Source organism: Ursus americanus, chromosome X (genome assembly GCF_024610735.1).
Source record: "Ursus americanus isolate L20-20 chromosome X, mUrsAme1.1.p, whole genome shotgun sequence".
In the NCBI taxonomy this organism is placed as follows: Eukaryota; Metazoa; Chordata; class Mammalia; order Carnivora; family Ursidae; genus Ursus; species Ursus americanus.
In genome coordinates this window covers 58,035,109-58,179,287 of record NC_142164.1, presented here as the reverse complement: position 1 = coordinate 58,179,287, position 144,179 = coordinate 58,035,109, and the positions used below count along the sequence as shown (strand labels likewise).

Here is a 144,179-nt window from a genome sequence, read left to right as displayed (position 1 = left end):
TATTCTCAGACCACAACGCTCTGAAATTGGAACTCAACCACAAGGAAAAATTTGGAAGAAACTCAAATACTTGGAGACTAAGAACCATCCTGCTCAGGAATGACTCGATAAACCAGGAAATCAAAAATCAATTTAAACAATTTATGGAGACCAATAAGAATGAAAACACAATGGTCCAAAACCTATGGGACACTGCAAAGGCAGTCCTAAGGGGGAAATACATAGCCATCCAAGCCTCACTCAAAAGAATAGAAAAATCTAAAATGCAGTTTTTATATTCTCACCTCAAGAAGCTGGAACAGCAACAGAGGGACAGGCCTAATCCACGCACGAGGAAGCAGTTGACGAAAATTAGAGCAGAAATCAATGAATCAGAAACCAGAAGTACAGTAGAGCAGATCAACAGGACTAGAAGCTGGTTCTTGGAGAGAATCAATAAAATTGACAGACCACTGGCAAGACTTAGCCAAAAGAAAAGAGAAAAGACCCAAATTATTAAAAATATGAATGAAAAAGGAGAGGTCACGACCAACACCATTGAAATTAGAAGGATTATTAGAAATTTTTATCAACAGCTATATGCCAATCAACTAAGCAATCTGGAAGAGATGGAATCCTTCCTGGAAACCTATAAACTACCAACACTGAAGCAGGAAGAAATTGATTTCTTAAACAGGCCAATTAATTATGAAGAGATTGAGTCAGGATAAACAACCTTCCAAATAACAAAACTCCAGGCCCGGATGGTTTTCCTGGGGAATTCTACCAAACATTCAAAGAAGAAATAATACCTATCCTCCTAAAGCTGTTTCAAAAAATAGAAACAGCGAAAGCTACCAAACTCATTCTATGAGGCCAATATTACCTTGATTCCCAAACCAGGCAAAGACCCCCTCAAAAAGGAGAATTACAGACTGATTTCCCTAATGAATATGGACGCCAAAATCCTCAACAAAATCCTTGCTAATAGAAACCAACAGTACATTAAAAGGATTATCCATCACGATCAAGTGGGATTCATACCTGGGATGCAAGCATGGTTCAATATTCGCAAATCAATCAGCGTGATACATCATATCAACAAGAAAAGACTCAGGAACCATATGATCCTCTCAACTGATGCCGAAAAAGCATTTGACAAAATACAGCATCCTTTCCTGATTAAAACCCTTTAGAGTGTAGGAATAGAGGGTACAATCCTCAATCTCATAAAAACCCATCTATGAAAAGCCTACAGCAAATATTATTCTCAATGGGAAAAAGCTGGAAGCCTTTCCCTTAAGATCAGGAACACGGCAAGGATGCCCACTCTCGCCACTATTATTCAACATAGTACTAGAAGTCCTTGCAACAGCAACCAGACAACAAAAAGGGATCAAAGGTATCCAAATCGGCAGAGAAGAAGTCAAAATGTCTCTCTTCACAGATGACATGATACTCTATATGGGAAACCCAAAAGAAGCCACTCCCAAACTATTAGAAATTATAGAGCAATTCAGTAATGTGGCAGGATACAAAATCAATGCTCAGAAATCAGTTGCATTTCTATACACGAATAAGGAGACTGAAGAAAGAGAAATTAGGGAATCCATCCCATTTACAATAGCACCGAAAACCATATGTTACCTTGGAATTAACTTAACCAGAGACGTAAAGGACCTATATTCTAGAAACTATAAATCACTCTTGAAAGACATTGAGGAAGACATAAAAAGATGGAAAGATATTCCATGCTCATGGATCGGAAGAATTAACATAGTTAAAATGTCCATGCTACCCAGAGCAATCTACACTTTCAATGCTATCCCGATCAAAATACCGAGAATGTTTTTCAAAGAACTGGAACAAATAGTCCTTAAATTTGTATGGAACCAGAAAAGGCCCCGAATCTCCAAGGAACTGTTGAAAAGGAAAAACAAAGCTGGGGGCATCACATGCCGGATTTCGAGCTGTACTACAAAGCTGTGATCACAAAGACAGCATGGTACTGGCACAAAAATAGACACATAGACCAATGGAACAGAATAGAGAACCCAGAAATGGACCCTCAGCTCTTTGGGCAACTAATCTTTGATAAAGCAGGAAAAAACATCTGGTGGAAAAAAGACAGTCTGTTCAATAAATCATGCTGGTAAAATTGGACAGCTACATGCAAAAGAATAAACTTGACCACTCTCTCACACCATACACAAAGATAAACTCCAAATGGATGAAAGACCTCGATGTGTTACAGGAATCCATCAAAATCCTAGAGGAGACATAGGCAGCAACCTCTACGACATCGGCCAAAGCAACCTTTTTCTTGACACATCCCCAAAGGCAAGAGAAACAAAAGATAAAATGAACCTATGGGACTTCATCAAGATCAAAATCTTCTGCACAGCCAAGGAAGCAGTCAAAAAAACTAAGAGGCAGCCCACGGAATGGGAGAATATATTTGCAAATGACACTACAGATAAAGGACTGGTATCCAAGATTTACAAAGAACTTTTCAAACTCAATACACGAGAAACAAATAAACAAATCAAAAAATGGGCAGAAGATATGAATAGACACTTTTCCAATGAAGACATACAAATGGCTAACAGACACATGAAAAAATGTTCAAAATCATTAGCCATCAGGGAAATTCAAATCAAAACCACACTAAGATACCACCTTACACTAGTTAGAATGGCAAAAATAGACAATGCAAGAAACAACAATTGTTGGAGAGGATGTGGAGAAAGGGGATCCCTCCTACATTGTTGGTGGGAATGCAAGTTGGTACAGCCACTCTGGAAAACAGTGTGGAGGTCCCTTAAGAAGTTAAAAATTGAGCTAACCTATGACCCAGCCATTGCACTACTGGGTGTTTACCCCAAAGATACAGACGTGGTGAAGAGAAGGGCCATATGCACCCCAATGTTCATAGCAGCAATGTCCACAATAGCTAAATCGTGGAAGGAGCCGAGATGCCCTTCAACACGACTGGATTAAGAAGTTGTGGTCCATATATACAATGGAATATTACTCAGCTATCAGAAAGAACGAATTCTCAACATTTGCTGTAACATGGATTGCACTGGAGGAGATAATGCTAAGTGAAATAAGTCAAGCAGAGAAAGACAACTATCATATGATTTCTCTCATCTATGGAACATAAGAACTAGGATGATCAATAGGGGAAGAAAGGGATAAAGAAAGGGGGGTAATCAGAAGGGGGAATGAAACATGAGAGACTATGGACTATGAGAAACAAACTGAGGGCCTCAGAGGGGAGGGTGTTGGGGAATGGGATAGACCGGTGATGGGTAGTAAGGAGGGCACGTATTGCATGGTGCACTGGGTGTTATACGCAACTAATGAATCATCGAGCTTTACATCGGAAACCGGGGAGGTACTGTATGGTGACTAACATAATATAATAAAAAATCATTTAAAAAAATAAATAAATAAATAAGTCTTTTTATTCCTACTTTGTTCTTGTCTTAATTAAAATGGGATGTTGAATTTATCAATTACTTTCCTCTATTTATGTAAATGATATGATTTTTCTCCCTTATTCAATTAACGAGGTGAATTACATTGATTGCTTTTCCAATACTGAGCTAACACTAAATTCTCAAAATGACCCAACTGGTCATAAAATATTATCCTTTTTGTATACTACTGGATTTGGTTTGATTCTGCTTTGTTTCATAGCTTTACTTACCTTTTTCAACAGTAAGAGTGGTCTATGGGTTTCTTTTCTTGAAATGTACTGTACTCATCATATCTTGGAATGAATATAAAACTGGCCTTGAAATGATTGAGAATTATCTATTGTCTGGAGAAATATAGGTAACACTGACATTCTTTATTCCTTACATTTTTAGTAGAATTGACAAATCTAATCATCCATGTCTGCAGTTTAGATTGTGGGAAGTTTTTAAATTACATATACAATTTTCATAGTAGTCATAGGACTATTTTTTAGTCCATTTTGTGTACATTTTAGTAAGTTGAGTGTTTCTAGAAATTTGACCATTTCATCTCATTTACTGGCATAGAATTATTTATAACGTTTTCTGAATCTACTGGATATTTTGTGATGTCTCCTTTTTATTCCTGAGATAGTACATTGCAGTTTTTCTCTCCTCCCCACACTTGCTAAATGCAGTCTCTCAGGCAGTTTATGAATACCGTTAATTTTATGAAGAACAAACTTTTTGTCTATTTTATTTATTTCCATAATTTCTGCTCTTATCTTTATTCTATCCTTCCTTTTTACATTTATTTTCTTTGGGTTTAATCTATATGTTTTTTTGAGATGGGTGCTTAAATTAAAAACATTCAACATTCTTCTTGGTTATACATTTCCTTCTAATATGCCCTTAGCTGCATATTACAAGTTTTAGTATGTTACATTTTCATCATCATTCAGTTCAAATTTTCAACAGTGGATTTTTCTTTTTGATTCATGGATTGTTCAGAAGTATGTTGCTTAATTGCCTTAAACATAGGGGAAACATTTAGTTTTCTTTTTGTTATTGATTTCTACTTTAATATATTCTGTATGAGTTCACTTTGGAAATTGATCGACTTAATAAGTGGTGCAACATGTGTTATTTGTTGTAATATTCATGTGCACTTTTATGTCCTGAGTTTTTATTTAATTTCCAGCTGGTTAATATACAGTGCAACACTGGTGTCAGGTTTAGAATTTAGTGAATCATCAGTGATGTACAACACCCTGTGCTAATCACAAGTGCTCTCCTTAATGCCCATCACATGTTTAACCCATTTCCTGCCACACATCTCCCCACCAGTAATGATCAGTCTGTTCTCTGTAGTTAGGAGCCTGTTTCTTGGTTTGCCTCTCTTTTTTATTTCCCTGTATTCATTTGTTTAGGATTTTAAAATTCCATATATAAGTGAAATCATATGATGTTTGTCTTTCTCTGACTGACTTATTTCACTTTGTATAATACTCTCTACCTAGATCTGTTTTGTTGTAACTGGCGAGATTTCATTCTTTTTTTATGGCTGAGTGGTTGAGTAACACTCCATTGTATATATGTATGTTTATATATGTGACATCCTCTTTATCCATTCATCAGTCAATGAACATTTGGACTCTTTCAATAATTTGGCTATTGTAGATAGTGTTGCTATAAACATTAAGGTGCATGTGTCTCTTCAGATTCGCATTTCTGTATCCTTGGGGTAAATACCTAGTAGTACAATTGCTGGATTGTAGGCTAGTTCTATTTTTAACTTTTCGAGGAACCTCCAAACTGTTCTCCAGAGTGGCTGCATCAGTTTGCATTCCTAACAGCAGTGTAAGAGTGTTCCCATTTCTCCACATCCTGGCCAACACCTGTTGTTTCCTGAGTTATTAATTTTAGCCATCCTGAAAGACACAGGGTGATATCTCATTGTGGTCTTGATTTGTACTTCTCTGATGATAAGTGATGTTGAGCAACTTTTCATGTGTCTATTAGCCATCTGGATGTCTTCTTTGGAAAAATGTCTATTCACATCTTTTACCCATTTTTTAACTGGATTACTTGCATTTGGGGTGTTGAGTTCATAAGTTCTTTATATATTTTAGATACAAACCCTTTATTAGATATGTTATTCACAAATATCTTCTCCCATTCTGAAGGTTGCCTTTTAGTTTTGTTGATTGTTTCCTGTTCTCTGCAGAAGAAACTTTTAGTCTTGATTAAGTTCCAATAGTTTATTTTGGTTTTGTTTCCCTTGCCTTGGGAGACATATCTAGTAAGAAGTTGCTATGGCCAATGTCAAAGAGGTTACTGCCTGTGCTCTTTTCTGGGATTTTGATGGTTTCCTGATTCACATTAAGGCTTTTCATCCATTTTGAATTTGTTTTTCTGTATGATGTAAGAAAGTGTCCATTTTCATTCTTCTGCAGGTTGCTGTCCAGTTTCCCCAACACTATTTGTTGAAGAGACTTTTTTTTTTCCATTGGACATTCTTCCCTGCTTTGTCAAAGATTAGTTGACCCCAAGTTTTGGATTCATTTCTAGGTTTTCTATTCTGTTCCATTGATCTATGTGTCTGTTTATTATTGTTGTTGTTGTTGCTGTTGTTGTTGCTGTTGCTGTTGTTTTGATTTGTGTTCTTTCTTTTCTTTTTACCAGTTCCATACTTCATCGATCACTACAGCTTTGTAATATAACTTGAAGTCTGGAATTGTGATGCCTCCAGCTTTGTTTTTCTTTTTCGAGGTTGCTTCACCTATTTGGGGTCTTTTGTAGTTCCATGCATATATTAGGATTGTTGTAGCTTTGTGAAAAATGCTGTGGTTATTTTGATAGGGATTGTTTTAATATGTAGATTGCTTTGGGTGGTATAGGCATTTGACAATATTTGTTCTTCCAATCCATGAGCATGGGATGTTTTTCCATTTCTTTATACCATCTTCAATTTCTTTCATCATTGTTTTATAGTTTTCAGAATATAGATCTTTTACCTCTTTGGTTAGGGCTTTTCCTAGGTATTTTATCATTTGGTGCAATTGTAAATGGGATTGATTCCTTGATTTTTCTTTCTGCTTCTTCATTACTAGTGTATAGGAATGTGACAAGTTTCTGTATGTTGATTTTGTACCCTGTGACTTTACTGAATTTGTGTATAAGTTCCAGCAATTTTTTGGTGGAATCTTTTGGGTATTCTATATAGAGTATCATGTCATGTGCAAAAAGTTGGGCTTCTTCCTTGCCAATTTGGTTGACTTTTATTTCTTTTTGTTTTCTAATTGCTGAGGCTAGGCATTCCAGCACTATGTTAAATAATAATGGTGAGAGTGGAAATCCTCATCTTGTTCCTGACTATATAGGAAAAGGTCTCAGTCTTTCCTCATTGAGGATGATATTAGCTATGGGTTTTTCACATATGGCCTATATGATGTTGAGGCATGTTCTCTCTAAACCTACTCTGCTGAGGGTTTTTATCACTAATCCATGTTGTACTCTGTCAAATGCTTTTTCTACATCTATTGGAAGCATCATATGGTCCTTATACTCTTTTTTAAATGTGGTACATCATGTTCATTGATTTCCAACTATTAACCCACCCTTACAGCCCAGGTATAAATCCCACTTGATCAAGCTGAGTGCTTCTTTTAATGTACTGTTGGATTTGGTTTGCTAGTATTTTGTTGAGAATTTTTCCATCCATATTAATCAGGGATTTGGCCTGTAGTTCTCTTTTTAAGTGGAATCTTTGGTTTTGGAATCAGGGTACTGCTGGCCTCATAGAATGAGTTTGGGAATATTCCTTCCTTATCTATTTTTTAGAAGACAGTGAGAAGAATAGGTATTAAATCTTCTTTAAATGTTTGGTAGAATTCACCTGTAAAACAATCTGGCCCCAGACTTTTGTTATGAGATTTTTTACTACTGATTCCATTTCTTTATTGGTTATCAGGCTGTTCAGGTTTTATTTCTTATGGTTTCAGTTTTGGTAGTTTCTATGTTTCTGGGAATTAATCCATTTCTCCCAGATTGTCGAATTTGTTGGCATGTATTTTTTTTTTCATAATATTCTCATAATTGTTTGTATTTCTGTGCTGTTGGTTGTTATTTCTCATCTCTAAGCTACAATTTTATTTATTTGGCTCCTTTTTTTTTCATTTTCGTATGCCTGGCTAAGGGTTAATCAATTTTATTAATTCTTTCAAAGAAACAACTCCTGGTTTCAATGATCAACAGCTTTTTTTGTTTCTATATAATTTATTTTTGCTCTAATCTTTATTATTTCCCCTTTTTGCTGGCTTTAGGCTTCATTTGTTGTTCTTTTTCTAACTCCATGAGGTATAAGTTTAGGTCATTTCGGATTTTTCTTGCTTCTTGAGGTAGGCCTGCATTGCAATATACTTCCCTGTTGGGAATGCCTTTTCTGCTTCCCAAATGTTTTGGACAGTTGTATTTTCGTGCATTATTTTACTTCTTTGATTTCCTGGTTGACTCATGCATTCTTTATTAGCATGTTGTTTAATCACCATGTATCTCTGGTCTTATCTCATGGTTGACTTCAAGTTTCATTGTGTTGTGGTCAAAACTATGCATGGTATGATCTCAATCTTTTTGTACTTGTGGAGACCTGATTTGTGACCTAGTATGTGGTCTATTCTGGACAATGTTCCATATGCACTTGAAAAGAATATGTATTCTGCTGCTTTAGGATGAGATGTTCTAAATACCTCTGCTAAGTCCATCTGGCCCAGTGTGCCATTCAAAGCCATTGTTTCCTTGTTGATTTTCTGCTTAAATTATCTGTCTATTGATGTAAGTGGAATGCTGAAGTCCTCTATTATTATTGTATCATATTCATTAGTTCCTTTATGTTTGTTATTAAGGTTTTATACATTGGGTGCTCCCAAGTTGGGGGCATAAATATTTACAATTGTTAGATCTTCTTTTTGGACAGTCCCCTTTATTATGATGTAGTGCCCTTCTTTGTCTCTTTTAACAGTTTTTGGTTTAAAATCTAGTTTGTCTGATCTAAGTGTTGTTACTCTGACAATTTTTAACCTCTATTTGCATGATAAATAGATCTCCATCCCCTCACTTTCAATCTGCAGGTGTCTTTAGGTTTCAAATGAGTTTCTTGTAGGCAGCATAAAAATGGGTCTTATTTTTTTATCCAGTCAGACACCTTATGCTTTTTGATTGGAACATTTAGTCCATTTCCATTTGGAGTAATTATCGATAGATGTGTGTTTAGTGCCATTTTATTACTTGTTTTCTTGTTGTTCCTGGAGATTTTCTTGTTTCCTTTCTAGTCTTTGTCACTTTTGGTCTTCCCTTACCATTCAAAGAGTGCCCTTTAATATTTCTTGTAGGGCTAGTTTAGTGGTCATGAACTCCTTTAGTTTTTGTTTTTCTGAGAAACTATCTCACCTTCTATTTTGAATACAGAATAGAATAGCCTTCCTCTATAGAGTATTCTTGGCTATAGTCTTTTCCCATTCAGCACATTGAATATATCATCCCACTCCCTTCTGGCTTGTCAAATTTCTGTTGAGAGATCTGAACTGGCCTTACGGGTTTTCCCTTGTAAGATTGGAAATTCTTTTGTTGCTACTTTTAGTATTTTTTTCATTATTGCTATATTTTGCAAATGTAATTACGATATGTCTCAGTGTTGCTCAGCTTTTGTTTATTTCAATGGGAGTTCTCTGTGCCTCCTGGGTTTAAGTGTTTGTTTCCTCCCCTAGATTTGGGAAGTTTTCATATATATTTCATCAAATAAATTTTCAGCTCCCTTTTCTCTCTTCTTCTTCTTCTGGTCTCCTATGATAAGAATGTTATTACTTTTGATGTCGCTGAGCTTCCTATGTGTACTATCATGATCCATAATTATTTTTTCTTTTGTTTACTTGGATTATTTCCCATAATTCTATATTCTATATCACTTCTTCATTCCTCTCCTTCTTCCATCTTTATAATCATTGCATCCAGTTAAATTTGAATCAGGTTATTTCATTTTTCATTTCAGTGTGATTGTTTTTTAGCTCTTTTATCTCTGGGGTAAAGGTTTCCCTGATGTCATCCATGCCTTTCTCATACCAGCTAGTATTCTTATAATCGTTGCTTTAAATTCTGGATCAGGCATATTATTTATATCTCCTCCAATTAGATCTCTTTCTGTGACTTTTCTTGTTCTTTCTTTTGGGTTGAATTCCACCATGTTGGCATTTTGTCTAGGTCTCCGTCTTCTCTGTTTTTGGAAAGCCTGATATATTTCCTGCTGCTGAGTGTAATGGGTTTATGAAGAGGTAATATAGTGTCCACAGTGTAGTGCTTCAGAGAATATCTTTGGTGTATGCCGTGTGCACTCTGCTGTTGTATTTTGGCTGCTCTATCCTTCAGGCCTGTTGTCTCAAGAGGTTCTTCTTGCCTGCAGTGTGCAGTGTTTGGAACTTGGCCAGAGTGTGGTGAGTTTTAACTAGGTGTGCTCTGGTCAACTTGTTAAGAGACTTGATGGTACTTCCACTAGAACTGAAGACTTGCAGAACTCCAATGTTGGGATATGTAGTGTGTGCCAAGGTTTCTGCTGGTTTTCTGGGGAACAGGTCCACTGCACTCAGACTGAGACACACTTGCTGAACAAAGTTAGAACTGACCTAGTGCAGGCAGGCAGGACTTGATGTAAGCTAATTTTGCAGCCAGTGTTGGCACTGTATTGTTTACTGAAGTTGGCTTATTCTGAGGGGCAGGGGTGGGTCATGGTACCAGCCAGCTCCTTTTTCCCCCAAGAGGGGTCTCTGTGGTTACTGTTCTCAGGGAAGCACTCTCAGAATAGCGAATAATCTCCCCCTTTGCATCCCAGGGGTTTTTCATATTGCCATTTTCATCCTGTCTGTCTCTAGGTTGTTTGCCTGCCAGGAGCAGCACAGTGCACTTTGGGCTCTATCCCAGCCAAGCCTGCTGATTTTAAAACTCCAAAATTTAGAGATGTGCTATGGCAGGGGTCTGCACTAGTCTTCTTGGGGAGGGTCTCACCATGATGGGACTAACGCAAATTTGACCAAGAAGGGCAGTTGTGCCAATGCGCAGGGGCATGGGACTTGGAACAAGTAGGCTAGACAGTCAGATTTGCATTGAGCCGCTATCAGCAGGTGTTTCTGCATCTATGCCAAGGGGCAGGGGAGGCGAATGGTGCCTGCCAGCTCTTTTGCCCTTGGAGAGGAGTCTCTCAGCTGTGCTGTGAGAACAGCAAACAATGTCTCCCCTTTGAGCCCCTTTCTGATTCTGCCATCTGCCCCCATATTGCTTGCCTTGTTTCTTTTTTAGGAGTAGGGGAGCACCCTTAGGGCTCTATCCCATCAATGCCTGCCAACCTTTAAAACTCCAACCTTTGAGTCCTTGTTGTTGCAAAAACTTACAAAAATCATCCCCTTTTGTTTTCCCAAAGGCTTTGGGGCAGGTGATCTCCTTGTGCATTGCCCTATGCACTCCTCACTTTCTCAACTTCCTCTGTGACCAGGGCTCCCTCCCCTCCATAGCACTTTTGAAGTTTCTCCCCCAAACCACATATTCACACATCATACTGTTTTCAATGCAGCTTTTTCTCTCCCAAACTTGTGGAGTTTGTTCTCTCAGTCCTTCGATCCATTTTATGGATGTTCAGAATGATTTGATAGTTATCTAGTTGTGTTTGAGGGAAGAGATGAGCCTAGAGTCCTTCCACTATGCCATCATTTTAGCTACCCCTCCATATTTCATTCGCACTTTAAAAAAAGTATTTGCAGTCAATGGAGACAATGTTTCACTTTTGTCTAGTAGGTCAAGTTTCTTAATTGTATTTTTTTACATTGTTTATGCCTTTATACTGATTCTGGCCTACATTGTTTTTATCAGTTACTGCAAGAAGCCTGTTAAAATATCCCATTATAATTGTATATGTGTCTATTTCTTCTAATACTGTCTTTTTGTTTTATGTTTTAATGCTATGTGACCATGCACATACAAATTTAGAATCGATATATCTTCAACAGTAAATTAACTCTTTTACCATTATGAAATGTCTTTTTTACTTTTAGTAAATTTTTGCTGTAATGTTTACTTTTTCTGATATTAATATAACAATGCCAACTTTCTTTTGGTTAGTTTTTGCATTGTACAATTTTTCCATCTTTATTTCTGATTTTTCTGTATCTTTTGATTTAATATGTGTCTCTTATAGATGGAATATAATTGGGCTTTATGTTTATCCAGTCTGACTGTCTTTATCTTTTAATTAGATTAATTACTCTATTTATGTGTAATGTATTTCAGACATATATATTTTACATATATAACTTATTACTACTAAATGTCTCATCTGTCTCTGTTCCTATTTTCTCTCCAGTCTTTCCTTCTTTTGGTTTGATTTTCATTTATTCCATTTTAATCTTCTATTAGCTTCTTAAGCTTATTAGTTATGTATTCCTTTAGTTTTCTTTTAGTCACTCTCCTAGTGATTAAAATAGTATCCTTGACTATATAAACATATAATACACGCACTGTTACCACTTCATGAATAGTATAATGACATTTGATCATTTGAACTACATTACTCTGATTTATATTTATATGTTCTAATGTTTTCTATTTTTAAATATATTTCAAATTCCATGAAACATTATTATAATTGTTTGTTTCTTAAGTTTTTATTTAAATTCCAATGAGTTAACATACAGTGTAGTATTAGTTTCAGGTGTACAATAGAGTGATTCAACACTTCCAGACAATACCCAGCTCTATTTTTAATGTCTTGAGGAACCTCCATACCATTTTCCAGAGTGGCTGTACCAGCTTGCATTCTCAGCAACAGTGTAAGAGTGTTTCCCTTTCTCAACATCCTTGCTAGCATTTGTTTCCTGCCTTGTTAATTTTTGCCATCCTAACTGGTGTAAGGTGGTATCTCATTGTAATTTTGATTTGTATTTCCCTGATGGCTAGTGATGTGGGGCATTTTTTCATGTGTCTGTTAGCCATTTGTATGTCTTCTTTGGAGAAGTGTCTGTTCAGGTCTTCTACCCATTTTTTGACTGGGTTATTTGTTTTTTGAGTGTTGAGTTTGAGGAGTTCTTTATAGATCTTGGATACAATCCCTTTACCCATAATGTCATTTGCAAATATCTTCTCCCATTCCATGGGTTGCCTTTTAGTTTTGTTGACTGTTTCCTTTGCTGTGCAAAAGATTTTTATCTCGATGATGTCCCAATAGGTCATTTTTGCTTTTGTTTGCCTTGCCTTCGAGACATGTCTTGAAAGAAGTCACTGTGGCCAATGTCCAAGAGGTTATTGCCTGTGTTCTCATCTAGTGTTTTGATGGATTCCTGTCTCACATTGAGGTGTTTCATTCATTTTGAGTTTATCTTTGTGTATGGTGTAAGAGAATGGTCTAGTTTCATTCTTCTGCATGTGGCTGTCCAATTTTCCCAGCACCATTTATTGAAGACACTGTCTTTTTTCCATTGGATATTCTTTCCTGATTTGTTGAAGATAAGTTGACCATAGAGTTGAGGATGCATTTCTGGGGTCTCTATTCTGTTTGTTGATCTATGTGTCTGTTTTTGTGTCAATACCATGCTGTGTTGATGATCACAGTTTTGTAATAGAGCTTAAATCAGGCATTGTGATGTCCCCAGCTTTGGTTTTCTTTTTCAACATTCCCCTGGTAATTCGGGGTCTTTTCTGGTTCCACACAAATGTTAGGATTGTTTGTTTCAGCTCTGTGGAAAATGTCAATGGTATTTTGATAGGGATTCTACTGAAAGTGTAGACTGCTCTGGGCAGCACTTAGTACCTTGAATATGTCTTGCCAGCCCTTTCTGGCTTGCCAGGTCTCTGTGGATAGGTCTGATGTTATTCTCATGTTCCTCCCTCTGTACCTAAGAAATCTCTTCCCCCTGCTGCTCTCAGGATATCTTCCTTGGCTCTAAGTTCTGCAAGATTCACTCTTATATGTTGGGGTGTTGATCTTATATGTTGCAGTGTTGATCTCTTTTTATTGATTTTGGGAGGGGTCCTCTCTGCTTCTTCACATGAATGCTTGTTTCCTTCCCCAGGTTAGGGAAGTTCTCAGCTATGATTTGCTCAAATATACCTTCTAGACCGCTCTCTCTCTCCACCCCTTTGGTGATCCCAATAATTCTGACATTGGAAAGTTTCATGGTGTCATTGATCTCTCTACGTCTGTTCTCCTGGGCTACTAGCTGCCTATCCCTATCTTCCTCAGCTTCCTTTCTTTCTATCAGCTTATCTTCTAGACCACTATTTCATTCTTCTACCTCATTTGCCCTGGCTATGAGAGTATCCAGTTTAGATTGCATGTCATTCATAACATTTTTAAGTTCAGCCTGACTAGATCTCATTTCTGCCTGTAGAGATTCTATATTGTCACTAATGTTTTTCTCAGGCCTCGCTATTGACTTCAGGATTGCTACCCTGAAGTCTATCTCTGACATCTTGCTTATATCCATATCCATTTGATCTATGACAGAGGACTTCGTCTCTGGTTCTCTTCTTTGTTGGGAGCTCCTCCTCCTAGTCATTCTGTTGAGGGATGATTGAGGGAATGTACAGAGTCCAAAATATCAACCACTACCCAAGCAAAATGCACCTTAGAAAAAATCTGAAGTGGTTGAAAGCTAGCACAGATATGCCACCAAAGCCAAGATGATCCAAAACCATAAAAATAAAGAAAAATGAAAAGAAAAAAAAAGGGAGGGAGAGATTATAATCTCTCATTGTGGACACAGCAGGGTGATTTGCCTGTTCCTGCTTGATTTTTGGTCTGTGTGTTAGAGACACTATATCCCCAAACTGCAAAGAAATTTGAACTTACATATATATCAAGATAAAATTGTACACAGTTAAAAATGGACAAATATGGGGCATAAATCTATAAAACATAAATGTGAAAAAGAAAATAAAAGTTGAGAAGAGATGTAAAACCTACGTTGGGAAATACAAATCTATTTGAAATGGGAGCAGGGTTAAAAAAATAAGAAACTAAAACAGAAATGTAAAATTTTAGTTTGAAGTATAAGCGAGTCCTGAGGGAATACCTGGAGATCACTAAATTATTTTCCCCTGGTGTTGGAGTTTTACAGTCCTGTGGGAAGTAAGCTTATCATTCACCTGTTCTTCCAGTCTGTCTTCTGGGCAAGGGGACTGCTGCTTGACTTCTCAGGCATCTTTGCTTGGGCAGAGTTACCCGACCCCTTCTCAGGGGGATGGGCTTAACATGAGCTGGGTGGCTGTGAAGCTTTTGTTCCGTGGTTTCTTTCCACTTCTCTTTTGAGGGTCAGAGCAAACATGGCCATGTGGGAATCTCTGGCCCAGAGCCATAATGTCGCAGTCCCCCGCCACCACAAATCCTCCAGATCAAACTGTCTCCACCTCTGTGCATAACAAACTCCACAGATTCATGCAATTTGTGCCTGATGCACCTCTTCCAGGGGAGTCATGGGGACCCATGAGTGTCTGCAGTTTGTGACTTTGCAATTTCCAGTGGCCATGGGCTTGCTCCTGCACCCTCTTCTGTAGCTCCTAGATTATGCTGATGCCACCCCAGCATCCCTTCATGGGCCACTCCACCCTGAGAGCTGTCCCTGTCATGGGCACAAGCCATTCTATATCTCCTCTGAGATGTTAGATGACAGCCCACACCTGCTAGTCCTTTTCAGGGTGGTCAGGCAGAGAGTGGTCTCGCTACTTATTTGGCTTATGGTTTATGATACCTGTAGCTGAAAGTCCCCTCTAGGCTCACTGACCATAACCAGTCTCTCTGCTCCACTGCTTGGGCACTCTATCAGTTTGGGCCCCCCCATTCTTTCTGAGTCTCCTGGAATCCTGAGACCACAATGATCCACCTAGAATTCTGTCCTACTTACTCCCTGTGCCCTTTTCAGAAGGGGGGGGGGCTCTCACTAGAGTACACTTCCAAGGGTCCCAATTTTTTTGCTCTGGTGTTATATCAGTTTCCAGCAGCCAGCTTAAGGAGGCTCCCCCCACCCCCCGCTTATCTTCGGATATTTCCTCCAAAGATTCAAGGTCCATACCTCTTACCTTGCAAAAAGTAGTTGTTTTTCTGCTTGTGGAAATCCAGATAAATCTTACATCTCAGGTTGAATTCGTGTGTGTTCAGAATGGTTTGATAGATATCCAGCTAAATTCGAGGGACCAGATGAAACAAGGTCTTCTACTCCCCTGCCATGTTGCCCCCTCCCCCCATTCTAACTTTTTAAGAGGAAATATAAAGGACTACAAATAGTCAAGACTTAATGAAGATCAATGTAAGAGAACTTGCTATACCAGATTTCAGGATATTAAAATTGATAGTAAATAAGATAGTGTGGTATTGGTGCAAGGGTAGAGAAATAGGCAAATGGAATAGAATAGAGATACCAAAAACAGGTTCATGCATGTATGATCATTTGATCTTTGTCAAAAATGACATTGCCAAGCAGTGGGAAATGGATGTTTTTATCAACTACTAGTGATAGGAAAATTGGATATCTATGTGGAAAAATTAAATTTCATCCGTATCTCAAATCTTTCATGTGAATCAATCTCAGATAGATTCTAATTCTAAAAGTAAAAAAAAATATATCATAATAAAGGTTTGTAAATGAATATAAGAGAACATCTTCATGTCTGCAGTGTCTGGAAAGATTTCTTAAAGATTTTACATAAAGCAAACTAAATACAAAGAAAAAGATTGATATATTTAAACAACCTAAAAATAAGAACTGCTGTTTATAAAATGACACTGCTAAAATAGTAAAATGCCCCGTCTCAGGCTGGAAGAAGATATTTATATCAAATATAAGGGTCATAAGGTGAGGCAGGAAGATGGAGGAGTAGGAGGACCCTAAGCTCTCCTCGTCCTGCGAACATGAATAGATAACTAAAATCATAATAAATACCCCAGAAATTGACCTGAAGACGGACAGAACAAATACCACAATATAAGGAGAGAAGAGGAAGAAGAGGAAATATCAAAGAAGGCAGGAAGTATGGAGGTGTGGTTCAGGGGAGAAACAGATTGCAAGTGCTGCAGAAGGGAAAGAGCTGTAGTCATGGAGAAGAACAAGAGAGAGAGAAACAAATAGGGGAATGCACAGGGAGAACATTGATCCAAAGCCATTGCCTTGGAAAAGGAGAGTTGTTGAATTTTTATGAGTTCTTGCAACCAGCGGGGCTTAAAGCCTGGGGTCTTAAATGTCAGTGGGCTTGACTGGGAAACAGCCCAGAGGGCACTGTGCTACTCTTGAAGAGAAAAGAGGCAAAATCCTCTGGGTGGAGAGCGTGGAAACAGTAATCTGAAAAGTGCTTGGGGCACACAGTGGGGACAATATTTGCTATTCTTGCCATGCTCTCTGAGAATTAGGTTTCATGGAGACATCTCTCCATGAACAACTGAAGTGGCTGGCATCGTTTCCTTCCTTAGTATCTCAGCATAAACACAGAGCCACCTGCAAGAAGCATTGCAGTACCCACGATGGCTGCCTAACTAGCTTAAACTAAGTCCCACCCACCTGAGCTCCAGTAAAACTGTGCTTCTCTGTCAAGCTTACCTCAGTCCCAGTCCTGTGGGCCCCTCCCCCAAGAGACCAGCACGAGATCCTGACCACACCACGTCTCTGTACCAGAGTGTTTTTCAGGGCCTCAGTTCCAGTGAAGATGGTGACAGGTTTCATTTCACAAACAGACCAGCGCACACCTAGTAAAAACTTGCTTCATTCAGACCAGGAAGCAAACACAGGCAAGGAGAGCCTCTGCAGATGACTGGCTTGAAGGATAGAGTGGCCAGAAGACAACAACAGAGCACACAAAACACACACCGAAGAGACACTCCCTGAAGCACCATGCCTTGGGCACTACATGACCTTTTCATCATAATACCATTATTTTCAGGAGCAAGAGACATAACTGGTTTTCTAACACAAAGAAGAAGACACTTAGACAAGATGTGAAGTCAGAGAAATTTATCCCAAATGAAGGAACAAGAGAAAGCCACAGCCAAAGATCTATGTGAAAAAGATATAAGTAACATGCCTGATGGATAATTTAAAGGATACTCACTGGGCTTCATAAAGAATAGAAGACATCAGTGAGACCCTTATCACAGAGATAAGAGTTTAAAAAGAATCAATCAGAGATGAAGAGTGCAATAAATGAGATTAGCAACATACGTGATGTAATGAACAGCAGGCTAGAAGAAGCAGATGAATAAATTAATGACCTAGATTGGACAAGTAAAGGAAACAATGAAGTTGAGCAAAAGAGAGAAAGAAGAATTATGCAAAATGAGAATAGACTTAGGAAACTAAGGGACTCCATCAAAAGTAATAACCTTCATACTATAGAAGCCCCAAAAGAAGCAGATAGAGAAAAGGGGGCAGAAAACTTATTTGAAGAAATAATAGCTGACAACTTCCCTAATATGGGGAAAGAAACAGATCCAGATCCAGGAGGCACAGAGAACTCCCATCAAAATCAACAAAAGCAGGACAACACCAAAACATACTGTAAATAAATTTGAAAAATATAATAATAAAGAAAAAATATTAAAAGCAGCAAGACAAAAGAAGTCATTAGCTTACCAGGGAAAACCCATAAGTCTAGCTGGAGAATTTTCAAAAGAAACATGGCAGGCCAGAAGACAGTGGCATGATATATTCAAAGTGCTGAATGGGAAAATTCCACAGTCATGAATACTCTATCTAGCATGGCTCTCATTCAGAATAGAAGGAGAGATAAATAGTTTTCCAGACAAACAAAAACTAAAGGAATTTGTGATCACTAAACTAGCCCTTCAAGAAATATTAAAGGGGACACTTTGAGTGGAAAGGAAAGTCCAAAAGTGGTAGTATAAAGGGAGGAGACACAAAATCAGTAAAAATGAATATTTCTTTATAAAATTAGTCAAGGAACTCACAAAAATAGATAAAATATGATAACATATACCAAAAACATAGGGAGAAGAAAAGAAAAGAATGGGTTCAAACTTAAATGACCATCAACTTAATATAGACTGCTATTTTTGGAGGAGGTTATATATAAACCTACTGGCAACCATACGTCAAAAACCACCAATAAACATGCAAAGGTAAAGAGAAAGGAATCCAAATACATCACCAAAGAAACTGAACAAGCCACAAGAGAGAAAGAAAAGAAAGGATCACAGAAAATATCAGGAAACAACCACAAAACAAGTAATAAAATGGCAATAAATGCATGTCTATCAATAATTACTTTGAGTGCAAATAGACTAAATGCTCCAATCAAAAGACATAGCACATGGGTACCTGGGTGGCTCAGTCAGTTAAGTGTCAGCTTTCAGCTCAGGTCATGATCCCAGGGTCCTGGGATCAAGCCCCTCATTGGGCTTCCTGCTCAGCAGGGAGTCTGCTTGTCTCTCTCCCTCTGCCCTCCCCTCATTCATTCTCTCTCTTTCTCTTGCATGCTCTCTCTCTCTCTCTCTCTCAAGTAAATAAATAAAATCTTTAAAATAAAAAAAAAACAGAGCATCTCAGAATGGGTAAAACATCAACCAGAATCTATATGCTGCCTATAAGAGACTCATTTTAGACCTAAAAACACCTGCAGACTGAAAGTGAGGGGATGGAGAAATATTTATCATGTAAATGGATGTGAAACAAAAGCCAGAATAGCAATACTTATATTGCACAAACTAGACTTTATTTTTTTTCAAACTAGACTTTAAAACAGAGAATGTAATGAGACAAAGAAGGACACTATATAAGAATAAATGGGACAATCTAACAAGAAGATATAAAAATTATAAATATTCATGCGCCCAACATGGGAGTCCACAAATATATGAAACTATTAATAACAACTTAGGGGAATTAATTGATAATAATACAATAAAAGTAAGGAAGTTTAACACCCTGTTTACTTCAATGGACACATCATCTAAACAAAAAATCAACAAGGAACCAATGACTATGAATGACACAATTGTCCAGGTGGACTTAATAGGGGTATTGAGAACATTCCATCCTAAAACAGCAGAATACACATTCTTTATAAGTGCACATGGAACATTTTCCAGAATAAGTCACATATTAGATCACAAAATAAGCCCTAACAAATACATAAAGATTGAAGTCATACCATGAACCTTTTCTGACCACAATGCTATGAAGCTAGAAATCAACAATAAAAAAATTCTGGAAGACCACAAATACATGGAAGTTAAACAACATGTTACAAACAATGAACGGATCAACCGAAAAATCAAAGAAATACAAAAGTACATGAAACAAATGAAAATGAACACAGTACAGTCCAAAACCTTTGGGATAGAGCTAAAGAAATCAAAAGAGGGAAATACATAGCACTACAAACCTACCTCAGGAAGCATGAAAATTTTCAAATAAACAACCTAGCTGTACGCTTAAAAAAACTAGAAAAAGAACGACTAATTAAGGACAGCAGAAGGAAGGAAATAATAAAGATTAGAGCAGAAATAAATAATATGGAAAATTTTAAAAATACAATAGAACAGATCCATGGGTCCAGGGCTGGTTCTTCAAAAAAATTAACGAAATTGTTAAACCCCTAGCCAGACTTATCAAAAAGAAAAGAGAATGAACCCAAATAAATAAAATCACAAATGAGAGAGGAGAGATTACAACCAATACCGCAGAAACACAATTATAAGAGAATATAATGAAAAACAATATGCCAACAACTCGGACAACCTGGAAGAAATGGATGAATTCTCAGAAACATATAACCTAACCAAATTGAAAGAGAAATACTGATAACCAGCAAAGAAATTGAATCAGTAATCAAAAATCTCCCAAAAACAAAAGTGCAGGACAGGATGGGTTCACAGGTGAATTCCGCCAAACATTTAAAGAAGAGTTAATACCTATTTTTCTCAAACTATTCCAAAAAAATATAAATGGGAGGAAAACTTCCAAATTCATTTTATGAGGCAAGCATTCCTCTGATACCAAACCGGATAAGGACAGCACTTAAAAAAGAGAACTATAGGTTCTCTCCCTGATGAACACAGATGCAAAAATTCTCAACAAAATACTAGCAAATCAAATCCAACAATATATTTTAAAAATCATTCATCATGATCAAGCAGAGTTTATTCCTGTGTTGCAAATGTGGATCAATACTCACAAATCAATCAATGTGATACATCACATTAATAAAAGAAATGATAAGAACCATATGATCATTTCAGTAGATGCAGAAATAGCATTTGACAAAGTACAACATCTATTCATGATAAAAACCCTCACCAAAGTAAGGTTATAGAGACCATTCCTCAACATAATAAAGGCAATATATGAAAAACCCACTGCTAATATCATCCTTAATAGGTAAAAACTGAGATCCATTCTTCTATGGTCAGGAACAAGACAGGAATGTCCAGTCTCACCACTTTTATTAAACATATTACTGAAAGTCCTAATCACAACAATCAGATAAAGAAATAAACGGCATCCAAATTAGCAGGGAAGAAGTAAAACTTTCATTGTTTGCAGATGATATAATACTCTATATAGAAAACCTGAAATACTCCACCAAAAACCTGCTAGAATTGATAAAGGAATTCAGTAAAGTCACATGATACAAAATCAATGTACAGAAATCTTTCATTTCTATATGCCAATAATAAAGCAACAGAGAGATAAATCAAGGAATCAATCCCACTTACAATTGCACAAAAACCATGAGATACCGAGGAATAAACCTAATGGAAGGGGTGAAAGTCCTACACTCGGAAAACTATAAATCACTGATGAAAGTAATTGATGATGACTCAAAGAAATGGAAAGATATTCCATGCTCATGGATTGGAAGAACAAGCATTGTTACAATGGCTATACTACCCAAAGCAATCTACACATTTAATGCAATCACTATGAAAATAACAACCAATTTTTTCACAGAGCTAGAAAAAACAGTCCTAAGATTTGTATGGAACCATAAAAGACCCTGAATAGCCAAGGCAATCCTGAAAAAGAAAAACAAAACTGGAAGCATCACAATTCCAGATTTCAAGCTATTTTACAAAACTGTAGTTATCAAGACAGTATGGTACTGGCAGAAAAAACAGACACAAAGATCAATGGAATAGAAGAGAAAACCCAGAAATGGACCCACAACTATATGGTCAACTAATCTTCAGCAAAGCAGGGAAGAATATCCAGTGGGGAAAAAAGGCAGTCTCTTCAACAAATGGTGTTGGGAAAACTTGACAGCAACATGCAAAAGAATGAAATTAGACCACTTTCTTACACCATACACAAAAATAAACTCAAAATGGTTTAATTGAAAACAAGCAACATGTCTGATAATGCAGAACTGGTTATATAACTTGTGGAATGTCTATAAAATGGAATCATGTAAAACCATTGAAAATCATATAGAATAACATTTCCTCACATGGGATAATTTTAAAAATATATTCTAAGTGAAAAACAGTCATTTACAAAATAGTATGTACCCTATGATAAATTTTAAAAATATACTTAATTTTTTCCTCCCTTTCATTTCTTTCAATCCTTCACACCCACTCTCATCTATCTCTGACTAGGTTTAGAAGTGTTTACATCAACGTATTAAAAGTGGTTATCTCTGGATCCTTTTTCATTACAATGTTTGCTAAGATTTCTGAACACAGCATGCATTTTATATTTTTTTTTAAATATTAACATTTGGTTAATAAATAAATAGATTTCCTATGGCAATAGATCATAAATACTGTTTGAAAATTCTTTGATCCGTCTTACTTTAATCAGGCCTTAATCTTTCCAGTCAAATTATATTAAAATGATTTGGGGAACTGCTTTATATAAGATAAAAATGAAGTAAAACTGACTATTCTAGAATACACCTTCCAGGGATGGTTGAATATAGTAAGAAGCAAGTTTAATATAATCTATAATACTAATTTCCAGGATAAAAATACTGGCAAAGCCGGCCCCCTCATATACCTCAAGTGTTGTCAATAAGGGCCAAAAGATTTTGTTTACACATAAGTTTATTGGGGAAATTTTCACTTTGAATAATATGAGTGAATTTAAAATAAATACCAAGAATCATCTTCCCATTCCTGAGAGTTTCAGATAAGGCCCACTGAACTCATTACTCATTCTGCCATCCAGTTCACTATGGGTGTAAATTTTATTTTATGGGAATGTAAAATAAATACAAGAGTTTTTCTTTCTTTCCCTTTATTTATTTATTTTTCAATTTAAAAGAGGACATGGGTCCAAATAGAATATGTGTTGACCACTAAGAGGCAGGAGGATTGGCTATACTTGTATATGGCAAAGTATGCCCATTTTGCCAAATCAAAACATGAAGGAAGATTTTCCTGTCCTGTGGGCTGGGAAGCACAATAACATTTACCCTGAAATTAACAATGATGAGGGTAGCTTATCATCCTGACTTATTTCTGCCTAATCATTTGTATAACGATCCTCAGTTGTATCTAGAAAAGGTAAAAGGCCAACTTCTGAGCTGGAGGGTACAAGCCAGTTTTAGTGAGCTCTACATACAGTGGTAGAATTTGGGTATATGGTGTAGGAATAGGTGAACAGATAGAATAAGACAGAATTGAGCTTATCTGTCACATGGAAGTGTTCTATAGCAAGAGTCTAATAATTTCTGGTAGATATGGGTCATACATATTGCATAGGTTAAGAGCTAGAAGACATCTCCCATTCAGAAATTCTACCTCAGCTTCAATCTCCATATTTTATTCCACCCAAACCTTTTTACTATATTCACTGGAGGTTCTGTTTATGATGAGAAAAATCTCTTATATTGTCAACCTTTTTTCTGCTCTTTCTACCTCCTTGCCTTAACTGATACTTGTTTCTTCAGAACAGCACTTTCCCCTCTCAAGAGGAGACTGGTTATGTTCTCATACTCAGGGTTAGGAGTCTCCAGGTGGGTTGTCTTCAAAAGAGAGGGTCTGCCTAGAAGCTTCATTTTCTTGCTCAGCAAATGGCTGCTGGGCAAAAGCAGCTCTACTTTATCACTGAGTCCTTTGGAGTTGTTATCCATCCCCATTTGTTACCCTGGTAATCCCTTGCTTTCTTGCATAGGTCTTTGATATTTTTAAAGAAGATTCAGAAGAGGGAGTGAAGCATGGGAGACTATGGACTCTGAGAAACAAACTGAGGGCTTCAGAGGGGAGGGGGTGGGGGAATGGGATAGACTGGTGATGGGTAGTAAGGAGGGCACATATTGCATGGTGCACTGGGTGTTATACGCAACTAATGAATCATCAAACCTTGCATCAGAAACCAGGGATGTACTGTATGGTGGCTAACATAATGTAATAAAAAAAACATTAAAAAAATAAAGAAGATTTTGTAAGGTGTCTTCTAAAATTTTAAATTGCCTTTAGCAAAAAGGTTGTTCCAGGTCACCCAGTCCATTATTACCAGAAGCAGAAATATTTCCTATTTTTAAACTGTTGAGAAAGTAAAAGTATTATTTACCCCATTAATACAAAAAGAAGACTACAAAAATCACAATTAAGAAATGCTTAATTAAATATATATAAAACATGACCATGTCAGCTTATTTAAATATTAAATTTAGTATTCATCAATATTTCATTTCACTTGAAAACAATTTGGAATTTAGATTTTTCTTCTACAGTAGCAGAATTCCCAAATATATATATAATGGTTGCAGAGAAATCACTATCAAGCATGATTTAAGTAATTTTGAATTAAAAACAAAGTTATAAAATAATAGTAATATTTTATGTAACATTTATATTTAAGTAAGAAGATAGGTCCATTTGAATTTTTTTTCAATTTTGGTACACTGTGTAGCAGTGTTTCCAAGATAAGAGTGCCTAGGGTATAAGGACGTGGGGAAAAAGTGAAGAATGGGACAGAAGGAGCAAAGGCATGAAAATGAGAATAAATATGGTGATTGCAATGGGGAATCAATAATGATATGCAGGGAAGTTAGTTTGGAGGAGCAATGGGTAAGACTATGGATAGTGTAGGGTAGGATCATGGAAGGAGATCCTTAGAAACATAATTTAGGTTTGGTTTGATAGTCAATGAAGAGCTACCCAACGTATTTCAGCCTAGGTTGTCTTTAGTGATATATGAAAGTAATGTTTTAGGAGGAAAAATAGCTAAAAATTATTGAGTCCTTTCCCTGTTCCAGGCAATGTGATAAGTTGGTTGGACTTGAGGTTAAGTCCCAACTCTGGAATTTACCAGCTATAAGACATTGGGGAAATGACTTATTTTTCTGAGTCTCAGTTTCTTCATCTGTAAAATTGTAATAGCATACACCTCTCAAGGTTGTTGTATGAATCACATAGACTGAAGAAGGGAGAACCTGTGAACAGTTAGGAAAGTATTACAATTATTGAACCTAGACAAAGGTGATTACACCACTAGAACGGAGAGGGAGGAAAACCTGCAAAGGAAAAGTAAAAAATTAGGACTGGTGACTGACTCCATCACCTCACTCTCATTCATCTTGCAAGTTTCTTATTTCTGTTCATTTGATATAATCTGGGGAAATGAAATTACACTCTGAAGTATAGGGTCCCTCTCTGGACATTATCAATTGTTTATTCATTTCCTTAGAGCTACAAATAACCATTTGTTCTCTCTGTTCATCATTTTAACATTCCTGCAACATATAATTCAAACTCCCTTTCTTCTGTTAAAAAACAAATAAAACAAAAGAAAAATCATTCACTTTCTTATACTGTATTTTCATTTTTATTGTTTGCAATTTCTTCCTCCATTATTGAGTTTGCCAGTAGGCCTCCTGACCTTTTTCACAGAGACAGGATTCCCTATCATAACAAAAAGTAAAACTCAAACAGAAAACCAGTCCTGCCATTTCTGGGCTTAAGGAAACCTGAAACTTTTCTTAAATCTTCTGTGGCATTGCTCACTTCTTACAGTGCCTGATTTCTGCTACCAACTAACATCAGAATAATCATTACATAATAGGAGTCTTAAAATGCACAAGGCTTTGAAGGCATGGGCTTTCTTACTAGTGTCTGGATTCAACATAGTCTTTCAAAGAAGCTCTGTCTTCTTATTTGCATACATTTCTAAGCAGGAAGTTAGGCGCAGAACTTTCAGTTTCCCTGGGAAAATGTCCTTCATTCTAATATAATTTAACTCAATGATCCCTTTTACTTTTTCTTTCTCCTCTACCTCTTCTTGGGAAGAGAATAGTCAAAAATAAATGTTTCAACAGATCTCGCGGTGCTATTCGAGATTCCCTATTTAAAAAAAATAGAAATGATGCAAAGGAGCCTGTGTTTTCCAGGCTTTGGGGCTGGGACTGCAGTGTTTCGAGCTCAGCGAAAGCAGTCTAGGGAGGAGGCGGGACTCCAGCGAGTTCCCCTTCCACCTTCCCCCACCCTTCTCTTCCTACCTCTCTTCCACCTCTAGCTCAATTCCAGCCTTTGCTGCAGCTGCTCTCTAGCCGTTTGCAGGACCCAAACAACGGCGGTCGTTGTTCCCAGGATGGTGATCCGTGTGTACATTGCATCTTCCTCTGGTTCTACCGCGGTAAGGAGGGTGGGGAGACTACCTTTGTTTTCCTACACACCAATCTCCTGCTGTCCCAGAACCGTTAAATTGCAGAAGTTCATCTGGGCAGCTGCTCCTTCAGAAGACACACGCGTCTTCCACCCATCCTCCCCTTCTCTTTCTTTCCTTTGTTGCTTCGATTTCGTTTTTCCATGGAGTTTAGCTTTGTTTGCCTTATGATGTTAAGATCACATTTCTTCTTTGAAGGAGAAAAAAAGCTACTGAGTGTTGGTAGACGGAAGATGGGGTATGTATAGGGTCTTTAAGGTTAGGGGAAGAAGTCAAGGAAAAATACACACTAGTGAGTTTCAAGAGTGGGAAATTTGACATTTGTGCTCTAGGTACTGAGATGAAGGGCAGGCGTGCAGTTCTGTAAGGATGTAAAACACGCGCTAACTGATGACAGTTGAGTGGAGGCCTACTGAGGCATTGTGATTATTTTTGAAGTGAGGCCCCTTTAATCAAAGAGTTATTTTGCCAGTGTGTAGGGGAGGGTGTTTAAATTCAGCTTAAAGAGTGTTAGAACTAGGCATAATGGGAGGGGAAGTTGGGAACAATGATGCAAAGTTGTGGGTTTTTTTTTTTTAACTGTGTGACAAGGGAAGTGTTTTTTCTTTCCATAGTGTCCGTATTTTGACTTTTTCTTTTTTTTCCCCCAAAGATTTTACTTCTAACAGTTTCTAACTGCTTCAAATATATTGGGAACTAAAAAGGGAACTAACAAGTAAGTGGCTTCTTGTGTAGTGGCAGACTCCAGTTGCTGCTTCTCAAATGATAGGACAGTTTCCCTCTGGATTCATGTGCTTTTAATTTAGAGTAACAATTCTTCAGCAGCTGTGGGAAGCAATAGGATAAACTGGGGTGAAACCTGAGTGTATATCAATGATAAATGAAAGTGCCTGTTTTTCACAACTCAAGAGAAAACCTAACAGTAGTAAGAGTAGATACGTGAGTTCCGGATGTAGGATATAGTAACCCCCTCCTCCTCTGAGCTTTAGAGCAGCAGCTATTCCATGTTTTTACTGTGCTGTTTGTTTGTTTTGTTTATTTACCCTCTAAGTGGGTTTGGGATAAAACTAAAGGTTATGTGAAATCACAAGAACCTTGAACTTTGTCTTCTCTGGACACTATGCTTGGGTGTGTTTAGACAGTTTTCTGACAGAATATCTAACTTTACATTTCTTGAGCAAGTTTAGGTTGAAAACAAAACTTTTCATATTGCCTTTGAACCTTACTTCATGAGCTTCTTGCCTTATTATTTATTATCCACATATATTAATTCTGATATTTCAAAGTAATATTTGAGTTGCTCAGAGTCTCAAGTCCAACACAATAATTGTAAAAATTTTAAAGACCAGCTTAATAACTTTACTTAAATTCCTGATTAGATTGAACAGATCAGGAAGTTAGTTTCATTTTGGGTGATATGCAGTTCCAGTACTGCTATTAATTCTTTGCTTTCTTGCTCTTCTACCCCTCCCCCAAAAGCAGATTCAAAAATAAACTTCTTTCAGAATTTCTATTAAAGAACAATTGTACCTCTCTCTGTTAAGACTAAGTTTTTAAGAGCCTTAAAAAAATAACTGCTGTCTCTTATTATGTACTTTGTTAGACTGATTGCTGAAGACTATACAAATAGGAAATAATTATGCTATTTGTGTTTTGCTTCAATTTTTTCTTATGAGTAATTAGAGATTTGTATGTTGTTTCAAAATTATAGTTCTTATGAGCCTGTTATCAAAATTATACATATTGGCAAAATAAATTCTTATTTTTTTTAAAAAAGCATGGGTACTTTTGAATAGTACTAAAACAGTATAAAGTGAGTATACTTCATTTATAACATAAATAGGGACTATTCAGCTTGCAGTACTAAGGTTTTTCATTAAGATTGTTACCATATAGTTTTTAACACATGATTTAGAAATTTGGGGGCAAAAATCTTAATGGGAACCCAACAATTGCTCAAAGTGAGATAGTCCTATAAGTTACTAAGTGCAATTCGCTGAAGAGCATTTAAAAGAAAGCTTTTGGGTTGGGATTGTTAATGTCTCACAGTTTTCTGACTCCTTCTAATGGTTGTTATAAAAATAAGCAATATTAGATGTTTTATCAGGCAGAGGAGAATCTATGGTAAGTCCAAAACAATATTAACTTACTTTGTTCTTGTTTCAAGACTCCTTTTCCCTGATAGCCTGATTTAAAAAAAAAAAAAGTTTTCAAATGCTTACTCAACTCTGCCCCAATACAAGTAGCACTTGCTTCTCAGAAGTTTAGAAATTAAAGCACGTAGGTTGATTTTTACAATGGATTTCTTGAAAGCTATAGTAATAATAATAATAATAATAATAACAATAGGAACACAAGTGTATCAGGTACTACCTCATTTTTCTTGACAATTTCTAGTCCTGTGAATTAAGTTTTATAATTATCTCTATTTTTAAGATAAGGAAATACAGGTTCAGAAAGGTTAAACAACTTTCTCAAGGTCACATAGCTAGGGAGCCACAGAACTTGAATCCAACACAAGCTGTTTTAATACAATGACATGTATATAGCCACCAAGGAATACATTGTCCCGGTGATGCATGTAGAGGAGGCATGAGAAGATAAATGTGAACATGAGATGAGAGGTACAGAAATGACTATGCCCTGTATGTGGAAGAATTAACTGAGCATATACATATACAGGGATTAGAAAAATGAGGAGCTGATGTGGAGGAGGGATAGTATGCCTAAAGTTGGATGTCAAAAAGTGGGGTAAATGCTCACTCAAGGCCAGGGAAATAGAGAAGACATGACCATTTGGAACTGTTTTTTTATAGGTCAAGGTATAGAAATTCAGGCCTTAATACGTTTCTTTTTATGGAAACCATTTAGCAGGAATGCAATTCCAAAATTGTCTGTCTATAGGAGGAGATTTCTGCCTGTTCAGAACTGTTTGTACATGTCTTGACCGACTGTAACACAGAAGTATACACTTTTTTTGGTTGAGATTGTAATGCCCTATAAATTTATATTTAATGGAAAAGGAATAGTAAACACAGAGCCTGTATAACTTAATAAATTCCAATAACTTTTAACAACAATCAACATTGGCCTTTGATGAGAATTGCTAGAATGATGATTGCTTGGAGAATTTTAACTGCTTTGGGAAGATTTTTTTCTTATACTTCTTTTCCCTGGACCGATAATAATCTCCATTTTATGGTCTCTACGCATTCTAGGTATGCTTGGTGTAGAAATGTTAAGATTGTGGTAGATAGATGGTTTCTGAGGGTTTTATTTATGAAATAACTTTTAAAAAATGCTCTGTCTTATTACTACTAAAACATAAACTATTTTCCATGTAAGAAATGAAATATACATAACTTTTCTTTATGGCAGTATTCACTACACAAGTTATAAAAACAAGTAAATAAATGCTTGTGATTGCCAAAGCGTGAGTCACTAATCACAGTTTTTTTTTTCATTTAGATAATATAGATGTGGAATAATAAACTACAGTTCTTCATCTATATGATTCTCAAGTAATTGTATTTTAGGTGGCAGAGTATCTTGCTGCTAGGACTCTACATTGATTTGATGTGTGGAATGGTCTTTGTTATAGCTGTCAAGGTTTGTTTGAATGCTGTTTAAAGGTATTCATAAACTACTTAAAAGAACAAAATCAGAAACTGTTCATCATATGAATGTTTGGACATACTTTTTGGATGCTCTAAACAGTGGAAAATGACAGCATTAACTTGGCAAATGCAGGAACTCAATATCAGTGCTTTCAACTTGGTGCCTTGTATTTGATAACTGAATTCCTAAATTTCACAGCAACAATGGCAAGGTTTTTGGAATAATTTGGCCCAACTTAAAGAGGCCTGGAAAACACAATTATCAGCAATGATGATTCTTGAGCATTTAAAAGTCAAAATGGTTTTAGGGAAGAATGTATTTTGGAAATTTAGTATAAATTTAGATTTATGATCTGGTGGAAGAGAAAGATAAATGGATTTATCTCTAGCTCAAAGACTAGTTTCTCTATTAAGGAGGAGTTTTGATCAATACACCATAAGGTCAATTCTCCCCCTGGATTGGCCTGGAGAAAAAAATGAATTGAAGCCCCAGACACATTCAGGTCAAATGTTCTAATTCTCTGTAGTTAATCTCTAAATTCTTCTCCAAAATATACATTGCACAAACATATATCTTTTACAGAAATATTTTCTGCTAATTAATTGAATTATCAAGGAGGAATGTAATATTTCGTTTCTGACTGATAAAATTAAACATATTGAGAATCTGTCGGTGACTATGACCATCTCTTTGTTTTCAGTTCTGCTTTATAGCCCACCAGAAGGCCTTTTAAAACTAGTACTTAATGACTTCCTTCAGTCCAGACCAAGATTAAACAAATGTATAATTAGAGAGAAGGGGTGGTTCATTTATGAAGACTGTTTTTATTAATATGAGAGGCAAAGCTGACATTTTATACTTGGACAGTTTAGTAGAATTCTAAGCAAAAGGATTATTTGCTAGCCCCAGTCCCTCACATTTTGGCTTTATCAGGTTGTTTGAAGTTTTGCAGATTGCCAGAACATTAAGCAAAGATTAAATGTAAGTTAAAAAATAACATAACAGGGGCTCCTGGGTGGCACAGCGGTTAAGCATCTGCCTTCGGCTCAGGGCGTGATCCCGGCGATCTGGGATCGAGCCCCACATCAGGCTCTTCTGCTATGAGCCTGCTTCTTCCTCTCCCACTCCCCCTGCTTGTGTTCCCTCTCTCGTTCGCTGTCTCTATCTCTGTCGAATAAATAAATAAAATCTTTAAAAAAAAAAAATAACATAACAAATTCAAAGATTGTGTATTTAAAAGTATTTAGTGTCAGTATTGTTAGATTTTTTTATTATTCATTCATTAACATGACTAATCAAGATTTGACTCTAGTAATAGTAAAAGCTAATATTTATTTATGCATCATATATATATACATATATTGGGCATATATATGTGTGTGTGTGTGTGTGTGTGTATCAGGCACTGTGCCCAGTGCTTTGCATACATTATCTTAATTAGTTTAATCTTTATAATAACACTGTGATATAAATACTATTATTAGGTCTATTTCATGAAATTGAAGGGAGTATCTGGAAGACCTAGAAACATTAGGTATATTGTTCAAGATCAAAGAGTTACAAATGACAGAACTGGGATTAGAACCCAGGTTGTTTTGGGGGCACCTGGGTGGCTCAGTTGGTTAAGTATTCAACTCTTGTTCTAAGGTCAGGTTTTGATCTCAGAGTCATGAGTTCAAGCTCCATGTTGGGCTCCACATGAAGCATGGAGCCTGCCAAAAACAAAAAGCAAAAAAAGAGAACGGAAAAAAAAGCAACAATAACAACAACAAAATCCCAAGTTGTTCTGACTTCAGAGTCCACTCCTAAACACTGTGTTATTTACACATCCACTTAGTGTATAAGTATTAAACAAAAATTATGTCAATATTACATTAAAATCTTGTCATGTGACTATGAATCTATAATTGCCACTTAAGACTGGATGATACCTGTAAAGAAAGAAAAAGACTGGATGATGCCTCACCAGACAAATGTGTCTTCATCCACAATCTGTACATGAAATTAGGTGGGATTGGGGAAAGTAGAAGGGTTGATTAGTAGCATCAATTTCAGATATATTTCAGTTCTTTTTGTTGTTGTTGTTAATAAAATTGCCTAACCAAGGGCAGATTTTTAAATAGCATTTGTGCCATGTATTGAACTCTTATGACTTTGATTCTCTTCCCTGAAAAGTATTTTCATGTTGCTATAGGCTAACATAAGTCAAAGGTGGCTTTTTATGATTCTGTAAATCTCCTAAATTCATTAGGAAGGCAGTACAGCTGTGACTTATAAACTCTGGTTCTGGATACTAGTCTTTGAGTTCTGTCCCTTTGGCTTAGTCCTTTCTGGGAATGAGACCCTATCAGAGTTGGAGTTAAAGCCATCCATTTCTGCTTAGGGGATTTCCAACAGTGAGTCAAGACAAATAGTACTTTACCTTTTAAATACCAGGGAATATTTATCTCAGTTAACAGTTATAATATGAGAAAATTTTGTGTATTTTACCACTACCACTTAGCCAATTATTTTCATCAAGTGCAGCTTATTTCTCGATGTTAAAATTAAAACAGTAAATATATACTTAATAATAGTAGGTGCATGAAAAAAGTAGTAGCTGCATGATATCACAAACCATTCTATCCAGCATGATATTTCAAAGTTGATTTAGAAGGAAGATGAGGCTAGACAATTACATAATATGTTAAAAATATGATAAATCATCTCACTTTAATTTCTTATGCAAATACTTTGCCAGTGAACGGGGACAGTGGTAAGAACTTTACATATACAACTGAATTCTTGAAGTCAGTACTCTTACTCTGTCCATTTTTAAAAGGAGGAAACAGACTCAGAGAGCTAGCAAAGTACCCTCCCCAGGTCTGTCTGATGCCAGAGCCTTAACAAATATGCTGTTTGACCTTCTGGTTGATATTTCTTGATTATCCACTATGAATGTGGCTCTGAAACTAATTTAAAAGTCATTGCAAAATTACTTTCCTGATAAACTTGGAAAACCATGAGAAGTACTTCTTAATTAATTGTTTTATAGCAGTACCAAGAATAATTCCAGTGGCCTAGTGTATAATGTAGAGAACTTAGAATTCTTCAGGGGCGCCTGGGTGGCTCAGTCAGTTAAGTGTCCAACTCTTGATTTCAGCTCAGGTCATCATCTCAGAGTTGTGAGATTGAGCCCTGCATCAGACTCTGCACTGGGTGTGGAGCCTGCTTAAGATTCTCTCTCTCCCTCTCCCTCTGGCCCTCCAACCCTCCAACCTCTCTCCTTCTCTAAAAAATAAAAATAAAAATAAAAAAAAGAATTCTTCAGAGCAGAATATCAAAGTCATAATAACTCAATATATACTATTACTTAGAATGCAGAATATGTGCTTTTATCCCAATATAAGAAAATTACTTGTGTAAGGCAGTCTAACTAAAAGTAGATGAGACAAATTGTTTTTAGAAGGGGTTTTAAGCTTTTAGCTAGAGCATGTAACCTTAGGTTGTGGCATGTGTTATCGCTTGTGATCTGTAGGTCACTAAACTTTTCTTTGCTTCTCATAACCCTCCCAAGTAGAATATAAATGACATAAAATGAGAGTATCATGGAAGAAAGCTTCTATAAGTATTATTTTGGAAATCTATTACTGAAAATTACAGAATCCGATTTCACACTTTCAGAAACTTAAATATAATTGGTCTTGTGTGTCAGCTATTTTGAACTCAAAAAATGCAGTGGTTGTGGTAAGGCTTTTTCAGTAAATTTCTACTTAAAATTTTAGGAATATTAAATTTAAATCTCCTAAAAATGTTGAGAGGACAATCAGGGGTGGTGGTGGTAATATAAAGAGTTGGCCAGATGACATGACAAAGACCTGGTAAGTTTTAAAGGAAATAAGTGGGAAGTGTGTCGAGATCCAGAATAAGACCAATTCTATACCAGACTTGGAATTTATGTCATTTTTTTAAAAAAAGTAGAGCCATTTTGGATAACAGTGTGGAAGTTCCTCAAAAAGTTAAAAATAGAGCTACCCTATGACCCAGCAATTGCACAACTAAATATTTACCCCAAAGATACAGATGTAGTGAAAAGAAGGGCCATATGCACCCCAATGTTCATAGCAGCAATATCCACAATAGCCAAACTGTGGAAGGAGCTGAGATGCCTTTCAACAGATGAATGGATAAAGAAGATGTGGTCCATATATACAATGGAATATTACTCAGCCATCAGAAAGAATGATTACCCATCATTGCATCAACATGGATGGAACTGGAGGAGATTATGCTAAGTGAAATAAGTCGAGCAGAGAAAGACAGTTATCATATGGTTTCATTTGTGTGTGGAACATAAGGAATAGAAGGGAGGACATTAGGAGAAGGAAGGGAAAAATGAAGGAGGGGAAATCAGAGGGGTAGAGGAGCCATGAGAGACTATGGACTCTGGGAAACAAACTGAGGGTTTTAGAGGCGGGCGGGCTGGGTTAGCCCAGTAATGGGTATTAAGGAGGGCACGTATTGCATGGAGCACTGGGTGTTATACGCAAACAATGAATCATGGAACACTACATCAAAAACTAATGATGTATGTATGGTGACTAACATAACATAATAAAAAAAAAGAAAAGCTTGTTGAAAGGCAAGTACAAAAATATTATGAGGAAACTGTGACTAAACATCGACTTACTGTCCAGTTGCATTAGGACTTATGATTACATTTTGAAATTTAAATTAAAGAATACTATTTTTTGGTATGTGTCTATATCCCCTTAAAAATGGTATGGTTATGATCAGACTCTATATGGGGGCCTTAAGAGAGTTTATATATCTCACTTGGAATTCAATCTGACTCTACCAAAAAGTTGAACTCAATGACTAAAACTGTACAACCTAGGGAAATCTTATACTGCCCAAATGTCAGGGACTTCTCTGGAGAGATCCCACCAGCCACGCAGCATGTGTGTACTTTTGACAGTCAGTGACTCCAGATTTCATGAGAAGTAATGCTCTATATGAAGCTTTAAAACACAGGAGGGCATGTGTTGTGATGAGCGCTGGGTGTTATACATAAGTAAGGAATCATTGAACACTACATCAAAAACTAATGATGTACTATACAGTGGCTAATTGAATGTAAAAAAACCCACAAAACATCTAACACAATCTTATCTAAATAATTTATGTCTAGATGACCAAGTAGATTTTCTATAAATTAACATCTAATTAATTTTTGAAAATCATTCCTTTATAGAGATGGATTTGATTTTTTAATACATAATGTGGTTGGATAAAGAAAACAGTACATAAGTATATTATTGCTTGGAATATATAGAGAACACCTAAAAGGGGGCTACTGGTACAATAATTAGATACATTATCTTGCAATAGCTCATGTTAAGAGATTCTGGGGGAACAAAAAAGCAAAATCCGAATTCTTGGGTTGTCAAAACATGAATTGCTCCAACAAACAATTATAAGGAAAAGTAGATAGACTATCTCTTGATGAGTGAGATAATTTTGACCTAATTCTATACCCACACTTGCAAAAAGGACCATCGTTTGATGCCATTATAAGTTTCTTGAAAATATTTGAAGTTGGAAGGGTAGGCATTAATTTATGTGCCTATTTTGCTTTTGTTTTAGTAAAAATGTATAGCAATATTTTTTAAATTTAAATTCAATTATCCAACATGTAGTACATCATTAGTTTCAGATGTTGAGTTCAGTAATTTATCAGTTTCATATAACACCCAGTGTTCATCACATCATGTGCCCTCCTTAATGCCCATCACCCAATTACCGCAGCCCCCACCCACCTCCCCTCCAGCAGCTCTATTTGTTTCCTATAGTTAAGAGTGTCTCGTGGTTTTTCTCCCTCTCTGATGACTTCCCATATAATTATCCTTCCCTTATCCTATGATCTTCTGCACTGTTTCTTGTATTCTACATATGAGTGAAACCATATGATAATTCTTTCTCTGATTGACTTATTTTGCTTAGCATAGTACCCTCCAGTACCATCCATGTCGATGTAAATGGCAAGTATTCATCCTTTCTTATCTTTTTTTTTTAAGATTTTATTTATTTATTTGACAGAGAGAGACAGCCAGTGAGAGAGGGAACACAAGCAGGGGGAGTGGGAGAGGAAGAAGCAGGCTCCTAGCGGAGGAGCCTGATGTGGGGCTCGATCCCAGAACGCCGGGTTCATGCCCTGAGCCAAAGGCAAACGCTTAACGACTGCACCACCCAGGCGCCCCAGTATTCGTCCTTTCTGATGGCTTAGTAATATTTCATTGCATATCTATACCACATCTTCTTTATCCATTCATCTGCCAACAGACATTGGGCTCTTTCCACAGTTTAGCTATTGTGGATATTGCTGCTATAAACATTGGGGTGTAGGTGCCCCTTTGGATCACTACATTTGCATCTTTGGAGTAAATACCCTAGTAGTGCAATTGCTGTGTCCTGGGTAGCTTTATTTTTAACTTCTTGAGAAACTTCCATCCTGTTTTCCAGAGTAGCTGTATGAGCTTGCATTCCCACCAACAGTGTAAGAGGGTTCCCATTTCTCTACATCCTGGCAAACATTTTGTTGTTTCCTGGCTTCTCAATTTCAGCCATTCTGTCTGGTGTGAGGTGATATCTCATTGTGGTTTTCATCTGTATTTTGCTGATGCCAAGGGATATGGAGCATTTTTTTCATGTGTCTTTTGGCCATTTGTATGTCTTCTCTGGAGAAATGTCTGTTCGTGCCTTCTGCCCATTTCTTAACTGGATTATTTGTCTTTTGGGTGTTGAGTTTGAGAAGTTCTTTATAGATCTTGGATACTAGCCCTTTATCTGATATGCCATTTGCAAACATCTTCTCCCATTCCTTAGGTTGACTTCTAGTTTTGTTGACTGTTTCCTTTGCTGTGCAGAAGATTTTTATCTTGATGAAATCTCAATAGGTCATTTTTGCTTTTGTTTCCCTTGCCTCTGGAGATGTGTCTAACAAGAAGTTGCTGTGGCTGAGGTGGAAGAGGTTGCTGCCTGTGTTCGCCTCTAGGATTTTGATAGATTGCTTGTCTCACATTGAAGTTTTTCATCCATTTTGAATTTATCTTTGTGTATGGTGTGAGAAAATGGTCCAGTTTTATTCTTCTGCATGTGGCTGTCCAATTTTACCAAAACCATTTTTTGAAGTGACTGTCCTCTTTCATTGGATATTCTTTCCTGCTTTTTGAAGATTTGTTGACCATAGAGTTGAGGGTCCTTTTCTGGGTTCTCTATTCTCTTACATTGATCTATGTGTCTGGTTTTTTTTTTTCCCAATACCATACTGTCTTGATGATTACAGCTTTATAATATAGCTTGAAGTCCAACACTGTGATGCCACCAACTTTGGTTTTCTTTTTCTACATTCCTCTAGTTATTCAGGGTCTTTTCTGGTTCCATACAAATTTTAGGATTATTTGGCAACTTTCATTTCATATGATTAACAGCAAGCCCTTACTCTGTTTAAAAGCATATGACAAAAAAGGCAGATGGCATGTTTTTGTATAAAATAGGATTAAACATTTTTTCTAACATTTTTCTCAATCTATAAAGAATTTTTCTACCACAGCAATTGTTTTAAGTCACACAAGGTGGGTTTCTGTGCATAAAACAGATTTTGAGGCCAAGTCGGTGTTTTTACAGTTTATGTCTTAGCTTTCCTCCTCTTAGAATAATGGTCCTGTCAGGAAACAGCAAATTTTGGCGAGGATACATAGAAAGGGTAATGCTCTTACACTGTTGGTGGGAATGCAAGCTGGTACAACCACTCTGGAAAACAGTATGGAGGTTCCTCAAGAAGTTAAAAATAGAGCTAACCTATGACCCAGCAATTGCACTACTAGGTATTTACCCAAATAATATAAAAATACTAATTCAAAGGGATACATGCACCCTGATGCTTATAGCAGCATTATCTGCACTAGCTAAATTATGGAAAATTCAGTGGAGAGAACAACTTACCTACCTTCTCCACCAGACCATGAGCTTCTTACTGTCCAGAATATGCTTATACATGGTAAGTTTCCAAATAAATATTTATTGATGCATGAATGAATGGCATTTTTAAACTCATGTTCAAACATGTCATTCGAATGGAGATCTGCAGTTGCTAGTGGGAAATGTGTGACTAGAGCTTGGGAAATATGGTGGCTGGAGAACAGATTTTGGAGTCATTCAGAAAGAAGCACTTGAAACCATAGGAAAGAATGAGCTCACTTGAAGGGAGGAATTACAGAGTGAAATGAGAAAAGGGCTGAGAACAAGGACAGGATATTAGTGGATGTTCACATTTAAGATGGCGTGAAAGGAAGCATTTGCAGCAGGAAACAGGAGGATTCCTGGGTCTATAGGCTGTGCTGAGCATTCCCTTCTTTTACCCCAAAATTCATTCATTCATTCAGAAAATATTTATTGTCATCCACTGGGCTAGATTCTGCACCCAGGTCCTCAAGAGTGAAAAGAGCCAGGAATAATCCTCAGTCTCCTCCCTGAGCCAGAATAAGGGAGGACATATAGAGATGTCAACTGGCGGGGGGGACCAAATTATGTGGTTTATAAATAAGGAGGTATATGTGAGGGGCTTGAAAGTGGAAGTACTTTAGGGACTACTTGTATGCAAGTTGGTATGCTCTCTCATAGGAATTAACGTTCTCTTGCCCCTCAACAAATGTCCCAAAATATTTTGTCTACTTCTTCCAGTTACCCCAACAATGATCTTCACCATGAATAACTATTCTGATATCAGTGATAGTTTATTATTGAATTTAACTTTTACTCAGTTTTCCTGCCATTTCACTTATATTTAAACATTTTGCACAGGTACGATTATATGGTTCTGATTAAAGTCAAATGTAGCAACAATGACAAGGATTTGTGGTATTATTGCCTAACTATTTCTATCAGGCACCTTGGATTCTGAAACAAAGCATGCTAGACCTCTGTTTTATTATCTCAACAAGGTCTTTTAGAACACTTTATAATCCCTCCACTTTGGGGTCACCCCAGCTTTGATCTGTTGTGTAAACAATTATGCCTTAAAAAATCTAAGGTGTATTCATTAATTCCTTTATTTATAACACCTCAGCCATTTTATTTTTGTCTCTCCTTTTGTGCTCTTCCTGGCTCTTTCCTTCTTTTCCAAGGATTATAGGATTCCCAACTATATATATTTTGTGAGACTTGTGATTTATTGACTTTAATCTCAAAATCAGGAGTTTAAGCACTTTCAAATCAGTAATTTGCTAAAGGCCAAGTACTAGGCATTGTTCATTTATGATAATTGATGGTGTTATTAATGAAGCAAATCATATGATACGACTAATGTAAGACTAATGTAATGCTTTTAAAAGGTTTAATTTCCATTGGCGCCCGGGTGGCCCTGTCGGTTAAGCCTCTGACTCTTGATTTCAGCTCAGGTCATGATCTCAGGGTTGTAGGATTAAGCCGCAAGTTGGGCTCTGCTCTGGACATGGAGCCTGCTTAAGATTGTCTCTCTCTTTTTCCCTGTGCCCCACCCCCTTTCTCCCTCTCTAGAAACAAAACAAACCAAAATACACACAATACACACACACACACACACACACACCCCTTGGGTCACCTGGGTGGTGCAGTTGGTTAAGCACCTGACTCAGTGAGAAACAGATTTCCAGCAGGGGGAGGGGCAGAGGGAGAGGGAGAAGTACACTCCCTGCTGAGCAGGCAGCCAGATGTGGGCTTGGACCCTGGGACATGAGCAAAGGCAAAGGCTTAACTGACTGAGCCACCCAGGGGGCCCAAGGTTGTGACTTTTAACATTGTTTAATAGTAACTTGTTTGGAATCCTTTGCACCTTTAGTGTACTAATCAATCAGCAAGTCCTGGATTGGGGAGTAAAGGGTAATAGGTTAGAATATTGGGTTAATCTCTGGTTTTTTCTCCACTGTAAAATGGAAGAAATGACCTTATCCCTACTTCCCATGAATGTTAGTTAGATTTTTTAAAATGTGATTAATAGCAAGTACTTTGAATTCCTTTGACAAAAAATAATTTTTCATTAGCAGCCCAAAATAATTTGTTAAAACTGTTAAGGCAGAATGGCCTTTCTATTTTTCTTTTATAACTTAGAATTGTATGTTTGTTTTTACTAGTTCAAAATTAGGTTTCAAGAAAATGTTAGCTCTTTGTTTTATGAAATCCTAATATTGGCACAGAAGAGAATCCTACCTCTTATTCTTTTTCCATTGAAAAATGAATTCTTCTTTTAAGAAGAAATATTGTAGACTTTTCTGTCCTCTCTATTTCTCTCCTTTCTCTTTCTCCCTCCTTCTTTTCCCCTCTGTCTCTCTAGTTCTTTTCTCTTTTCTCTTTCTCCTCTCTGGTTCATTTCTCATAAGAATGCACAGTGATTTGCAGTTTGTTTAACATGGTATTTAATAATAAAGTTGTGTCCCAAAGAAGTTATATTTTAAGCAAGGAAAAGGGTTCTAAGAAAATGTCATACAGGACCTCCAACTCTAGAAAGTAGGCTAATAATGTTGCTTGTTACTTTCATATTTCCAAATTAGAGTTGTCACCTATATAGACTTTTGTATATTTATTGTGTTCTGGAAAGAGAAGCCCATGCTATTGAAAATTATCATATTCTTTTCATTAATAATCTTTCTTTTTTTGAATGATTTCCTCCCCACCCTCCATTTCTTCTGAATCTCTTAGTACCTCTTATACTTACGTGTAAAATATTAAAAATCTAGTCTGAGTATTTTTCAACTATTTCAAGCAAATTTGCAGTAGGTTCCAGTCTCAAGACCATCCTAAATTATAAATGAATTTCATGAATCTCTATCATATATACCCCAAATATGACTTCTTTAAAATACATTTATGAATCAGGAATATGAACTGAAGCACAGGGTATGTGCTTAAACCAAAACCACATAGTTGGAGGTAAGACTGAGAGTTAATAAAGAATAGGTATTAGAAAGCATTATTTCAGGTCACAATTAATCTGGGACAATCTGAGATTAAGATGTTTTATATTTACTAACTTCACTTTATACAAAAAGCTTATTTTGAATCTACCTTATGATCCCACTGAATTTTCCTTAAACTCCATTTTTTTATGTAGTATAATAAAAGGACCACTAATTATCCTTTGTTCAGTCTTTATTTTGTGGGGGGAATCAGTGGTCTTTTTTCCTTTGTAATTAGAGAAACCATGTGGGAGGTGTTTTTATAGTTTCTTCTGAAGGATTGCTGATTTAAAGCTGACTCAACTTCAGTCTTTTCTAAAGAAGACAATGGATCAGATAGGCCAGTGATGGGTATTAAGGAGGGCATGTATTGCATGATGCACTGGGTGTTATACGCAAGTAATGAATCATGGAACTTTACATCAAAAACTAGGAATGTACTGTATGGTGACTAACATAATATAATAAAAATTATTATAAGTTAAAAAAAAGATAATGACCTGATAAATTATATGCAGAGCTAAGTAAAGCTGACTTCCTCATAAAAGCCCTGTACAAGTAGAGACTATATTTCACTCAACACCTAGGCCTTTTTTCAAGACTTTTGAGCCTAAAATAAATTCTATAACTCCCCAATATCATTTCCATTAATTTTATATGATTAAGACTATGGAAATACAATGATCCTGGTTGGACTGTTAGCCAAAGTTATGGGTCACTACAAATTATACTGTAAATAAATTCAAGTCCTCAGAAAAAGAAACGCTGTGCCTTAACCTAAGTGTGGGTAGTGAATTTTTTTTCTGAAAAAAAAATGAAAGTTTTTTTTTTTTTAATTAGGACTTTGTCAGATTTTTAGACACCTAAATTCAGCCCCAGGTTCTTTTGGATATTCTTTGGTGAATCCTATGGGTTTCCAAACATTAGCTGAACTTTTTCTCCTATGAAAGCTTTTTTTTTTTTTTTCATTGTGAATGGGGTTGTGTTGATAATGTTTAACTTGAGAAATAGGAGGTCATGACTTAGGAATCTCCACATCCATTAAAAGTTTATACATTTCCAGTAACATCTTGTGCATATTTTTATATCGTTGCATATTGTAGTATAATTTCCTGCTTTTATCTACCTTCCCTACAAGACTGTGAACTCCTTAGGCTCAGGGACTTTGTTTTGTTTATCTCTGTTGTGTTCTCAGACTATATCACAGGGCCCAGTCACTAGAATGTATGTAATGAATACATGCTTATGGAATCAACGGATGTATGAATGAATGCATTCATGAATAAAGCACTTAATTTATCCCAAACAGTAGTATCTGTGGAATCATGGATCTAATGTGCTTATTATCTATTATCTATTATACACTAGTATAAATACACAAAATTAAATAAACATTTAAATTTAATAATTTAAATAAACATTTCCATTCATGTATTAAAAATCATCTTGTGTGCAATCAGTAGAAAGCATTGCATTAGTGACACTCTTTGGGCCAGATAACTGGGCTTACTACTTCCTAAATGAGCCAGATATATTCTCACTTCTGTGACTTTGCTCCCCATGTTCCCTCCACCTGAATTATCCTTCTGCACTCATTTCACAGGCTTTGGTCTTACCCATTCGTTACCCCTTTTCACAGATGAAGTCTTAAAGTAAGGTAGTTCTCTCTACATCTAAACTCCTTAAGCACTCATTGTCTATGTGTTTCATGAGGGATGCTCATCATATTGTCTATTGCCTTTTTATGGCTATGCTCTGATCACGCCATTAAACTCTCTGAGGATAAAGACTGTGTCATATATGTCTTCAATCCCTAGCCCATAAGAGATATTCAGTAAATGCTTGTTGATTAGTTCCTTTACTTTTATTAATGATGTTGCTGCCTTAATAAAGTAAGGAACATTAGCATAAGATTTTATGTGGAAGAAATTGTATCCGTTGGCAAAGCCTAATTCTAGACTCAGAATCTTTTAGGTAAACTGGACCTACAGCCCAAATGGTCTAACATTTTATTCAATGCAAACATTTTTACAGCCTTTATATTTTTTTAAATTTTTGAAAATATTTTATTTATTTATTTATTTATTTGACAGAGAGAGAGAGCGTGCACACAAACAGGGGGAGCAGCAGGCAGAGGAGAGGGAGAAGCAGGCTCCCTCCGCAGGGAGCCTGCTGCAGGGCAAAATCCTAGGGCCCTGGGATCATGACCTGAGCTGAACCGACTGAGCCACTCAGGCGCCCCTACAGCCTTTTTAAATATTTCTTTCTCCATTGATACTTCTAGTAATTCTTCAGATTGTTTCATTGTTATACAATTCTGGTTAACTTCTACTACTAACCAGTAACTATTCATAACTACTACTATTAACTACTAGGTTAGCAAATACAACTTCTACTAATTATTCAAATGGGTTGTTTCAGGGGCACCTGAGTGGCTCATTCAGTTAAGCATCTGCCATAGGCTCATGATTTCTTGTAGTTTTTTGAAAATAGTTTTTGACTATCTGTCTCTAGACTGAGCATTCTTCGTTCTTTCAAGTATTCCATATAATGCATATATTTTATGTCTTTTACCATCCTGGCTGCCACTTTCTAATTTAAGTCTCGCTAATTATCTTTAAAGTTTTCAATCCTGAAAACTTGGTGTAAGTATTCAATGTAGTTTTGGATATATATGCCTATATTTCTGAGAAATTTAATAAATTTTAATAAAAAACGTATTAAGATAATGATGTGTTCAGGTTTTCCTTGTGACTGAGAGAGACTCTGATGGCAGCAACACTTGGAATAAATGTAATAGAGATAAGAGTTGTGCTTATGTTTTATAGTTAAGTGAAAAAGTAATTTTCAAATCTCTTTTCTATTAGGGCAAATGGAAGAGGGCCATTTTTATGATCATTGGATTACTCTGGCTACATTTATTGGGTGAATTCATTGGGCTAATTTACATAGATGAATGCCTGTATACAATCACAGTGGATTAAATATTAGTGTTAGAGCCAATTGTGGTAGGCAGAGAAATGGCCTCCCAAAGATGTCTGCATCCTAATCTTTGGAACCTGTGGCTATATTACCTTACCTGACAAAAGGGACTTTGCAGATGTGATTAAAGATTTTGAAATGAGAGATTATCTTGGATTATCCAGAAGGGACTGATGTCATCACAGGGTTTGTTATAAGTGAAAGATGGAGACAGGACAGTCAGTGTCAGATTGAGGTCATGAGAACAATTTGACAGGCATTTCTGGATTGAAGATGGAGGAATGGGCCATGAGCCAAGGAATGCAGACAGCCTCTAGAAGCTCGAAAGAGTGACAAAATGGATTCTCTCCTGGAGTCTCCAGAAGAGAACACAGCCTTCCCAACACCTTGATTTTAGCCATTGAGACATGTTGGATTTCTGACCTCTAGAAATTTAAGATAACAAATATGTGTTAGTTTAAGCCATTGAATTTTTATATTTTATCAAACAGGCAATTTTAGATACTAGGGCTCTTGAAAATATGGTTATAGTGATTGCCCATGAATACGTATTGACTTTCCTAGTGGTAGTTATTACTAATATGTTTACAAGAACAGTCCATTTTAAACTATAGTATATAGTCAATCCACTTTACTTTGTTCATATTTTTTGGATATATAACTAAATTATTTTGTTCAACAAAATGACATTAAGTGTGATACATGAGCTATAGCTTGTAAGTTATGTAAAGGACTTAGAGGTTTTGAGATTCACTGTTATTGAAGTTTGGGTATCCTGAGTGTTCTGGATGAAAGGAAGGTCTGCTTTTGAAAAGAACATAGATAATTTGGTAACTCTTATTTTTTAAAAGATTTTATTTATTATTTGAGAGAGAGAGAGCACAAGTGGAGGGGAGGGGGGCAGATGCAGAAGGAGAAGCAGACTCCCTGCTGAGTAGGGAGCCTGAAGCTATGCTCAATCCCAGGTCTGGCGTCACGACCTGAGACGAAGGCAGACACTTAACCAACTGAGCCACCCAGGCACCCCTGGGTAACTCTTTTTTAAGAAAGTCTGTGATGCATATTTATTTCTGGTACCTAGAATTCATTTCCAGAGGCTACGGAGGAAGTGCCAATAATTAAATGAAATGGTATTACTAGTAATTAGGGATTTACTAGACATGTGGTGTAGTGAAAAGTACATTGGATTTGGAGTAGGAAATTCAGAGGTTGAGTTTTAGTTCCACCACTCATAGCTGTGTTATAGGTCATTTAGTTTCTGTGAACCTCAGTGACCTCAGCTAGAAAACTAGTATATTAGTACTTTCTCTACCTATTCCATGAGGTTGTTATAAAGAATGAGTGAATATATATTAATTAATTTATTCATTCATCAAGTACATTTGGAGCATTTTCTATGTTGCTTGGCTCTGTGCTAGGTCCTGGGGATTCAGCAATGAACAAGACTGACATAGGCCTTGCTTTCATTAAGCTTACATTCTAATGGGAAATACAGGTACTAAAAAAGTAAACACATAAATATGTAATTATGACTTGTGATAAGTGCCATGAAGAAAGAGGTTAGAGTTTAGTGTGAGAGCTTAACAAGAGACTTATTTCAGGTAGTGTGGTCAGGGAAGGTCCCACTGTGGAGGTGATAATTAAGTTTAGTCCTAAAGGAAAGAAGGAAGAACCAGCAAGACAACATGGAAGAAAAAGAACATTTCAGGAGGAATAATAGCAACTTTTTGAGATATTTTGAGATAAAATTGAGACAGAAGTCAGAAGATACATTAGATAGAGCCTTGAGAACATGATGGTAAACTTTATAAACTCTAAAATCCTCTCTAAGTTTAAAGTAGTGATACTATTACTGGCACTTCAACATAACCCTGAGTTCTTTCATCCCTGTAACGTGTGGTCCTAAGTGACTCTTGGCACATGGAGATAAGCCTGTGGATTCCTGTATTTCAGTCTGACTCAGAGCCAAATGGGATGAAAACTGGGTTTCCCTCATTTGCCTTAAGATCAAAAGTATGCTAGGTGTCTTCTATAGTTACTTTCCCCCAAATGAAATTATTGGTCTCTTGGAGTTCCTGATTAGGTCACAGTAGGTTGAAGAATTTTAGTTGTTTGTGCTTCTAACATCAACAATTTCATCCCTGTAAACTAAGTAGAGAACTATTTTATTGAGAGAGTGATCACTAGAAGGCATACTTCTTTATGTAACACTCTTCAGAAAAAAGCAAGGATTTATTTTTCCAACTAGTTTCTAGAGGAGATAAATATTCAGGGAGAATTGGACATCACTTATTATACCTGGGTTAGCTGTCAAAGTGGAAGACTTCATGAAACAACAGCATAGCAGAGTAGGAAGCTTCTTTAGAAATTAGATATTTTAAATTTCTGATTATATATATAAAGAGTTACAGCTCAGGAACTAACCTCCAGGTCACTTGACTTCCAGGTCAGGGCTCTTGAGAACAATATGTTGATACATTGAAGGCAAATGCATCCACTAGTTGGTAGTCTGTGGCTCTATAGGGAGAGAAGCCAGAAAAGCCATGTTGGATTGTTCTTGAAAAATTTTCATAGAAATAAGTTTAAATATAATTTTAGTAAGAAGCCTGTGAAAACAACCATTGTTCACTCTTATTCTTTCAGGAAAATAATTTTCTGCCAAAGAGAATGACACATTTCACTGGCCATATACCTAAAAAAGAAGCACTTACAGATGAAGTTCTGTTTGTACATTTGCAGTCAAGTGAATACTCATCACTCCTAACTCTGTGACATTAGGCTTTTTTTTTTAATGAGGGAAATTGAATTTAATTTTGTACATATTATTGGTCTTTGAAGATAACAGTATCCATTGTTTGTTATTTTTAGAATAGACAAATTAGGTTATAGTTTTGGACGCTTTCTTTTTTAAATCATTTCCATGTGAAACTAGGGATCTAAATAAAGTGGTAAACTGTTCTATGGGATTTTGTCCTCTGCTAGAAAGCAGTGGACTTGTTGCTATAGCTGACTGGAGGGGGATTCCTAACTCTTATCAACTGCTAGCAGTTATTAATTTAACTGAATTGCTATCTGTTAAATGGTGATTGTATACCCAATTTTGTGATGAACTTGTCAAATTTTTGCTGAAAAGTTAAGTGTAGTTAAGTTCAAAACAATATTCAATTTCAGTTTGTGCAAAATTAATGTGCTGACAGTTTTCATAATGACTTGTCATTTAAGTTTTAGAATACCATTGTGGTATAATAAATTAATTAATTTAAAGGTATATATAGATATAGATAGATGATAGATAGATAGATAGATAGATAGATAGATAGTCTTTGTCTGGTTTCTGGCACAGAACTCCTAAGCCCTTGAAGTTTCCTGAATGATAGGAGTACTTTTTGTTATTCATAATGTCATTCATACTACTGGGATCCCTACTCATGGCTGGCATCTGAATTGAGGACAGTCCTAGGACTGAGCTCTCTAATTTGTGGGATCTTATCTACTGCAGATAGTGTCAGAACTGTACTCTTAGACACTTACTTGATATCAGAGAATTGGAAAATTGGTTATTAATGTAGAAAAAATAGCATACAGCTGTCAGAAAAACCACATAAGCATGCTAGTTAGTTTGTTTTGAGATTAAAATGTGAGGGGCACCTGGGTGGCTCAGTCGGTTAAGTGTCTGCCTTCGACTCAGTTCATGATCCCGGGGTCCTGGGATCGAGCCCCGCATCGGGCTCTCTGCTCAGCAGAGAACCTGCTTCTCCCTCTCCCTCTGCCACTCCCCCTGCGTGTGCTCTCTCACTTTTGCTCTCTCTCAAATAAATAAATAAAATTAAAAAAAAAAACAGGTGGAGGGGATTTGCTAATGTTAATTCTGGATTAGAAAGAAGAAGGGTCAGAGCCGAAAAGACTGTCCATCCTTTCCTCAGATGTAATAGTGCTTGAACACTTAAGAAAAAAAAACGTGAATATTTTACATTTAAATTCCAGTAGTCTCTGGTTCTTGTTTTGTGACATTTATCACCTTTCATAAGTGATACCAGTAAGGTTCTAGAAAAACATTTCAGAGCCTATTATAGTATATGAAACTCGGCCACATAAACACTAATGCCAAGCTATTAGAAGACCTCAGTTGTAAGAGTGGCAGCTGTGGGTACAAGGCTACAGTAGCAATATTCTCTGGGCACTGGCAAATTAAATTAACTGAGATAATGTATGGTATTTAGCATAATACCTGGCACATAGTAAATACTACATATAATATATGTGTGTGTGTGTTTAAAAAATGATTAAATGATTTAGGTAATACAAACAAAATTTAACACATCATGAAGCAGGCAGTCTTCATTTAGAGAACTGCAAAATGGGGTGGAAGGCAGGAAACTTTTATAGAATAAAGAATAAAGAAAAAGGAAGAGAAAAATAGAAAATATCTACTTGGTTGGGGCCACAGAATCAAACTTGTTTGGGGTGAGAAGGCCCAGAGTTGGCCTGGTATTTGGAGATTGACTGACTGGATATACTGTGTTTCTGGCCAAGCACAACATTATAGGAACACAACAAATATCTAAATTTTAGTTTCCTAACATGGCACCCCAGTCAGGAGTGGCTCCATCTTGTGCTTAGAAATTTATGACAAATAAATACACACATGCATGCATGCATGCACTCGTGTGCATGCACCTCTAAGCCTCAGTAAGACAGAGATAATAATACCTATCTTATTTGGCTGTTATAAAGTTCAAATGAGATAATATACTTAACACAGTGCTTAAAGCACTAATTGTTCAATGTCATTTGACAATATTGTTGCTTTTGCTATTATTTATTATTATTATTACATATCTAATTAGATATTCATATTGTCCATAAAATCCTTTACTAGGTACAGCATTGTATTCAAGTCATTTAATCCCCTCTGAAACTCATTTTATAAAATGGGGGTAATATGACTGCATATACATCACAGAATCATTGTGATGACTAAACAAGGTGAAGTTCTCAATGTAATGCTTGGCATACAGTAAGTATTCAATAAATAGTAGTGATGATGATAATGATGATAAAGAAGATGAGTTGCCTGTGGAAAATAAGTGTAGACTAGCTGTTAGCCCTTTTGAATAGAAAAAATTTTACTGCTTAATTGATACTGACCCAGAACAGTTTTTCCTATTACTAAATTCAGACTTTCAAATGCATACCCATCTTTCTATTCTCATTCTCTCGCCTATGCTTGCTCTGGTTTTTGCATGCTAAAGGTAGCTGTTTTGGAAAAGCACTCATGGCATAGATTAGCTTACCCTTTCAGAGATGTAGCTGAATACTTTACAAAACAGTTTTCATATTGTGAAATAATGATCCAGTATTTCCTTTTTCTTCAGACATACAGGGTCAAATTCTCAATATGTTTATGAACTAACATCTGACCCCACACTTGTCTGATTCACCTAACTCACTTTACCATAAATTTGGCCTTGTCAGATCATGTCTTTATTTAAAATTTTGATATTTAGTTCATCATATATTTTTGCATTAATTTTTATTTTAAAAATTTTTAAAAAATATTATTTATCTTGATTACTGAGCTTTTTGGAGCCCCTTAAATTTTTATTCTAGGTGAGTGCCTCACTTCCTTCACCCTTCCTTCACCCTAGTCTGGGTCTGCTCTAAACAACTGGAGAATATCATACAACCGTAGAACCACTTGTGATAGTGGGATACAGCTTTTCAGACTATAAATATAGAAATATACCCTAATAGTATTTGAATTTTCACTATCCATTGATTAAGAAAATAAATAATAACAAAAGCTACCATGAATTTGGTAACACTTTGAAATGAATTTGTATTTTAATTTACACAACAGTTTCTATACATATTGGAAAACATAGTCATATGTTTCAGTGCAAGACTTATTCTTTCAATCTCTAGAAAATGCTTCCTGTACTTAGAGCTTTGTAAGTCGTTTACAGTAATAGCTTTGTTCTTCCCTCCTCACAGTGATCTCTTGACCACAGATCAGAAACCACTGCTATAAGAATTCAGATTAAATAAGGAAAATCACTGTGCCTAAAACATATTCTAGGAAAGGTAGAATTTTGACTTGAGTTTGAAGAATGAGTAGAAAAAAAGGAAGAGGAGGTGGAGGAGCTAGGATGGCAGAGAAGTAGGAGGACCTTGGGCTTTCCTCATCCCTAAACACAGCTATATTGAGGTCAGATCACATGGAACATCCAGGAAATTGATCTGAGGACTGGGAGAAGGATCTCCACAGTTGGAGGAAGACAGTGTGCTAGATGCAAGGTGTGTGGAAGTGAATTGGGGAAGAGAAATACTGAGGGGAGGGAACCTTTTCCACAGAGAGAGAAAAGGGAGAGATAGGGGGATCGAGAGAGTGCAGTGCTGGGTTCACACAAGACGAAAACTTTTCTGCACCACAGACTGGTGAGCAAGGGGTTCTGAATGTTGTAGGTTTTTTTGCATCAGCATGTGGTGCTCAAACTCAGGTTTTGGAAGGGCACAACTCTTTCCAGAGCAGAGCTGTAGTGTGTACTCCTGGGGAGAAGGAAGGTGCTGGACCCGGAGTGCAAACGTAGTGCATGGATCTCCTGGGTCTTGGAAAGAACATTCCCCTTCCTGGAGTACATTTGAAGGAAAGCTTATTGCCTCTCCAAGGACAAAACCCTGCAGGCACCAGCAAACAGCCTTTCATCCCCAGGGACAGAGGCACGCACAAAGGGTGGGTAACCTGGTCGCTGCTTTTTGCTGTGCTACACCATAGATTCTGTGCACCGTGCAGGGATGGAACTGTTGTTTAGGACAAGGGACACCAGACACAGTGCTGCTGTGAGGCTGTACTCTAGATGAAGGGAGCGGTCCATTTGGTGCTGGGTCCTTAAAATTTGGAGTTTTGAATCCCAGCCATGCAGCAAACATAAAAAGCAGGAGAGCTGTGGCAGCAGGCACACTGAGGGTCTTCACTATTCTGTGAGAGCTTCCTGAACAGTGGTGGGGTATGAGATACTCTGTCCAGGGAGGAGAGTGGGGTGGCACCATTTTCCCTTCACCAATAACATGGTCAACTTCAGAGAGCAGCGCAGCAGCCCCCAGTGGAGGAGAGAGCTGCTTACACCAACCCCACCAACCCCCCGCCCCCCCACCCCTGGCAAGTGCATATTTACTAGGGCAGGTCTGATTCTGATTTAGTGCAGTAGGCCTCTCCCCCAGAAGATCAGCATAGGCAGCACCCCACATGTACCAAGTCTATTGATCATAGAGTGCTTCAAAGCATCACCTGAAGTTCTGGTGGAAATAGGGCGAGGCTTTACTTTTTTTCTTTTCTTTTCTTTTTTTCTTTTCTTTTTTCTTTTCTTTTCTTTGGAATCAGGCTTATAGTTTTTCATGTGTTTTTTTAGTTTTTTCACTCACTTTTTTTTTAAGATCAGGATTTCTTTTTCTTTTTTTCATTTTTTCCAGGCTATGTTAACAAACAAATCAAAGCAAACCCAATTAAAGGTGCAAACACTCCCCCACTGCAAGCAAAGAGGAACTCTGCCAAGGACTAAACAATGGGAAGGAACAACTAAAATGTTACAGTAGAGTGCACACAGCATACACCAGAAACACTTCTTGAAGTGCCAGGTCCTGGACAGTGTATGGCCCTTTTTTAATATAGTATTACTCTCAGGTGCAGGAAACATAACAAGCTTTCAAAACATGCAAAAGACAGAAACTTAGCCAAAATGACAGGATGGAAAAATTCTCCCCAGAAGAAAGGTGAAGAAGAAATCACAGCCAGAAACATGCTCAAAAGATATATAAGCAATATATCTGAACAAGAATTTAGAACAACAGTTATAAGACTAGCTGAGCTTGTTAACAAGCATATAAGACAACAAAGAAACCCTTGCTGCAGAGATAAAAGACCTAAAAGCTAGTGTGGCTGAAAAAAAATGCTATAATTGAGATGCAAAACTGACTATATATAATCACAATGAATATTGAAGACACAAAGGAGAGTATAGGTGGTATAGAAGATAAAATTGTGGAGAATCATAAGGCTTAAAATAAGAGAGGAAGAGAACTATTAGATCACCAATGTAGACTTAGGGAACTCAGTGATTCCATAAAACGAAATAATATCTGTATCATCGGAGTCCCAGAAGAAGAAGAGTGGGAAAGAGGGGCAGAAGATTTACTTGAACAAATTATAGCTGAGAACTTCCCTAATCTGGGGAAGGAAAAAGGCACTCAAGTCCAAGAGGGACAGAGAATGCCCCTCAAAATCAACAAAACCAGGTCAACAACAAGACATATCATAGTGAAACTTACAAAATACAGAGATAAAGAGAGAATTCTGAGAGGAGCTAGGGACAAAAGTTCCTTAACCCACAAGATAAGACACTAAGGTTAGCAGCAGAGCTGTCCACTGAAACTTTGCAGGCCAAAGAGAGTGGCAGGAAATATTCAAAGTGATAAATGGGAAAAATATGCAAGCAAGAATACTTTATCCAGCAAGGCTGTCATTCAGAATAGAAGGAGAGATAGTTTCCAACACAAGCAAAAAATAAAGGAGTTCATGAACATTAAACCAGCTCTACAAGAAACATTAAAGGGGACCCTTTGAGAGGGAAAGAAAGACCAAAAACAACAAATAGAAAGGAACACAGACGATCTATGGGAACGGTGACTTTACAGATAATACAATTACAATAAATTCCTATCTACCAGTAATTACACTGAATATAAATGGACTAAATGCTCCCATCAAAAGGAATAGGGTGTTAGAATGGATAAAAAAAAAAAAAGGAAAACCCATCCTTTATGCTGCTTACAAGAGACCCATTTTAGACCCAAAGACACCTCCAGATTAAAAATGAGGGGTTGGAGAGCAATTTATCATGCTAATGGATGTCAAAACAAAGTTGGAATAGCCATCCTTATATCAGACAAACTAGATTTTAAACCAAAGAGTGTAAGAAGAGATGAAGAAAGACATTCTATCATAATTAAGGGATCTATCAAACAAGATCTAACAATTGTAAATATTTATGCTCCTAACTTGGGAACAGCCAAATATATAAATTAATTAATAACAAACATATAGGAATTCATTGATAATAGTACAGTAACAGTAGGGGACATCAGCACCCTACTCACAGCAATGGACAGATCATGTAAGCAGAAGATCAACAAGGAAACAAGGGCTTTGAATGACCCATTGAACCAGATGGACTTAAAACATATATTCAGAAATTTCATCCTAAAGCAAGAGAATACACATTCTTTTTGAGTGCACATGGAATATTCTCCAGAATAGATCACATACTGGCTCGCAAATCAGAACACAACAAGTACAAAAAGATTGAGACCATACCATGCATATTTATTTTCACACCACAATGCTATGAAACTAGGAGTCAACCACAAGAAAAAATTTGGAAATAACACAAATACATGGAGGTTAAAGAACATCCTACTAAAAAATGAATGGGTTAATTTGGACTTTTTTATGGTATACTTTATTTATTCATTTATTTATTTATTTAATAATAATTTTTAATTATGTTATGTTAGTCACCATACAGTATATCCTTAGTTTTTGATGTAATGTTCCATAATTCATTATTGCATATAACACCCAGTGCACCATGCAATATGTGCCCTCCTTAATAACCATCACCGGCCTATCCCAATCCCCCACCCCCCCTCCCCTCTGAAGCCCTCAGTTGGTTTCCCAGAGTCCACAGTCTCTCATGGTTCATTTCCTCTTCTGTTTACCCCCCCTTCATTCTTCCCTTTCTTCTCCTACTGATCTTCCTGTTTCTTATGTTCCATAAATGAGTGAAACCATATGATAATTGTCTTTTTCTGCTTGACTTATTTCACTTACCATAATCTCCACCAGTCCTGTCCATGTTGGTGCAAATGTTGAGTAATTGTTCTTTCTGGTGGCTGAGTAATATTCCATTGTATATATGAACCACATCTTCTTAATCCAGTCATCTGTTGAAGGGCATCTTGGCTCCATCCAAATTTAGCTATTGTGGACAATGCTGCTATGAACATTGGGGTGCATATGGCCCTTCTCCTCACTATGTCTGTATCTTTGGGGTAAATACCCAGTAGTGCAGTGGCTGGATCAAAGGGTAGCTCAAATTTAACTTTTCAGGGACCTCAACACTGTTTTCCAAAGCAGCTGTACCAGCGTGCATTACCACCAACATTATAAGAGGAATCCCCTTTCTCCACATTCTCTCCAACATTTGTTGTTTCCTGCCTTGTCAATTTTTGCCATTCTAACTGGTGTAAGATGGTATCTCAAGGTGGTTTTGATTTGAATTTCCCTGATGGCTAATGATTTTGAACAGTTTTTCATGTGTCTGTTAGCCATTTGTATGTCTTCATTGGAAAAGTGTCTGTTCGTATCTTCTGTCCATTTTTTGAATTCATTATTTCTTTCCCATGTATTGAGTTTGAGAAGTTCTTTGTAGATCTTGGAGACTAATCTTTTATCTGTATGGTCATTTGCAAATATATTCTCCCATTACATGGGCTGCCTCTTAGTTTTTTAGACTATTTCCTTGGCTGTGCAGAAGCTTTTGATCTTGATGAAGTCCCACAAGTTCATTTTATCTTTTGTTTCTCTTGCCTTTGGAGATGTGTCATGAAAAAAGTTGCTGTGGCCGATGTCATAGAGGTTGCACCCTATGTTCTCCTCTAGGATTGTGATGGATTCCTGTCTCACATCGAGGCCTTTCATCCATTTGGAGTTTATCTTTGTGTATGGTGTGAGAGAGTGGTCAAGTTTCATTCTTTTGCATCTAGCTGTCCAATTTTCCCAGCACCATTTATTGAAGAGACTGTCTTTTTTCCACTGGATGTTTTTCCCTGGTTTGTCAAAGGTTAGTTGCCCAAAGAGCCAAGGGTCTATTTCTGGGTTCTCTATTCTGTTCCATTGGTCTATGTGTCTGTTTTTGTGCCAGTACCATGCTGTCTTTGTGATCACAGCTTTGTAGTATAGCTTGAAATTTGGCAATGTGATGCCCCCAGCTTTGTGTTTCCTTTTCAACAATTCCTTGGCGATTCATGGAATTTTCTGGTTCCACACAAATTTAAGGGCAGTTTGTTCCAGTTCTTTGAAAAATGTCATTGGTATTTTGAGTGGGATGGCATTGAAAGTGTAGATTGCTCTGGATAGCATAGACATTTTAACTATGTTTATTCTTCCGATCCATGCGCATGGAATATTTTGCCATCTTTTTGTGTCTTCCTCAATGTCTTTCAAGAGTGATTTATAGTTTCTAGAATATAGATCCTTTATGTCTCTGGTTAGGTTAATTCTGAGATAAGATATGATTTTTGCTGCTATTGTAAATGGAATGGATTCCCTAATTTCTTTTTCTTCAGTCTCATTGTTCGTGTATAGAAATGCCACTGATTTCTGAGCATTGATTTTGTGTCCTGCCACCTTACTGAATTGCTCTATAACTTCTAGTAGTTGAGGGGTGGAGCCTTTTGGGTTTTCCATGTAGAGTATCGTGTCATCTGCTAAGAGAGACAGTTTGACTTCTTCTTTGCCGATTTGGATACCTTTTATCCCTTTTTGTTTTCTGATTGCTGTTGCAAAGACTTCTAGTACTATGTTGAATAATAATGGCAAGAGTGGGCATCCTTGTCGTGTTCCTGATCTTAAAGGAAAGGCTTCCAACTTTTCCCCATTGAGAAGGATATTGCTGTCGGCTTTTCATAGATGCTTTTTATGAAATTGAGGAATGTGCCCTCTATCCCTACACTCTGAAGGGTTTTAATCAGGAAAGGATGCTGTATTTTGTCCACTGCTTTTTCTGCATCAGTTGAGAGGGTCATATGGTTCTTGACTCTTTTCTTGTTGATATGATCTATCACACTGATCAGTTTGCAATTGTTGAATCACCCTTACATCCCAGGGATAAATCCCACTTGGTCTTGATAGATAATCCTTTTAATGTACTGTTAGATCCTATTAGCTAGGATCTTGTTGAGAATTTTGGATCCATATTCATCAGGGATATGAGTCTGTAATTCTCCTTTTTGATGGGGTCTTGCCTGGTTTGGGCATCAAGGTAATACTGGCCTCATAGAATGAGTTTGGTAGTTTTCCTTCTGTTTCTTTTTTTTTTTGAAACAGCTTCAGAAGAATAAGTATTATTTTTTCTTTGAGTGTTTGGTAGAATCCCCATGTGAATCTGTCAGGCCCTGGCCTCTTGTTTTTGGGGAGGTTTTTGATCACTGCTTCAATCTGTCATAATTAATCAGTCTGTTTAAATAATCAATTTCTTCCTGTTTCAGTGTTGGTAGTTTATAGGTTTCCAGGAAGGCCTCCATTTCTTCCACGTTCTTTAGTTGATTGGCATAAAGCTGTTGATAAAAGTTTCTAATGATCCTTCCTATTTCACTGGTATTTGTTGTGATCTCTCCCCTTTCATTCGTAATTTTATTAATTTGGGTCCTTTCTCTATTCTTTTGAATAAGTCTGGCTAGTGGCTTATCGATCTTATTTATTCTTTCAAAGAACCAGCTTCTAGTTCTGTTGATCTGCCCTACTGTGCTCCTGGTTTCTGATTCATTGATCTCTGCTCTAATCTTGATCACCTACCTTCTCGTGAGTGGGTTAGGCCTGTTCTTCTGTTGATGTTCCAGCTTCTTGAGGTGAAAATATAAAAACTGCATTTTAGATGTTTCTATTCTTTTGAGTGAGGCTTGGATGGCTATGTATTTTCCACTTAGGACCGTCTTTGCAGTGTCCCATAGGTTTTGGACCGATGTGGTTTCATTCTCATTGGTCTCCAAAAATTGTTTAATCTGATTTTTAATTTTGTGGTTTATCCAATCAGGCTTAAGAAGGATGGTTCTTAGTTTCCAAGTGTTTGAGTTTCTTCCAAATTTTTCCTTGTGGTTGAGTTCCAGTTTCAAAGCATTGTGGTCTGAGAATATGCAGGGAATAATCTCAGTCTTTTAGTATCGGTTGAGACATGTTTTGTGACCCAGTATATGGTCTATTCTGGAGAAAGTTCCATGTGCATTTGAAAAGAATGGTATTCTTTGGTTCTGGGGTGTAGTGTTCTGTATATATCTATGAGGTCCATCTGTTCCAGTATGTCATGCAACGCTCTTTTTTCTTTGTTGATTTTCTGCTTAGGTTATCTGTCTATTGCTGAGAGTGGAGTGTTGAGTTCCCCTACTATTAACGTATTATTACCTATATGTCTCTTTATTCTGGTTAAGAGTTGGATGGTGTATCTAGCTGCTCCCCTCTTGGGGTTATAGATATTTATAACTGTCATATCCACTTGTTGGATATATCCTTTAAGAATAATATCGTGTCCTGTATCTCTCTCTAACCATAGTCTTTAGTTTAAAATCTAATCTGTCTGATATGAGAATTGCTACCCAGCTTTCTTTTGAGGTCCATTGGCATGAAAAATGGTTTTCCATCCCTTCTCTTTTAGTCTGGTTATATGTTTAGGTTCAAAATGAGTCTCTTGTAGACAGCAAATGAATGGGTCATGTATTTTTATCCAATCTGAAGCCCTGTGGTGTTTTATGGGAGCATTTAGGCCATTCACATTGAGAGTGATTATTGGGAGATATGATTTTAATGATGTCATGTTGCCTGTGAAGTCTTTGTTTCTATAGATTGTTAATTTCTGTTCTGTATCACTCTTGTGGCCTTTTTACTTTTATAGAACCCCCCCCTTAATATCTCATGTAGGGCTTGTTTGGTGGTTACAAATTTCTTCAGTTTCTTCTGATCCTGGAAGTTCCTTATCTCTCCATCAATTCTGAATGACAGCCTTGCTGGATAAAGGATCCTTGGCTGCATGTTCTTCTCAGATAGAGCTTTGAAAATACCCTGCCAACCCTTCCTGGCCTTGCAGGTCTCTGTAGACAGGTCTGACGTTATTCTAATATTCTTCCCTCTGTACGTAAGGATTTTCTTCCCCCTGGCTGCTTTCAATGCTGTATCCTTGGATCTAATATTTGCGAATTGCACTATGATGTGACATGGTGTAGGTCTGTTGTCATTGACCTTTGTAGGGGTCCTTTCTGCCTCCTGGACATGAATGCTTGTTTCCTTTGCCAGTTTAGGGAAGTTCTTAGCTACAATTTGTTCAAGTATCTCTTTTAGACCTCTCTCTTTCTCCACCCCTCGGCGATGCCAGTGATTCTGACATTGGAACATTTCCTTGAGTCAGTAATCTCATGTAACCTACATTCTTGAGATTGGATTTTTTTAAGCCAAGTTTCTGTTTTAACTTTCTCTTCTACTGTCCCATCCTCAATTCACTAATTCGTTCTTCTACCTCATTAACCCTGGCCATCAAAGCATATAGTTTTGACTGCATTTGATTCATAGAACTTTTAATTTCTGCCAGATTCGCTCTCATTTCCACCCTTAGGGATTCTATATTCTCATTAATATTTGTGTTAATTTTTTTCAAGTCTACACATCATCTTGACCATTGTTACTCTGAACTCCATTTCTGACAATTTGATTATATCCATATCCATCAGTTCTATGACAGAGGCACAGACTCATTATCTTTTCTTTGTTGTGGGGGATTTCTCCTTGTTCTCATTCCAGAGCCCAAATTATTGACCAGGACCCAGGCAGTGTGCACTTGTTTTATAGGGACCTTAGGGATGTGGGCTTCTTGATTTTTCAGCCTGGCTTCTGGGGGTGGGGCCTACCGTGCTGATATTCAGGCAACCCTGTTTGGGTAGAGTCGCCCTGTCTCCTGTGAGGGGGGATGGGGATGGGCACAATGTGAGCTGGTATTTCTGGGCTTTTGTTCTCTGGTGGCATTCCCTGGTGGTTTTCTGTGACTCTTCTGAGAGTCAGAGCAGCAGTGGCCATATCCTCCCCTCTGTCTCAGAACAGAGAGATCCCAGTCCACTCTCCACTGAGCTCTCTTGGCCACTTAACTCTGTTTCTGTCAGTGCTGCTAAACACCCTGCAGCGTCCCAGGTTGTGCGCCCCACAGCTCCTCTCCCAGCCCTCTCTCCAGGGCCAGCATGTCTCTGTCCTTTGTGCTTCTAACACCGCCAGCCACCCCTGGTTCACATGCAAGCTCCGGAGCTCCCGGTATCAGTGTGGTTCCAGTGAGTGCTCCAGAGCTCCGGTTTTCAGTCTCGTCGCATGCGCATTCCCAAGCTCATGGTCTCAGTCTGCTTTCTCACAGGTGCCAGTCCGGGAGTTTGGCCAGCTCCCCAGTGCAGGTGGCTACTACTCCCCAGTGTCTGAGTGCATCAGCTCCCTCCCCCTTCTGTTTATCTTCTGATATCTGTGCACAGATTCATGGCTCCCTGCTTTGTACCTCAATTTTCAGCGCTGGATATGTTTGTTTGTAGAGATCCAGATGTATCTTCCTGCATCTCAGGCTGATTTCATGGGTGTTCAGGATGGTCTGGTAGATATCCAGCTCGATTCAGGGGACCAACTGAAAAAGGGGTCCCCTACTCTTCTGCCATCTTTTCTCCTCTCCTGTCTGGGTTAATTAGGAAATAAAAGAAGAAATCGTAACATACATGGGAGCAAATGAAAATGAAAACCCAACAGTCCAAAACCTTTGTGATGTGGCAAAGGTGGTCATAAGAGGGAAGTATATAGCAATACAAACCTTCCTCAAGAAGCAAGAAAAGTCTCAAATACACAACCTAACTTTACACCTCTGGGAGCTGGGAAAAGAACAGCAAATAAAGCCTAAGTCCAGCAGGAAAAGAGAAATAATAAAGATTAGAGCAGAAGTCAATGATATAGAAATTTAAAAAAACAAAAACAGTAGAACAGATCAACAATACTAGCAGTGGGTCCTTTGAAATAATTAACAAATTTGAGAAACCCCAAACAGACTTATCAAAAAGAAAAGAGAAAGGGTCCAAATAAATAAAATCATGAATGAAAGAAGAGAGATTACAACCAACACCACAGAAATACAATTTTAAGAGAATATTAGGAGCTATTATACATGAACAAGTTAGGTAATCTGGAAGAAACAGATAAATTTCTAGAAACATATAAAATACCAAAAATGAATCAGAAAGAAACAAAAATCTGAATAGACCCATAACCAGCAAAGAAATTGAATCAGTAATCAAAAATTTCCCAATGAACTAAAGTCCAGGGCCAGATGGCTGCCCAGGGGAATTTTACCTAACATTTCAAGAAGAATTAATACCTACTCTTCTGAAAATGTTCCAAAAAATTGATATGGAAGGAAAACTTCCAAACTCATTCTATAAGGCCAGCATCACCTTGATTCCAAAACCAGACAAAGGCCCCAATAAACAGGAGATTTATAGACCAATATCCCTGATGAACATGGATGAAAAATTCTGAACAAGATACTAGCTAATTGAATCCAACAGTACATTAAAAAGATTATTTGCCACAACCAAGTGGGATTTATTCCTGGGCTGTAGGGGTGGCTCGATATATGCAAATCAGTCAATGTGATACATCACATTAATAAAAGAAAGGATAAGAACCACATGATCCTCTCAATAGATGCAGAAAAAGCATTTCACAAAATACAACATCCTTTCTTGATGAAATCCCTCAAGAAAGTGGGGATAAGGATGCCACCAGGGGCCCAAGATCAACCTTCTTTTAACCAGCAGACCAAAACACACTTAGCTGAAAATTTCTAGACAGTAGAAAAGGTCCAAATACTCCTCACTGCAGGCAAGTAGAAACTGTAGAGGACTGATCTGAGGGAAGGAGTAACCAAAACACCATGAAATTTGAAGTCAACCATAAGAAAAAAATTAGAAAAAGCACAAATACACGGCGGTTTAAGAACATCTTAGTGAAGTGGCACCTAGGTGGCTCTGTCAGTTAAGTGTCTGCCTTCAGCTCAGGTCATGATCCCAGGGTCCTGGGATCGAGTCTCGCATTGGGCTGCTTGCTTGACAGGGAGCCTGTTTCTCCCTCTGCCTGTTGCTCCCTCTGCTTGTGCTTTTCTTTCTCTCTGACAAATAAATAAATTAAATCTTAAAAAAAAAGAAAGTCGGGATAGATGGAACATACCTCAGCATCATAAAGGCCATATATGAAAGACCCACAGCTAATATCCTCAATGGGGGAAAACTGAGAGCTTTTCCCCTAAGGTCGGAAATACAACAGGGATGTCCACTGTCACTGTTGTTGTTCAGTATAGTACTGGACGACCTAGCCTCAGGATCAGACAACAAAAAGAAATTGAAAACATCCAAATCAACAAGGAAGAAGTCAAACTTTCACTCTTTGCAGATAAGATGATACTCTGTATAAAAACTGAACAACTCCACCAAAAAAATATCAGAAATAATACAGGAATAGAGGAAGGTCTCAGGATATAAAATCAATAGACAGAAATCTATTGCATTTCTTTTTTTTAATATTTTTTATTATATTATGTTAGTCACCATACAGTACATCCCCAGTTTTTGATGTAAAGTTCAATGACTCATTAGTTGCGCATAACACCCAGTGCACCATGCAATACGTGCCCTCCCCACCACCCATCACCAGCCTATCTATTGCATTTCTATACACCAATAATGAAGCAGCAAAAAGAGAAGTCAAGGAATTGATCCCATTTATAATTACACCAAAAAACAATGATACCTAGGAATAAACCTAACCAAAAATGTAAAAGATATGTAATCTGAAAAGTATAGAACATTTATGAAAGAAATTGAGAATGACTCAAAGAAATGGAAAAACATTCCATGCTCATGGATTAGAAGACAAAATATTGTTAAAATGTCTATACTACCCAAAGCAATCAACGCATTCTAAGCAATCCCTATCAAAATGACATCAGCATTTTTCACAGAACTAGAACAAATAATTCTCAAATTTGTATAGAACCAGAAAAGACTCCAAATAGCCAAAGGAATGTTGAAAAAGAAAACCAAAGCTGGAGGCATTCCAATTCCAGACTTCAAGCTGTATTACAAAGCTGTAATCATCAAGACAGCATGTTTCTGACATAAAAACATACACATAGATGAATGGAACAGAATAGAGAACCCAAAAATTGACCCACAACTATATGGTCAACTAATCTTCGACAAAGCAAGAAAGAATATCCAATGGGAAAAAAGACAGTTTCTTCAACAAATGGTGTTGGGAAAATTGGACAAGATCATGCAGAAGAATGAATCTGGACAACTTTCTTACACCATACATAAAATTAAATTCAAAATGGATGAAAGACCTAAATGTGAAATAGTAATTCATCAAAATCCTAGAGGAGAACACAGGCAGCAACCTCTTCCATCTCAGCCACAGCAACTTCTTGCTAGACACATCTCCAGAGGCAAGGGAAACAAAAGCAAAAAGAATATTGGAACTCCATCAGGATAAAAAGCTTTTGCATAGCAAAGGAAACAATCAATAAAACTTAAAGACAACCAACAAAATGGGAGAAGGTATTTGCAAATGGATAGATCAGATAAAGGGCTAGTATCCAAAATCTATAAAGAACTCATCAAACTCAACACCCCCAAAATTAAGGAAAAAAATCCAGTTAAGAAATGGGCAGAAGACATGAACAGACATTTCTTCAAAGAAGACATATAAATGGCCAACAGACACATGAAAAAATGATCAACATCACTCAGCAGGGAAATACAAATCGAAACCACAATGAGATAACACCTCACACTGGTCAGAATCACTAAAATTAACAACTCAGGAAACAACAAATATTGATGAGGATGTGGAGAAAGGGGAACCCTTTTGCACTGTTGGTGGGAATGTAAACTGATGCAGCCACTCTGGAAAACAGTATGGACGTTCCTTAAAAAGTTAAAAATAGAAGTACCCTATGACCCAGCAAATTGCACTACTAGGAATTTACCCAAAGGATACAAAAATAGTGTCTAAGGGGCACATGCACCCCGATGTTTACAGTAGCACTATCCATAATAGCCAAAATATGGAAAGAGCCCAAATGTCCATCGACTGATAAGTGGATAAAGAAGAGGTGGTATAATATATGAAGAATGAAATCTTGCTATTTGCAATCATGTGGATGGAACTAGAGTGTATTATGCTAAGCGAAATAAGTTAGTCAGAGAAAGACAAATACTAAATGATTTTATTCATATGTGGAATTTAAGAATCAAACAGATGAACATAAGGGAAGAGAAGGAAAAATAGGATAAGATCAAAACAGGGAGGCAAACCATAAGAGACTTTAAACCACAAGGAACAAAGTGAGGGTTGCTGGAGTGCAGGTGGGTGGGGGGATGGGGTAAATGGGTGATGGGCATTAAGGAGGGCACTTGTAGTAAGCACCGGCTGTTATATGCAAGTGATGAATCACTGAATTCTACCCCTAAAATTAATGCTATGCTATATCTTTAACTTGAATTTAAATAAAATATTGAAAGAAAAAAAAAAGAAGAAAAGGAGGAGAATGATGTGGAAAGACTTCCTATTTATTGAGTGTTCTGGGGGTGCCAGGCTCAAAGCCAGGCACCTTATATTCATTCTTTCATTTATTCCTTACATCCCTATAAAGTAGGTGTATTATATCCATTTTACATATAAGAAAATGAAGTCTCAATGTATTTAGTAACTTGGCTGAGGTCTTACAGCCCACAAATTTGCATAGCCAGGATCCATACCCTGGATTTTACCTTAGCATTATTGTAATAAGAAGTACAAACTACTTGTACAAAACCGGCTACTGTTAATGTTGATAAAGAAAGTGAATTTGAACTTGTAAGCTTGGACTCCACAGAAATTATAGCAGTGGTTTGCTTTAGCACTTCCTCATTTGGCAGGCCCATTTAATTACCCCAATATGTTTTGAATATCCTGTTGAGAAAACTTGTGCTGTTTCTAGACCATCATTGAAGAGACTATTTCATCTTTGATTGACCTTACTATTAATGTTCAACTCTACTGCCTAGACTCTTTCCATGATCCAGAATAATCTATTTTTCATAGGCCATTTGAAGCAGGTCACAAAAATGTAGGTGGTCACTTGATTGGCCCTTTCTAAATTCCTCAAATTGCATTTGAAGAAGTAGGTTCCTGTTATAAATAGGTTGCACCAAAGTAGAAATACCCTTAACTTGCTCACTTGCTAAAAGTAATAGAGTGAACATTATAAAATCAATTCTGTATTATGCATGAGCAAATAGTTTTATTCACTTTCTTCTTAGTTGTCTTTGATGAATTTTATAAAGTGCATTTATGAACAGTTCAATGCAACTTTTCCTTTTAAAAATTTTACTGATTCTTTTCTTCCAATGTTGTTGATTATTTTGTGTCCAAAGACAGCCAGTAGATGTGATTGTTGATTACACTGTTTTATGTATGTTACAACAAAATGTTCTCCATTAAGTATTTTTCCTATAACATGGAAAAAACTTTCTTCTGTTGTGAGAGGATGTGTGATATTTAACGTAACATTAGACATTATGGAAATTAAAAGTTCTTAGATGCAGCTTAACTGGAGTTATTCATCTTTTTTTTTTTCCTTTCCAATTCTGTCTCCCTCTAAAATCATTAAACTTCTCTGGATCTTGAGGCACACAAATACTTGATCATGACTGTATGAGCTTGGTAATAGGGGTTTACCAGGCATGTTCTAATATCATGAAGGATTATAATTCTGGGCTTTAGACTAAGTTCCTTTGTCTTCCTTTAAAATTTTTGTGGCAGTGTCTTTGACTTTTGCCAGTAGTTAGTGCAGATAATTATGAGCTGGTAAGTAGTCATGAAATATCTGAGTTTCCACAAGCTATAGAGTTGATCAATTTAATAGCACAAGGTTTAGATTCAGACTGTATGGGTTCAAATTCCATGTAGTGGTTTAAACCACCATTTACTGTTGGTTATCTGGAGTAGGTTACTTAACTTTTCCCTCTCAAAGAGGGTTTATTTCTGTTTCTGTCAAATAAAGATAATAATATCAACCTTACAGCTTTCTTTTAAAGAGTAAGAGAGAATGTGATATGCTTTACACTGTGCCTAGCACATAGTGAGTACTTGATAAAATGTAAGGTATCATGATGATGATTGATGATGATGATGATGATGATGATGATGATGATGATGATATTTAATTTTAGCAAAGAAAACATGCATTTATGAACTTAAGGCTTCAGGTTCTAGTATGTCTGTCAGAGACCACTACCAGACTGTCTCAGAAAGGTAGTTGCCCTTATATTTTGGGAAATTAAAAGAAGTTTAACTTTAAGAACCCAGATCTTGCAAAGATGGGGAAATGAGTTGAGTTCAGTGAATTTATCTTTTAATGCTTTGGCTTGCTAGGTGGTTGGGTATCTCCGAAAGGCTGATGTGGATATAAGGAGAGGGAAAGAAATAGTGCCTCAAGCAAACTGAAAAGCAGTAGTTCGCTGTTTCTCACATATGACCTACAGACTGCCAACCTACACCTAGAGGGGTGTTTTTTTTTTAATGCAGATTTCTGAGCCCATGTCTAGACTACCTGAACTGTATTCCAAGTCACACTAAGGTCTGAAAATCCACTAATATAATGAAATTAGGTTGATCTGGGTTCAAATCCCTATTTTGCCACTTATTAACTATACCCAAGGCTTCTACTCTTCTCGTGTGTCACTGCCAACTCTGATGTTACCTCCCTCCCTCCTTTCCTCCTTGTTACTATATAGCCAATCCCAACTGCATAAACTCATTTAGGTAGTTGTGTAACCAGCCATCTTCTCCCCTGAGACCACTGAGGTGTTATCACTTGACTACTCCTTACTGAACTTGTACAGTGTTCTAGCTAACAAGTATTTTTTGTTCACTTCTCATTCTCAGTGGTTGGTCCTGACATAGTTGCCAGTCCTCCTTTCCAGTTCCTATGTGGTTTGAGTCACTACCGTAAACCAATCAGATGCCAAGTGCTGTATACTTTTCAGTTAGTTTACCCAGTTTACAGGCCTTACAGCAAACCTAACTCAAGGTTACAGAATTAGATGAAAAACTTCAGTTTGTAAAGCCCTGAGACTCTATGATCACTCAAAACTTCCTTGTATCCCAGTGCTGATAATGTTTCATATCTTATTCAGAAGAAAAGAACACATGTGTTAGATGTGGGGGAAGTGGACTGGGAGGCTACATTTGATCTGGACCTCAAAAAATAAGGAAAATTTTTACTATTAGTGATGGAAAAAACATTCCTGAGAAAGGCAACAGTGAAAGCAAAGATATGACTAGGGGACTGGTGAACAACTCAATGTTAGGTGTTCTATAAACATTTCATTGTTTCTCACAGTGTACTGTGGGGACCACCTGCATCAGAAATTTCAAAGGATGCTTGTTCAAAATGCCATTCATGGATGCTACAAACCTATTGAATTATGATCTGTAGTAACGTGACTCAAGAGTCTGCATTTTGAGCATCAGAGGCAACACCAAAAAGAATCAAGTAGCTATATGTAACTAAGGCTATGGAGCTGAAGACCTGGGGAGAACAAGCCAACTCCTTCTTAAAGAGCTGAAAATTACATAGCTTGGAGAACTAATAATGACTTTCTAAAAGAAGTGAGTGTTTGGAATTAGTCTAGATCCAGGGAACCATTTGAGATATAATACATAGGATTCTAGGAGAAAAAGAAAGAAACTGATCTGAAATTCAGTAAGTTTTGTGGTGTGTGTGTTTATGTGCACATGCAGGTGGGTGTGAAAGAGAGAATAGAATAGAATAGAATAGAATAGAATAGAATAGAACATAGAATAGAATGGAATAGAATAGAATAGAAGTGTAAAGAAATCCTGATATGGTTTTGAAGTATCAGGGAACCCTCAGTAAGAAAGCAGATGCAGCCTGGAGACTTGGGACCATGGGAGTTAGATAGACTCAAGTGAGAAGTATGGTAGTGAGAGAAAAGTCAAAAATTTTATTGAATTAAATCCTTATTTTATTATATTTACAAAGTCCTTTCGCATGTATTATCATATTTCACATTAATACTCATAATAATTTATGAACATAAGTACTCATGTCACTGTTTTAAACATTAGGAAACTGGGGCCCAGAAAATGTAAGTGACTTGCTTATGATCACATATCTAGTAGGTAGAATAGACGAATTTTGAACCTAGTTTTTTTGGCTCAAAGTTGAGTAATACCAATACACAAATACTGCCTCCCTCACCTATGGAAAAAATAATAACATCAGTAATAACAACAACAAACATTAGTTAAATGCTTACTATGTGTCAGACATTGTTTTTAGCATTTTGTATGTATTAATTCATTCAGTCCTCTTTTTTCTAGAATCATTTTTACCTACCCAAGATTGGTTTTCCATATCAACTTCTAAAATCCTTGTATCTAGCATATGTGCCTTTTCCATGCAGATCCTTAGAACTCTTTATAAAACACAAACCAAAAAAAAAAAAAGGTGGAAAAGAAAGCCAAGAAAAAGGAGTGGTGGAAGGACACTTATAAGTTACAGGACCAGACAGGTCATGTTTATTTAGGACTATGTTCACATAGCTATCTCTGATGACCAGGTGTAAGGAAGTAGTTAAGTAGTAATGTTAAACTTTATTTTTTTTTTAAAGATTTTATTTATTTATGTGACAGAGAGACAGCCAGCGAGAGAGGGAACACAGCAGGGGGAGTGGGAGAGGAAGAAGCAGGCTCATAGCAGAGGAGCCCGATGTGGGACTCGATCCCGGTACGCCGGGATCACGCCCTGAGCCGAAGGCAGACGCTTTAACGACTGCGCTACCCAGGCGCCCCAGTAATGTTAAACTTTAAAATGTTGATCCAGAGTGCACATTTGGATGAAGATTTTAGTTGAGCCTCATCTTTTGTGAACCTTGGGATATTGTGCCTTTATACAGCATTTAATTTCCTGCTTGTTGTCCCAAGGTATTTTTCATCTTTGAATTGTTTACTTTCTCAAACTACACAGGCAGAGAGTAAAAACCAGTTGTACATACATAGTCATCTTTTAACTTTAACCAATTCTAAATAGATCTTCTAGTGGCTCATATGTGAAGTATTTGGTTAGCATCTTTAAAAAAGACTCTTTACTGTCCATAAGCAGAAGACATTTTAGAAGTTGGGGAGAGGAAGATAAAAACCTGGGAGGAGCTAGAGATACTAGCAAAGCATTTTTACCTTCTTTATCTCTTTGCCTGCCTCTTTTCTGGCTTAGTTTTTGGGCCTGAAAATCCATATACTCTGTTTTTCTGGAGTTTCTTTTCTTCTTATTTATAATTGGATCAAAACAGGCTTTGATTGAAAGATGAAAATACTGCTTGTAAATAATTTTACAGTGGTTACAGTGCCAATAGAATAAATACAGTTAGTATTCTCATGAGAGGAGAACCATCAAAGTGTGATGCATTATGGTTTAAATAAGGTCTTCTGCATTGAAGATGCCTTAACCTAAAAGTATTTATTGAATACCCACAAAGTGTAAGGCATTCTCATATTCCGATGGACACATAAATCAGATGTGAGACCTGCCCTTGAGGAGATTGTAATCTAGTAGGGATAACAAAACTTGTATGTGAATGGGTGTATATATATATTATTTTCAGTCTTTTCTCCACACAAGGGCTATTAGGATTAGCAAGCCTGCGTTTATGTGGTAACAGCTCTATAATGACAAAAACACTTATATTAACAGTTAACTGTGAGAGTAGAAAACAAAAGAGAAGCACAAGGCATTAATTTACCAATTGTACATTCCTTACTGCTAATAGTCATTATATGTTTATCATAAAAAAACCTCTTCACTTGTAAAGATAGCATTTACTGAATTTATCATTTTGTTTTGTTGTGCTGAGGTAGTTTTTTTTTTCTTTGTTTGTTTGTTCAGATAGTACTTTTAGCTAACATACCCACGGGTTGATTTCTCCCCCAAATAGAGGACTTCTAGCTCAATTTATTTAAAACATAACATCATCTTTACTCTCCATTCCTTCTTTCACCATCTTTCCCTTTCAGATATACCCTCTCAACACACACACATGTACATACAGAAGGTCTGCCTTCATTCACAATGTCTTGCTTTTGCCAGTGGTCCCATGTTATTGTTAGTATCATCCTTTAATTAAGTGAGAAAACTTGTTTTAAATGCCTAGTCCACTGATTAGAACTTATTTAGTTCTCTTGCATTTGTCCCCTTTGAATTTGGAAGTCATCTTTCACTTTGATAACTGATAACATTTATCAATTAATTAATATCTGAAGTTATTTCTTCTATTTGTTAATTTGTTCTCCTACTTAATGTCTGCTTCTCCTCATTAGATTATAAACTCTGTAGAGGCAGGGACCCTACTTGTCTGTCTTGTTTATTGCTCTTATCTCTGTTCCTTACAAGTACCAAGAACCTAATAGGTTCATCTCAGTAAATACTTATTAGGTGAATGATTGATTTTAGGGGCACCTGGGTGGCTCAGTCAGTTGAGTGTTGACTCTTGGTTTTGGCTCAGGTCATGGACTTGGGGTCCTGAGTTGGAACCCACATCAGGCTCTATGCTCAATATGGAGTCTGCTTGTCCCTCTCACTCCCCTGGCTCACACATACTCTCTCTCTAATAAATAAATAAAAATAAAATCTTAAAAATAAATAAATGAGTGATTGATTTTAAAAATCCTAATCCTAATGTTTCCCAACAAATCCTATCAATTTTTCATTTAATAATGTTTCTTAGATTTTCTACTCCCTCCACACTTCTATAGCTCACACCTTCCAATTGACCCCTTGTCCCTTTAGACCTAAAAAATAATTTCTTACCTTCAGTCGTTTTTTCAACCCATTCTGCATATTACTGCTGTACTAATTTTCCTCACAGTATCTTTTATCTCATTTCATTACAAGAATCTTCCCCAATGTTTCTTGGTCTAAATAAAAGAAATGAATGTGAGAGCTTAAAGTGCTGTGTGAAAGTTAGGTCTTTCTGTTGCTTTTTGGATTATAGGATTTACCAGCAATTATTTCCACCCTATCTCTCTATTCTTATTTCCTTTCTAAAACACCTATAGACCTTCCACATTAGTCATCTTGATAAGCTGATGAAAACACTGGAGCCTCTCCTCTAAGATATACACATACACATTTTAGAGAAAGAATCCCTTTCATAATGTGAATCTCACAATTAAACATTTCATTATATAAAGTCTCATATTTTTATAAAGTTTCATGTGCCTATGACCTCCCTTCGTATGTACTATTTTTATCTTCTCTTACTGCAGTCCCCAGAATATTTAGTGCAATACTAAGCTCAGAACAGGCACTTCTGACCTGACATATAGACCCTTATCCATTTGTGTTTCTGTGAAAAAAATACTAAATTCTTATTCAGCAAAATGTTGAAAGAAACCAGCAAGTAACTATGCAATAATAGTTAAGAAGAATATCTGTGAACTGAAATTTTAGTTATAAAATGTAATGCTACAAAGAGGCAGAACCAGAAAATTTGGGGGAAGAAGGTAAGAGAACTATTCTGATTGTGCTGGTGGTACAATTATAAACCAAAAGAGTAAATTTCACAGTGTATAAAAATAAATTTAAAATAGTTTTTAAAGATTTTTTATTTTTAAGTAATCTCTACACTCAACATGGGACTCAAGCTCATAACCCCAAGATCAAGAGTTGCACACTCTACCAACTGAGCCAGCCAGCCTCCCCCCTAAAATATTTTTAATATAGTGAAGGTTTCAACTTTCTTTTTTTACTCTATTTACTAAGCGGTGTCTGGCCTCTATGTTTTGGAATTATGAAACTATGTTTATTTTCTTTCTTAATCTAAGGCATAATATCTTCTATAATTCAAGTTTGATGTTGTACTTCTCTTTTTCTCTCCTTCTTTAAAATAAATTAGTATGGTTGGTGAAAGTATACATTCATTGGCATGCAATAGCTTAATTTAATTTATGTAAAGTCTACCAACTTCAACTGTTTTTTTTCTTTTTTTCAACTATTTTTTTCTCATTTATTTTTTTTAAGATTTTATTTATTTGACAGAGAGAGAGACAGCCAGTGAGAGAGGGAACACAAACAGGGGGAGTGGGTGAGGAGAAGCAGGCTCACGGTGGAGGAGCCTGACGTGGGGCTCGATCCCAGGACCCCGGGATCACGCCCTGAGCCAAAGGCTGACGCCTGATGACTGCACCACCCAAGTGCCCCATTTTTTTCTCATTTAAAGAACAAATTTTCCATGCTCCTGGGTGGCTCAGTCTGTTAAGTGTCCAACTCTTGATTTCAGCTCAGGTCATGATCTCAGGGTTGTGGGATTGAGCTCTGCATCAGGCTCCACACTGGACATGGAACCTGCTTAAGATTCTCTTTCTCCGTTTCCCTCCCTCTCTCTCTCTAACAAACAAACAAACAAACAAAAAACCCACCCAAAAACAAAAACAAAAATTTTCAGGGCCAAATTCTATAGGAGGAGCTATATGCCCTTTAAGAAATGCCAGATATAGACCTTAGTTTAAACTTTTTTCCCCTCCCTAAATTGTGTTCAAAAAGCATGCAGGAAGCATTGTGTTCAATTGTACTAGTAGGTTTATGATAATTAAGCATGTGTTGAATATATCTGAATGTGTTTTCTGCTGGATGGAGGAGCTAGAGACCTTCATTCTGTGTCCTGTTGCCCTGCCAAATAAACAGAAATTATGGGCATCTCCTTTCCAGACCAGATCATTTCATGGAATTAAGTTCTCAGCTGCCAGGGAGGGTTTGGTGAGGCCTCTACTTTGTGCTAGGCTAGATGAGAAAATTACTCTGATATACCAGATATCTTGATAGAAAAGTTCAAAATAATTGCAGCTATTCTTTCAATGGGAAATTTTAACATGACAAATTCCATCTGTGTCTGCACATGTAGTAGTTACAAGAAATATTCCAGCCTTAACTTTTAGTCAAACTGACTACACAGTGGTATGATAAAAGAAAAAAGACCAGAATTTCCAGTCTTTCATGAATCACACTTTCATGTAGATGAACCCCACAGATCATATTGACCAGAAGTTCTGACAATAGTTCTGTGAACTATTCAATCACGTTTACTGAGGAAACAACTGTATTTTGTACAGTCTCAAGGAAAATATATTTGATAATGTATCATCTGGTGAAGAGTAGGAAAAATACAGTTTTAACTTATACCATAGATCCCAATCTAAATATCTGATATTTCAAAAAAAAAGCCTGCTAGTTTTAAATGGATACTACATAATTAAAGAAATTTTGTAAGAATTTCCTAAAGCAAAAATACAGCTCTGTCCTCATAATCATAAACTCAGTTGGACAATATAATAAACTGTATGATCATTGCTTGCTTTTTAATGGATTTTATGCAATAGCATTTTAAATCCATTTTTAACTTCAGTTCTACACTTGAAAAGTAATGAAGGCTAGGAAAATGTATTGGACAAAAATATGCATTTAGATGGAAAAACTGCTTAAAGTGTGTTTTTTAAAGTCTTACAAGAAAGTAATTTTATATTTTAATCCAATAGTTTCTTTTTATTAATTTAAGGCCATTGGTCTTTTCATTGGCTTGACTGGTTAGCCCCTTTTCAATTTTTAGAATAAAAAAATTATGAATTATTTAATAAATTACTGGTATCATTTCCTTATAGCTTACTTAATTACTCAACTTCTATTTGTATAATGTGGTGGTGAAGATCATGGATTCATGCAGCTGAAGTTAAGCTGGTTGCCAGAGGTGAGAGAGGTGGGGGAGGTGGGGGGATAGGCAATATAGGTAAAGGGGTTAAGAGTACAAACTTCCACTAATAAAACAGATAAATTATGGGGATGAAAAGTACAGCATGAGGAATATGGTCAATAATACTGTGATAATTTTGTGTGGTGACAGATGATAACTACACTTACCCTGGTGAGCATTTTGTAATGTATATAAACATCAAATCATGGAGCACCTGGGTGGCTCAGTCAGTTAAGTGTTTGCCCTCAGCTCAGGTCATGATGCCAGGGTCCTGGGATCAAACCCCTTGCTGTTGGGCTCCCTGCTCAGCAGGGAGTCGACTTCTCCCTCTGCCCCTTTCCCTGTTTTGTGCGCTATCTCTCTCTCTCTCTCAAATAAATAAAATCTTTAAAAAATAAATGCCAAATCACCATATTGTACACCTGAAACTAATGTAATATTATGTCAACTATATATTAATTTAAAAAATAATTAAAGGCTACTTTCACTGGGTATTGAATGTAAGTGATGAATCACTAAATTCTACTCCTGAAACCATTACACTGTATGTTTACTAACTGGAATTTTTTTTAAATGGTTGAAGGCAGGTGTTTAACTGACTGAGCCACCCAGACATCCCAACTAACTGAAACTTAAATAAAAAATTGGAACTAGAAAAAAAATTAAAGTATGCTTGCTTTGATTCTCTGTTCCGCTGTTTTCTAGCTATGTCTTCTTGGACAAGGTTAACTGCTCTAAGAACTGTTTTCTGACTTATTAAAATGAGATAAGGCATGTAAAGTGCTTAGTGTGATATTTAGCAAATGGCATAAGTATTTAAAATGTATAACTATCATAAGTATTTTGCTGAAGTGCGGAAAATTTAGTGACCTTAATCTTAAACTTTTGTAAAACAGAAATAGTGTTTTGTCCTTTTGTGCTCTCTGAAGAGCTAGGTTGTGGAACAAGAATTAATCTACAGGATTGAGGGGAAGGGTGGACTTCTTTACCAAAATATAAGCATGGATTGAAGAAAATAGAAAAAATGTTAATTAAAAAAATCTTTTAATTAAGTACAGTATAGCAATAAATATATTTTTCACCATTTTACTTGTTTATATGCCCCAAAAATGGAATTCCACACATTCTGGAAGGCTGGGAATATTTAGTAATTATTCCCTGTTGCCCTACAAAACTAGTCACTAAAATGTTTGTGAGTCTCAAGCTTAGTGTTAAAAAGTGGCAGGATTCTATGATGAAGAATCATTAACAAATATGTATCATGTAGATCTTTTAAAAGATCCATAAATGTTTAAGAAGACTGTGTATTTACCAACCAACGAACAGATATTATGAGATGTTACTGCTTTGGTAGATTGCACAGTTAATCAGTAACATTCAAATTTTATAAAAGCCATGATAGGCATGGATTTGATAACTGTTTTCTGTTAATTATTCTTATGATTCTTTGCTATAATCTGAGTGAGTCAGATGCTCAGGACATTTAGATATATTTCTAAAAATTATCTACTGTCCAATTGCTAGATGATGACTTAGAATAATTTATTCTCCTTGTGCATATGAATCTTAATGAAGAGAATATATCTTACTGGCTCACCATGGAAACTGGTCTATAATTGACCCTGAGTTTTCAGTATTTGAATTATCCTTGGATTCTTCACAGGTTTTGGCTACATTTGCAGTAATGGTGAAACACTTAAAAATCATAAGGTAAAATTAGTTAATTATTGGAATTTTATTCCCCATAGTGTATGCTTATGTCTAATATTGATTAAAATCAAAACAAAATATAAAAGTAATGCTGTTTATATAACATTTTAGTAGTAACATTGACATTACCGTTCTTTTCTCATAGAATTTACTTTCAATAAGAATTTTGTAGTGATAACTGCCACATATTTTTTTTCTTTTTTAAAGTTCACTAGTATTAGATTTATTTCAACAAATCACTTCCTGAATCAGGATCAAAATCCTTAAGGCAAATGCATGTTTACAGAGAATAAATGCTGTGAAGCTTGTCTAGACTTCAAAATGAGGTCATGATTTACTTTTTGTCTTTTGGCACACATATGGATTTTGAGAGAAGTTTAAGATATAACATTGGTCACAAGAATTGATTTTACAAATAAACAACCTAACTTATGAGGGACTGCTAATAAATGTGTTACCCTGGGGGAAGAAGAGTTCAGTCTGGGTTGATGGATTCTTGAAGAATTCATGATTTCTGTTTTTAATAGAATTTCTGTACAAACAAAAACTCCCACAATTTTCTGTTCAACCAGGTGGTGAAATTATAGGATTTCATCACCCAAAACTACATTTGATGTTCAGACTAGCTTCCTCTTCAGAAACCTAGAAGACTTGAGAACCTTATAATAGTCAAATAAGTTGTAAATAGTAGGTGTTGGCAGACAGTTCTCCATTGGTCTCTGTGCATATCTTGTGAGCAAAGGCACTACCTTTCTTCTGTACTATCTTTTCAAGGTGCAGCCAGCCCTGAAATATGAGATAGTGTCTCTCTCTAAAGCAAAGGGAAGATTTGTGTATGGTTCAGTATAAAATATCTGGGTTCCCTAACCTGGCTTCCTGTGTCACCACAAAGGAATTGAGGAACAGGGAAAAGATACAAGAAATGCTGATAATCTGGATACTACCATTGTTGTGACCTAGAAGTGTCATATTTTCTGCCATCATCCTTAAAACTCTGGCAGGGTTACTTGTTAGTTTGCAAGTAGGGTAAAAATATCAGATCTTTCACAGTTCTTGACAGTAGCTCTTACTGATGTTCATGCTATTGTTCTTGATGGCCATAGTCCAAATAACAATGGTAACAATTAAATTGCACAGAAACTCACTGATGAAACAGAATGGCTCAGAATGGCATGACCCAGGCCTCTTTTGTTTAGTAACCTTAGTTTACTAGTTGGTTAACTTCTTGGACCATTTGATCCTGGTCTTATTTAGCTAATTAGGTAACACATAGTTATTCTCAGCTGGTCAGTTTGGAATCTGCTTTGTATTGGCTTGAGTCTGGGAATACTTTCATAGTGTTCTCTGGAATGTTCACGTGGGTCACACTGGTCAGCTAAGGCTTCAGACTAGTTATTTTTCCTATGGCAAATAAGTTAGTTTTGTCCAGGATACAGAATTCTCAGAGTGCCTGGGTGGCTCAGTCGTTAAGCGTCTGCCTTCAGCTCAGGGCCTGATCCCAGGGTCCTGGAATTGAGTCCCGTGTCGGGCTCCCAGCTCTGGGAGCCCGCTTCTTCCTCTCCCGCTCCCCCTGCTTGCATTCCCTCTCTCACTGGCTGTCTCTCTCTGTCAAATAAATAAATAAAATATTTTAAAAAAGGATACAGAATTCTCTATGTTGCCATGTTCCCTTGAAAGGAAAGTATTTAATTTCATTTGTAATGTTATCGCTTCACCAATCATAGAGGACAAAATTAGCACTATAGCTAACGTGGTCTGAAAAGGTAGTGTTTACTTTTTTGTGTTTGCTTTCTGAAGTCATAGGCAGCACTTTAGGTGTCAAGATTATGCTATGGACCCACCATTAGCAGGATATGGTTAGCAGTTATTTTCACAGGAGGATCTAGAGAGGGTGATCAGGGACATGCCTTTTATGTGTGTGTGAAGGCAATTGGACAAAGAATTGTCTACCAATTGAGCCTGTACATCTCAAGTAAATAGTCATATAAACAACTTTCAGTTTGTTGAACAACATTTAGTAATATGCATTTCTCTGTAAAGATTCTTAAAAGTTCCTTTAAAAAGCAAAAAAAAAAAAAAAGTTGAAATCATCATATGTTTGTGTAAGGCCACTTGAAATCCTTTACCTTGAATAAACTGAGGGTTTTCTTTAAATTGGGTGCCTGTTTGTTTTCAGTGTGTAAAAAGAAAGTCATGCTTATTTGTGTCATTATATTACATTAATAAACCATGCTATTTAGTTAGACAAGGCTTTCATTGTTTGGAAAGCTGACCCTGTGATCTAAAAATCTGGCAGAATTATTTGTGAACTTTACCCAGTTAGACAATGTGTACAAAAATTTGATATATCATGTCTTGTATTTGTTAGAATGGTAATTTTTAAGGGTAAATAAATTGAATTTGAGTAAGTTGAATTGGACCATTTTGTGCCATTTCCATGAATTTGATCAACATGCAACAGGATTATGGTCTTTTTCTGCATTTGATGTTTTGCTTCATGGTGGGCAGTGGAGATTCTCTCCTTATTTGACTAATGTCATTAGCCAATAGGTCAAACCTTCCTTAATCATACTGTTTTATTCCCCTTCTTTCTGTTGCCACCACAATACCACTCTTAATTGAAAAAAGCCACTGCCTTACAATATTTTTATTGCACTGAGACAGAATTTGGTTATAGCAAAAAGATGTTTTACTGGGTTAAAATTGTAGTAGGACAAATGCAAAAACAGTTTCTTTTCCCTTTAAAAAAGTAAAAGGAAGTGGAGTAATAATTTTCTTTCAACCTAGAGTTATTAGGAATTGCATTTCTGAGAACGTGCATGTCTTTTTATTTAAGAGTATTATTGGTCTTCTTCATAGAATGATTTGGGGGACTTTCATAGATTAAGTCAATGACTTCCCTACTCATTGTTTCACATGTTTTTGGTCTTCCTCTTTTAACAGTAACAAATGTTAGTGAATTTTTACGGTGAACACCAGCTAAGTGTTTTGAGTATAGAGTTTGTTAACTTTGGAATTTTTTTCTACTCCTTCAGATTTATCTCAGTTGAGAGTGGTAATTATTTGCATTTGGAGCAGTTTAATAGATGCCAGATAAAGTAACCAATCTAAGAAAAAGAACAGTTTTATGATTTGACAGGACTTTTCTAAAATACACTCTATGCCCAATGTGGGGCTTAAACTCATGACCCCAAGATCAGGAGGCACGTGTTCTACCAACTGAGCCAGCCAACATACTCCTGGCAGTATTTTTTTAATATATATTTTTAAGAGATTTTATTTATTTATTTATTTATTTATTTATTTATTTATTTATTTGAGAGAGAAAGAGAGAGAGGAGAGGGACAAGCAGACTCCAAGTTGAGCACAGAGCCCAACTTGGGGCTCAATCCCATGACACTGAGATCATGACCTGAGCTGAAATCAAGAGTTGGAGGCTTAATGGACTGAGCCACCCAGGTGCCCCCTTGACAGTACGTTTTTAATGGAAATTGACTCTTGGGCTCAGGAAATGTGTTGCTTGACAGTATTTAACTGCCAGCCAACTTTCTATTAGATTCTTTTACATTAGAAGCACCTTTTTATAGACTGTTATCAGGATACAATTTCTTACTGTGATCAACACTTTTTCTAAGCACACTTTTGGAATCTTACTGTAATGAAGTAAACAGTTTCATCTTTTTAAGGTTTCTTAGTAAGAATTTTACAGTCTCTGAGTGGTCCCTCAAACATTTGCTTGGTGTTTGACAGCCCATCTTGTTTCTCAGAACCCTAGGAAGTGAGTGAGGAGAGTCACTAGACTTTTCGAATGTTCACGTATCAGCCCAGCACTTTACAGACCACTTGCCTTAATGTGACTACCTAGGGACTACACTGCTTGCTTTAAACACCTCTTCATCGTCCTCATGTGCAATTTCTATTTATATTGATAGCTGCTTATCAAAAAGTTACATTAAATTGTGCAGATACAATATTATTAAGTTTGATTCCAGAGTCTGGCCTTTCATCTGCTTACCCTCACTACCATACTGCTCTGAAAAGACTGTCCTGTATTATGATTGATGCACTATGGTGTAATTCATTATTTTTAATAACTTGAGAACAGAAGTTCTCTATGCATATATAAAATAGTAGCTACCATTCATTGAGAGCTTATTTTCATTTATTTATAGAACACCTGTTATATGGGGTACCTCGGTGGCTCAGTCAGTTAAGCCTCCTGCATGCATTTTGGCTTTTTAATTTCAAGATTTGTAAATTTCACCTTCAAAATGGATCATTTTTTAAATTGCAAAAAGTATTCAACAGGGGCACCTGGGTGGCTCAGTCCATTAAGCATCTGACTTTGCCTCAGGTCATGATCTTGAGGTCCTGGGATCGAGCCCTGCATCAGGCTCCCTGCTCAGTGGCAAGTCTGCTTCTCCCTCTCTCTGTCCCTCCCCTTCACTTGTGCACACTCTTTCCCTCTCTTTCTCTCTCTCAAATAAATAAATGACATCTTAAAACAAAGGAATACCTGCTATGGGTAAGATATGATAATGGGCACTAGATAAAATCATAAGCAAGATAGACAAGGCTCCAACCATGAAAAAGCTTAAAATTTACAATCTAACCTGCTTTGTGGCAGGCAGTGTGAGAGGTACATTGCTTTTCTTATCTATAATTTTCTCTGTAATCATTCTGAGAGGTGAGTGCTATTACTTTCAACTAATAAATGAGGAATTTGAGACTCAGCACCATTAATTAATTTGCTCAGTCACACAGATAATAAGTGGAGGATATAAATTCAAACTCAAGTCAGTCATGTTCTATATCAATTTTCTATGCTGTGTAACAAAATACTATAAGTTTAGTGGCTTAAAACAATACACATTTATTATATCACAGTGTCAGTGGGTCAAGAAATCTGGCATAGATTAACTGGGTTCTCTACAAGGCTGTAATCAAGGTGTCAACCAGGACTGGCTTGTCATTTAGAGGATCCACTGTGGAAGAATCCATTTTCAAGCTCATATGGTTGTTGACAGAATTCATTTCCTTGAGCCTGTAGTATTCATGGCAGTTTGTTTGTTCATTTCCAACAAAGGAGAGAGAAACTCTAGTGTGGATCAGCTAGAAAGATAAAGCCCTACAACATCATCACTAGAGATGCATCCCATCAACTTTGCCATGTTCTATTAATTGGAAACAAATAACAGGTTATTTCCACACTCCAGGGGAAGGGATTATACAAGGGCATGAATACCAGGAGGTGAGGATCATGGGGGGGTCCCATGACAATATGTTTCCCACAGATTCCATAGTCTATGGTCTTTGCACTATACTATGCTGCGTCTATTAAGAGCTCAACATACAAAAATTATTTTTGAAATATTCTTAAAAATTGTGTAAAGCAATATAACATCACTAAAGAAGTTTGGTGAGGGGGCACCTGGGTGGCTTCTCAGTTAAACATCCAACTTTTGATTTCCACTTAGGTCATGATCTCAGGGTTGTGAGATCAAGTTCCGTCTTGGGCTCCATGCTGGGAGTGGAGCCTGCTTAAGATTCTCTCTCTTCCTCTCCCTCTGCCCCCTCCCATTCCATGCATGAGCTCTCCCTCTCTTAAAAAAAAAAAGGTTGGTGGGGGAATCGCCATAGTCTCATGATCCCAACACTGCTCAGTTAGTCTCCTGAGCAAGGTGCTAAGAGATAGCACTCCTGCTATGTATATAAGCACTCATAATAATTGTGTTTGAATTCCTGTCTGATCTTTAAAAAAGTTTTCCTTTTCATAAGTTGGATTCATAGCAACTGCATGATTTTCTAGACTTCCTTTTTCACTCTTTTTACCGTAAAATTTGTCCTTGTTGCTACATAATCATACAGTTGTCAGTTTCAATTGCACTCAGCAATCTTTTGAATGACCACACCACTGTTTACTTAACCAAGTCCAAATGGTTTGATGCAGGCAACTTTCAATCCTCCACTGCTAAAAGACCAAACAAATAAATGACAACAACAATAAAAACACACCAAAACATTGCATAACCTCTTTAGGCACAATTTTTACCCTCTTTTGGATTATTTACTTGAACTAGGAACCTAGAAGTGAAATTACTGGATCAAGGAACTTGAATGTTTCCATGGCTCTTGATGTACACTCTCAAAATGCTTCTAATTTTATTTGATTTTCACTAAGTTAACCAGGCTTCAAATTGCAAAGGCATATGATAATCCTAATTGAAACTATGATCCCAGGAAAGGACAGTAACTTAATTGTTCTTAATTATGGGGTTTTAGTAGTGAGAAGTAGGGGAAAATATCTTCCTTTTATGGCCATGGACCAGATCTCAGGATGTTGTTCTATCCTGGAGTTCAAGTGAGGAAAACGATCCCCTCAGGTCTCATCCTTAATACCAAAGGATGCTACTTATATGGATGTTTTTCTTGGTCATAGTGTAAGACAGTGCCTTCCCTACAATGGGGCAGAAACTATTCACCTGAGATACTTGAGAAATCTATATTTTCTTCTGCACAGGGGCAGATTTGACTAACTTATTTTTTCAGGTGCAGTATCCTGTTGTTGAATGTGTCCATGTTAGCAGCACATTTCTTGGTAGCCTTTCCTAGAGTTGAAAACAAAAAGAAAAAGGCAGAGCTAATGTAATACATGGTAGATTGGCTCATATTTGTCATCTGGTTAACACTAATAAGAACAGATTGATTGCTTACTTTTCTTATGATTCAAGAACTGATAGTTTGGAGTTGGTGGTTACAGGCCCCCCCTTTTTTAGTATCTGTTGTGAGCTGGAGAATTTAGCTACCATATTTGGTTTTCACATGTCTGCCCTGTGACCTTACATTAGCCTGTTGGAAGATTCCTGTGTTTTTGCTTATCCTTATATGGAAAGGCTGCCTGGAGAATCTGTCTGACCAGAATTAGAAACCCTGTAGCATTTGCAGAAAGTGTGGCTTTAGGAAGAAGCCTCAGTTTGTGTAATTAAGTTTCTATACTGCCAGAATTTGTTTCATTAAGAGATACTGAGTTGGAGAACATTTTTGCTAACTATAAAATCACCAGCATTTTATACCTCTTCATATACCAAATTTCCTTTATTCTATTACAAGAAAGTTCTCCTAAAGAGGATTGAAATCTGTATAGAAACCCATTGTACTGAATTGATAATGATTTAAGTGGTTAAAGCAGGGAGGTGAAGGCTGGAATAAATTGGTTTATTTTTAAATTCTTAGTGCAAACTTAGCCTGAATTTTTCTGGAACATAAGATCCACACATATGTTCAACTAGCACTTGTCACAAATATTTAGCTCTGATATTTGATTATAACAGCATGATTTGTCTCAAGAAAGTTTTTGCCTTTAGGGCATTTCCAAAGCAGCCAGAACAGCCAAAAATACTTGTTGCTCTATTTCTCCATTAGCACTAATTTCCTGTAGCCACCTATGGCCATAAGTGACTAACACTTTTGTGGAAGCACTTAGAAATGTTCTTAACTTCACAATTTATTTGTCCAAATATATGACAGCTTTAAATGGAGACTTTTTTTAAATATATAAAGGCAGTGAGATTCATATGAATGACTGCTTCTTCACTGTAATTTTTTCTTACCAAGCCTTAAAGTGCCAGAAGGCCTTTATTACTTGTGGTATGTTTGTTTCATTATCACAGAACTTCAGAGTGGGAAAGGACTGAAGGGGTTATCTAGAAAAATCTATCTTGTGTATAAAACCTTTAAAACAATCAATGGGTTTTCTTGCTCTTATTTTGGGCCAAGGTTTGGAATTAAGAATGATACAAAAGAATTATGAACCATATCTGCACTTGAAGAGCCATCATTAAGTTGACAGTGCAATTTAACATGAGATAAAAAGCATGGTAGTGCGTTATTTTGTTATTCATTATGCCTAGTGTTTAAGTGGTGGTTTTCACTCTGACAGATCTTGAGCAAGTGTGAGCTTTGAAGGAAGTTTCTAATTCATTTGAGCATCAGTTTCTTCATCTATGGGTCTGGAATGAAAATAATAGCAGCTGCCTCATAACACTGTTGTAGAAACTAAATAAGATAAGTATGTGGGGGGGGGAAGATAAACATGTAAAGGGCTTAGTATAATGCCTGGCCCATTAAAAAAAAAACCTTAGTAAATAATAATTACTATATTAAACTTTAGAGTTAGATTACATTTGGTGCAATGCAGACAGGGACCTGGTACATATAAAATGCTGCAGCACATTATTAGCATACCCTAATGTGGAGCCTGTGTTCTTTTGTTTCTCCTTATTACCCCAGCCCTAATCCACCCACTTCCATGCAGCAGAAAGAGTCCAGACTTTGATTAAGGGCTGCCTAGATTCCATTGCTTAAATTATCTGCTAGTATGGAATTTATAATCCTATAATTATAATTTATGAATTCCTTGAGACCATAAATAATATCTATTTTATTTTATTTTTACTTGTATGAGGGTAAGAACAATGGCCTGGAGGCCAAGTGTGTCATTAGAAACTATATTATTTTTTATAATATTTGTATTTGATTATAGTTGACACACAATGTTACATTATTTTCAGGTGTACAACATAGTGGTTCACCTTCTCTATACATAATGCTATGTTCACCACAAGTGTAGCTACAATTCTTGATTGAATGGTAGCCCGTCATATTACCTAGGCAGGGGTCCAACACTAATCCTTTTATAGCAGCAAAGGATCCTAGAGTTGGAATTGAGTATTGTAGTTGCTTTTTGTTCATAATGATGTGAGATGGATTAAATTGTGTACACACTCATTTAGATGATAATGGAAGCAAAACTATAGTCTGGTAAGTAGAATTTAGCATTAGTTTATATAGTAAGAACACATCAAAAACTGTTTTTGCTCTTTGTAAGAGATTGACAATCTCATATAGATTTAAAAAAATGTATATAAGGTAATCATGAAGCTGGACAGGGAAGTATAGTGAAACAAACTTAAGCTTTGGAGTTAGAGACAGCTAGGTTTGAAAGCCAGTCCTGCCACCCACTAGCTTTGTGACTTTGGATAAATTCACTTAACCTCTTTTAGCTTCAGTGTTCTGATCTGTAAAGTGGAGGTAATAATATCTACCTTATAGGGCTATTATCAATATTAAATGAAATAGCGTATATGAAACACTTACCTTGGCTGCTGTCAATTAATTGGCCTTCTACGAATGGTAGTTGTGATTGATTGGTATAAATAATAAGAAGACAATATCTGTCTCCCAGTCTTGTCTGAACACAACCACAACTTGAAATTCCTGTGAATTTGGGAATAATTACTGAACACCATCTAATACCTCAAAATGTCCCTCTATGCTAGATGAACCCATAGCTTCTGTGAGCTTACATACCTAATGAATCTTGTGAAGCTTATGAGCTTCAATCCTTCTAATTCTAGGAAAAAAATACAGACAGAAAAAAGTGCCAGATAATAAAGGGCTGGATAAATGAGGTTATTCAGAACTGATATTTCACTTACTCAAGAAAAGCCTTTTTAACCTAGAAAATAAATGTGACTGTTCTTTCTTTACTGTGACCACCTTAAGAAATAGCTATTTCTGAGAAAATACCTTAAATATCTACTCTTTCTTCTTTTCATACTAGGCTCTATTTTTAAAACTACTTGGGCCTTGGGGTGCCTGGGTGGCACAGCGGTTAAGCGTCTGCCTTCGGCTCAGGGCGTGATCCCGGCGTTATGGGATCGAGCCCCACATCAGGCTCCTCCGCTATGAGCCTGCTTCTTCCTCTCCCACTCCCCTGCTTGTGTTCCCTCTCTCGCTGGCTGTCTCTATCTCTGTCAAATAAATAAATAAAATCTTAAAAAAAAACTACTTGGGCCTTAATATCTGTGTAGACATGATGTGGTAAAAGTACAACTAAAAAGAAAAATAATAATAGTTTTTTTTTTCTTTTGGTAGCAGCAAAATAACAAACCGTAGGTTGTGTTTTATGCTGCCACATCTTGGAATCTTTCAGGAGAATTCCAGGGATCTAGGGGTGGAGGTGGGAGATCAGCAAGAAAACTCTTAACAGTCATATTAATCCAGATTGTTGTGGACTTGTTCGCAAAGAGACATGGATTACAAATTTTGCATGGCTGATTGTGACCAAAGCATTTTTGAAAATATTGCAAAACAGACAAGATGTAAATAAGTGTCTTGCTGTGGTTGTATCATTATATTAAGTGATAGGAAGAGGGGCTTAAGGACTTATGACAGTATTCATTTAAAATGCACACAGATCTCTGGTTACTGAACAACTACACAATGGTAACATGACACTGGTCCAGTGTCAAGCTAACTGATAATTCAGATTTGATTTTCCTTTTGGATGTATTTTGTAAGTAGATTGGCAGTTTTAAATGTTATTTGTTCATTGTTCCTTCACTCCACTGTTAAATCTTTAGGCACAGGCTAGGCAAATATAGGCTTACTATTTTCCTACAAAGTAGAGTGACCCTTCTTAGGGCAGCATTTAAAATCAACAGAACCAATTGGAGGGAATCTATATATCTGAATTCCTCTTTGCAGAAGTTGATAGGGTCACAAATTTTAACCTGTTTAAAAAAGACAAAATACACACCCACACAATTTTATTCATTTACAGAGTTTAATTATGCATCAACATTTAGTCATAGAAATTTTGAAGCATCCATTTAGAAAGCTTCCAAGTTTATTTTATAAAACTGTACCTTTATTGTTCTAGTGTAATATGCTATAACATTTGTGAGCTTAGTTTTCACAGCAGGCCAGGTATATTAAACGTTACTAATACAGCATCTTTTCACTAAAGTTATAGATTGCATGCAATATAGATAGATGTAGTATATACCATTTGTGCTATTACGAACTTTAGTCTAAGTGACATCAATAATAGCTGTAAGCACATGCTCTCTCTTCTGAGTTCCTTGCACTCATTGGCTTTGTCATTCACTTGGCCCCTCTCACCATGTTGTATGTTTGGTTGTCTTAGCTTCATATTTAAGTACCATGTTGTATACTTTTTAGTATATTTAGTCCTTTCCATTAGATTGTAATCCTGGAAGGGAATCTGCTACCATTCTTTAGATATTTTAGAAAACGTAATGAAGTTGGAAATAAACTTGATATGTGAGAATTTAGACTCACAGATATGATTGAATTAGGGAAATATTTTTACATACCCTGAAGATTCAAAGCTGAACATTTGACAAGGCAAAACCTACTTATTCTTTTTAAAAGATTTTATTTATTCATTTGACAGAGAAAGACAGCCAGCGAGAAAGGAAACACACGCAGGGGGAGTGTGAGAGGAAGAAGCAGGCTCCCAGCGGAGGAGCCTGATGTGGGACTCAATCCCAGAACTCTGGGATCACGCCCTGAGCCGAAGGCAGATGCTTAACGACTGAGCCACCCAGGCGCCCCAAGGCAAAACCTACGTAAAGTGTTATTATGGCCCATTCTGTTGAGCATTATAGAGATGTAAACACTCTGGGAAGCAAGTATACTTAGTGTCAGGTAGTTCCAGAGCAGGAGAGAAATATTTTCAGTCTGCTGCTGATGGTTGGAGGATAAAGATATCAGTGAACATATGCTGTAATGCCCAGTGATACTATGCCTAACCACCATCTTAACTCAGCACAGTGTACAGCGTTCTCAGCATAGCATTCAATAAGGAGGGAAAGGCCTCAAAGATTCATCTTACAGGTTCTGTGCCTTTTGTCTCTCACACAGACATAACAAATGACATTTACTCAGGGCCATGTATGATGCTTAGCATGTGAGCTGTAACATTAACTCTTCATTTATTCAAAAATATCTGTTAGGGGTGCCCGGTTGGCTTAGCTGGTTAAGTGTCTGACTCTTGATTTCAGCTCAGATTATGATCTTAAGTCCCATGTTTGGCTCTGTGCTCAATGGGGAGTCTGCTTGAGAGTCTCTCTCTCCCTCTTCCTATACCCCTCCCAGCACTCATGCTCTCACTCACACACACACACTCTCTCTAAAATAAATAAATCTTTAAAAATATACCTGTTAACATGATAAGTTCCTGAAAGTACCATATTTATGTATCATCTTGATATAAAACTTATTTGTAAATATGCACAATTGACAAATTACTTGACACACTTCACACTAACTGAACACCTATTGTTATCATGAAGATTGAAAACTACTGATTTAATTGAATCTTCCCTTAAATGCATTAGTCCCCTAGATACTCACGCCTGGTTATTTATTGATTTTTACATCGATTTTCCTTCAAATTTATAAAAGCCTATATGCTACATTTAGAAGTAAAAGTTTCACATTATATACTAATAAGGAAATAAAATTCTTGTTATAAGAATTACCTTGTTGCAAACTGTGTTGGATTGTAATGCATCTTTAAAGAAGTTAATTATTTTTCCTGAGGTTATGTGATGAGAGAGAAAGTTGTTTACTCAAAATCACAAGCAAGTTAGGACAAAAATGCAACCTCTGTGTATGTATGTGTGTATGTGTATGTATGCATGTATATGTATGTGGGTACAACTCCAGAGGGGCCTGGACTATAGAGATGTTTGTTGTTGTTGTCATCGCTTTGTTTTTATTTTTCATTATTATATCCTTTGGGATAACTGCTTCTGTTGATTTTATATTTCTGATGCTTCTGCTCTATGTAACTTTTCAGCATGACTCCATTGAGAAACTGATTGGGCTCTGCAGCTCAGAAATGTTAAGTAATAGTTTTAGATTTGGGTATATTACCATAGATATGTGAATTAAAGTTCTAAAAAAATACATATCAGTGGAGGGGCGCCTGGGCGGCTCAGTCATTAAGCGTCTACCTTCGGCTCAGGGTGTGATCCTGGCATTCTGGGATCGAGCCCCACATCAGGCTCCTCTGCTGGGAGCCTGCTTCTTCCTCTCCCACTCCCCCTGCTTGTGTTCCCTCTCTCACTTGCTGTCTCTATCTCTGTCAAATGAATAAATAAAATCTTTAAAAAATAAATAAATAAATACATACATACATACATACATATCAGTGGAGAAAAAAACCTAACTAAAAAAATCTTAATTTTACTATTTTAAAGCTCTCTCCTAGGTATGGTTAGGAGACAAAATAAGTGTATTGTCTCTACCTGGTAATCTAAAGAAGTAGCACAGAAATCAAATGTAAACTTTGTTATTTTAATGGGTTAATCTATAACCCCCCAAATATTGGTAAAACATCAGGTAGAGGTGCTGTCATTTTCTTATTATTTTCATCAGTATTATGTTTGACCTGTATTGGAAAATAAAGAATATGAAATAGTTTGAGGACAGAAAATGTGATTGAAACATGACCAAACTTTTCCCAGTGTCACAGGGTGGGAAGGTATGGGTTTCAAATCTTCTATCAAAGAAATAGCACAAACACATGAAACATAACCTTAGAAGCACATGTTAATGGCTGATGAGTACAGGTATATCCCAAACCTCGTATGTAGGCAGGCTTAGGTCATATATTCTTAGCCAATTTCTGTTCTAAACAATGAAAATTGAATGTGGAGTAACTCTGACTTGTAACTTGGTCAAGGAAAGATTAATTTCTGTTTGTCTTAGGATGCTTATTAGGACAGAAAGTATAAAGAGAAAGGAATCAAAGTACATCACCAAAGAAAACCATCAAACAATGAAAGAGACCAAGAGAAGAAGAGATCAGAGAAAATGATAGAAACAATCACACAACAAGTTACAAAACGGTAATAAATAAATATCTATCAATGATTCCTTTGGATGTAAGTGGGCTAAACACTCCAATCAGAAGACATAGGGTGACAGAATGAATAATAAAAAAAGACCCATCAAAAACAAAACAAAACAAAAACAAGATCCATCTATATGCTGCCTGTAACAGACTAGCTTCAGACCTAAAGACACTTGCAGATTGAAAGTAAGGGGATGGAGAAACATCTATCATGCAAATGCATGACAAAAGAAAGCCAGGGCAACAATATTTATATTGGAAAAAATAGACTTTAAAACAAAAACTGTAACAAGAGACAAAGAAAGACACTCTCTATAGTGGGACAATCCAACAAGAAGACATAACAATTATAGGTATGTATGCACCCAACATGAAAGCACCCAAATACATAAAATAGTGAATAACAAGCAGAAAGGAGGTCATTGAAGTAGTACAATATTATAAGGGACTTTAACACCCCATTTACATAAATGGGTAAGTCAGCCAAACAGAAAATCAATAAGGAAACAGTGGCTTTGTATGACACACTGGACCAGATGCATTTAACAGATATATTCAGAACACTGCATTCTAAAAACAGCAGAATACACATTCTATTCAAGTGAACGTGGAACTTTCACTAGAATGCGAATAATAACAGACTACATATTAGCCATAAATCGGGTCTCAAAAAATTAAAAAAGCTTGAAGTCATACCATGCACATTTTCTGACCACAAAGCTATGAAACTGGAACTCAACCACAAGGAAAAATCTGAAAAGACCACAAATACAAGGAGGTTAAATAAAATGCTATTAAACTATGAATGGGTCAACCCAGAAATCAAAGAAGAAATAAAAAATTACATGGAAACAAATGAAAATGAAAGTAAACACAATAATCCAATCCATTGGATGCAGGAAAGGTTTATACCAATACAAACTTATCTCAAGAAGCAAGAAAAATGTCAAACAACTTAACCTTATACCTAAAGGAGCTAGAAAAAGAAAAAACAAAACAAAAAAAAACCCCTAAAACCAGAGCACCTGGGTGGCTCAGTCAGTTAAGTGTCTGCCTTCAGCTCAGGTGCTGGGATCAAGTCCTGCATTGGGCTCCCTCCTCACTGGGGAGTCTGCTTCTCCCCTTGCCCCTCATCCAGCTCATGCACTCTCTCTCTTGCAAAAATAAATAAGTAAAATATTTTTTAAAAAACTAAAACCAGCAGATAGAAGGAAATAATAAATAATAGAACAGAAATAAATGATATAGAAAAAAAAAACCAATGGAAAAAAACAACAAAACAGAAACTGTTTCTTTGAAAAAAAACCAACAAAATTGATAAACCTCTAGCCAGACTTATCAAGAAAAAGAGAGAAAAGACTCAAAGAAACAAAATCACAATTGATAGAGGAGAAAAAACAACCAAAACCACATAAGTATGAACAATTGTAAGAGAATATTATTTTAAAAAAATGCCAACTAATTGGACAAACTAGAAGAAATGGATAAATTCCTAGAAACATATAAACTACCAAAACTGCAGCAGGAAGAAATATACAAATTTGAACAGACTGATTACTAGCAAGGAAATTGAATCCGTAATTAAAAAAAAAAAAAAAACTCTGAACAAACAAAAATCCAGGACCAGATGGGTTAACAGGCAATTCCACCAAACATTTAAAATTTAATACCTATTATTCTCAAACTATTCCAAAAAATAGAAGAAGGAAAACTTTCAAATTCCTTCTACTAGACCAAAATTACCTTAATACCAAAACCAGATAAAGACACCACAATAAAAGAAAACTACAGGGCAATATTTCTAATGAACATAGATGTGAAAAACATAAACAAAATACTAGCAAACAGAATCCAACAATACATTTAAATAATCTTCACCACAATCAATTAGGTATTTTTTCCTAGGACGCAATGGTGGTTTAATATTCACCAATCAATCAATGTGATACATCACATCAATAAGAGAAAATATGAAATCTGTATAATCATTTCAATAGATACAGAAAAAGCATTTGTCAAAGTACGACATGCATTCATGATAAAAGCCCTCAACATACTAGGTTTAGAGGGAACATACCTCAACATACTAAAGTCCATATATGAAAAACCCATGGTGAACATCATCCTTAATGGTGAAAAACTAAGAGCTTTTCCTCTAAGGTCAGGAACAGGACAAGGATATACACTCTCACCACTTCTATTGAACATAATACTGGAAGTCCTAGCCACAACAATCAGATAACAAAAAGAAATAAAAGGAATCCAAATTGACAAGAAAGATGTAAAACTTTCACTATTTTCAGATGACATACTATATATAGAAAACCCTAAAGACTCCACCAAAATGATTATTAGAATGCTTAAATCATTTCAGTAGTCACAAGATGCAAAATCAACATACAGAAATCTGTTGCATTTCTATACACTAATAATGAAGCAGCAGAAAGAGAAATTAAAGAATCAATTCCAATTACAATTGCACCAAAAACAATAAAATACCTAGGAATAAACCTAACCAAAGAGATGAAAAACCTGTGTTCTGAAAACTATAAAACATTGGTGAAAGAAATTGAAGAAGACACAACGAAATGGAAAGATACTCCATGTTCATGGATTAGAAGAGCAAATATCGTGAAAATGTCTATACTACCCAAAGCAACCTACACATTTAATGAAATCCGTTTCAAAATTCCAACAGCATTTTTCACAGAGCTGGAAGAAAACAATCCAAAACATATATGGAACCACAAAAGATCCTGAATAGCCAATGCAATCTTGAAAGAAATGCAAAGCTGGAGGCGTCACAATTCTGGGCTTCAAGTTATGTTAACAAAAGTGTAGTGACCATAACAGTATGGTACTGCCACAGAAATAGACATGTAGATCCATAGAACAGAATAAAAAAACCCAAAAATGAATCCATAATTATATGGTCAATTAATTTTTGACAAAGTAGGAAAGAATCTCCCATGGGATAAAGAGAGTCTTCTCAATAAACAGTGTTGTGAAAACTGGTCAGCTACATGCAAAATAGTGAAACTGGACCACTTTCTTATATCATACACAATAACAAATTCAAAACAGATTAAAGACCTAAATGTGAGACCTAAAACCATAAAAATCCTAAAAGAGAGCACAGGCTACTGTATTCTACCTCAGACATAGCAACATTTTTCTGGATATATGTTCTGATGCAAGGGAAACACAGGCAAAAATAGACTATTGGGACTACATCAAAATAAAAAAGTTTCTACACAGTGAACGAAACAATCAAGACAACCAAAAGACATCCTACTGAATGGGAGCAGATATTTACAAATGACATATCTGATAAAGGGTTAGTATTTAAAATATATATTAAAAAAACTAATGCAACTCAATACCCCCCCAAAACAGACAATCCAACTAAAACAAGAGCAGAAGACATGAACAGACATTTCTCCAAAGAAGACATATAGATGGAGGATGATGGAGGAGTAGGGGGACCCTGAGCTTGCATTGTCCCTTGAACACAACTAGATGAATATTGAATCATTTTTAACACACCCACAAAAAATCCATCTGGGGACTGAGAGAGCAAAACTGTAAAGCTGGAGGTAGAAAAGCAGCCATATCATGGAAGTTAGGAGCTGCGGAGAGTTGATTTGGGAGAGAAAAGAACTGCAGGTGCTGAAAAGGGGAGGGAGCCCTGATCGCAGAGAGAAGAGAGAGAGAAAGAGAGAGAGAGAGAGAAGGCATGTGCAGGGGATTACACAGGAAGAATTCTTCCCTAAAACCACTGACTGGGAAATAAGAGGGGTTGACCACTGCAAGTTTTTATGAGCAGCAGAGTGCAAAGTCAGAAATTTTAGAGGTCATTGCCAGGGTGGTGCCAAGCATGCTTGACAGTGCTCCAGTGGGGAAGGAAGGCAGAGACCCAGGAGCGGGCAACATGGTCTGATGATCCCCTGGGCTGCACGGGGAGAAACAGGTCCCCTGATTGGAGTGCATTTGGGAGAAGTGGCACAGACTTTCCAGGGGCGAAAGACCCAACAGACACCAACATGCTGCCTTATTCACTGACAAAGGAAGGGAGACATCAGCTGAGGGCAGCAAACCTTGGTGCTGGGTTCTGGCTGTGCTATACCATAAACTCCAAACTGCTGTTTGATTGTATGACCAATTTCCAGGACAAACTGAGACCAGACACAATGATGCAATGGCCTCCCCCAGAGGCCAGTGCTGGTTGGCACCTGGCGGTTCTCTAAAATTTGGAGTTTTGAAACCCAGCCATATGCCTGAGATGAAACAATGGAGTATCACGTGGCCTGACAGGCAGATAGATTGGGCGTAGGCAGGGTGAAAGAGAGAATTTGATGGAAGTCAGGGACACAAATGGGGTGATTCTTCGCTCTTCTGTAAGGGCTTCCTAAAGAGTGGTGAGCACTACTTTCCCACTCCAGGGAGAGTGGGGCAACACTGTATTCCCACCTCCCCATCACCACTGACCCAACTCAGTGAGCAAAACAGCACCACCAACTGGAGGCTGCAGTCACTTACAATAAGCTCTGTGGCTGTGTGTCCAGCAGTTGCATCTCCACTAGGACAAGTCCGCCTGAGAATCAGCACAGCAGACCCCTCCCCCAGAAGACACACACAAGCCCCTCACACACAACAAGTCTACTGATCATAGAGGGCTGCAAAGCTTCAGCTCTAAGGGAAATAGGATCTAGCTTCTTTTAACAAGCAGACCAAAACAGACCTAAGATCTAGCTTCCTTCCCCCACACTTCTTAATATAACCATTACTCTCAAGAGCAGGAATACAACAGGCTTTCCAAAAATCACACCAAAAAAAAGGTGATCCAGACAAAAGACAAGATGAAAAATTTGCCCCAAAGAAAGAACAGGAACAAGTCACAGCGGGGATTTAATCAATATAGTTACAAGAAGTCTGATCCAGATTTTAAAACAATAATCATAAGGAAATTAGCTGGGCTTGAGAAAAGAACAGAGGACACTAGAAAATCCCTTTCTACAGAGATAAAAGAACTAAGAACTGGTGAGTTTGAAATTAAAACAAAAACAAAACAAAAACAAAAACAAAACAAAACAAAAAAACCCTGCTAAAACCAAGATGCAAAACTGAATGGATACAATGACAATGAGAATGGGTGAAGCAGAAGAAGATAAAAATTATGGAAAATTTGAAGCTAAAAACAAGAAGGAAAGAAAGATATTGGATCATGAAAGTAGACTAAAGGAATTCAGTGACTCCTTAAAGTGTAATAAAGACATTCATATTATAGGAGTCCCAGAAGAAGAAGATCAAAAAAAGGAGCAGAAGGTTTACTTGAGCAAATTATAGCTGAAAAGTTCCCTAGTCTGGAGAAGGACACAGACCTCAGATCCAAGGACTACAGAGAACTCCCATCAAATTCAATAAAAAACGGCCCTCACCAAGAAATATCATAGTCAAAATCACAAAATGCACAGACAAGGAAAGAATCCTGAAAACAGCAAGGAAAAAAAGTCCTTAACCTACAAGGGAAGACAAATAAAGTTAACAGCATATCTGTCTCCAGAAATTTAGCAGGCCAGAAGACAATGGCATGATACATTCAATGTGCTGAATGGGAAAAACATGCAGCCAAGAGTAATTTATTCAGCAAGGCTGTCCTTCAGAATAGGAGAGAAAAGAAGTTTCCCAGACAAACAAAAACTAAAGGAGTTCATGACCACTAAACCAGCCCTGCAAGACATATTGAAGGAGACTCTATGAATGGTGAAAAAAGACCATAGGCAACAAAGACTAGAAAGGAACAGAGAATATCACCAGAAGCACCAGCTTTACAGGTAACACAACTTTACAGGCACTAAATTCATATATATCAATAATCACTCTGAATATAAGTGGACTAAATGTTCCAATCAAAAGACATAGGGTGTAAGAATGGATTTTTAAAAAAGACCCATCTATATGCTGCCTACAAGAGATTCATTTTGTCTTGAAATTGAAAGTGAGGCAATGAGGAAAAATCAGTCATGCTAATGAATGCCAAAAGAAAGCTGGAGTACCCATACTTATATCAGACAAACTACATTTTAAAGCAAAATCTATAGTAAGGGATGAGAAGGGCACTATATCATAATAATGGGATCTATCCAACTAGATGATCTAACAACTGTAAATATTTATGCCCCCAACTTGGGAGCACACAAATATATAAATCAATTAAAAATAAACATAAAGAAACTCATTGATAATAATGCAGTAATAGTAGGGGGCTTTAACATCCTACTTACATCAATAGACAGACCATCTAAGCAAAAAATCATTAAGGAAACAATGGATTTGAATGACAAACTAGACAAGATGAACTCTTTTTCTTTTTTCTTTTTTTCTTTTTTATTTAAATTTAATTAATTAACATATAGTGTATTATTAATTTTAGACGTAGAGTTTAGTGATTCATCAGTTGCATATAACACCCAGTACTCATTACATCAAGTGCACTCGTTAATGCCCATCACCCAGTTACCACATCCTCCCACCCACCTCCCCTCCAGCAAACCTGTTTGTTTCCTATAGTTAAGAGTCTCTTACGGTTTGTCTCCCTCTCTGATTTTAGACCAGATGAACTTAACAAATATATTCAAAACATTTCATCCTAAAGTAAGAGACTGCACTTTCTTTTCAATTGCCCATGGAACATTCTCCAGAATAGACCACATAGTGGGTCAGAAATCAGCCTTCAACCAGTACAAAAAGAGTGAGGTCATATCATGCATATTTTCAGACCACAATACAATGAAAGTTGAAGTCAACAACAACAAAGAAAGAAAGAAAGAAAGAAAGAAAGAAAGAAAGAAAGAAGGAAAGAAAGAAAGAAAAAGAAAGAAGAAATTAGAAAGACCACAAATATATTGAGATTAAAGAACATCCTACTAAAGAATGAAAGGGTTAACCAGCAACTTAAAGAAGAAATTAAAGAAAAAAAAACCACATGGAAGCAAATGAAAATATGACAGTCCAAAACCATCTGGATACAGCAAAGGTGGTACTAAAAGGGAAGTATATTACATTACAGGCTTACCTTGAGAAGCAAACAAGTCTTAAATACACAACCTAACTTTACACCTAAAGGATCTAGAAAAGGAACAGGAAATAAAGCCTAAGGCCAACAGAAGAAGGAAAATAATAAAGATTAGAGCAGAAATAAACAATATAGAAACAAACAAGCAAAAAAAAAACAGTAGAACAGATCAACTGAACTAAGAGCTGGTTCTTTGAAAGAATTAACAAAATTCTCCTAGCCACACTTACCAAAAAGAAAATAGAAAGGAACCAAATAAATTATGTCATGAATGAAAGTGGAGAGATCACAACAAAAACCACAGAAATACAAACAATTATAAGAGAATATTATGAAAAATTATATGCCAACAAACTGGGCAACCTGGAAAAAAATGGACAAATTCCTACAAGCCTACAAACTACCAACACTGAAACAGGAAGAAACAGAAAATCAGAACGGAGCCAAAACCAGCAAAGAAATTGAATCAGTAATCAAAAATCTCCCAGCAAACAAAAGTCCAGGGTCAGATGGCTTCCCAGGGGAATTCTACCAGACATTTAAGAAGAATTAATACCTATTCTTCTCAAACTATTCCAAAAAATAGAAATGGGAGGAAAACTCCTAAACTCATTCTACAAAGCCATCATTACCTTGGTTCCAAACCAAAGACCCCACTAAAAAGGAAAATTACAGACCAATACCCCTGATGAACATGGATGCAAAAAAATTCTTACCAAGATATGAGCAAATGGAATCTAACAGTACATGCAAAGAATTATTCAACATAATCAAGTCAGATTTATCCCTGGGCTGCAAGGATGGTTCAATATTTGCAAATCAATCATTGTGATACACCACATTAATAAAAGAAAAGATAAGAACCATATGATCATTTCAATAGATGCAGAAAAATCATTTGGCAACATACAGCATTCATTCTTGATAAAAAGCCTCAAAAGAGTAGTTACAGATAGAACATACCTCACCTTCATAAAGGCCATATACATAAGACCCACAGCTAATATTGTCCTCAATGGGAGAGAACTGAGAGGTTTTCCTCTATGGTCAGAAACAAGACAGGAATGTCCACTCTCACCATTACTATTTAACATAGTAATGAATGTCTTAGCTTCAGCAATCAGACAATAAAAAGAAATAAAAGGCATCCAAATCAGCAAGAATGAAGCCAAACTTTCACTCTTTATAGAAGACATGATACTCTGTAGAAAACCCAAATGACTCCACCAAAAAGTTTCTAGAAAAGATACAGGAATTCAGTAAAGTCGTGGCATAAAAAAATCAATGTACAGAAATCTGTTGCATTTCTATATACCAACAATAAACAGGCAGAAAAAGAAATTTATCCCATTTATAATTGGGTCAAAAACAATAAGATACCTAGGAATAAACCTAACCAAAGAGGTAAAAGATGTGTAATCTTAAAACTATAAAACACTTATGAAAGAAATCGAGAAAGACACAAAGAAATAGAAAAATATTCCATGCTCATGGATTGGGAGATATTGTTAAAATGTTTACTTTACCCAAAGCAATCTACACATTTAATGCTATCCCTATCAAAATACCAACAGCATTTTTCACAAATCCTAATATTTGTATGGAACTACAAAAGACACCAAATAGTCAAAGCAATCCTGGAAAAGAAAAGTAAAGCTGGAGGGATCATTATTCTGTACTTTAAGCTATAATACAAAACTGTATTCATCAAGGCAGTATGGTACAGGCACAAAAACAGACACGTAGACCAATGGAACAGTGTAGAAAATCCAGAAATGGATCCACAACTATATGGTCAACCAATCTTCAACAGAGCAGAAAAGAATATCCAATGGCAAGAAGACAGTCTCTTCAACAATTTGATGTTAGGAAAACAGGACAGCAACATGCAGAAGAATGAAACTGTACTACTTTGTCACACCATACACAAAAATAAATTCAAATGGAAAAGCTTCTGCACAGGAAAGGAAACAATCAAGAAAACTAAAAGGCAACCCATGGAATGAGAGAAGATATTTGCAAATGACATATCAGATCAGGGGCTAGTATCTATAAAGAGCTTAACAAACTCAACACCCAAAAATAAAAAAAAAAAATCGGCTAAGAAACAGACCAAAGCCATGAACAGACATTTCTCCAAAGAAGAAATACAAATGGCTAACAGACTGATGAAAAAATGCTCAACATCCCTCATCATCAGAGAAATACCAATCAAAACCACAATGAGATACCACATCATACAGGTCAGAATGGCTAAAATTAACAACTTAGGAAACAACAGATTTTGGCAAGTATGTAGAGAAGGGGAACCCTCTTACACTGTTGGGAAGGCAAACTGGTGCAGCCACTCTGGGAAACAGTATGGATGTTCCTTAAAAAGTGAAAAAATAAAACCCAGCAATTACACTCCTAGGTATTTATCCAAAGGATACAAAAATAGTGATTCAAAGGGGCACATGCACCCCAATGTTTATAGCAGCACTATCTGTATTAGCCAAAATATGGAAAATGGCCAGATACCCATCAACTGATAAATGCATAAAGAAGTGATATATATACACTTATGGAATATTACTGGGCCATTAAAAAGAATGAAATCTTGCCATTTGCAATGACATGGATGGAACTAGAGGGTATTATGCTAAGTTAAATAAGTCAGTCAGAGAAACAAATACCATATGATTTTACTCATATGTGGAATTTAAGAAACAAAACAGATAAATATAGGGAAAAGGAAGGAAAAAAAATAAGATAAAGACAGGGAGGCAAACCATAAGAGACTCTTAAATATAGGGAACAAACTGAGGGTTGCTGGAGGGGAGGTAGGTGGGGGGCTGGTGTAATTGGATAATGGGCATTAAGTATGGCATTTGAAGTAATGAGCACTGGGTGTTATATGCAACTGATCAGTCATTAAATTCTACCCCTGAAACTAATACTATGCTATATGTGAATTAACTAGTATTCATTTTTTAAAGATTTATTTATTGTACAGAGAGAGAGTGAGAGGGAGAGTGCATAGTGGGGAGGGACAAAAGAAGAGAGAGAGTCTTTTTTTTTAAATAATTTTTTATTATATTATGTTAGTCACCATACAGTATATCCTGTTTTTGATGTAGTGTTCCATGATTCATTATTTGCATATAACACCCAGTGCACCATGCAATATGTGCCCTCCTTAATACCCATCACCAGCCTGTCCCAATCCCCCACCCCCCTCCCCTCTGAAGCCCTCAGTTTGTTTCCCAGAGTCCATAGTAAGACAGAGAGTCTTAAGCAGACTCCATGCTGAGTGCAGAGCCTGATGCAAGGCTTTATTTCATGACCCTGAGATCATGACCTGAGCCAAAACCAAGAGTCAAATGCTTAACCAACTGCACCACCCAGGTGCCCCCGAACTAACTTGAATTTAAATAGAATCTTGAAAGGAAAAAAAAGAAAAAAGAATGATAGACCTCAATGAGAGATGGGAAACCATCAAAATCCTAGAGGAGAATGTAAGCAGTAACCTCTTTAACTGTATGGTGACTAATATAACAAAATAAAAATTATTTAAAAAAAAGAAAAAAAATGTTAATCCAGGGGACCTGGGTGGCTCAGTCAAATAAATAAATAAATAAATAAATAAATAAATAAATAAATAAATAGCAGTAACCTATTTGACATTGGCTGCAGCAACTTCTTACTAGACATATCACTGGAGGCAAGGGAAACAAAAGCAAAAATGAACCCTTGGGACTTCATCAAAATAAAAAGCTTCTATGCAGCAAAGGAAATCAACAAAACTAAAAGGCAGCTTACCAAATGGGAGAAGATATTTGCAAGTGACATATATGATAAAGGTTTAGTATCCAAAATCTGTAAAGAACTTATCACACTCAACAACTTATCAATCTCAGCACCCAAAAAGCAAATAATCTATTTTAAAAATGGGCAGAAGACATGAATAGTCATTTTTCCAATGAAAACATCCAGATGGCTATCAGACACATGAAATGATGTTGAACATCACTCATCATCAGGAAAATACAAATCAAAACCACAATGAGATACCACCTCACCCATGTCAGAATGGCTAAAATAAACAACACAGGAAACAACAGATGTTAGTGAGGATGCAGAGAAAGGAGAACCCTCTTTCACTGTTTGTGGAATGCAAACTGGTGCAGCTATTCTGTAAACATTATGGAGGTTCCTCAAAAAGTTAGCAATAGAAGTACCCTATGATCCAGCAATTGCAATACTAGCTGTTTACCCAAAGGCTACAAAAATACAGATTTGCAGGAGTACATGCACCCTGATGTTTATAGAAGCATTATTAATAATAGCTGAAATATGGAAAAAGCCCTGGTGTCCATCAACTAATGAATGGATAAGGAAGGAAGATTTCATATGTATAATGGAACATTACTTTGCCATCAAAAGGAACGAGATCCTGCCATTTGCAATGATGTGGATGGACCTAGATTGTACCATGCTAAGCAAAATAAGTCAGTCAGAGAAAGACAATTATGATTTCATTCATATGTGAAACTTAGGAAACAAAACAAATGGATACATGTGAAGGGGGAAAAAAGAGAGAGAGGAAAACAAACAATAAGAGACTCTAAAAGATAGAGAACAAACAGGGTTGATGAAGGGAGGTGGGTGGGTGATGGGCTAAATGAATGATGGGTATTAAGGATGGCACTTGTTCTAATAAGTACTGGGTGTTATATGTAAGTGATGAATCACTAAATTCTACTCCTGAAACCAATATTACGCTATATGTTAATTAACTAGAATTAAATTAAAATTTGAAATAGAAGAAAATAAAAGATATATAGATGGCCAACAGACACAGGAGAAAATGCTCCACATTACTCATCATCAGAAAAATCCTATTTTATTTTTTTAAGATTTTATTTATTTATTTGAGAGAGAGAGAGAGAGCAACAGAGAAAGAGAGAGAAAGAAGAGCGCATGAGCAGGTGGGAGGGTTAGAGGGAGAAGGAGAAGCAGACTCTCTGCTGAGCAGGGAGCCAGATGAGGGGCTTGATCCCAGGACCCCGAGATCATGACCCGAGCTAAAAACAGAGTTTTAACTGACTGAGTCACCCAGGAACCCTGAGAAATGCAATTTAAAACCGCATTGAGATATCACCTCATGCTTATCAGATTGTCTAAAATGATAAACACAAGACACGAGTGTTGGTAAGAATATGGAGAAAAGGAAACCCTTTTGTAGTATTGGTGGGAATGCAAATTCATGCACCCACTGCAGAAAACAGTATGGAGTTTCCTCAAAAATTTATAAATAGAACTACCTTATGATCCAGTAATTGCACTACTATTTACTCCAAAAATACAAAACACTAATTCAAAGGGATACATGCACCCCCTCATGTTTATTGCAGCATTATATACAATAGCCAAATTATGGAAGCAGCCAAAGTGTGCATTGATAGATAAATGGATAAAGAAGATGTGATATATATACATAATTGAACATTATTCAGCTATAAAAAAGAACAAAATCCTTGCCGTTTGCAAGGACGTGGATGAAGCTAGAAAGTATTATGCTAAGCAAAATATGTCAGTCAGAGAAAGACAAATACCATATGATTTCACTCATATGTGGAATTTAATAAACAAAACAATTGAGCAAATGAAAAAGGAAGAGAGAGACAAACTAAGAAACAGACTCTTGACTATAGAGAGCAAACTGATGGTTACCATATGGGAGGTTGGTGGGGGGATGGGTGAAATAGGTGATGGGGATTAAAGAGTGCACTTGTGATGAGCACTGGGTGGTGTATGGAATTGTTGAATCACTATATTTTAGATGTGAAACTAATATAACACTGTATGTTAAATACACTGGGAATAAAATAAAAAGTTAATAAAAAACTGGAAGAAATGATAGGTATATTTTTTTAAAGAATTATTCTGCTATGAGGTAGATCTAAAAGCACTTAGAAGCTATAATAATTATGAAGTTTTTAATTAAGAAACATAAAAATAAACATGAAGGACACAATTTAAGGCAAAAAAATAAATAAATAAAAGACACCATACAGACTCAAATCATTTGGAAAGATTTTCTGCAAGGGCTGAAACTAAGAGAGGCTTATAGATAATCAGAAAGCACAGCTTCCCACTACTCAGTTTTGATTTAACTGCATTTTGGGTTATTGATATGGATTAGCTAGCACTTCTGCATCATTAGGTGTGGAGTTTTTGATGGAAAAATAAAAAAATAGGTTGATAAAACCTATTGACTGTTGACTGAAAGCTATTCAATCCACTTATGAGACATCATTAACAGCAAAATAATAAAGTGGAAAAACCACATATTTTCTATGAAACCACAACTCTTGATCCCTGTCTGAATTCATTTCTGCTAGTTCACAAACACTGACTGTGTTTAATTTGAAAAATAAAAACAACAAAATCTGTTTGTTCAACAACATAGTTTCTTTGTCCTTTGGGTTCTAGATTAAGAAGAAACAGCAAGATGTGCTTGGTTTTTTAGAAGCTAACAAAATAGGATTTGAAGAAAAAGACATTGCAGCAAATGAAGAGAATCGGAAGTGGATGAGAGAAAATGTACCTGAAAACAATCGACCAGCCACTGGATACCCACTGCCACCTCAGATTTTCAATGAAAGCCAGTACCGTGGGGTAAGAAACGAATTTAAACTCTTGTTCTATCAAATGGATCACCTCAAATCCATCCTATCCCTTTCACCCCACCCCTAAATGTGTATACAGCCATTTCTCCTGTTCATCTCTTCATCTATCCTAGGCAGCTGGGATATTTCTACTAGGAAGCAAATGGATGAGTCATCCCCCCCAAATTTCCTGTGAATGCATAAATACAGATCTTGAACACATAGCTACCTTCCCATTTCTTTTTTTAATGATTTTATGTGTAAGTAAGTTCTACACCCAACCTGTGGATCAAATTCACAACCCTGAGGTCAAGAGTTGCATGCTTTATCAACTAAGCCAGTCAGGCACCCTGCTTTTCCATTTCTTCATCTGAATTCTATCTAGAGCAATTGTGTTGTTTCTGCTATGTCCATGAAAAAGCTTCTGAGAAGTCAACTGCTTAAAAATAGTTTAAAAAGAGTAATATCTTATTTCCTACTTGAAGCCAGTAATACTTTTATTTTGGTATTATTAATAATTTTTTAGAAAATGTTAAGTTAGCTAATTGAACTCATGTGAGGAATGAGGGAAACAAAAATGGGCTTTTGCTTTGTGACTGGTGTTTTCAAGTATGCTATCTGTAGTCTTTATTTAAACCATAGAGTAATTTCCTTTAATCTTCTGCCACTATATATTTAACGTTGGCAGCCTATGGCCTCTCTAGGTACCATGGCAAGTACAAGTATAAATAAAAGTTTTTCTCTTAAGGAGCTGGTTGAGAGTGAGGTGTGGAAAGAATCACACACACCTGGAACAATTGGAGTGTGGTTATGAATCCATATCTATGTGATGAGACAGTATAGAAAGCATATGTGAGGGTTATAGGAATTTCCGGTAAAGAACTGTTTGCCCTGCTATGTCCTGAATTAGCATGACTGAGGAACAAATGTATTAGAGTTAGCAATCCAAATCTTCTAGTTCATTGATTTATATGGAAGTAAGAGGACACTTTTTGGTGGGTATCTTTTTTTGTGAATTCTGAAAATTTAGGGAAGCTCGCATGGAAAAATTGAGAATTTTATTGGTAAAAAATATTTTTTCTGTGAATTGAATTTTTCAGTTCTGAGGAGGGTCCTGAAGTTTTCATCTGTTGTTGCTAACAGGACCAATGTGTAATGGCGTACTCTGCAGATAAGGAAAAGGCAATTAGGCTCTTCATGTAGATAGTGAAACCTCAATGCCTCTATAATTGAAATTTCTGCAAATGCTGTATGTATCCCAGGAGGTGGAAGAGGCCTCAGAGGCCATCCACTCCAATATAAGCCAGTATATATTGTCTTAATTTTTTTGAAGCAGAAATTTTAATTCATTTGGCTTTAAAAACAAACACATTTTAGGTTATAAGGATAACATTTCAGAAACCCCATTGATCTGGTTTATTTCTCCTTCAGAAGCCACACTGTAAGGGAATGGAGTTATGTTATAGAAATCGGGTATCACTGAGAAATAGGGAGCTGGAAAGGAAGGGGCAGGAGGTGAGACTCAACCAAATATTTATTAATGGAGAAAGAACCCAATTTTTATCAAATGCCTCCTGTGTACCAAGCACTAAGTTAGGAGTTTACTAACAATAAAAATTAAGATTTCTCCCTATACAGACTCCTAGGGAGAAGGGTATACAGTAACTATTCATTGAAAACATATATGTCAGTTATTGTACTGTATGCTTTATGTGTATTATATTAGTTAGTTCTCATACTAATTCCATGAGGTAGGTATTGTTATTTCTGTATTATGGATAAAGAAGATGAGGCCTAGAAGAAGGTTAACTAACTTGCTAAGTCTGTTTTTTTTTTCTAAAGCTCTTATTTTTTTCTGTTAAACCACTGTATATTTCATTTTCCTATTTATACAAAGATCCCATATTCATTCTTTTCTTCCTACATTCTGTATTATGGCGGGGGGGGGTGACCTCAGTAAATTACATTTCCCAGTCTCTTTTGCCAACTGGCTACCTATTAGTTTTGGCCAATAATAAGAGAACTGGTTGGAGGAGTGGAGGACAGAGGAGAGGAAAAGCCAAGGTATTCTCCTCCTTCCTGATTCTGTGCTTCATGACAGTGGCTGTGTCTCCTTTGTGGTACCAGGTATCCCAGCTCCTGGGTTCTGTAATATCATCTTTTTTTTAATGATTTTTTATTATATTATGTTAGTCACCATACAGTACATCCCCGGTTTCCGATGTAATATCATCTTCTGCACTTTTCCTTTTAGCCCTATAGCTGTGGCAACAGCTTCTTGCTTTTGCTAATATTTGGATTGCCTTGCCATTTCCTGTTTGCCTTTCACCAGTTCCTTTGTAAATTAATTCTTCATATTAAATTCCCTTGTTTAAAATATCTCAAGGTTTCTCAATCTTGGAACAGCTCACATATTGGGTTGGACAATTCTTTGTTGTTGGGGGCTGCCTGTGCATTGTGGGATGCTTAGCAGCATCCCTGGCTTCTACCTGTGGGTGCCAGTAGCACCCTTCCAGTTGTGAAAAGCCAAACATATCTCCAGACTTTGCCAGATGTCCCAGGGAGTGGGGTGGGGAATTACATCCTGTTGAGAACCACTGAACTATGGCTTAGACTCTTATTTCTAGAATGGAATGTGACTAAAACAATCAATCTACTACATTGAAGAGGCTCTGTTATAGTAAGTACAATATTTATAAGGATAATCATGGTTCTGAAAGAGCTTATGCTATGTATATGAAGAACTAGAGCATTTTTTCATGAATTAATAATTAATATGATACCAATATATGGTAGACTACATTCTGGATTAATGTTATTGGAGTCCGAGAGGTGTAAACAAAATATTTTTATTTTTTCCTTGAGTGAATTCCTATAGAAGAAGCAGACTATGTTACAATCTGTTTTGTCTACTCTTTATAAATATTTTACATTTTCACTCCGTAGGATTGAGCCATGTATAGATATGAAGATCTTAATGTTTTGTTTACTCTTGTATTCTTAGCACCAAAAAATGATTGGTATGTAGTAGGTGCTCAATACATATTTGCAGAATAAATTAATTAATTGAGAAACTGGTGATTTTTTTTTTTTGTCTCAGAGTTACAAACCTGTTTGTATTTGCTAAGTCCAGGGCCAAAAAATGATAATATACTTCGATCCCAAAACACTTGAAACAGACAACTAGAGTTGCATTTTATGATCAGTAGAGTAGCATTTTTTTTTCATTCTTTTTTTTATTAATAATGATTTTTTATTATATTATGTTAGTCACCATACAGTACATCCCCGGTTTTCGATGTAAGGCTCGATGATTCATTAGTTGTGTATAACACCCAGTGCACCATGCAATATGTGCCCTCCTTACTACCCATCACCGGTCTATCCCATTCCCCCACCCCCCTCCCCTCTGTAGCCCTCAGTTTGTTTCTCATAGTCCATAGTCTCTCATGTTTCATTCCCCCTTCTGATTACCCCCCCTTTCTTTATCCCTTTCTTCCCCTACTGATCATTCTAGTTCTTATGTTCCATAGATGAGAGAAATCATATGATAGTTGTCTTTCTCTGCTTGACTTATTTCACTAAGCATTATCTCCTCCAGTGCCGTCCATGTTGTAGCAAATGTTGAGAACTCATTCTTTCTGATTGCTGAGTAATATTCCATTGTATATATGGACCACAACTTCTTAATCCAGTCATCTGTTGCAGGGCATCTCGGCTCCTTCCACGATTTAGCTATTGTGGACATTGCTGCTATGAACATTGGGGTGCATATGGCCCTTCTCTTCACTACGTCTGTATCTTTGGGGTAAACACCCAGTAGTGCAATGGCTGGATCATAGGGTAGCTCAATTTTTAACTTTTTAAGGGACCTCCACACGGTCTTCCAGAGTGGCTGTACCAACTTGCATTCCCACCAACAATGTAGGAGGGATCCCCTTTCTCCACATCCTCTCCAACAATTGTTGTTTCTTGCCTTGTCTATTTTTGCCATTCTAACTGGCGTAAGGTGGTATCTCAGTGTGGTTTTGATTTGAATTTCCTTGATGGCTAATGATTTTGAACATTTTTTCATGTGTCTGTTAGCCATTTGTATGTCTTCATTGGAAAAGTGTCTGTTCATATCTTCTGCCCATTTTTTGATTTGTTTATTTGTTTCTCGTGTATTGAGTTTGAGAAGTTCTTTGTAGATCTTGGATACCAGTCCTTTATCTGTAGTGTCATTTGCAAATATATTCTCCCATTCCGTGGGCTGCCTCTTAGTTTTTCTGACTGTTTCCTTGGATGTGCAGAAACTTTTAATCTTGATGAAGTCCCATAAATTCATTTTATCTTTTGTTTCTCTTGCCTTTGGGGATGTGTCATGAAAAAGGTTGCTTTGGCCGATGTCGTAGAGGTTGCTGCCTATGTTCTCCTCTAGAATTTTGATGGATTCCTGTCTCACATTGAGGTCTTTCATCCATTTGGAGTTTATTTTTGTGTATGGTGTGAGATAGTGGTCAAGTTTCATTCTTTTGCATGTAGCTGTCCAATTTTCCCAGCACCATTTATTGAAGAGACTGTCTTTTTCCCACCGGATGTTTTTTCCTGCTTTATCAAATATTAGTTGCCCAAAGAGCTGAGGGTCCATTTCTGGGCTCTCTATTCTGTTCCATTGGTCTATGTGTCTGTTTTTGTGCCAGTACCATGCTGTCTTTGTGATCACAGCTTTGTAGTACAGCTCGAAATCCGGCATTGTGATGCCCCCAGCTTTGTTTTTCCTTTTCAACAGTTCCTTGGAGATTCGGGGTCTTTTCTGGTTCCATACAAATTTAAGGACTATTTGTTCCAGTTCTTTGAAAAACGTTCTCGGTATTTTGATCGGGATAGCATTGAAAGTGTAGATTGCTCTGGGTAGCATGGACATTTTAACTATGTTAATTCTTCCGATCCATGAGCATGGAATATCTTTCCATCTTTTTATGTCTTCCTCAATGTCTTTCAAGAGTGATTTATAGTTTCTAGAATAAAGGTCCTTTACGTCTCTGGTTAAGTTAATTCCAAGGTAACGTATGGTTTTTGGTGCTATTGTAAATGGGATGGATTCCCTGATTTCTCTTTCTTCGTTCTCGTTATTCGTGTACAGAAATGCGACTGATTTCTGAGCACTGATTTTGTATCCCGCCACGTTACTGAATTGCTCTATAACTTCTAAGAGTTTGGGAGTGGCTTCTTTTGGGTTTTCCATATAGAGTATCATGTCGTCTGCGAAGAGAGACATTTTGACTTCTTCTTTGCCGATTTGAATACCTTTGATCCCTTTTTGTTGTCTGATTGCTGTTGCAAGGACTTCTAGTACTATGTTGAATAATAGTGGCGAGAGTGGGCATCCTTGTCGTGTTCCTGATCTTAAGGGAAAGGCTTCCAGCTTTTCCCCATTGAGAATAATATTTGCAGTAGGCTTTTCATAGATGGCTTTTATGAGATTGAGAAATGTACCTTCTATTCCTACACTCTGAAGGGTTTTAATCAGGAAAGGATACTGTATTTTGTCAAATGCTTTTTCGGCATCAGTTGAGAGGATCATATGGTTCCTGAGTCTTTTCTTGTTGATATGATGTATCACGCTGATTGATTTGCGAATATTGAACCACGCTTGCATCCCAGGTATGAATCCCACTTGATCGTGGTGGATAATCCTTTTAATGAACTGTTGGATTCTATTAGCAAGTATCTTGTTGAGGATTTTGGCATCCATATTCATTAGGGAAATCGGTCTGTAAATCGCCATTTTGATGGGGTCTTTGCCTGGTTTGGGGATCAAGGTAATATTGGCCTCATAGAATGAGTTTGGTAGCTTTCCTTCTGTTTCTATTTTTTGAAATAGCTTTAGAAGAATAGGTATTATTTCTTCTTTGAATGTTTGGTAGAATTCCCCAGGAAAACCGTCCGGGCCTGGAGTTTTGTTATTTGGAAGGTTGTTTATCACTGACTCAATTTCTTCATAATTAATTGGCCTGTTTAAGAAATCAATTTCTTCCTGTTTCAATCTTGGTAGTTTATAGGTTTCGAGGAAGGATTCCATCTCTTCCAGATTGCTTAGTTTATTGGCATATAGCTGTTGATAAAAATTTCTAATAATCCTTCCAATTTCAGTGGTGTTCGTCGTGACCTCTCCTTTTTCATTCATAATTTTAATAATCTGGGTCCTTTCTCTTTTCTTTTGGATAAGTCTTGCCAGTGGTCTGTCAATTTTATTGATTCTCTCCAAGAACCAGCTTCTAGTCCTGTTGATCTGCTCTACTGTACTTCTGGTTTCTGCTTGATTGATTTCAGCTCTAATTTTGGTCAACTGCTTCCTTGTGCGTGGATTAGGCCTGTCCCTCTGTTGCTGTTCCAGCTTCTTGAGGTGAGAATATAAAAACTGCATTTTAGATTTTTCTATTCTTTTGAGTGAGGATTGGATGGCTATGTATTTCCCCCTTAGGACTGCCTTTGCAGTATCCCATAGGTTTTGGACTGTTGTATTTTCATTCTCATTGGTCTCCATAAATTGTTTAATTTGATTTTTGATTTCCTGGTTTATCGAGTCATTCCTGAGCAGGATGGTTCTTAGTCTCCAAGTGTTTGAGTTTCTTCCAAATTTTTCCTTGTGGTTGAGTTCCAATTTCAGAGCGTTGTGGTCTGAGAATATGCAGGGGATAATTTCAATCTTTTGGTATCGGCTGAGACCTGTTTTGTGTCCCAGAACATGGTCTATTCTTGAAAATGTTCCATGAGCATTAGAATAGAATGAGTATTCTTTGGTTCTGGGGTGTAGTGTTCCATATATATCTAAGAGGTCCAACTCGTCGAGTATGGCATTCAAAGCCTTTGATTCTTTGCTTAGTTTTTGCCAGGGTGTTCTGTCTATTTCTGAGAGTGGAGTGTTGAGGTCCCCTACTATTAATGTATTTTTATCTATATGTCTCTTTATTCTGGTTAAGAGTTGGCTTGTGTATCTTGCTGCTCCCCTGTTGGGGGCATATATATTTATAATTGTCATATCCACTTGTTGAATACTTCCTTTAAGAATAATATGGTGCCCTTCTGCATCTCTAACTATAGTCTGTAGTTTAAAATCCAATTTATCTGATATGAGAATTGCTACCCCAGCTTTCTTTTGAGGTCCATTTGCGTGAAAGATGGTACTCCATCCCCTTACTCTCAGTCTGAATGCATCTTTGGGTTCGAAATGAGTCTCTTGTAGACAGCAAATGGATGGGTCATTTCTTTTTATCCAATCTGCAACCCTGTGGCATTTGAAACCAGAATTTAAACCATTAATGTTCAGGCTGAGTACTGAGAGATATGCTTTTAATTCTGCCATGTTGTCAGTAAAGTCTTTGTTTGTATTGGCTGTGACTTTCTGTTTTGTATCACTCTTGGGGCCTTTTTACTTTTATAGAACCCCCCGTAATACCTCCTGTAGGGCTGGTTTCGTGGTTACGAAATTGGCTAGTGACTGTCGATTCTGAAATGTCTTTATTTCTCCATCAATTCTGAATGACAGCCTTGCTGGATAAAGGATCCTTGGCTGCATGTTTTTCTCTGAAAGAGCTTTAAAAATGCTCCCCCAACCCTTTCTCTCATTCCAGGTCTGTGTAGACAGGTCTGATGTAATTCTGATGCCTTTGCCTTGGTACATGAGAAATTTCTTTGCCCTGGCCGCTTTCAATACTGTTTCCTTGGATCTCATATTTGCGAATTGCACTATGACGTGACGTGGTGTAGGTCTGTCATGGTTGAGCTTGGGAGGGGTCCTCTCTGCCTCTTGGACACGAATTTTTGTTTCCCTTGCTAGATTAGGGAAGTTTTCACCTGCAATTTGTTCAAATATCTCTTCTAGACCTCTGTTTTTCTCCACCCCCTCGGGGATGCCGATGATTCTAACATTGGATCGTTTCGTTGAGTCAGTAATCCGTAGCCAACATTCGTGGGCGTGGATTTTTTTAAGACCATCTTCTATTTTTATTTTTTCCTCTATTAACCCATCCTCCAATTCACTAACCCTTTCCTCTGCTTCCGTGACCCTGGCCGTCAGAGCCTCTAGTTTTGCCTGCATTTGGCTCATAGAATTTTTAATTTCTGTCAAATTCGCTCTCATTTCCGCCCTTAGGGATTGTATATTCTCAGTAATATTTTCCTGAATACTTTTTTCAAGTCTACTCATTATCTTGACCATTGTTACTCTGAATTCCATTTCTGATAATTTGGTTACATCCATATCCGTTACTTCTGTGGCAGAGGCCACTGACTCACTGTCTTTTCTTTGCTGGGGGGGGCTTCTCCTTCTTGTCATTCTGATGAAGAGAGGTTGCGGGGTTTCCAGAGCCCAAATTATTGACTGGGTCCCAGGCCGTGCCCCTTGTTTTATAGGGATCTTAGAGATGTGGGCTTCTTCTTTAAAGATTTTATTTATTTACTTATCTGAGAGAGGGAGACAGACAGTCAGCAAGAACGAAACAGAAGCAGGGGAGTGAGAGAGGAAGAAGCAGGCTCCCAGCGGAGGAGCCCGATGAGGGTCTCCTTTCCGGAACGCCGGGATCACACCCTAAGCCGAAGACAGGCGCTCAATGACGGCGCCACCCAGGCACCTCCGGTTGTGGGCTTCTTGATTTTTCAGCCTGCCTTCTGTGTTCTGGGGGAGGGGCCTGCCGCCCCGATACTCAGGCAACCCTGTTTGGTTAGAGTCTCCGTGTCCCCTGCGAGGGAGGATGGGGATGGGCACTCTGTGAGCCGGTATTTCCAGGCTTTTGTTCTCTGGCGGCTTTCCCTGGCGGCCGGCTATGCCTCTTCTGAGGGTCAGAGCAGCAGAGGCTGCATTGTCGCAGAACAGAGGGATTGCGGCCCGTTCTCCACTGATGTTCTGGCCACTTTAACTCTGTTACTGTTGGTGCTGCTCAACCCTGCGGTGTCCCGGGATGTGCGCACCAACTCGGCGACCCTGCCCTCACTTCCAGGGCCGGCGCGTCTCTGTCCTTTGTGTTTCTAATGCCGCCAGCCACCGGCCGCCCCGCGCGCGCTCCGGGAGTTCCCGGTCTCAGTCTGGATCCCGTGAGCACACCGGGATTCCGGTGTTCCGGGAGATGCCTGGTGGCGCGCGCGTTCACGGCTCACCGGTCTCAGTCCCTCTCTCGCAGGTGCCCTCTGTGTGTCCGCCCGCTCCCCCGTGCAGGTGGCTGCCGCTTCCCGGCGCCCAAACGTGGCGGCTCCCTCCCCCTTCCGTTTATCTTCCGATATCCGTGCACGGTTTACAGCTCCCCTCTTGGTACCTCAATACTCAGCGCTGGAGATGTTCATTTGTAGAGATCCAGATGCATCATCCTGCGTCTCAGGCTGATTCCGTGGTTATTTAGGCTGGTCTGGTACCTATCCAGCTCGACTCAGGGGACCGGCTGAAAAAGGGGTCCCCTACTCCTCCCAGTAGAGTAGCATTTTATGATCAGATTTCAATATAGTTGAGACCTACTTTCTTTCACATGAATTTAAAGACTGGCATGAGTTATTTTTGTTACTTTGAACAAGAGGTAAGGAATACCTCTTCTGTGACTGTTGAACTCTTTCAACTAGCATTTTGAGGTTACTTCTAGTGATTGAGTGTAGAAATGACATATATTGTTTGTTTACTTTGAGTACTTTATAGGTCTCGTGTGTCTCAGTATGAAATTGTTATCAAGATCCACTTAGTTTCACTTCTGAGGAGTAAGCTTATAAGAGGCTGTTCATAAATGTCTGCTGTTTAGGGTTTTTTCTTTTGCTAACATGTAGGGCGCACAGTAAGATGCTTTGAGTCAATCCTTGGGGAGATTCAAGTGGTGCTAAACAATTCCAACAGTTTTAAAAGAATCCCTAAATAAGAGAGAAACTGATATTTCTTGGGATGAGGTTCCAATTTAGGATCATCAATGTCTTGAGAAATCCTCCAAGTACCAGAAATCATACATATATCTAAACTTTATATCTCCAGATCCTCCAAGTGCCAGAACTTAACCCTGATCTATTGGTGCAGGGATCTCTAGAGGAACCAGGATATTATGAGTGCTTTTCACCTCCAGTAAATCAGCCAAAATGCCAAACTTGTTTCTGTGTGTTTTAAATTAAACAAAGTATTGCCAGGTACAGGCAATGGCTGTGTTTACTAAGTAGATTTGCTATTGATTATATGTCATAATTAAATTTAGGCAGTTCTATTTGTTACTTCTAAAGCATGTTTGGTGACTTAGAGGATGGCAGTGGGAAGCCCAACCAAATTCAATCATTTGTGGTTTTTCTTGGATCCCTGAATTGAAATATCTTAGTGGTTCATTTGCTCTTCTGGTCATATTTCATGAAAATCTCATTCCCTTCCTCCAAAAAAAAAAAGCACAGATTTATTACTCTCATGGCCTCACTAATATCTGGTGAACTGTAGGTTCTGAGGATATCTTTACTTTAATCAATAATGAAAGAGAAATGTTGGGAAACAGGAACAACAGCCTCCTATCAAAAATAACCAACCTCTTACTGGCAAATCGTTGGTTGTGGCTGTGGAAAAAGCTACTTGTCCTCAGATTTAAATGCTATGTGATATATACAAGAGAATATTACTCAGCCATCAGAAAAAACGATTACCCAACATTTGCAGCAACATGGATGGGACTGGAGGAGATTATTTTATGTGAAATAAGTCAAGCAGAGAAAGACAATTATCATATGGTTTCACTCATTTATGGAACATAAGGAATAGCAGGGAGATCAGTAGGAGAAGGAAGGGAAGAATGAAAGGGGGGTAAACAGAAGGGGGAATGAACCACGAGAGACTACGGACTCTGGGAAACAAACTGAGGGCTTCAGAGGAGAGGGGGGTGGGGGACTGGGATAGGCCATTGATGGGTATTAAGGAGGGCACGTATTGCATGGAGCACTGGGTGTTTTACACAAACAATGAATCATGAAACACTACGTCAAAAACTAATGATGTACTGTATGGTGACTAACATAACATAATAAAAAATTTTTTAAAAATAAAAATAAATGCTACGTGATATGGAATAAGTCATTTTGCAGTTCCTGCCCCACAGAACAGCCTATATTCTAACATACATTAAATGGGATCTAATATGTCCTGCCTCTTTACTACTCTTTCCAAAATTCTAGCATTTTGGAAGTTAGATAGCCTGTATGCCCCCGAGAAGGTTCACCAATGAGTTCATTTTGAATAAATTTATTCTTTTATTTCCTTTGTTCATTGCATATTGCTAATTCTTCTTGCCTTCTTTTCATTAAGGACTATGATGCCTTCTTTGAAGCCAGAGAAAATAATGCAGTGTATGCCTTTTTAGGCTTGACAGCCCCACCTGGTTCAAAGGTATGATTCTTTTTTTTTCCTGCTTTATAAGCCATTTTATTGCTGCTGGGTTTTTTAATCAGTGAGATTTCTACCTTTATTAAGTATTCAGGTTAAGCTAGAGGCAGCATAACATAGCTGAAAAGAAATCTTTCTTCTCTGCATGCACTTAATCTCAGGTAGGGCAGACAGATGTGCATAATCAAATACATAAAGTATGTGAGTAGGAGGTAGGTGGAGTGACTTCCCCATCAAGCTATCCAAAGCAGCAAATTTTTCATTGACCCATTCATAAATAAGTGGTTACCAATTTTAAAGATTCCATTATTTCAGCTGTCATGCATGGTTTTACATCAACAGAACTTATCTTAGCTCATAGTAATCTTCTTGGCAGCCTCAGTTGTCTTTGTGTGAAAGCAAATGCTTTAACTAAAAGCATTTGAGTTTCAAAATTGGTCACTAAATTGCTGGCTAAATTTGGGGCTTTCTCCCTGCCAACAACAAATCAATTTCTCAACTGGTAGTGTTTCCAGGGGAGACCATATAAAGAAAAGAATCAAAAATTAAATTGCCTATTTAATGAAATGTTTCTAAGCTATGGGCATTAAATATATCTTTGCCTTGTACCATAGGTCTACCACAGGCTGGCTTAATGAGAATGTATGTCCCTGTTCTATCATTTTACATTTTGTTCTTAACAACTAATTTTGTTAAACAGACTTTTTGAACTCCAGCTCCTTCTCCAATTTTGAAAGTCTGTTATTGCTCATGTTTTCAGCAGAGAACATTTACTAGCATTGTTTTCTGAGTCACTGTGAAATTTTGTTTCCTTGCTGAAATTTCTTTTCCCATGGATAAAATGTCTTATTTTAGGCTTTGTATAATTTGAGTTATAAGAAATGTTAGGTAAAATATTTTTGTTTAATCAAGTTAGGAAAACCCAAGTTAAGTCATTGATTTCAGTGCAGATAAGAGGAAGTATGAAAGGAAAGATAATCCGTTTTCTGTGACTGAATACTTCCTCTCCTTCAGTTAAAATCAGGAGTCATTCATTCACTTATTCATTCAGCAAGTATTGATTGTCAAGCATTAAGTTGACATTAATGGTGGGACAAATACAGAGAATGAAGCATAGTCACTATCTTCAAGGTGTTTTTAACATAGTGAAGGAAAAGTATACAATAATTCTACAACAAATATGTCTACAAATAATTATAATCCAACACATATTATGGTAAATTCTGTATGCCCTGAATAAAGTGCTGTAGGTGTGCAGAAGAAATAATAATAAATTATTACTAAGGAATTGGGGAAAGTTTCACAGAGGAAATGACTTTGAGTTGTTAGGGATTCAAAATACTGAAATAACACTAAGATGTCTTTCACAGAGTCAGCAACAGGAACCAGTCCATTGGGATGTAGCTTCACATGATGGTATGTTCAGGGAGCAGAGTGTAGTGCAGGGTATTCCAGAATAGGGCATATTAAATAGAGGATGTGAGTTTCGCTAGGTAAGTTTGGACTAAATTATGAATGCTGTGTTAGGTACTTTCAGGTTTATCCTCTAGGTATTCAAAAGCCATGGTAGGAAATGGGGGAAGACAATGATAAGATTATCTCTGCATTTTAAGATATGATTTGATCTATGTCTTAAGAAAATTGGCAGCTGTATGGATTGTAAAACATTGGAGAAATGAGATATTAGAGATAAGCCAACCCATTAGAGGGTACCTTAAGAGTCCAGAAAAGTAATGCAGAGGGCCTGAAGTGGGACAGCAATGATGAAAAGAAAAAGATGAATTTAGGAGATCTAGAAAATTCATGTATTATAAGACATACCAACTTATGAGATGCTTGTGGACGTAAAGAACTGGGAAGAAGTGAAGCTATATCTAGGGCTTCTAACCTGAGTGACTGGGAAATAAAACTGATGCCGTGGAGGAAACAAAAGAATGAATGATCGAGTGGAGGAGTTAGTCTTGGAAAGGAGAGGACATGTAGTTTTTTCTGAGACTGGAGAGAATGAGGAGAGAAGTATAAAAATAGAAATTTTAATATGTGGGAAGGTTAGAGAAGGTCATATTTGAAAATGCCATATCTTTAGTGTAAGGTCATCTGCTAGGAGTGATGGGAAATTTAAGACATTAGAACTTTGAGGAGAATTGAGTGGATTCAGTTGTTAAAAATAGGCTAAAGAGTAGGTTAAGATTGAGAATGGAAGTATGGCTCAGCAAAATAGAAGGTCCAGCTAAAGTTAGAGTTGATGAGTTCATAGTGGAGCCAGTCAGCTTGGTTATAGTGTTTTTTTTTTTTTCCTCCATCCTTGCTTAAGCCTAGGAGTAGGAATAGAGTAAAAGAACGGTAGATGTTATCAAAGAGAGAGTGGATAGACTGGAATAGTAAGAAAAGATCTGGAATTGACAGTGGAATTGAAAGGTAGATTGGTGATAGGGAGATTTTGTTTTGTTTTGTTTATTTTACTTGAGTATAGTTGACACACAATATTACATTAATTTCAGATATACAATATAGTGATTCAACTTCTCTATAAGTTATGCTAAGCTCACAAGTGTAGCTATCATCTGTCACCATGCAACACTATTGCAATACCACTGATTATATTCCTATGATGTGCCTTTTATTTGGTGATAAGGAGATTTTGAATGTTAGTATTTAATAGGTTTTTTCCAAGACTAAAAGTGATAAATTTGATACCAGAATAAGTTTTCTAATTCTTCTGCTAAACTTTCAAAGTTTTTTTCCCCCTTTAACAGGACAATAAACCTTCCAGAGAGAACTGGTGAATAGCAAGTATACAAAATAAGAAATGCAACTAGTTAACCCACATTGGAAAAATGCACTGACAATAAGGACATGTGATAAAATGAGATTCAATTTTCTTCTATGAAATTAGCAAAGATAAAACAAGGTGATAATACTCAAGGCTAAGTAGGGTGCGTTGAAACAGTTGCTGTCACATAGTACTGGTGATAGTATGAATTAGTGTTCCCTTTTGAAAACCAGAATGGCAAATATGTATCAAGGACATTCACCCAGTAATTTCACATTGGGTATTATAGTCTAATGAAACAATTCTGTGCATGGAAAATCTTTATGGATAAAAGCATATATCAAAATGTTATTTGCAATCCTAAAACTTTAGAAGCAAGTTAAATGTCTAACAGTATGGCCAACCAAAATAATTCAACACTGAATGAACTTTATGGATAAAAGTATGTTTCAATGTGTTATATAATCCTGAAACTTTGAAAACAAGTTAAACCTCAAAACATAGGGTCAAGAAAAATAGTTTATTCACTGAATGGACTAGTGCTTTCATTAAAACATGAGTTTGTAGGGGAGGCTGGGTGGCTTAGTCAATTAAGCATCTGCCTTTGGCTCAGGTCATGATCCCAGGGTCCTGGGATCAAGCACCACATTGGGCTCCTTGCTCAGCAGAGAGACTGCTTCTCCTCTGTCTGCCTGCAGCTCCCCCTGCTTGTGATCTCTTTCTGTATGTGTCAAAAAAAGAAAAAAATCTTTAAAAAATATTTTTAAAAATTAAAACATAAAAAATGAGTTTATATAAAGATACATTATAATGAGGTACATAGTTGTTTTTACTGTATAATTGATATTCTAATTATGTTAGGAGACTGAACTTAACCATAGCTAAATGTGAATATTTTTCTCCTTTCTTCACTTTCCAAATAATTAGCATACATTCTCTTTACATTTAAAAATTATTCAAAATCAATACTAGTGGAGAACTTCATATTTAAAATACCTTATGACAAATATTTCCATAAAACAAGGAATCTTTCTGTGGAAGACAATTTTTATATTATTTTATATATTGGATGCATTTAAAACAGGGCATATTCTCTTACACTGTTGGTGGGAATGCAAGTTGGTACAGCCACTGTGAAAAACAGTGTGGAGGTCCCTCAAAAAGTTAAAAATAGAGCTACCCTATGACCTAGCAATTGCACTACTGGGTATTTACCCCAAAGATACAGACATAGTGAAGAGAAGGGCCATATTCACCCCAATGTTCATAGCAGCATTGTCCACAATAGCTAAATTGTGGAAGGAGCCGAGATGCCCTTCAATAGACGAATGGATAAAGAGGATGTGGTCCATATATACAAGGGAATATTACTCAGCCATCAGAAAGAACGATTACCCAACATTTGCAGCAACATGGACGGGACTGGAGGAGATTATGCTAAATGAAATAAGTCAAGCAGAGAAAGACAATTATCATGTGGTTTCACTCATTTATGGGACATAAGAAATAGCAGGGAGATCAGTAGGAGAAGGAAGGGAAGAATGAGGGGGTGGTGAACAGAAGGGGAAATGAACCATGAGAGACTATGGACTCTGGGAAACAAACTGAGGTTTTCAGAGGGGAGGGGGGTAGGGGGATGGGCTAGCCCCATGATGGGTATTAAGGAGGGCACGTATTGCATGGAGCACTGGGTGTTATACACAAACAATGAATCATGGAACACTACATCAAAAAATAATGAGGTACTGTGTGGTGACCAATATAACATAATTAATTTTTTAAAAAAAATAAAATTAAATAAAACAGGGCATGGTGATATGTACTGACTACTCTCTTTTATTAATACAAAAGATCATTCCTTGGCACTAGCATTTCTTTATAGTGGAGGTGATGATTTTCAGATGTGAAAGAAAATAATGTATTTATACTAAAAAGTAATAATCTGGTGATGTTCATGCCGAGAGAAAAATCATTAGCCAGTATTCACTAGTATGTTGAGGGAGTAGAGAACGTTGATTAGAGAAATGTTCTCATTAGCTTTGGTTGAACCACCCTGCTTTAGGGAGGAGCAATGGAATTTGCCTCTGCTGTGAGATTTGAAGCATTCCTATTTCCACTAAGCCCATTCTATTTTGCTACATCTCCAAGAGAAATTTTATTTTAATATCACTTAGCTGTAGTGTTGGTCCTAATTATTAGGCAAAAAGTGGAGAGGAGAAAAGGAGGAAAGAAGGATGGATGCCTGCAGCGGGCCAAGCACTGAGCTAGACACTTCACATACATCTCATTTTATCCTTATACCATCCTTATGAGCTAGGTGTCCTCAATGGCATTTTACAGAGGAAGAAACTGATGCTTAGATAATCTAAATAATTTGTCCAAGGTTACATAATAATTGAGTAGCAGAGCTGGAATTTGAACCCAGGATTATCTGACTCAAAACCAGTGCATTTATAGAATGATGTCTATATTAGGAATAGAGGAGGAGGATACCTTGTATGCCTGTTTCCAAATCTCTTTGACTCGTTAGATAATCCATGAACTATAAATATTGGCTACTTATATCTGTGTAGTAACAAATATTTTAGCACAATTTACATATTTGATGGATAAAATGTAATTAGAAATTAAATAATTTACTTTAAATATGTATTATAAAAATAAATCATAAAGAATTCTGAATTGCCTTTTTTGTTTTGGATGTCTGTGCTAATAATTTCTTCCATTAAAAGGGATAACTGAGAGCTAAAGGATTTATGACTAATTACAACAAAGATTGATAGGATGTGACTTTAGGGAATTAGGCTGTTTCCAAAATACTAGTTACTCAGAGGCATTAGATGTGCATAAGAAAAAGGACTTCACATTAGGACATAGTCATATTTTTATGTAACTACTTCCTCTACCGTATGTGCTAGGCCTTTGAGGGGTCTTAGTGTAAAATTCATTCTCTGAGGAAATTTTTGGAATCTTGTTTCATAAAATGAAACAAAATGTATAATGTGGGTCTAAGATATATTCATCTTGACAGCCAAACACTAAGTTTGAAGTTTTAAAAGAGCTTAGGGCCTTTTTTTTTTCTTTTTGTGAAGTGTTTTGGAAGGTGAGTCAGACAGTAGTATTTTACATCTGTTTTGTTAAAGATGTATTAAAGATGAATTTCAGTGTCCTCTCTGGTGTCCTTTCTTTCATTTTTACCTTTTTTGTTTTGTAAAAATCTAGCATCTTTTTTTTTTTTTTTTTTTTTTTTTTTTTTGCTTTTTACCCTTTTCCTGGGCATAGTATCAGACGCTCATTTTGGAGTATTCAACTGTTCCCACTCCTCCTGAGACGATCAAGCGCACGTGTTTAGAATGATATTGTCTAGTATACATGATTTCTACAATTTAACTCTGAAGTTTCTTTCACCAAAGTCACTCTTATGACCCATCTTTAGTTCCACAAATTTTCCTTGAAGTATATTTTGTGTCAACTACTATGGTAAGTGCCAGAGCATATCAATAGGTCAGAGCTCCTATGCTAGAGATACTCATTGTCCAGAGGAGAAAAAAAGAACAACTTGACCTCTTTTCCTGCCTACCATTGTAAAATTTAAAAGAAACAATATTTTAGCAAATAATACATTTTCCAAGTAATTTCAGCCTTAATTAAACAAAACAATTAACTGTAAACTTTAGGTGACAATGTTTCTGAACACTCAATTTTGGTGAAAAATCACACATAAAGGAAATCATCTACTTTTAAATAAAATATGAACTATATTTGTAAATCACTTGCTTTTATGGAATTACTTCAAACAATTAGTAATGATTAGGCAGTCTTCTATTATATCTGCTTCTAAACAGAAGTTTCTATTTTATAGGTTTTTTTAAAGATTTTATTTATTTATTTATTTGAGAGAGAGTGAGAGCTAGAGAGAGAGAGAGGGCATACACACAGAGGGAGGGGGGGGAGAGAGAGAAGCAGACTCCCCACTGAGCAGGAAGTCCGATGTGTGGCTCCATCCCAGGACTGTGGGACCATGACCCAAGCCAAAGGCAGACCTTAACTGACTGAACCACCCAGGCACTCTACAGTTTTGTCTATTAAGAATTTTTAAGCAGTCTTCTCTGGAAGCCTTTTTTTTTTTCTGCTTTTGAATATTCTTTCTTTAAAGATTCATTTATTTATGTTAAAGAGAGAGAACACATGAGTGGGGGGAGGGGCAGAGGAAGAGGGACAGAGAGAGAGAGAAGCAGACCCCTGCTGAGCACAGAGCCAGCCACAGGACTCCCTAGATCCAAGGATGCAGAGACCATGACCTGAGAGGAAGCCAAGAGTCAGATGCTCAACAGACTGAGCCACCCAGGCACCCCTGCTTTTGAATATTCTTAATAACTTGAGCTAATATAGTTTATCCAAAATGTACATAGATGTCCACTTTGTGATATTTAAATATATCTGTTTTGTTTGTTTTTCATTTCAGGAAGCAGAAGCTCAGGCAAAGCAGCAAGCATGAACCTTAAGCACTCTGCCTTAAGCATCCTGAAAAAGGAGTCTTTATTGCTTTTAAAATTATCTTGGCTTCAAGAGAAATCAGCTTAATGTTGAGATAACAGATTAGTCAGTTTTTCACATGCAAACAATCAAAATGAATACATAATTAAAATATGAATATTATGATGCAGAGAATGGGAGGTACACATAAAATTTTTAGATGTCATAAAATAGTATTGTAATCTTCCAAGGCATTTTATGTACTTCAATTATTTTAGAAAGCAAATATCTGTCCCTTTTTTGGTATTATTATCACAGCTTGAGTATATCTGTAGTTCTATGTTGAAGAATTTAAAACACAGAGTGAAAGAAAGAATCTGTCTCTTGTTCCCAAATTGCCTCATTAATTTTAGTTAACAAAAATATACCCTTTTGATGTGATGTTATCATGATTAAAAAGTAGCTGCAGGTAATGTTTATGATATGTTAGACTTGTCATTTCTTATGGTACTTATAAAATTCCCATTATTTTGTAATTGAAACTTCTATGGAGTAAGCCACAGGTTTTCTAGGCTTCTAAATGTAGCCTCCCATTGTACATTTCAGTGATCAGAACAGATGACCTCCTGCAAAATAGATGCATTCAGTTGACAAGTTCCTTGCTTAACTGCACAGCTATGATGCAATCATGTTTCTAAGTTGCTTGCCCCAGTGAAACATGCATATATATGTTATGAATGTAGGATAGCATGTAAGTTGAAAAATGGCATCTTTTTGCAAAGAGCTCAGACTTTTAATTAACTACTATAAGATAGGTCAACACTTAGTGCCCAAGACTGGTTTTTGTAAGATCTTTGCTTGAAAAATTCTTTGTGGTTCCCCCTTTTAAAATAACTTGTGACCATGAATGCTATTACCTCTTAGATATTTGATATGTTTGTTTCAGCTAAGGCATATATTGTGTTAATTTGTTAATCTAAGCAGAAAAAATCTTTTCTATGCTTCTATTCCAGTAAATAGCACAAGTATCAGATAAAAGGTCCATTTTTAAAATTTTAATTATGAAAACTTCTAAAAAAACAAGAAACATTATGGCCAAAATTACTTACCCAGAAGATATACATATTGTACTTTAATTCCACACAAAACTTAAAAAAAAAACTTCTAATTTAAATTACTTTATCATATCATTTGATATATGTAAGTCTGTACTCTTTGCCAAAATCAACGTATAATGAAGACATGGCTTTGTTTACTGAGATTCAAACTTGATGCAACACTTTAAGATAAATTCAGTCCTTTTAGAAACATAATGTATGTGTTCCTGTAGTTTCTAAATAGTATAATAGTAATTTTAGATGAGTAATACATATTTTAAAGGGTGTAAAAGGAGAAAAGAAAAAATAGCAGAAAGAAAATTATTCGAATGAAATTTCTAAATTTCCTTTTTAGGATTCTAAATTTTGCCACACACACTAGACTAGCACAAAGACCTATTTCATTGTTTTGTCTACAAAAATAGACCATGGAGAACTCTAGAGAAAACAGGATGCCTTGTAGTAGATTCTGGAAAATGCTAAAAAAATGTTTGGTCAATATCTTTTCCTGAGCTTTATTAAATACTGATGATGCTACTTGCAATATTCAATGTGGACATTTTTTATACTTACTCATTCAAAAATTATATTTCAGTTCATTTAAATTATGAGAAAAGTAATAGTACTAAATTGTAATGTTCTTAAATGATAATAACAAATAATAAGTAGCAAATCACTATTGCTTTTGTTGGCTCACTATCCTAACATTAATCATGGTGAATTATTTTGATATTATAAATGGGAGTGTAAGACATAATACTACCAATATGAAGAGTGAATCATTCCTCCAGCAGTTTAGAGTCTTATAAATACCTCCCTTATAATTATTGAAAACATTGCTATTCATGACACAGACATGCAACAAGAGAAAGAAATTAACATTTAATTCAATTGTTTAATACAATATTATAGTTTTATTACATGCTCAGAATAATGAGGTTGGATTATTGAAAACAACGTCAACCCACTTTTCATCCTTCAAGTTTCCCTGGTCTCCAACGAAACATTCTTTTTAAGATTTTATTTATTTATTTATTTATTTATTTGAGAGGCAGAGAGAATGAGCACAAGCAGGGGGAGTGGCAGAAGGAGAAGGAGAAGCCGACTTCCTGCTGAGCAGGGAGCCAGATGCCAGGCTAGATCTCAGGACCCTGGGATCATGACCTGAGCTGAAGGCAGACAGTTAACCGACTGGGCCACCCAGGTGCCCTTCCATTGAAACTTTCTATAGTTTGTCTTTAATAATCTACTTTCCATTTCAACCCAAATTTTCACAAGATGGAATAAGACACTATAATATCTTTGGAATTAAACCTTCGTTGGTCTGTTCTTTCATATGAGAAATGAATCTCATAATATTGCTACTATGAAATTTTGAAAAATCAAAACGTAATTTCTGTTCTATATAAATAGATTATTTAAAAATATAAGGATCGGGGCACCTGGGTGGCACAGCGGTTAAGCGTCTGCCTTCGGCTCAGGGCGTGATCCTGGTCTTATGGGATCGAGCCCCACATCAGGCTCCTCCTCCATGAGCCTGCTTCTTCCTCTCCCACTCCCCCTGCTTGTGTTCCCTCTCTCGCTGGCTGTCTCTATCTCTTCAAAAAAATAAATAAAATCTTTTAAAAAAATAAAAATAAAAATATAAGGATCAACACACTATATACACAGATCTATGAATTATAGTGTTAAAAGGCATCTTTCACACTTATCTTGATGAGCACTGAGAAATATATGGAATTGTTGAATTGCTGCATTCTACACCTAAAACCAATACAACACTGTATGTTAACTATACTGGAATTTTTTTTACTATCAAATAAGTTAACAATGTCAAAAACAGAATCTGCCAGAAGTAAATGACATTTTTGGCCTCAGAGTTAAGATGGTGGAGGTGTAGGGGAACCCTAAGCTTGCTTCATCCCTCAAACACAGTTAGATAAATATCAAATTATTCTGAACACTCAAGAAATCTATCTGAGGACTGACAGAATAAACTGTATATCAAGAGGTAGAAAAATGGCCACATTGTGAAAGGTAGGAGATGTGGAGAGTTCATTTTGGGGAGAAAATAATTGGGGGTGCTGCAGAGAGGAGGGAATCCTGATCACAGAGAGAGGAGTGAGAAAGAGAGAGAGAGAGTGAAAGTATACAGGGGATTGCTCAAGAAAAACTCTTCACCAAAATCATTGACTGGGAAAAGGAAAGGTGCTGACTCCTTACTGCAAGTTTATAAACCAGTAGAGCTCAAAGTCTGAAGTTTTAGAAGTCTACACCATTGCCAGGATTGTGCCTGGTGCGCTTAGCACTGCACCTGTGGGGAAGGAGGGCTGAGGCCCAGGAATGGGCAGTGAAGTCTGAGGATCCTCTGGGTCCCACAGGGAGGAATAGTTCCCCTTCTTGGAGTGCATTTGGGGGTGGTGGCATGGCCTCTCAGGACAAAAGAGCTGGCAGGAGCCCATGTATGGCCCTGCTCACTACCCTAGGAACAGAGACACCTGCTGATAGCAGCAAATCTTGGTACTGACATTTTTGCTGCAATGTACCATAAATTCTGAACCACTACATGGTCACGTGACTGCTTTTCTGGGACAGACCAGCACCAGACACAGTGAGACCCTCTCCTAGACGATCAGTGTGGGTCTGTGCCATGCAGGTCCCTAAAATTTAGAGTTTTGAAACCCAGCCATGGGCCTGAGATAAAACACAGGGGTACTGTGCTGCCTGGAAGAAAGTGAGCTTGGACACGGGGTGAAGGCAGGGATCTGGTGGAAGCTAGGGACACTAGAGGGGAGATTGTTTGCTCTTCTGTGAGGGCTTCATGAAGAGTGGCAGGACTGAATTCCCCACTATGAGACTGAGAGAACAAGACGTTGCATCCACCACCCATCAGTACTGACAAACTTCAGTGAGCAACACTGTGCCCCCAGTGGAGGCTAGGGCCGCTTACACAAACCATCCAACCTGTGCTCTGCAGGTGTATCTCCACTAGAGCAAGTCCACCTGAGAAATCAGCACAGCAGGACTCTTGCCCAGAAGACCAGCACAAACCCCTCGCACACACCAAATCTATGGGTGGTAGAGTGCTGCAGAGCTTCGGCTCCAGGGAAAATAGGATCAAACTTCTTTTTAAAAAGTTTTTAAAATATTTTATTTGTTTATTTATTTTTTTATTTATTTGACAGACAGAGAGAGAGAGCCCTTGTGCACGAGAAGGCAGAGCAGCAGGCAAAGGGAAAGGGAGAAGCAGGCTCCCCGTTGAGCAGAGAACCCAATGTGGGGCTTGAGCACAGGACCCAGAGATCATGACCTGAGCCAAAGGCAGATGATTAACCTACTGAACCACCCAGGGGCCCCAGGATCAAGCTTCTTTTAACAAGCAGACCAAAACACACCTAGGTAAAACTTGCCAGACAGTGGAAAAGTTCCAAACACTCCCTACTGCAGGCAAGGAGAAACTATGTAGAAGACTAACCTGAGGGCAGGAATAACCAAAATACAAAAGCAGAGTGCACACTCTGAAACACCTCATCAAGCAGCAGGCCCAGGAGAGTATAGGACCTCTTCTAAATACAGCCATTACTCTCAGAAGCAGGAATATAACAGGCTTTTCTAATAATCATACACACACACACACACACACACACACACACACACACAGTGATTTGGACAAAATGACAAGATGGAGGAATTTATCCCTAAAAAAGAACAGGAAGAAGTAATGGCCAGGGACTTAGACAAAACAGATATAAACAAGATGCTGGAACCAGAATTTAAAACAATGATCATGAGGATACTAGCTGGGCTTGAGAAAAGCATAGAACACATTAATGAATCCCTTCCTGCAGAGATAAAAAAACTAAAAACTAGTCAGGCTGAAATTAAAAATGCTGTAACTGAGATGCAAAGCTGACTGGATGCAAACACAATGAGGATGGACAAAGTAGAGGAGCAAATCAGTGATATAGAAGATAAAATTATGTAAAATAATGAAGTTGAAAGGAAGAGGGAAAGAAAGGTAATGGACCATGAAGGTAGACTTAGGGAACTCAGCAACATATAAAAATGTAATAACATTCCTATCATAGGAGTCCCAGAAGAAGGGGGGGAGAGAAGAAGGTTTATTTGAGCAAATTATAGCTGAACACTTCCTGAATCTGGGAAAGGAAACAGATATCAAAACCTAAGTGGCACAGAGAATTCACATCACATTCAACAAAAGCCAGCCCACACCAAGACACATCCTAGTCAAATTCACAAAGCACATAGACAAGGAAAGTGTCCTGAAAGCAGCAAGAGAAAAAAATCCTTTAACCTACAAGGGAGGATAAATAAGGTAAACAGATCTGTCCACAGACATGTGGCAGGCCAGAAGACAGTGGCATCATATATGCAATGTGCTGAATGGGGAAAATATGCAATCAAAAATACTTTACCCAGCAAGGCTGTCATTCAGAATAGAGGAGAGATAGAGTTTCCCAGCCAAACAAAAACTAAAGGAATTTGTGACCACTAAACTAGTCCCACAAGAAATATTAAAGGGGATGCTTTGAGTGGGAAAGAAAGACCAAAAACAACAAAGACTTGAAAGTAACAGAGAACATCACCAGAAGCACCAATTTTACAGGTAACACAATGGCACTGAAATTCATACTTATCAATAATCACTCTGAATGTAAGTAGACTAAATGTTCCAATCAAAAGACATGCAGTAACAGAATGGATAAAAAAACAAAAACAAACAAACAAAACCAAGACCCATCTATATGTTGCCTACAAGAAACTCATTTCAGACATAAAGACATCTGCAGCTTGAAAGTGAGGGGATGGAGAACCATCTATCATGCTAAAGGACATCAATAGAAAGATGGAGTAGCCATACTTATATTAGACAGCCTAGATTTTAATACAAAATCTGTAACAAAAGGTGAAGAAAGGCACTATATCAAATTAAGGGGTCTAGCCATCAAGAAGATCTAACAATTGTAAATAGTTATGCTCCCAACTTGGGATCACACAAATATATATAAATCAATAAATAATAAACATAAAGAAACTCATTTCCAATAATGCAATAATAATAGGGGACTTTAACACCCCACTCACAGCAAAGGACAGATCATCTAAGCAGAAAATCAACAAGGAAACAATGGATTTGAATGACAAACTAGACCAGACGAACTAACAGATATATTCAAAACATCTCATTCTAAAGTAGCAGAAAACAAATTCTTTTCAAGTGCACATGGATCATTCCCCAGAATGGATCACATACTGGACCACAAATCAGCCCTCAACAAGTACAAAAAGATCAAAATCATACCATGCATATTTTCAGACCACAGTGCTATGAAAGTTGAAGTCAACCATAAGAAAAACTTTGGAAAGACCATAAATACATGGAGGTCAAAGGGCATTCTGCTAAAGAATGAATGGGTTAACCATGATATTAAAGAAGATATTTTTTAAGAAATCATGGCAGCAAATGAAAATGAAAACACCATGGTCTAAAACCTTTGAGATGCACAAAAGGAGATCCTAAGAGAGAGCTATAAAGCAATACAGGCCTACCTTAAGAAGCTAGAAAAACCTCAAATACATAAACTAACCTTACACCAAAAGGAACTATAAAAGGAACAGCAAATAAAGCCTAAGGCCAGCAGAAGGGAAATGATAAAGATTAGAGCAAAAATAAATGATATAGGAAAAAAAAAAAACAACACAGTGGAACAGATCAACAAATCTAAGAGCTCGTTCTTTAAAAGAATTAATAAAATTGATAAATCCTTAGCCAGACTTATCAAAAAGAAAAGAGAAAGACAAAGGATCCAAATAAATGAAATCACAAAGGAAAGCGGACAGATCAAAACCAACACCACAGAAATAAAAACAATTATAAGAGAATATTATTTTTAAAATGCCAACAAATTGGGAAATATGGAACAAATGCATAAATACCTGGAAACATACAAACTACCAGAAGTGAAACAGGAAGAAGTAGAAAATTTGAACAGACCCATAAACAGCAATGAAATTGAAACAGTAATAAAAAATCTCTCAAAAAACAGAAGTCCAGAGCCAGATATCTGGCACCCCAAGAGAATTCTTCCAGACAATTAAAAAAGAGTCAATACCTATTCTTCTCAAACTGTTCCAAAATATAGACATGGAAGGAAAATTCCAAACTTCTTCTAAGAGGTCAGCATGACCTTGATTCCAAAACCAGACAAAGACCCCACTGTAAAGGAGAATTACAGGCCAATATTCCTGAAGAACGTGGATACAAAAAATCTTAATAAAATATTAGTGAATTGAATTCAAATTACATTAAAATAATTATATTCCACAATCAAGTGGGATTTATTCCTGGGCTGGAGGAGTGGTTCAATATTCACAAATCAATCAATGTGATACATCACATTAATAAAAGGGTAAGAACCATATGATCCTCTTAATAGTAGCAGAAAAAGCATTTGACAACACACAGTATCCATTCTTGATAAAAACCCTTAAGAAAGTAGAGATACATGGAACATACCTCAGCATCATAAAGACCATATACAAAAGCCCCACAGCTAATATCATCCTCAATGGGAAAAACGGATTTTTTCATGTACAGTCAGGAACAAGACAGGATGTCTATTACTCTTTAAGATAGTACTAGAACTCTTAGCCTCAGCAATCAGGCAACAAAATGAAATAAAAGGCATCCAAATCAGTGAGGAAGAAGTCAAATGTTCACACACTGCAGACAACATGATACTCAGTGTAGAAAACCTAAAGTCTCTACCAAAAAAATTGTGAAACTAATGCATGAATTCAGCAAAGTTGCAGGATAGAAAATCAATGTTCAGAAATTTGTTGCCTTTCTATACACCAATAACAAAAAGAAATCAAGGAATATCCCATATACTGTTGCATCAAAAACTATAAGATACTTAGGAATAAATCCATCCAAAGAGGTAAAAAAAATCTGTACTCTGAAAATTATAGAACACTTATGAAAGAAATTGAAGAGGACACAAAGAAATGGAAAAACATTCCACGTTCAGAGATTGGAAAAACAAACATTGTTAAAATGTCTATGCTACCCAAAGCAATCTACACATTCAATGCAATCCCTACCTAAATACCAACAGCATTTTTCACAGAGCTAAAACAAACAATCCTAATATTTGTATGGGACCACAAAAGACCCCAGAAAGTCAAATCAATCCTGGAAAAGAAAAGCAAACCTGGAGGCATCATGATTCTGGACTTCAAGCTATATTATAATGCTGTAGTCATCAAGACAGTATGGTATTGGCACAAAAACAGACACACGGATCAATGGAACAGTGTAGAAAACCCAGAAATAAACTCACAACTATACAATTAATCTTTGACAAAGCAGGAATGAACATCCAGTGGAAAAAAGAAAGTGTCTTCAACACATATTGTTGGGAAAATGACAGCAATATGAAGAAGAGTGAAACTGGACCACATTCTTATGCCATACACAAAAATAAATTTGAAATGGATGAACTGAGGGCTTCAGAGGGGAGGGGAGTGGGGAAATGGGATAGGCTGGTGATGGGTAGTAAGGAGGGCATGTATTGCATGGTGCACTGGGTGTTATACGCAAGTAATGAATCATGGAACTTTACATCAAAAACCAGGGGTGTACTGTATGGTGACTAACATAATATAATAAAAAATATTATTATAATTTAAAAAATGAAATGGATGAAAGACCTAAATGTGAGTTACAAACCCATAAAAATCCTAGAGGAGAACACAGGCAGAAACCTCTTTGACCTCGGCCGCAGCAACTTCTTACTACACACAATGCCAGAGGTGAGGGAAATGAAAATTAACAATTGGGACTTCATCAAGATAAAAAATCTTCTGCACAATGAAGGAAACAATCAACAAAACTAAAAGGCAGCCTACAGAATGGGAAAAGATAGTTGTAAATGACATTATTTGATAAAGGATTGTTATCTAAAATCTATAAAGAATTTATCAAAATCAACCCCAAAAAACAATCTAGTTAAAAAATGGGTAGAAGACATGAATAGACATTTTTCCAATTAAGACATACAGATGGCTGGCAGACATGAAGAGTTGCTCGACATCACTCATCATCAGGGAAATAAAAACCAAAACCACAATAAGTTAACACCTCACACCTGTGAGAATGGCCAAAATTAACAACACAGGAAACAAAAGATTTTGGCAAGGATGCAGAGAACAGGGAGCCCTCTTACACTGTTGGTGGGAGTGCAAACTGGTACAGCCACTCTATAAAGTATGGAGGTTCCTCTAAAAATTACAGAAAGAACTACCCTATGACCCAGCAATTGCACTATTAGGTTTTCTTTTTTTTTAATGATTTTTTATTATATTATGTTAGTCACCATACAACACATCCAGGGTTTCCACTGTAAAGTTTGATGATTCATCAGTTGCGTACAACACCCAGTGCACCATGCAATACATGCCCTCCTTACCTCCCATCACCGGTCTATCTCATTCCCCCAACCCCTCCCCTCTGAGGCCCTCAGTTTGTTTCTCATAGTCCATAGTCTCTCATGTTTCATTCCCCCTTCTGATTACCCCCCCTTTCTTAATCCCTTTCTTCCCCTACCAATCATCCTATTTCTTATGTTCCATAGATGAGAGAAATCACATGATATTTGACTTTCTCTGCTTGACTTATTTCACTTAGCATTATCTCCTCCAGTGCCGTCCATGTTGCAGCAAATGTTGAGAATTCGTTCTTTCTGATGGCTGAGTAATATTCCATTGTATATATGGACCACAACTTCTTAATCCATTCATCTGTTGAAGGGCATCTCGGCTCCTTCCACGATTTAGCTATTGTGGACAATGCTGCTATGAACATTGGGGTGCATATGGCCCTTCTCTTCACTCCGTCTGTATCTTTGGGGTAAACAGCCAGTAGTGCAATGGCTGGGTCATAGGGTAGTTCAATTTTTAACTTTTTAAGGGACCTCCATACTGTTTTCCAGAGTGGCTGTACCAACTTGCATTCCCACCAACAATGTAGGAGGGATCCCCTTGCTCCACATCCTCTCCAACAATTGTTGTTTCTTGCCTTGTCTATTTTTGCCATTCTAACTGGCATAAGATGGTATCTCAGTGTGTTTTTATTTGAATTTCCCTGATGGCTAATGATTTTGAACATTTTTTCATGTGTCTATTAGCCATTTGTATGTCATCATTGGAAAAGTGTTCATATCTTCTGCCCATTTTTTGATTTGTTTATTTGTTTCTCGTGTATCAAGTTTGAGAAGTTCTTTGTAGATCTTGGATACCAGTCTTTTATCTGTAGTGTCATTTGCAAATATATTCTCCCATTCCATGGGCTGCCTCTTAGTTTTTTTGTTTCCTTGGCTGTGCAGAAGATTTTTATCTTGATGAAGTCCCACAAGTTCATTTTATCTTTTGTTTCTCCTGCCTTTGGAGATGTGTCATGAAAAAGGTTGCTTTGGCTGATGCCGTAGAGATTGCTGCCTATGTTCTCCTCTAGAATTTTGATGGATTCCTGTCTCACATCAAGGTCTTTCATCCATTTGGAGTTTATTTTTGTGTATAGTGTGAGAGATTGGTCAAGTTTCATTCTTTTGCATGTAGCTGTCCAATTTTACCAGCACCATTTACTAAAGAGACTGTCTTTTTTCCACCAGATGTTTTTTTCCTGCTTTATCAAAGATTAGTTGCTCAAAGAGCCGAGGGTCCATTTCTGGGTTCTCTATTCTGTTCCATTGGTCTATGTGTCTGTTTTTGTGCCAGTACCATGCTGTCTTTGTGATCACAGCTTTGTAGTACAGCTTGAAATCCAGCATTGTGATGCCCCCAGCTTTGTTTTTCCTTTTCAACATTTCCTTGGCGATTCGGGGCCTTTTCTGGTTCCATACAAATTTAAGGACTATTTGTTCCTGTTCTTTGAAAAATGTCCTTGGTATTTTGATCGGGATAGCATTGAACATGTAGATTGCTCTGGGTAGCATGGACATTTTAACTATGTTAATTCTTCTGATCCATGAGCATGGAATATTTTTCCATCTTTTTATGTCTTCCTCAATGTCTTCCAAGAGTGATTTATAGTTTCTAGAATATAGGTCCTTTACATCTCTGGTTAAGTTAATCCCAAGGTAACATACTAGGTTTTCATCCAAAGGGTAAAAAAATACAGATTCAAAGGGGTGCAGGCATTCCAATGTTTATAGCAGTATTATCAACAATAGTCAAATTATGGAAAGGGCCCAAATGTCCATTGAATGATGAATGGATAAAGCAGGTGTGGAGTATATAATGGAATCTATATTCCATCTGTAATGGAATATTACTCAGCCATCAAAAAGAATGAAATCTTTTCATTTGCAATGACAGGAATAGGGCTAGAATATATTATGCTAAGCAAAGTAATTAATTCAGAGAAATACAAATACCATATGATTTCACTCATATATGGAATTTAAGACACAGAACAGATGAACATATGGAAAGAAAAAATGAAGGAGATAGGGAAGGAAATCAAGAAACTCTTTTTTTAAAAAGATTTTATTTGTAAGTTATCTCTACACCCAACATGGGGCTCAAACTGAAAACCCCAAGATCAAGAGTTGCATGTTCTGCAGACTGAGTCAGCCAAGTCCCAAACCATGAAATTTGTAAAGATGTAGAACAAACTGATGGTTGATGGAGAGAGGTGGGTGGGGGATTGGCTAAGTGGGTGATGGGCAATAAGGAGGGCACTTGTTATGACAAGCACTGGGTGTTATATGTAAGTGAAGAATCACTAAATTCTACTCCTTAAACCAATATTACACTAAATGTTAACTAGAATTTAAATTAAAATTTGGGAAAAAAAGTAAATGATAATTTTGAGATGCTTCTATCTACTAGAGTGTACCTTACAATAAATACATATATTATATATATATAATATGAAATATTTTATATATTACACAATATAAAATATAAATTGTATATATATATTTAAAATAAAATATTGGATTAAATCTTCCTAAATTGAAGTCTTTCATTTTTTCAGTTTAGCACTATATGCTTGTAGATATAAGAAAAACAAGTAAAATTCTGAATACTAAGGTGAGCTTTATAAAGAGTTTTCATGAAATCTGCCTGAAAAATATAATCCTTGCTACTTGTTATATTATTTTGGCATCTTTTTCTTTGTGAATCATACCTGGCAATTTATTTTCCATGTTAGAGCTGATTTACCCTTAGGAATATATAACCTTCAGGAAGATTTCCATTTTTCACCAAACAATGCAAGCTGGTTCTTGATTATATTGTTCAATGTCAACACTTCTTGGGGAATCTTAGTCTAGGAGGAAACAATTTAAATTTTTTTCTCTTCCTTATGATTTTCTTTTCTTTTCTTTTCTGGTTTTAATTTGAGTAGAGTTGACACACAATATCATTAGTTTCAGGTGTGCAACTTAGTGATATGACATGTTAATGCATTATGCTATGTTCACCACAAGTTTAGCTATGGTCTGTGCCATCACTATTGCAATATCATTGACTGTATTACCTGTGCTCTGATTTGTATTCCCAAGACTCACTCAATCTATAACTAGAGGCCTCCCTTCTTTACCCATTTTGCCCAACACGCTACCTCCTTACACTCTAGCAATCATCACTTTGTTCTCTGTATTTATAGCTCTTTTTTAAAGATTTTTTCAGATTTATTTGACAGAGAGACCACAAGCAGGGGGACCAGCAGGCAGACGGAGAGGGAGAAGCAGGGTCCCTGCTGAGCAGAAAGCCCAACATTGGGCTTGATCCCAGGACCCTGGGATTATGACCTGAGCCAAAGGCAGCTGCTTAACTGACTGAGCCACGCATGCGCCCCTGTATTTATAGTTCTGATTCTGCTTTGTGTTTATTTGTCGTTTTTTTTTAGATTTCATTTATGAGTGGAATCATAAGGTATTTATCTTTCTCAATGGACTAATTTCACATAGCATAATACCCTCTAGATATATCCATATTGTCTCATATGGCAAAATCACACTTTTTCTTATTAATAACATTTTTTATTACATTATGTTAGTCACCATACAGTACATCCCTAGTTTTTGATGTAAAGTTCCATGATTCATTACTTGCATATAAAACCCAGTGCACCAAGCAATATGTGCCCTCCTTAATACCCATCACCAGCCTATCCGATCCCCCCCCCATGAAGCCCTCAATTTTTTCCCAGAGTCCATAGTCCCTCGTGGTTCATTCCCCCTTCTGTTTACCCAACCCTTCATTCTTCCCTTCCTTCTCCTACTGATCTTCCTACTATTTCTTATGTTCCATAAATGAGTGAAACCATATGATAATTGCCTTTCTCTGCTTGACTTATTTCACATAGCATAATCTCCTCCAGTCCCGTCCATGTTTCTACAAATGTTGGGTAATCGTTCTTTATGATGTCTGAGTAATATTCCATTCTATATATGGACCACATCTTCTTAATCCAGTCATCTGTTGAAGGGCATCTCGACTCCTTCCACGATTTAGCTATTGTGGACAATGCTGCTATGAACATTGGGGTGCATAAGGCCCTTCTCTTCACTATGTCTATATCTTTGGGATAAATACCCAGTAGTGCTATTGCTGGATCAAAGGGTAGCTCAATTTTTAACTTTTTAAGGGACCTCCACATTGTTTTCCAGAGTGGCTGTACAACTTGCATTCCCACCAACAATGAAAGAGAGATCCCCTTTCTCCACATCCTCCCCAACAGTTGTTGTTTCCTGCCTTGTCAATTTTTGTCATTCTAACTGGTGTAAGGTGGTATCTCAATGTGGTTTTGATTTGAATTTCCCTGATGGCTAATGATTTTGAACATTTTTTCATGTGTCTGTTAGCCATTTGTATGTCTTCATTCGAAAAGTGTCTGTTCATATCTTCTGCCCATTTTATGATTTGTTTATTTGTTTCTCATGTATTGAGTTTGACAAGTTCTTTGTAGATCTTGAATACCAGTCTTTTATCTGTAGTATCATGTGCAAATATCTTCTCCCATTCTGTGGGCTGCCTCTTAGTTTTTTTGACTGTTTCCTTGGCTGTACAGAAGTTTCTTATCTTGATGAAGTCCCACATGTTCATTTTTTCCTTTGTTTCTCCTGCCTTTGGAGATGTGTCATGAAAAAAGTTGCTGTGGCCAATGTTGTAGAGGTTGCTGCCTACGTTCTCCTCTAGGATTTTGATGGATTCCTGTCTCACATCGAGATCTTTCATCCATTTGGAGTTTATCTTTGTGTATGGTGTGAGACAGTGATCAAGTTTCATTCTTTTGCATGTAGCTGTCCAAGGTTCCCAGCACCATTTATTGAGGAGACTGTGTTTTTTCCACCGGATGTTTTTTCCTGCTTTGTCAAAAATTACTTCCCCAGAGAGCCAAGGGTCCATTTCTGGGTTCTCTATTCTGTTCCATTGGTCTATGTGTCTGTTTTTGTGCCAGTACCATGCTGTCTTTGTGATCACAGCTTTGTAGTATAGCTTGAAATCTGGCAACGTGATGCCCCCAGCTTTATTTTTCCTTTTCAACAATTCCTTGATGATTTGGGACCTTTTCTGGTTCCACACAAATTTAAGTGCTGTTTGTTCCAGTTCTTTGATAAATGTCATTGGTATTCTGAGCGGGATGGCATTGAAAATCTTGATTGCTCTGGGTAGCATAGGCATTGTAACTAGGTTAATTCTTCCGATCCATGAGCAGGAATATTTTCCCATCTTTTTGTGTCTTCTTCAATGTCTTTCAAGAGTGATTTGTAGTTTCTAGAATATAGTTCCTTTATCTCTCTGGTTAAGTAATTCCGATATAACGTATGATTCTTGGTGCTATTGTAAATGGAATGGATTCCATAATTTCTCTTTCTTCAGCCTCATTGTTCATGTACAGAAATAAAACTGATTTCTGAGTATTGATTTTGTATCCTTCCCCATTACTGAATTGCTCTATAACTTCTAGTAGTTTGGAGATGGATTCTTTTGGGTTTTCCATATAGAGTATCATGTCATCTGAGAAGAGGGACATTTTGACTTCTTTGCTGATTTGGATACCTTTTATCCCTTTTTGTTGTCTGATTGCTGCTGCAAGGACTTCTAGTACTATGTTGAATAACAATGGTGAGATTGGGCATCCTTGTCGTGTTCCTGATCTTAAGCGAAAGGCTTCCAGCTCTTCCCCATTGAGAAGGATATTTGCTGTGGGATTTTCATAGATGCTTTTTATGAAATTGAGGAATGTATCCTCTATCCCTACACTCTGAAGGGTTTTAATCAGGAAAGGATGCTTTATTTTGGCAAATGCTTTTTCCGCATCTTTTGAGAGGATCATATGGTTCTTGACACTTTTCTTGTTGATATGATGTATCACACTGATAGATTTGCGAATGTTGAACCACCCTTGCATCCCAGGGATGATTCCCACTTGGTCATGATGGATAATCCATTTAATGTACTGTTAGAATGAGTTTGGTAGTTTTCCTTCTGTTTCTATTTTTTGAACTAGCTTCTAGAGAATAGGTATAATTTCTTCTTTGAATGCTTGGTAGTATTTTCCAGGGAATCCATCAGGCCCCGGAGTCTAGTTTTTTGGAAGGTTTTTGATCACTGCTTCAATCTCTTCATAATTATTTGGTCTGTTTAAAAAATCAATTTCTTCCTGTTTCAGTCTTGGTAGTTTATAGGTTTCCAGGAAGGCCTCCATTTCTTCCAGATTATTTGATTTATTGGCATAAAGGTGTTGATAAAAGTTTCTAATGATTCTTCCTATTTCATTGGTGTTGGTTGTGACCTCTCCCTTTTCATTCATACTGTTATTAATTTGGGTCCTCTCTCTATTCTTTTGAAGAAGTCTGGCCAATGGTTTATCGATCATATTTATTCTTTCAAAGAACCAGCTTCTAGTTCTATTCATCTGCTCTACTGTGCTCCTGGTTTCTAATTCATTGATTTCTGCTTTAATCTTGATCAAGTGCCTTCTTGTGTGGATTAGGCCTATTCTTCTGTTAATGTTCCAGCTTTTTGAGGTGAGAATATAAGAACTGCATTTTAGATTTTTTTATTCTTTTGAGTGAGGCTTGGATGGCTATGTATTTTCCTCTTAGGACCGCCTTTGCAGTGTCCCATAGGTATTGGACCGTTGTGTTTTCATTCTCATTGGTCTCCAAAAATTGTTTAAATTGATTTTTGATTTCCTGGTTTACCCAATCATTCTTGAGCAGGATGGTTCTTAGTTTCCAAGTGTTTGAGTTTCTTCCAAATTTTTCCTTGTGATTGAGTTCCAATTTCAAAGCACTGTGGTCTGAGAATATGCAGGGAATAATTTCAGTCTTTTGGTATCGGTTGAGACCTGTTTTGTGACCCAGCATATGGTCTATTCTGGAGAACGTTCCATGTACATTCGAAAAGAATGAGTATTCTTTTGTTCTGGGGTGTAGTGTTCTATATATATATAGTCCATCTAGTCTAGTATGGCATTCAAAGCTCTTGTTCTGTTGTTGATTTTCTGCTTAGGTGATCTGTCTATTGCTGAGAGTGGAGTGTTGAGGTCCCCTACTATTAACGTATTTTTATCTATATGTCTCTTTATTCTGGTTTAGAGTTGGGTTGTGTATCTTGCTGCTCCCCTGTTGGGGTCATAGAGATTTATAATTGTCATATCCACTTTTTGGATACATCTTTTAAGCATAATGTCCGTCTGTATCTGTAACTACAGTCTTTTATTTAAAATCCAATCTGTCTGATATAAGAATTACTACCCCAGCTTTCTTTTGAGGTGCATTGGCATGAAAAATGGTTTTCCATCCCTTCACTTTCAGTCTGGATGTATCTTTAGGTTGAAAATGAGTCTTTCGTAGACAGCAAATGGATGGGTCATGTCTTTTTATCCAATCTGCCACCCTGTGGTGCTTTATGGGAGCATTTAGGCCATTCACATTGAGAGTGATTATTGAGAAATATGATTTTAATGATGTCATGTTCCCTGTAAAGTCTGTGTTTCTATAAATTGTAATTTTATGTTCTGTATCATTCTTGGGGCATTTTTACTTTTATAGAACCCCCCTTAATATCTCCTGTAGGGCTGGTTTCATGGTTACAAAATGTTCAGTGACTGGCCATGTTGGAAGGTCCTTTTCTCTCCATCAAGTCTGAATGTCAGCCTTGCTGGATAAACGATCCTTGGCTGCATGTTTTTCTCTGAAAGAGCTTTAAAAATGCCCCCGCCCCAACCCTTTCTCTCATCCCAGGTCTGTGTAGACAGGTCTGACATGATCCTAATAGTTTTGCCTTTGTACCTGAGAAATTTCTTTGCCCTGGCTGCTTTCAATACTGTGTCCTTGGATCTAGTATTTACAAATTGCACTATGATGTGACGTGGTGTAAGTTTGTCGTGGTTGAGCTTGGGAGCGGTCCTCTCTGCCTCTTGGACATGAATGCTTGTTTCCTTTGCTAGATTATGGAAGTTTTCAGCTACAATTTGTTCAAATATCTCTTCTAGACCTCTCTCTCTCTCTACCCCCTCGGGGATGCCAATGATTCTGACATTGGAATGTTTCGTTGAGTCAGTAATCTCCCATAACCTACATTCTTGAGATTGGATTTTTTTGAGCCAAGTTTCTGTTTTAGCTTTCTCTTCTACCATCCCATCCTCCAATTCACTAATTCGTTCTTCTGCCTCATTTACCCTGGCCATCAAAGCATCTAGTTTTGACTGCATTTGATTCATAGCATTTTTAACTTTTGCCAGATTCACTCTCATTTCCACCCTTAGAGATTCTATATTCTCGTTAATATTTTCGTTAATATTTTTTTCAAGTCTACACATCATCTTGACCATTGTTACTCTGAACTCCATTTCTAATAATTCAGTTATATTCATATCCATTAGTTATGTGTCAGAGGCCACAGACTCATTATCTTTTCTTTGCTGGGGGGGGGGATTTCTCCTTCTCGTCATTCTGATGAGGAGAGGTTGCGGGGTTGCCCAGAGCCCAAATTATTGACCAGGACCCAGGCAGTGTGCTCTTGTTTTATAAGGACCTTAAGGATGTGGGCTTCTTGATTTTTCAGCCTGCCTTCTGGGGGAGGGGTCTGCTGCGCTGATATTCAGGCAACCCTGTTTGGGTAGAGTCTGCCTGTCCCTTGCGAGGGGGGATGGCGATTGGCACAACGTGAGCTGGTATTTCCGGGCTTTTGTTCTCTGGTGGCTCTCCCTGGACTTTTTCTGTGACTCTTCTGAGAGTCAGAGCAGCAGTGGCCGTATCCTAGCCTCTGTCTCAGAACAGAGAGATCACAGTCCGCTCTCCACTGAGCTCTTCTGGCCTCTTTAACTCTGTTTCTGTTGGTGCTGCTAAAAACCCTGCAGCCGGCATCCCAGCCCTTACTTCCAGGGCCGGCACGTCTCTGTCCTTTGTGTTTGTAACACCGCCAGCCACCTCCACGCACGCTCCGGAGCTCCCTGTTTTAGCGAGGTTTGCATGCACTCTGGAGCCCAGGTTTTCAGTCTGTTCGCGTGCGTGCTCCTGAGCTCCTGGTCTCAGTCCCATTCCAGAGATGCTCTGGAGAGCCAGTTTTCAGTTTGGAAGCGCAGGCGTTCCCAGGCTGATGGTCTCAGTCTGTTCCCTCACAGGTGCCCTTCCGTGAGTCAGGCCGCTCTCCAGTGCAGGTGGCTACCGTCCCCAGCGCCCTATCATGGAGGCTCCCTCCCCCTTCCGTTTATCTTCCGATATCTGTGCCCGGATTCAAGGCTTCCTGCTTCCTACCTCAATACTCAGTGCTGGAGATGTTCACTTGTAGAGATCCAGATGTATCATCCTGCGTCTCAGGCTGATTCTGTGGGTTTTCATAATGGTCTGGTACCTATCCAGCTGAGCTCAGGGGACCAGCTCCAAAAGGGGACCCCTACTTCTCCGCCATCTTAACTCCACCCCCACAATCACATCCTTTTTTATGGGTGTGTAGTATCTTATGTATAGACCACACATTCCTTCTTTATTTGTCAATTGGTGAACACTTAGGTTCCTTCCATGTCTTGACTATTATAAATAATTATGCAATAGACATAGGGGTGAATTTATCTTTTTAAGTTAGTGTTTTTGCTGTCTCTGGGTAAATACCCAGTGGTGGAATTTTTGGATCATATGGTATTTCTATTTTTTTTAATTTTGAGGAATCTCCATACTATTTTCCACACTGACAGTACCAATTTGTATTTCCACCAACAGCACAAAAAGGTTTCTTTTTTCCACATCCTTACCAAAACGGGTTTTTGTCTTTTTGGTTTTAGCCATTCTAACAGATTTGAGGTGATATCTCATTGTGGTTTTGATGTGTATATCCCTGATAATTAGTGATCTTGAGCATCTTTTCATGTTTACATTGCCCATCTGTATGTCTTTTGGGGAAAATGCCTATTTAGGTTCTCTGCTCATTTTTAATTGGATTGTTTGCTTTTTAGGTGTTTTGTTGTATAAGTTCTCTATATATTTCGGATATTAACACCTTAACAACTATATCATTTGCAAATATCTTCTCCTATTTCTCCTATGTCAAAGTAGGTTGTCTTTTTGTTCTCTTGTTGGTTTCCTCAACTGTACAGATTTTTATTTTGATGTAGTCCCAATAGTTTATTTTTGTCATTGTTTCCCTTGCCTTAAGGGACATAGCTAGAAAAATGTTGCAATGGCTAATGTCAGAGAAATTACTTCCTGTGTCCTCTTCTAGGACTTTTGTGCTTTCCAGGTTCACATTTAGGTCTTTAACCCATTTTGAGTTTATTTTTGTGTATGGTATTTGAAAGTAGTCCAGTTTCATTCTTTAACATGTAGCTGTCCTATTTTCCCAGGACTATTTCTTGAAAAGATTGTCATTTCCCCATTGTATATTCTTGCCTCCATTGTCATAGATTAATTGACCATATAAATGTGGATTTACTTTTTGGATTCTACTCTGTCCTGTTGATCAATGTGTCTATTTTTGTGTCAGTACCACACTGTTTTGATTACTAAAGATTTGTAGTATATCTTTAAATCTAGAATTGTGATACCTTCAACTTGTTTCTTTCATAGGATTGCTTTAGCTATTCCATCAAATTTTAGTGTTATTTGTTCTACTTTTATGAAAAATCCTGTCAGTATTTTGCTAGGGTTTGCATTGAATTGCTTGGGTAATATGGGTAATATGGGTAATATGGACATTTTAAACAATATTAATACTTGCAATCCATGAGCATGGAATATCTTTCCATTTGTTTGTGTCATCATCAATTTATTTCACCAGCATTTTATAGTTTTCAGAATAGAGATCTTTCACCTATTTGCTTAAGTATATTCCTGGGTATTTTATTCTTTTTGGTTCAATTTTAAGTGGTGGTTTGTTTGTTTAATTTCACTTTCTGTGACTTTGTTGTTAGTGTATAAAAACACTACCGATTTTGGGGCATTAGTTTTGTATTCGGTCACTTCACTAAATTCATTTATTAGTTTTATCAGTTTTCTGGTGAAGTCCATAGGATTTTCTAAGTATAGTATCATGTCATCTGCAAATAGTGATAGTTTAACTTCTTATTTGCCAATGTGGATGTCTCTTATTTATTTTTCTTGTCCCATTTCCTTGAATAGGACTTCCAGTACTATGTTGAATAAAAGTGACAAGAGCAGACATTCTTGTCTTGTTCCTGACCTTAGAAAGACAGTTCTGTTTCTTACCATTGAAAATGAATTGTGGGTTTTTAATGTATGGAAGACCTCAACCTTTATTATGTTGAGGTATATTACTTCTAACGTCATTTTGTTGAGAGTTTTTTTTATCATGATTGGATGTGGAATCTTGTCAAATGGTTTCTCTGAATTTATTGAGATGACCATATGATTTTTATCCTTTGTTTTGTTGATGTGTTATATGATATTGACTGATTTGCAAATATTGAACCATCCTTGCATCCTAGGAATAAATCCCACTTAATCATGGTGAAAGATCTTTATAATGTATTGTTGTATCTGGTTTGCTAATATTTTGTTGAGGATTTTACATTTATGTCCATCAGAAATATTAGCCTGTAGTTTTCTTTCTTTCTTTCTTTCTTTCTTTCTTTCTTTCTTGCTTTCTTTCTTGCTTTCTTTCTTTCTTTTTCTTTCTTCTTTCTTTCTTTCTTTCTTTTCTTTCTTTTTTCTTTTTTTTTTTTGTCACCTTATATGGTTTTGGTATCAGAGTAATTCTAGCCTTATAAAATGTATCTGGATGCATTCCTTCCTATTCTATTTTTGGAATAGTTTGAGAATAGGTAATAATTCTTGTTAAAATGTCTGGAAGAGAGGAGGGAAGCAGGATAGTGGAAGAGTAGGGGACATCATTTCATCTGGTCCCCTGAATTTAGACAGATAACCATCAAATCATTCTCAACACCTATGCATTCAAACTGAGATGCAAGAAAAGATTTGCTGGAATTCTACAAATAGAAAAGCGACCACTTTTTGCAAGGTATGAGGTGTGGAGAAGTGAATCTGAGGGGATATATTGGAAGATAATCAGCAGGGGAGGGAGCCTCTGTAAGCCAGCTACAGAAAATGATACAGCCCCATAGCAAAGTATTGTAACCTTTAGAGATCTCTAGTGAGAGATGTCTGTGACTGAAAGATGCTCAGGTGGTGAAGCAGGGCAGAATGCTAGGTGGGAAACTGTGGTCTCAAGATCCCTGGGTCACAGAAATACGGGGTGCCTGAGCTGGCAGAGTTCCCAAGTGTTGGAGCAGGGAAACCAGAGAGGGTCCGTGAGCCTGGGAGGGGGCTCTCAGCTTGGTTCACTATAAAACATGAACTGCAGTATGATCAGGTGACAACTTTCTTGCAGGGTCCCTGCAAAGGACAGAAAAGGCTGGCTCTCCACCTTCCCCCAGGAGGGGTGGCGGGAAAGTGTGCATGACTGGAAACCATTCAAAGTGTGAGTGTACCGCAAAGGACAGGAAACTGGTGGCCCTCTGCCTACCCCTAGGAGGGAAGGCATGGAAGCGTGCACAAACAGGAAACCACTCTCTATGTGGGGGCAAGGGTGCTCTAAAGGACAGAAATGCAGAGAACCTCTGGTTTCCCATGGAAAGATCCATTTGGGTGCACACCACAAGAGTCTGCAGAGTTTGGGACACACAAAAGTGAAGATGCTTGCCCTTAAGGTTTTGCTGAAGAAAGGGAACTGTGGTCTCTTGGCTCTGGGGCTCAAGGTGGGGTGCAGCCATTTTTGTTTCCATCCTCTAGAGATGCACAGAAGGCCTGCAGGGAACAAAACTCACATGGAGAAACCAGTAGCAGCTCACACTGAATCCAGTCTCCTGGCAAGGGGGAATGCAACTCTGCCCAGACAAGAATCAGCACAGCAGACCCCTCCTTCAGAAAACCAGCAGAAACAACATGTGAACACCAAGTTTACAGAATATATAAGACTGCAAAACTTCAGGGCTAGGGAAAAATAATATGTAGAATTCAAGGGGCTTTTTTTTCTCATGATTTGCTTATCATTTAGTCTAAAATTTTCCTTTTCCTTTTACTGTTTTTCCTTTCCAACTAGTATCCTATTTTATCAACTCTATGCTTTTAATTATTTTTTAACTTTCATTTTTTACATTTGCATTTTATAGATATATTCTTAATTTTTGGCTTCCTTTCACTATATTCAATTTTAACTGTTATATGTATGTAACTTTTGCTTTCTTTACAATTTTGGGATTTAATGTCTTCTAACAAACAGACCAAAATACTTCCAGGACAAAATGGATGACCCTGTTTGTCCACCTAGGAGATTATATTCTCTCTTTCATCCTTGCCATTTTTTAAAATTATTATGTCACCTCAGTTACCATACAGTACTTCATTAGCTTTTGAAGTAGTTTTAAACTCTGAATGGATGAAAGACCTCAATGTGAGACAGGAATCCATCAAAATCATAGAGGAGAACATAAGCAGTAACCTCTTCCATATCAGCCACAGCAACTTCTTTCAAGACACATCCTCAAAGGCAAGGGAAACAAAAGCAAAGATGAACTTTGGGGACATCATCAAGATAAAAAGCTTCTGCACAGCAAAGGAAATGGTCAACAAAACAAAGAGGTAACCCAGGGAATGGGAGAAGATATTTGCAAATGACATTATAGATAAAGGACTTGTATCCAAGATCTATGAAGAACTTCTCAAATTCAATACCCAAAAAACAATCAAGTCAAAACGTGGGAAGAAGACATGAGCAGACACTTCTCCAAAGAAGACATACAAATGGCTAACAGACATATGAAAAAAAATGTTCAACATCATTAGCCATTGGGGAAACTCAAATCAAAACCACAATGAGATACCACCTTACACCAGTTAGAATGGCAAAAACTGACAAGGCAAGAAACAACAAATGTTGGAGAGGATGTGGAGAAAGGGGAACCCTCTTATGCTGTTGGTGGGAATGCCACCTGGTACAGCCACTCTGGAAAACAGTGTGGAGGTTCCTCAAAAAGTTAAAAATAGAGCTGCCCTATGACCCAGCAATTGCACTACTAGGTATTTATCCCAAAGATAGAGATGTAGTAAAAAGAAGGGGACACATGAACTTCAACGTTCATCACAGCAATGTCCACAATAGCCTAACTATGGAAGGAGCTGAGATGCCCTTCAACAGATGAATGGATAATGAAGATGTGGTCCACATATACAATGGAAATTTGCTCAGCCATCAGAAAGGATAACTATCCACCATTTGCATCGACATGGATGGAACTGGAGGAGATTATGCTAAGTGAAATAAGTCAAGCAGAGAAAGACAATTATCACATGGATTCACTTTTATGTGGAACATAAGAAATAGTATGGAGGACTTCAGGAGAAGGAAGGGAAAAATGAAAGGGGGAAATCAGAGAGGGAG

At 37.0% G+C, this 144,179-nt stretch overlaps 1 protein-coding gene across 1 annotated transcript; it reads left to right on the top strand.

Moving 5' to 3' along the window:
* Positions 1-25,882: 25,882 nt before the first annotated feature.
* On the top strand, positions 25,883-120,319 carry SH3BGRL (SH3 domain binding glutamate rich protein like). The gene is made up of 4 exons (XM_087860344.1): positions 25,883-26,062; positions 101,358-101,543; positions 112,821-112,901; positions 120,137-120,319. The coding sequence occupies exons 1-4, from the start codon at positions 26,018-26,020 to the stop codon at positions 120,167-120,169; spliced, it is 345 nt and encodes a 114-aa protein (XP_087716470.1). The 5' UTR covers positions 25,883-26,017; the 3' UTR covers positions 120,170-120,319.
* Positions 120,320-144,179: the final 23,860 nt, after the last annotated feature.

Coding starts and splice junctions, on each gene's coding strand:
- SH3BGRL (XM_087860344.1), top strand. CDS start 26,018: ATGGTGATCCGTGTGTACATTGCATCTTCCTCTGGTTCTACCGCG. Junction 26,063..101,357: donor CTTCCTCTGGTTCTACCGCG/GTAAGGAGGGTG, acceptor TTTGGGTTCTAG/ATTAAGAAGAAACAGCAAGA. Junction 112,902..120,136: donor CAGCCCCACCTGGTTCAAAG/GTATGATTCTTT, acceptor TTTTCATTTCAG/GAAGCAGAAGCTCAGGCAAA.